General features: G+C 40.0%; 2 protein-coding genes across 2 annotated transcripts; one reads left to right on the top strand and one right to left on the bottom strand.

The window, feature by feature from the left end:
* Positions 1-2,033: 2,033 nt before the first annotated feature.
* RIC3 (RIC3 acetylcholine receptor chaperone) lies at positions 2,034-20,643 on the top strand (the record flags this gene model as incomplete). Its single annotated transcript, XM_080617914.1, has 6 exons — positions 2,034-2,181; positions 9,934-10,157; positions 10,720-10,798; positions 12,951-13,044; positions 18,955-19,100; positions 20,150-20,643. The coding sequence occupies 6 exons, from the start codon at positions 2,034-2,036 to the stop codon at positions 20,641-20,643; spliced, it is 1,185 nt and encodes a 394-aa protein (XP_080474040.1).
* An 11,679-nt stretch (positions 20,644-32,322) lies between these two features.
* TUB (TUB bipartite transcription factor) lies at positions 32,323-105,143 on the bottom strand (the record flags this gene model as incomplete). The annotated part of the gene is made up of 13 exons (XM_080618702.1): positions 32,323-34,000; positions 35,328-35,499; positions 35,908-36,006; positions 41,038-41,152; positions 42,330-42,442; positions 42,977-43,168; positions 44,056-44,177; positions 45,096-45,167; positions 48,606-48,773; positions 60,975-61,109; positions 72,929-73,091; positions 74,486-74,537; positions 105,106-105,143. The coding sequence occupies 13 exons, from the start codon at positions 105,141-105,143 to the stop codon at positions 33,867-33,869; spliced, it is 1,575 nt and encodes a 524-aa protein (XP_080474828.1). The 3' UTR covers positions 32,323-33,866.
* Positions 105,144-144,179: the final 39,036 nt, after the last annotated feature.

Genomic DNA, 144,179 nt, shown 5'->3' on the forward strand with positions numbered 1-144,179 from the left:
ACCTTCTTAGGAGCAAGGTAAGAGTAGAAAGGTGCAATCTAATTCATCAAAACCTAATCACCTAGGAAGCGTTTTGATTAGACTGCTTTGATGATACCACAGCAATTACAATGGTGAAACCACCCTCTGACAGCTGTAGCTAACACCTAAAAAGGCTCAGGTGATACTGCTGCTCTCCCAGCTGCTGGTGCTCCTTCCTACATATCCCCAGAGTTACAATAGATGAGAAGTGATTCCTAGGAGTGTTGTGACAAGCTAGTGGTGCTTTCCTGGTTGTCATGGAAGGTTGTTTGCATTTAGCTTAAGGATTGATGCTTTGGGTAACTTCAGTTATCAGATGCTGAGGATGACTGTCTGAAGCAACTGCAAAATCTCAGCACTACTATGCGAAAAAAGCTTTTCTTTCTCCATGAAGAGACAAAAGCTGATGCTCCTGGTAAGTACATCATTGCCACAGAACAATGTATTTTTCATGATGGATTGAGTGAATTATTTGTTGGTAGCGGACTGATGACGCATTTCTGATCAGGGCAATGCTCCTTTTGATGCCCTTACATGCTAATTTTGCCACTGCTGGCATCAAGAACTGCTGGCCAGTTTAGAAAAGAGACAGAGACACTGAAATGATAGTTCCTTCAATTCCTGTTTCTAGGACCAAAGCAGGGACTCCCAGAAATCCTACTGCACGGTGCCTGAGCTCTGGTGAATGAGTGGTGGGTAATGGAGCTGTGGAAGGAGACAGTCCATCAGGTTAGTCCGGTAACTGTTGGCAGGACCTGGCCAAGGACTGCCATCTCCCTGCAGCTGAGGTGCTCAGCAGGAACAATTTCTGGAATCATCCGCCCAGTTCCAGCTGTTCAGACAGCAGCTATCTCTTTTGTAGTAATTTAAGAGTCTGGTATTCCGCTACCGCAATGGTCTGCAGCATTAGTCAAAGCAATTCTGCTCTCAGCTCAAGTCTAATTAAGGGTAGCTCTTGCGTAAAGCGAGTTAAATTCAGTAGTCACAGCCCAGACCCCACGGAAAATAGTCTAATTCAACTACAGTAATACAGTGTAATATAAATATAATGGAAATACAAAACCATATAATTTAATTTGACATGACTGGCAGTTTTTTGCTTAAGTCAGTGAAAATGAACAAGTACAAACACTGAACTTCCCTCTTTACTGCCATCTTTTATTGTTAGTACAGCATGAAGTTGGTTTCAGGATGACTTTATGCAGCTGCAACCTAACCAAATGCAACGACAATACGCAAATTTCAAGCTCTCTTCTGAAAATATATGCACGTTTATAATTTTGAAATTTCTTAGACAGTTGCGGTAAATTGAATTAATTTTAAACACGGACTGGGCTTTTCTGCAGGTGTCCCATGTTCTCAAAAGAGGGAGACAGTTCCACATGGACAACGCAGGTGAGCCATGGCCTCAACCAGCTCTTTGAGCCAAGATCTTCCATGCCCCTTCAAGTACTGCTGCCCTCCCAGCATCAGGTCTACCCCAGGTAAGGTTCTGGGTGCTTCTCAGGCTGTGGAGAACATCGCTAACCATACTGCTGGCACTGGTATCAGCTCACAGCGCACCAGAACTGCAGAGTTTCCAGCACCCAGGGCTGTGTCCTGCCACCACTGCCACCAGCACACACACCATCAAAACCCCTTCACAGGCAACAAAAAACTGTTCAAGCGTGTATCTTTTGTATCTTCCCTCAGCAAGCGTTTGCAGTGCTACAGCCAAGGGGTATGGAGTGGCCTGAGTATGGAAAACACTTATGGCAGGGTTAAGAAGGGACGGAAATGCTCCCTCCCGCCCTTGCCTGATTTGAGGTTGAGGGCCGTTTCCATAGGGCCTACGGAAAGACCAAACCACAACCCCCAACCCAGCAGAACAGACGAGCCCGCCCAAACAAGGCTCTGCCCCTCGCCTCCCTCAGGCTCCCGCCCGCCCTCGAGCACAGGGCGCATGCGCGCATCTGCGCGTAAACCACAGGGGAGCTGGGGACCCTTTAACGGCTCGGTGGAGGAGGCCAGCTATGGCGTACTCGAGGTGCTGCAGGGTGGCTGTGGTCTCCTGCCTGGTGCTCTGCGTGTCCCTGCTCCTGCCGCGGACCTTCTTGTCTCGGGGCGGCGGGCGGCAGGAACCCGGGGCTGCGCCACTCGCAGCGCCCGCGCCGCCCGAGGGTAAGAGGCCGCGGTGGGCTCCGCTGGCGGAGGCGGCGGCTCCGCGGAGGCGAGGGCAGGGCTTTCCCCGCTGCCAGCCCTGGTCTCCCGCCCCGGTGCGCCGAGATTCATGTTCCGACGGCTGCTCGGGGGCTCAGCGGCGAGCTCGGGGCGCGGCGGCAGCGGGCGTCGGTGCTGCGCTGGGCCCAGCGCGGGAGGACCCCGCTGCTGGGGTTGCTGCTGCCGGGGGCCGGGCTGGTGCGAGCGGGTCCCGGTTGCACGGAGCGTCTGGAGGGTGCGCTGCCGCCTGGTATGGAAACGTAGCGTAGTGCATCCTTCCCATGAATGGTACCTGTGACACTCTCATGCTGTCCTTAATGATGTGTGGCATGACAGAGATTGAGTTCACTGTTCTGTGATTTACCTTTTGCTTTTCCGTACAAAAAAATATAGTTTAAAATCTTCCAAATTTCACTCTCTTTTATGTAAGTGGAGTACTAAAGCTACTGGAAAGACACATACCACTTTTTTTTTTTCTATTTTTTCTCATTGTGGTACATCACTTTTTATTTGAATGCTTCATTACTTTGTTATTTTCTGTACAGGATGCTTTTGTTGTTGCACATGAAATAAAGGTTCATTTGAATTGTCTTCATTGTTTAGTTTCCTACTCTGGTATTTTAAACTTGGCTTTCATGCACCATAATGTGTGTGCACATGATGGCTCATTTAGAGTCAGATCCTGTCCATGCTGTCCCTCAAGCTATGTCCTTGCCTGGCCTCCCACTGCATGTTTTCTTTTAAGTTCTGGAGGAATAAGTTCATACAAGCATCTGCCATTCTCTTTATGCCCATTGCCTTTTGCTATATTTTTTTCTCCCCAAGGCACTTCACAGAAGTAGCTAGTATCATAGCCCCATGTTTGGCAGCAAGCCAAAGGTGAGTCTGATGAAGTACAGAGAACTTCTGGGTGGCATTGAATGCCGTCCCACAGGGATGCCTGTTCAGTCACCTCATCTTGTGCAACAGCCTGGTACTGATGTGACTCTACCATTCTGCAACATTGATGTCATTTGACCAGGAGTTTTTAAGGACCTTAAGCTGAAGTTACTGCCTAAACAATGTTACACTGAACTGAAATCTGTGTCTTGCATTCTATAGCTACTCTACCATGGTGGTTGTCTGCGTTCTTGGGCTTTTAAGAATGTCGATATAGGTTCATCATCACTGTAGGTCTACAGATTTATAGTTTCGTTGCATAATCTCTGAACACTGAAGTCCTGAATGGTAGCTGATGGTTCTTTTGGCAGAACTTCAATAGCAGTTATAAGGGCCCTTAGAGGCCCAGAAGGCAGCACAGAGGCTCTGTAAGGACATTGGAGACACCTGCCTGAAGCAGGGATGGGAGCAGACACTCTGGGAGCTGGTACCTATCTGACCTTTGTAGGTCGTGACTGATCCCGCGGTGATACCAGATGATGGGGTTTGACAAACCATTTTCCTGTAGCAGTGAAGTCTTAGGCAGTTGTGGTTAATGTTGTGGGGCTTCTTTCTTTGGACTGGATTGAATTGATCTGACAGAAAAAATAGCTTTAAAAAACCAAACCAAAACAAAAATCTTGCTCCCAACTTGTTTTCAGTCACAGCTGTGTGATAAACACTGTTCATACCTGCTATAGCGTGGCCTGCTTTAAGCCGGGCTGTCGTAAGCTGGCTAATCACAGCCACCATTAAATGCTTAACATAAATACTCTTTCCATCATAAACATGTAGTCTAAATACTCCATCACCCTGCAGGAGATAACAGTTCAGCATGGGTTAGTGTGTGCCTGTTGCAAAGTGAGCGCTTGGCTCACTCTGCTACCTCTTGTAGCCTAGCACCTGTCTTTGGATGAGAATGCAATACCTCACCTCAGCTTATCCATTTCAAGTGAGAATTTATAGTCCATATTTTCAGTTTGATAGCAAGAATTTCATTACACCTGCTCTGTAGACCAAACTTTATTTCACCTGAAGTTATTTTTTTATTGGAAGAATAAATCTTGATTGAACAATTCATATCTCTGTCATTAGTCGTCCTCTTCAGTGAACTGGTAACTGCAGTTACCTGGCAAAAGTTTCAGGGAATTGAAGTAATCATTTAATTCTTGAAGTTAATGAAGTGCTTATTTTAGTCTTGGGGGCAAAATGCCTCTGAATAAAACATTCTTAAAGTTTACTACCATTTGTTAGAACTCAGTGTTACCAAGAAGGCTTTTTATTCAAACAGGCTTTAAGCGTGGAAATGTTGCTTCCTCTAGTAAAGCCATTTTCAAAGGTCTCCTAGGGAAAATATGAACATGGCTTCTATATTAGGAGAGGTTAATATGAACTTTCAGACAGAAAGGTTTTTCTTTATCACAGTAATAGTTTCATGTATAGAGAACAGAATCATAGAATAGTTAGGGTTGGAAAGGACCTTAAGATCATCTAGTTCCAACCCCCCTGCCATGGGCAGGGACACCCCACACTAAACCATGCCACCCAAGACTCCGTCCAACCTGGCCTTGAACACCGCCAAGGATGGAGCATTCACAGCCTCCCCTGGGCAACCCATTCCAGTGCTTCCCCACCCTCACAGTAAAGAACTTCCTCCTTATATCCAATCTAAACTTCCCCTGTCTAAGTTTGAACCTGTTACCTTTTGCCCTATCGCTACAGTCCCTGATGAAGAGTCCCTCCCCAGCACCCTTGTAGGCCTTGAGATAACTTATTTAAAGAGCTCATTGTGAATGTATCACATTCCTGGTTTACTTCATGGGCAGGCATTAGAATTTTTTTTTAATCTTTTGGAAACAAGGAAGACAGAGCTACTAGCAATTTCAAAAGTACTTTTAAGTTTACTATTCACGAATATTTGCCATGCATTTTGTAAAGCTACTCTCTGAGATGGTAATTTAAGAAAAGCCTTTCAGCTCCATGACAGTGGGTGTTTAGTCTGTCTGCATTCTTATGAACAATCAAGTGGCATCAGCTTTTCCAGAAAAATACATGACTGTTCAGGTAGTGCATCTGTCCAGCTTGGGTTTGTGCAACGCATGTATCAGTGGCCTGCAGCTGTCCTTACTTAGGAAAATTAAGATGTTTGTTTCCATTTGGGGTATTTTTTGTGTTTTCCTTTTTAACCTCCACCTGCAATATTTAATAGAAAATGTTGAAGCATTTGACTGTGTCCATTAGAAACACTAATGCGGTGGTTTACAGTTAGGATTTAAAAACTATCATTCCTTCTAAACCATTTTTTTTGTGTAGGTTTCTAAAGTTATGTTGTTGGAAGCACATCTAGAGCTATTCTGTAAATGTCAGTAGAAGAACAAGAACTAAATGAATGCGTACTGTTTGTCCAGTTTATCTTGATGTTAGACTGTCTGCCAGAGTGAGAAGTATTTATAAAAAAAATTAGAAGAGAAAAATATAAATGACTACATGTGTAAAAAATCTAAAACATGGGTCTTGTGATAGTGTATAACACTGAAATAGTGGCCTCAACAATGAACTGAACATGAACTTGTAGTGTTATATAAAGGATTAGTTACTTGGGCTTTCTGTGGGCAGAGGAGTTGGGGAAATTACAGGGTGTTAAAGAATAGCAGCAGAAATGATGTAGTGGCTTGAAAGAGGATTTAAATTAAATGTCAAGAAAACAGTTTCTGTATATATTAGTCTAAGCTATTATTCCAAACATGGAGGTTATGCAAGAAAACCTAGGAGGACACTTTCAGCCAAGAGAAGATGAAGTTACTTTATCATGGAGTCCACGGAATTTCCTGTATGTTGCCACTTGCAGCTTTAGAACCTTTTGGCCAATTCATCTTGTTAGACAGAGGGCGAAAAAATAAATGTTTTATGAAAATACACTGCTGAGAGCGGCTAAAGATTGATTCAAGTGTCCTGAGATGCAGGTTTCAGTATGAATACCTCTTTATTGGCATCTACCAGAGAGGAAGGTCTTGCATAACCTACTCAGGAAAAGCTTTGCTTACAGCACGTAACTTCTTCAAATATCAAGTCCAACAGAGCAGGGGAGAAAAATGTACAAAACTCTTGAGTTTTGGCTCTCACAGAAGCATATTTCATTGCTGATCCCTGGGACTGTCTGAAAAAATGCTGATTTTCTTTTTTAGTCACTACGATGAACATTTTACCAGGCAAATGTAAATGTCAGCTAATGTAGATAAGCATCCCTAAATGTGAGAGTCCAAGTACGGCTTGAAGATAGGTTTGAGAATTGGAATTTGCATTGATGAGGCAGGAGGATAGTTCTGCATCCCACTGTCACATGTTTGGTTTTTTTTTTATTAAAGCTTTTGCAAAACATCTAGCTGGGTTTGTTCTTGGCTGTTTGCTCTTGGGCTGTGTTTTTTGTTTGGTTGGTTTTGCATGCACAGCAAGGAAAAGTAAATGTCTTACTTGGAAAAAAACACACTTAATCTTAGCATTTCCAAACCAAAGTGGTATAATCATGGTTTTGGAATGGAAACAAATTAAAAAAGCAGAGCACCTAATGCAGAGAATAGCCAGAACTGTGGGTGCTGTCCCCCAGAGTTGAGATTTGAGGAGCAATGAGAACAGCATCCTTTGCTGTCAGCTTGGAAGAATCACATGCACTTCTCAGATTGCCGTTTCCTGTCTCTAACCCCTCTCCTACGCTTCCTGGTGTCTGAAGAACATGCGCATTTTATAAATGAAGTAATATATCGTAAGTTTCCTGATGAATTGAGTGCAAAGTTAACATAGCAGCAGCCCATACGTACTGTATGTCAAACTAATTTTTTTATTATACATTTGTATATGTATGTGTCCCAGCATTTTACAGCTGGTCACATGTCACAGAAAGATGTATTATCTAGACTAAGAGTTGCTGAATCACACGATAACTGAAGTCTAAATAACTTTTTAAATAGTCAAGTTGGGCTCAGCAGCAATTCCTAAATCCCATTTGAACAGAACCACAGAACAGCTTTCTTGGAAACCAGGTACTTGGATGGTCTGAATATTATCAGCTTGTTGGCTGTTGTGTGCTATAAATATACTTTTTAAGATTTGCTTTTTTCAGTTGAGTGTTCTTATTGTTAAGAGATTAAAAACCCCACAGTAATTCTAACATGATACTGCTATTAAGGACTTCGTCTACATTCAGAAATCTACGGTCTCTTAAACAACACAAGTGTTAGTTGAGGCATAATTTCATTTTTGGACTTACAGCTATTGAAGGGACAGGATTAGACAAAGCATGCTCTGCTTGCCCTATAGCTGCTTTGCAAAGTTGGTTTGAAGCATTAAACAGAGGAATTATTAAATGTGTTGAGTAAACCTTAGGTAAAAAGATTGCAAAGACAGGTAGGGTGTATTCAAAACAAGGGCCCAATGTGTGCCCTTCCATGCTCCTGTAGAAGTGTCACTTGATTTTATTGATGGAGTGTATGTTGTTGTCTCCATTTGAAAGTGGTTTGTTTCATCCCTGGAAACATGGCATCTGGACACATCACCTACTCGGTGATGGGGTTAGGGTGTTGGGGTTTTTAATAGCACACTATATCTTGTTCATTTGACAGTGGCATCCAAATCGTTACTCATTTCCATCTATATACTGTGTACTTGACAGTTTTGTGCATATGTTGCTTTTGAGTCACATGTGCTGCCAATTTCCTCTACAGTTTGCATGGATTCTTCACAATAAAAAGCTATGAAAAATAATATGTATATATTTTAATAAGGAAATCATTATAAAAGTTTAAAAATCAATAGATTTAGAACTAGGAGCCATGAAATTCCCCTTTTAAATTATTTTAATATTGAAATGACTAGTATGTGTCCCTTTGGCCTGATTATCTGTAATTGTATTGAAGGTTTTAAACCACAAACAAGGCCTTGTGTATAAATTGGAAAACTATTTCCTTTAAATACAGTTTCACCTTTGTCAATTATTTTCTGTTTTCTTTATCTCTTTTTTTTTTTTAATAACAAATATTTGCATGAGTGTAAGATGTTTTACAAAGGTTTATGTACCCTGCTGTTTCATCCCTGCCTCAGTCATACTGCTCTCTGCACGACATCACACTTATTTTCACAGTGACCTACTGCTACAAGGCATTCCTGCTGGAGCAATGGGACTGTTTTGTAAATAAGATGCTATGCTTTCCATCACAGACCTTGAATAATTCACTAATATTAAAGTGCATGATAAAGCTTCCTCAGAGTTAACCCTGAGCTAATTTGAGAGTGGTTTTGGTCAGCAGTGGTATACCTGGATAGCTCCACTAAAGCCTACAGCACGCAAAGAATGTATGCCATCACTTATAAGGAAATGTGTTTTTAATAGCAGCACTTCACAAATTATTGATATCACTTCCTAATATATATTTACTGTAATTTTCTATGCTCAGGAATTTAGCTTCCTATGCTGGTGTTTCCTAGCAAGAGCAAATGATAATTTAATTTTCTCTTGTCTTGCTTCTCATAAAAATATTTTTGCAGCTGGGTACTCACATAAGCAAAGTTAGTTATTTTCAATGCTATTTCAAAACTGCTTTTCATTTTCTTTATGCAAATACATGCAGGCTGCCCCAGTGCCAGTGAGCAGGCTGCCTGGCTTTCCTGCTGCATGTGCCAGGGTTGGAGAGTTCTGCAGCTGGCATCAAGGGGTGAGCTGCAGCTCAGCATGGCGCTCCCCATCTCTGGTGCTTCCAGCCGACACCTCCCACCACCAGACTCAGTGGCAGAGGAGCTGAATAATTCAGTTCAGTCCCGATCAGTGGAAGAGAGTGCAGGTACAAGTCCAGGCTGGATATGGAAATAGAAAGAAGGATGTCAAGTACATGGAGGAGTAAAATAGTGAATTTCATGGCAAAAGTGTTGAATTCATAACAGTAAGAAAATAGAATAATGTGTGAGCTTATGTTTATTGATATTCTAGTGCATTTCAGTTGAATGAAATCATCCACAGCACTGTTTCAGGCTCTCTGCAGCCTTATTGTAGCATCCATGCATTCATTTAAGCTCACTCCCATTTCTTGTCTTTGCTGCTCTCAAGGCTAGAAACTATTTTTTTCCCTCTAAAATGCTGAAGATAATATGTCCCAAGCTATATTCAATCTCCTCTTACATTGCTTTAGCTAACACCTTTTTAAGCAGAACCATTTGAGGTACTACCACTTTTCTTTATCTTTCATTGTTCATTTGTCAAAATCAGGTGAAATACTATTTCTTATGCCAATAGCTGCAAATCCATACTGGGCAAACTCTGGAGTTGTGTATCAAGATGTAGATGGGTAGTACATGTAGTAGTAAATGTATGGGTTTATTGTGCAATATTGACAGATTAAGCTCACAGCAGAAAACTGATACGTTGCTAGTTCGGTTTATTTTTTTTAGTAGAGAGCCAGAAGTAAGACTTTAGGTTTTCATCCTGTTAGGGATGCTGATTCATAGGGTCTTTGGACAATTATGTACCTATTAAAATCTATATTTTGTTAATTGCCCTGCCAGCTTTTTCTCTTCTTGAACTCAAGAGAGTAATTGCATATACCTAACTCCTAGCGCTGCATATAGTAAGTGACTGAGGGTTGAGTTTACCGACTTCGTACTTACAGTCCAACAAGTTACTTTATTCATCAGTGATTGTATGTTTGAAAGTAGAGAAAATAGGTCAGCAGCACCTGCTGCAGTTGTAGGCTGCCTGTAGAAGGGCGAAGAGTAATAGAAGAATAATAATGGTCATGTGTTTTTTTGCAGGGAAGCTTGGTCGCTTTCCACCAAGGATGCATTACCAGGCTGCTCCCAACAGCCGGGCTACTCCTCATTTTCCAAGGTCTCACCTTGCTGAAGCAGTTGCCAAAGCCAAGGCAGGTGGAAGTGGTGGTGGAAGCACTGGTGGAACTGGGAGAGGCCTTGTGGGGCAGATTATCCCTATATATGGATTTGGCATCTTCTTATATATCCTGTACATTTTATTTAAGGTAAGACCAACATAAATGGAAAAGACAGGGAAATAACAGCTAAAAACCCTCAAAACAGCAAAGTCTCATTTTTGTACCTGGTTCCATTTCAGCCTAGCTCCAGAATAAACCCCACAAGTGTTCATGCTGTACCTTTGATTAGTGGTTGAAAGATTGGTGTATCCTCTGGGTTTTGCTATTGTAAAGACTGTAACAGAGAATGTAGGGGTGGGTTAGTGCAATCCTGTATTGGCCTCTGACCTCATACAATTTTTTTAAGGATTTTCTTTTCCCCCTGGAAATTGTGTATGTCTAGAACATTGTTAAATTAATTTTCAATATACACATAGTATTCTCTTTTTTTAATGTGTGACTACATGTTATATATACTGTGTATGTCATGTATTGTGTTTTATACAATCTCCCAGACATCTTTCATGATTGCTGGTTTTGCTGCTGTGCATGCTTTTCTGTAGTTACTTTCTAGCATATTTTAATCTTCTATCCTTTTTCTGTTGCATTTGATGCTTATATTTTACTATTGCAGTAACTCATAGAAGGGTCATCTTTTTTCACTCATTAGCTGGCTTCCAAGGGAAAAACTACCGCTGGAGAGCAGAAATGCCGTACTGCTGCACCTGGAAACATGAAGAGGAAAATCAGTACGTATGATTTCTGAGTTACATCTGTGTTGACTCTGTAGAGGTACAGTCCAACTGTGTTCTTCAAGTTCTGGGCACACTGTAAAGCTGTTGTTTTCCCCCATGAAGAACTAGCCAGAAGCTTCTGTGTTGAAATGAGCAAGAGTTAAAGTGAATTACTGCACTGTCACTTTCTAATCTCATTCAGCTAATGAGACTCTGTGAGAGTAGACTGATCCCAAGCCCCTCTGGAAGCAATGGCTTCTCATGAGGTTCACTGAATTAACTGTACAGATTTGCTGAAAAGCTATGTAGCTAATGATTGAAAAGGGATAATAGGATATCCATCTATCATTATTCTATAATCTGTGGTATTCTAGTAATAGTATATAAAGATATTATTAAAAGCTAGCTTCCTTTATTTGAATTTGTGAATTCTTAGCCATCCCCAGGCACTTCCCTACTTTCTCCCTTCCCCTTTTGCAATGCTCGAAGTTTTCATGAGTGCAATAAAGAAAGCAAATAGTATTCTGAGATATTATTTTGATTTTCCCTAAACAAAAATCAGTGGGATAGATTCAACTACTTGTATATATTTATTAGATAAATTAATGAGTTTACTATTGAAGATTGGATGAGTAGTTACCATAATAGTATTTAAATTCGCTGGCTAAATTGTAATAGGGAAGAAAAGTACTTAGGGCTTTATAGAAAGTGCTACCACTAGGTAATTTTCTTTAACATGCTGTAATTACCTTGACATTAATGTGTATATTAGGAATACCTAATGTACGCAGCACTACAGATTGTGTTTTCAGTGCACTTGTTCTGCGTTGTGCCTGGAAATTTTGTGCAATTTATTAGCAACAGTAATTGTATTTTTAACTCTAATGCTTGGTGAGAGAAACTAACTTTGCAGTAAGTTAAAACATTTGCCATCATTATATCCCAAAGAACTAGTGACAAAAATTATTCAGCCTTCTTCTAGAGCTCTTCATTTGTATTCCTAAAGCATTCACGGTAAGCTGTAGCAGAGCAGAGGACAAGTCACTGGACTAGGTACCTGAAGACAAGTGACCATTTACATAGGGACTTGGAGGGGGTAACTTCCTTTTTCTATGCCAGTTTCCCTTCCCCTATTTTTGAAGGCTGAGACATGCAAAACAATGACATCAGTGATACATTAAGTAATGATGTTCTGTGCAGAATAGAGATCTTTCTAAAAGCAGGATGTTTGTGGATGTCTTTCTCTATTCCTACTATGTTGAAGTTCTATTGTGCCTTTGTGCTGCTTAAATGGATGTACCTGTACCAGCTGAATGTTTAACTAAGCTAGGTTGGCTTCATTTTGTTCTGCAGTGGGGAACAATGAAGTCTCAGCTACAGGATTTTGAGCATGAGTTACAACAGCCAAACAAGTAGCTTAAGCTTTCTTACTGATGTCCATGCTGTTGCATCTTTACTGTTAATGGTTTTGGCTACATTAAAGCCAGTACCGGTGTTCCTGCGTGTCTGCATGTGTGTCTACTGTTGCAATGCAGACACATTTTTTGTAAAGAGGTGCAACTATGGACATACCATGCTTTGCTCCCCAGACAGGCTAGCTGTTCATGCTGGTAAGCCTGGTAGACCGTTAGCACTTGTTGTCTGCTGTAGCACACCTATGCAGGGTTAGTTGGATGCCATCATGCCCATGAACATAATTCTCTTTGATAAAGATGTGGTTTCTCAAACCTTGAGACTTCTTAAAAATGCTCAAGTGACCTTTCATCTCTGTTCCCATGGACTTAACAAGGAAATTCCATGAGAACTATTAATTCAGCAATAGACAGTAAAACAGTATGGTTTCCTTAGGAGAAAAAAAAAGAAAAACCCAACCTATTTTCCATTCCCTAACTTTAACATCCCGGACATTTACAGTGGCCCACTCACCCTATTGTGAGGTTGCTCGGCAGCCTTTTGAAAGAAGGTGTTTTCTGTGTGTCCTATTACCATTAGCAATAGACTTCACCTTCCTATACCAGGAAAAGTACATAGAACTCTTTAAGCTGCATGTTTTAGTTTCCTCACAACCAGTCTGGTTTGGTATAGCATGTGCTACCTGTGATAATGGGACAGAGATACATTTTCAAAGCTTCTACTGACAGATCTTGGGATTTTGTTTGGTTTACAGCTGACTATGAGCTCACTCAACTTCAGGAAAAACTGAGGGAGACAGAAGAAGCTATGGAAAAATTAATCAACAGAGTAGGACCTAACTGTGACAGGTATGTTTCAAATTACAGCATTTTACAGACAGATTCTGCTCTGATTAGAAATTAAACTTTCCTACTTTTGCTATATTAAAATAGCATTTTATTATTACTTCAAATTGTAGGAATTTGATTTTATACATAACACTTTTTGTTCTGCAGTTTTTATCTTTTCAGCATCTAGATTTAAAATGAATAATTTCTTCCAACTCCATTCTCCTTAAGGAGAAAAGCAACTATCCCTAACTTCCCCTTTGTAAGGTGCATTATTTGAAAGATAATGACGGGTATGTGTAAACAGAAAACAAAACATCTACATTTAAAGTATATAAAACAACCTGTCTTATGTGACCAAAGTAATATTCTGAACAATTCCTAAGAGACCCATTCGTTTTATGTTATTTTCCAGTTATATGAATTCTTTTTCTAAATAGAAATGCTGTTATAATCTATGTAAATGCCTGTCAGAATAGCCATAAAGTATTTCTTAAAAGACAGAATTGTATAATAATCTGATTCCATAACTTAGTTCCACCCTCTGACTAGTAAATCCATGCATTTGTTTCTAAACATAACAGAAAAAATAAGAGTTGTAAAATCAGGATTTTTTATTATGTTTATTGTTTGCTATAAATCTGAGGTCACTGTTCTATGTTATAAGGAAGCTGGAAACAAGTCCATTTTTCATGAGGAGTGTAACAACACATCAATAGGACAATGCGTAACTGCAGTGTTGAAAATTTAAATACCATGAATATTAAGGTGATGTTTGCAAGCAAAATAAATAGCTGTTCAAGTTGTAATGCATGTTAACTTCGGATCTGTCAATGCCTGGTGTAGCCCATTCTGTAGGAACAAATCTGTGCTGAACTTGCACATGATGTTTATTTATGGTTCAAACTGCATTCTCTTTGAGTGTGTAGTTCCGCCCACTTTGCACCACGCCCTGTATTGTGGCTGCACTCACCTCAGCAAGATGAGGTGCCAGACTTGCCTGTGTTATTCCAGGTTCCAGCGGGAGAACCTCTAAACTGCACTGGTTTTGTTAGCAAAACAGAAGGATACTATTTTGTCTATCTCTGTTTTGGAGAGCTAACACAATGCTCTATGCTTACCTTTAAGCTGCCAGAAATAGGCTTATGAGCTGCCCAGATACTGTGCTGACTCTCAGATAGGATATTTTTTACTGAGAAAATGGGTTTAGGGTCTGATCCAGTGTTTGTTCCACTCTGTCTTATTGGCTCAGAGCCTCTATTTAGTGGAACTTCCTGTCTTTGTTCAACCAAACTATTTATATAGATGGATCTGAAGGCCTCAGGGGAAATCATAATCTGAACTTAATGAAAAATTTTTTATGCAGCTTCTTTAAAGAGAAGGGAAAAAGCACCTCTAGATGGAGCAAATAGCTGCTTTTAAAATACACCGAGACTTATTCTTTTAAAATAAGACACCACACTTCGAAGAAAAGACCCAGACTTTGAAGCTTTCTTAATCTATCCTGTGATACTCGTTAAGTTCAGTAATACTGGATGAAGGCCTTAAAGAAAATGTATGGTTAGAAAGTGTAGTTACAGCACAGAGTATAGTGCTAGGATTATTCAATCTGGATGTTGATAGATGAAAGAGGAGGAGAGCAAAAATTCTTGAGCCCCATTTATTAATATGCAGTTGAACATAAATATTGTTTTTTGACATACAACAGAAAAGGCAGAGGAAGAAATAAATGGTATCAAATTTAAACTAATGCTGAAAGAACCCAGGTGACACCATGGCCCATTATACTAGATATGGCAAAGTGACTCCCAGCCTGCGAAGTGAGGTGTTAGTACCCAAACCAAAGGTTGTATTTTGCATTGTCACAAAAATGATGTATCACCATAACCCAGTGTTTGCAACAGCGCTGAGGTTTGAGCTCGTGCCTCTGTGTCCTCTCTCTTCAGGAGTATTATTCTCGCAGCCGAACTGTGAGAGTTCATCCTGGCTTTCTCCTGGTAAAGATTTTTAGAATCAAAAAAAATTCTCATTTTGTGTATTTTCTTAAAAAAACTGTTGCTTTTGAAATTGGATATGTTTGGAAGGCCAGTTTATTCTCAGATAACACTGTTCCTCAGAAAGAAAGCTTTTTCCAAAGGAGTAGTGTATACTGTGCTGTGTGATTTTACTCTTTCTTCTGTAGCAAGTGTACGTGCTGTTTTCTTGCTGTGGTGTGACCTGCCCATTTCTTTTTCTGCCAAAAGCATGTGAGCGAATGAGGCTGGAAGACCTCTCAATGCTCTTAGCAGGTTTTCTCAGATGGGATAGCTCATATCATCCAGCTCTGTGTTGTAGAAGGTAGGCTGGTTGGGGTTTTCTTATGAGGCTGGAAGACCAACCTTCAAATCAACCAAGAAGATCTCTTTCCAAACCAGCATACTAACTGGAATTGCTACAGCCTTAAGTAGAGTTTGCAGAAATGCAAAACTTACTTTCAGAAAGTAAAAGCACAGACGCTTTTAAAAAGGCCTAGCATGTAGTAGCAAGGACTAGAAGCAAGTTAAGGAAAGCAAGAGGAAGAAAGAACTACCTGGCCAGGTCCTCAGCAACATAACGAAATCTAAACTGAGACGGTCAAAGACAGTTGCTGCCTAATGCACATATTTAAATGGGTAGTACATAGTACCTAAGGATATAATGACTCACAGCTCTGAGAAAATCTAGCACTTTTCCCAGCACTTTTTTAACAGGTTGTAAATTTAAATTACACGGTTTTATAATGTATCATCACATCCTATCACTAAGGGGACCTCAGTATCTCCAGTCTCTAAATGTAGACCTTTATAGTCCAGTATCTCTCAGCAGAGATGAAAAGCTTTGCTGGAAATTTGATGATTCAGAAATGAATACTTGATTGATGGCTATGATAGGGCTCTCCACATTGAAAGCATGCATACTGCTTTTTTTCCAGGCTTTTAGCAGTGTTTCAGTGTTGGAACAGTGATATAATGGGTATGAAATTTCTCCTTACCCATTCTCATGGATGTCTTACCCATATTCTTTTCACCACTGTTTGTAAAGTTTGGTAGTTTGAAATCACTTTAAATTGAAAAATACTAGTAAATATTTTTCTCAATGGGAGTATTGTACAATGCTGTCTTGTAAAAAACTCTCATGTTTCTGGTGATTAGGTAAGAGGCAGAAATAATAAGCTCAATTACCTGCTTTTAAAACCCTCTTTACTAGGCTGTCAGTTAGAAAAAAAATATCTTTTTACTATAAACTAAACAAATGTAATATGGAAGAAAGAGAGAGGCTGTAATCTGTGGAGTACCAGTTTTGGGCTATTGTTAATAGTGATTATTTTCAGGTCATGAATCAAAAAACACACTAGTCGACATGTCTGAGGTACTATGTTAGATTATGGATTTTCACTGAAGTCATGATAGCTCTTTAGGAGATGTTCTGATCTCAGTGTAAGAATAAGAAACCTTTACCTGTTAGTGCATTGCCACTATGAAAAGTAAAAGCTGTGTTGGAGCCACAAGCACACAAAGCAAAAATAATTACCTTTTCTTATACTGTAAACCTTTGCATCTCTTGTCCTTAGTGTTCTGAAGTGCATTATACCCTGGTAAATCCCTCATATGCAGGCAGCCAGATGTCTTATACACTGCCAGCATCCTACACTGTCTTCCTGGAGGCCTTAAATGAAGTAAAAATAGTGCATGGGCTTTGGTTTCTCCCCCTCTAAAGGGAGATTTGTCATTTAAGCAAGGTATCTGGAGGAGGAATACTCTGAAATACGGAGCCCTTGTGTTGCAATAAGACAGTAGTGCTTTCTAATGGGAGTATCCAGCATATTAGAAATTTTCCCATATGAAATACCACAGTGATGCAGCTGCTTTGATTGATCCTATATCTGAGCTAGCATATCTCCCCATTGTGTTAAACAGATAGACCTGTCTTCATCCAGGTGATATATATTCAAATTACATACACTTTTGTCTGTAAGAGGAGGATTAGTTAGGCAGTTCTATTAAAGCTTCTGTCAAAGGCAGCTAGCTGATGAAACCATTTCTTTTTGTGTGTCTCTTAATTCACATCTCAAATTCTACATCTGCCTAGCCCAGGCTTTTTCTGAAAAGATGCAGTGTCACACCTTCACTTGTTCTGTGGAACAAATTGCCACCACAAGTTGAGGAGACTCAGTGCAACCTCCATATAATGTTGGGGGCATATCAGCCTTTCAATCTGTGGGGCCTCTCAGGGGAAGCACAGAGAAGTGATGTTTAGCTTTGTGGTCTCAAACAGTTTAATCTGGGTAGCTGCTAATGGAACCAGTGGGCCTGCTCTTAAACTAAGTTCAGTTATAGACAACTGAGTGCAACTGTGCACAAAATCTAGCCCATTGTCAGCACTGTGATTAGCATCACACAAATCAGCAGTACGATGCTGATCTTTTTGGCTTTAAACCTATATGACTCTGCTGCCTTTAGTGAAGTAACTATCATGTCACCACCATTCCTGGATATGTAGAATAGCACAAAGTACCTCTTAAAAGTGCTGTTCTAGTCATGACAGCTAGTAAGAGGGAAAAATAAAGATGGATGCCACAAGTTTTCAAGTTTATGAGATTTCAGGCACCTGAAACAAGGTTTAGGCAAACACTAATCACCTAAACCCAGTATCATTAACCAGTTTCCAGCTCCCCTCTTCCCATCTCAGCCCTAAGATTCCCTGAGCAGCTGTCTGATCTTAGAGATTATCTGTCTGATAGTCTGCAGCTCACCAGAGATCATTGCTCTGACCTTGCTTACCTCCTATGGTACAGCATTATACGCATCCCAAGGGCCACCCTTTCTGAGTAACTAGGGGCAATGCATGCTGCCTAAAACATATCAGGATTCAAAAGAGCACTAGAGTAGTGCCTTAGTCCCCTGAGAGGCTCAAAGTGGCACTTACACAGAGGTCAAACACCTGCTCAAGAGCAAACTGAAACTCAAGATGAAACAAGCACCATTTTCACCCATAAGTACAGCCAGTATCTTTCTTATTCTGACCTACTGAGTTAGTCAGTAGAGCTCAGATCACTGCCCTCCAAATACTTTTTTGTGCATAATATTTTTAGAAGACTATTTCTTTTTCCCAAGAAAATAACATGTAATGACTACATGATCTTATCTGTTGGAAGCATTCTTGTTACAACAGTAATTATATTACCTGAGCAGCAGTAATTAATAGAATCAACAGTGTAGAACCAGTCAAAATTAGAGTTTGCTTTCAATCTGATAAAGATCTCAGTCCTCTCCCACTCTCCCTCTGATTCTAAAGGGCAAGTTAAAGTTAAATGTAACACCTTCTTTTAATTTTTAAATCTTCCTCGCCCCACCTCCCCACCAGGCAGCATTGTGGACTCTCTGTAACAACATCGTGATCTGTCCAACTGACATTTTTTAATGAAGCCTAGCAAATCTGATACATGTAGTGGTCATAATTAGGTATCAATAGACTCTTGAGACTAATGTCTGTGTGAGACATTTTGATCTGCCCTACAACCTGTTTTAAATGTAGCATAGGTTTTGAATTACATTTTCTCATAATGCTTTAAACAAGGCATGGCCCCATAATTCTCACCTCTTTTAAAGGCTAGAAATTTCTGTAGTATCTTTTGTACCATAACTCTTCCTTGTGTGTCACTTTCATCTTGCTCTCACATTGGCTGTACCTACCTTCCTTTGCCTGTTTAAGTTTCCAGGTTTTCTGGGTAAATGGATAAACTTTATACCAAGCTGAAGTGCAGACCACGTGCAGATGTTGAGCAGTGATCATACTGCAGCCAGGTTTCTTGAGATTGTGCTGTTGGGACAGACCAAAGAGTTGTGTTTCAAACCCTGTTAATAGTTTGTAATAATAGTGGACTGAATTCTGGTATCTAATATTTTCTATCAGGACTCAGAATGTTACAACAGACCAAGAAAAAAGGTTACTTCAGCAACTTCGTGAAATTACTAGAGTTATGAAAGAAGGAAAATTCATAGATGGCAACTCTCCTGAGAAGGAAGCTGAAGAAGCTCCTTACATGGAGGACTGGGAAGGTAAGCAAGGCCTTTCTTACCATTACCTTGAGGAGAAAAACTGAATTAGGACTACTTACATCCTTCCTTTCAGAAGTCAGTGTGCTAAACTCTGCAAAAGGTGGTTAGTTTCCCCAACCGTAATTAAAAAAAAAAAAAAAAGGGGGATTTTGAGATATCCAGCATTTCCTTTAGTGTAGTCACTATGATATCTGCTTCTGGGTCTTGGCTGCTGTAGGTTTGTGTATTTCTCTTCTTTGCTGGGCTAGATTTTAGGCAAAATCATAGACCCCCTGGAAATCAGAATCAGTACATTTTGGATAACGTACAGTTTTTACTTTTGATTAGTAATTGTTCGTTCCAGTGTTGTAAAAGTGATCTCCAGGAAGTCTGTCTTTCAATAACTCTGTATTTTCATGTCCTTTCCCTTCCTTGGAATTTACTTGTTACATAAATGTGTTTTCAAGATACCCTAGTTGAGCTGCTCAGTATCATAATTTTAAATGCAGACTTAAATTCTTGCTCTTTAAGAAGCTTTCAAAATGATCCAAAACATAAAGCATAAGCAGTGGACTCGAGCTCTGTTTTCTTAAGGCAAAATCATGCTGCATTTTCTAAAATAAAATGCACAAAATAATTCACATATCTGTTTTTTCAACTTTATAAATAATGTTTTTTATAGCAAAAGTCTTCAAAACATGAGTCAGTCCATCTGTAGATAGAAACAAACAAAAAAATTGATCTATTGAAAGATCTAAATTACCCAGTTTTTACCTGATAGCTCCCATTGCTTTCAGCAAAACTCAGATACTCCCTCCTAAAAGTTAGTATTGATATCCTGGTTCCCTAAAAATAAGTAGAGTTGTCTCATCATTGCCCAAGAACTCATGTTTTGCACATTCTTACCATGGATTTAATACTGTGATATATACATGCCATTAAACAGATGAGACATACTGACAGGGCTAAAATCAACTGTTCTAATAAACTTAGGCATCAGTCACTGAAGTCAGTTCTACTTTTAAATGCTGGTAACACTTCAAGTTGCATATCACTTTATTAATCCTTAGGTTATCCAGAAGAGACCTATCCTGTCTATGATGATTCTGATTGCTTCAAGAGGAAACAGGACACAATCCTAGTAGACTACCCTGACCTGAGCCAGCCTTCAGCAGAAGAGCTGGCAGAAAGAATGGAGGGCATGGAAGATGAGGAGCTTCTGTGCAATGAAACCCTGCTATCTGATCTCATCATGGGAAGGGGCAGTCACGATTTAATGCAGAAAAAGGATGAGGTAACTGACATCAGTGAAGAAGAGGAGAGGGAACTTCATCACAGCCAAAGCACTGAGGAGTGTTGCTGTTGTTATGAGGATGACGATCCTGCTGTCATAGCAGAGAATGCTGTATTCCACTCTGAGAGCTGCAGCGAAGCAGAAGAATCAACCCAAGAGGATCTGTCTATGGAATCAGAAAATGAAAATGCAGCACTGAAAAAGCAAAAAGCCAGTGATTCAGATGAAACAGGCACGCTGAGAAAGCGCAACACAAAAGGACTTGAGTAATAGGGACAATGGCCGATGTTACCTAGATGGTCACAAACTGTTACTCGTGTGAAAACTTTGTGTTCATCTCCTTGTATTATTTCATTCCCATGGTAACGATCAGTAACATCATCTACCTGAAATGGAAGCCAATGCCCTCTTTCGTGCAGTCTTGTCATGGCTTATTACTGCTTTGCCAACAGCAATTTGTCCTTGCTTTTTGGAGACTGGTATCTCAGAGCAGATTATTTGGTTCAGATATTTGTAATTCTTTCTAATTCTGAAGAAACAGTCCTTGGTTTTGCCCTTTGTCATCCCAGAGTTCACGAAATGTCTCTTCTGACTTTCTCAAAAACATCTATTTGTGTGCTACCAGTTATGAAAATCCATAAATATTTATGAGATTACCACGAAGCTGGAGGAGGAAGTATGCTGTCTTTCTCTTACCTGAAAGCTAACTGGTCAGCAGAACAGACAATAGTCATACATATAACTCTTTCTCAACTGTGTCATTGCTGCTGTATGCCCAAGAAACCGTTGTCATTATAGTCCACAAGATTCACGTGCTACCCCAAACCACAGCCCATTTCCCAGCTTATTCCATGCTGCAGGATCAGTAGCCTAATCTATGTATTCCATGAGCAAGATAGATTGAAGCATTGTGAGTTGTTCTTTGTGTTTGCTTATAGCTGTGGTGAAACATTTTGTTGGTGAAACCCCCAGATGAGTGCAGGAATCACGCCATACTGTTAGAGAAGTACACTAAAAATACCCCTGTGGCTTAAAAGAACAAAAGGCAGCAAGAAGGTCTGAACTTGAAAGCAGAGGAGAGTAAGGGTGAATGTCAGACTGAAAAGAAACCCCACCATTTCCAGGCCCTAGGGACCTCCCACAGTGTCCTCCGACAGACTCCTCACGTGGCACTGGCACCTCCCCATGCTCCAGGGGCTGAGCCAGGAGATGGGGAAGAAGGGCCCACACAACACTTGGCCATCAGCAACTCTTCTATGGAGTGCTGGGAGACCTGGTGCAGGCTGCAGTGCCTCCCTCTCCCACCAGTGGGATCGCTGACCTTTGGTTTGAATTCATACTAGCTTTAAAGGTAAAAATACAGTATAAACAGCACTGGAAACTCCTCATGTTAAATAACCTCCATACTTTATGTAGGTAATTTACCACGGTGTTTCTGACCTTTGGTAGGGAAAGACATAGTTGCTTCCAACAAATCAAGTTTAATATTTCTGCACAGTGTTCTGTATTGACAAAACCAGAACCTCTATGACATACACAAGGTAAATTATATGAAAATACAAAAATCAGTCGTTGCACATACTGGTAAATAAATACATTTACTACAGAATACCAAAGAGTTTCTTTAAAAAATTTACTTTGTAAAAGCACATTCTTGCAGGTTATCTAAAACTCTATATAGGTCTGAACAAAAATGAGATTTCCAACAACTCAAAACAGGTCAAGACAGTCTTGTGTGCAAACAAGTGAACGTATTACATTATGAAAAAAATGACTGGTTAAATATTAGTTCTCATGGCTAAGACATCTTTTGACAATTTTGATATTTTCCACTCTTTAAACCCAATATAATGTAAAGGAAATCTAGGCCATAACATACTCAAATTCTACTGTATATCATTGGTTTATTTAAGAAAGGCAAAGTGATCAATTAGATGATGCTAACTTGTTAACTGTGGAAATAAAAAAAAAATACTTATAAAACCCTATCTAAACTGCTTTTAATTTTATGGGGACGGAAACATTCATGTAGCACTTACTTACATTTTCTACATCTCGAAGTTTAAGTAGACAAGTTAGAAACAAAGACGTATTTTTTTTTGCAGGCAGATACAGTCCCAGCACATTCTAAAATGGGTATTTCTGCAGCTGCTCCCAAACACTGGATCTTTCAGACTGTCATAAGTGGGATAAAAACAGTGCTGGGAAATACAAAAACAAGCCAGTGTCTACTAGGAACTCTCAGAATTAACCACCTCTGAAGTATTCGCTTTCTGAGACACTTCTAAAGCTGTATCAAATTACAAAACATCCTCCACAGATAGTTTTACCATTCTTCTACTCTTGAGTAAAAGAAATTGTTCAAACAGGAGAAACAAAAGCCCCAGTCTTGTAACGATAGGGTACAGACTGACACCCTTTATGGATCAAGCCCACTGAGAAGTCAGCTCAAAGGAAAAGGGAGAAACAGATGTCTGTCTGTAACAGGTACAGACAGATAAAAAGATAATTTTTTTTTTAATCTTTTCCAAAGAAAGATTTCACCTGTTCAAGATTATTTTAAAAGGGGTTTCAAATAACAGACTCTTTAGAGATATTTTGCAATAATTAGTGCCAAGAGAAATTATTATCATTGTTTATGTTGTCAGTCTCAACAGTGGGAGAGAAGACTGAATAATCTTCATATATCCCCAAAGGAAATATTTTAAGACTATATATGATTGTTTTCTAAACACCCTGTTTAGTTGCAGTAATAACATCATAGACTTTGAGAGCACATTTAACAGAAGATGTCAACTTCTTCACCAATAGATATTTTAGATACCCCTTTGAATGTCAACAAGGCTTCATGGGTTGTATATAAGAGCAAAAATGGCCTTCCTTACACATGAAATTTTCTGAAGTATTCATGCCAGTAATGCCCAATTTCTGAGATCCAGGTAAGCCCACTTTTAAACAAAGACAGACAAGAAAACATTAGGACTCTTGCGGAGACACGCAAATGGGGCATTACAGAGACACAACAGAAGTTAGAAAGAAACATTTAGTTACACCAGCAGGCTTTGCATTAGGCCTGAAATAGAAACAAATTGGTGAAAATGTCATAATGGAGAAATCTACACATAAACTGTTTAGGAGACATACAAATGGTATTGTCAGAGTTCTTACCAATACGATGCAACATAACCAGTGACCATCAGTCTATCAATGAATACTAAAATCTATTACTTGTGATCAGCGATGCCAGGCAGTGTGCTAATTCTCCACACCTGTACATGGAACTTGTTTGCACTTTAGTCTGCTTCTCCGTAACTGTGCTCCTTGGACCGTACGTTCCTTTTTCTGGGCTTAGGGCTCAAGATAGTGCAAGTATAATAAAAAAGTCTTATGTGCAACGCAAACACACAGGAAGTTCAAAGAACTTAAGAGCCACAGGTCCCAGTTTCTGCCTTCAGGAGGAGCTCTTTCTTCAGTATGAGGAGAGCTGTGTCTTAATGGCTTTGGTTCTGCAGTTTTTATGCTAAGCTTCCATGCCCATCTTTGCAGCCGTATCCTCTGACTGGTGCCAAGCACAGGGGATGGGAAACAGCACACAGGTCAAAACATGCACTGTACACAGCAGGATGTCAGTTAGCATGTATTAGTTGCATTACTTAGTGATAAACCCATCCGTAATAAACCTGTTGTGTGTGGTTTTCTTATGTGGTGGCTGCTTGTGTGAATGCTAAGAGAGGCTCTCATCCTCCAGATCCAGGCAGATGCAAATGAAGAAGAAAAAGAGAAAGCAAGATTATTTTCTGAGAAACAAGTGTATTTCTGATGGATACTGTAAAAAGAGATCTAGTTATACTAGCATCATTTATACCATACCAGTCTCTGGTACTCTAGTAAAGCACTTGCTTTCAGCATACAGTCCCAGATCCCTGGCATCACACAATGCAAAGAAGAAAGCACAGTGTTGTTAGGAAGCTTAAATTCATCATCATACAGGTGGCAATAAATCAGAGAGCACTGCAAACCACTGCAGTAGAAAAAGAGGACTTGGGAAATGTGGCCTGTAGTGTGCAGGTGCTGAGCTTTGCAAATACAATTCAAGGAGCCAACTGTTAGAAATGCTGCACTCTAAGTCATAACTGCCACCCTGAGAATACAGAATGTGAATCCTTTTATGTATGTTCTCCAGTGTCTTGGTCAGAAACCTATTCAGCACTTTAAAATTCACCAACAACCTTGAACTGCACAATGTGATGAATATCCCTGCTGAGGATTATGCAAGTGGAATTGGAGGACACCCTACTTCAAAATGAGAACATATACACAGGGATTTAACACACTTTAATTCACAGGCATTAACTTTATAGGTTTCACTGACTTAGCTTTTTGGAGTGTCTCTATATGGAAAAACCTGTACACGTTTGAGACAAGCAAAAGTTACAGATGAAAGAAAAAAGCAGGGGGCTTAAAACAAAAACAAGAAAATTGTAGTAACACAGATTACTAAACTGAAAAGCATCTACCACCTGCAAGAAAGTACTTGAAGTGATACCAAACAGGAATTCATCCTCATGGACTTGTGCTATGCAGTTCAAAAGACAGAATAACCAGTGCTTTTGAAAACAGGTGGGTTGGTTTGTTTAAGAAAAGAAAAATGACACAAACCCTTGTCACAGTGTTACCGAATTTGGTAACTCTTGAACATCCATCATAGTTAAAAGAGCCGTGTTCCACAATCAGCTTTTCAAGATCACATTGTTACAAATCTTGCAAGAGAAAGCATCACTGCTTTAGCCCTACTTTAAACCAGAAGTTAGAATTAACAGTACGCAGTATTTTTTATATTTTCAGCCTACATTATTAAGCACTGAATGTCCAAATAAATACTGTTAGAAATGAAATAGAGCCCCATTGTTTTTTACTTAGGAAAACTCAGTGGGCCTGATTTAAGTTACTTGCTGAGCGACTTTTCAGTTCCTGATACTTGTACAGTACCCTCGTGTTTGTTCTGGGCCATCCTCGTAAATTAATATGCATGAAACTTGATTTCAGTGTGATTTCAGTGTGATTTCAGTGTAATTTCAGTTCCCTGATGAGAACTTTCTGTAGTAATGTGGTTTTCCAGTATTCCAAATTGCAATGAACCAGTTTATTATTCACAAGAAAGTTCAAAACAAAGAGCCTCTGTCTACTAGTTGGTCATCCAGGTAATCAGCAAGAAGACAGGCTTAGGGACTAAGAACTAATTTCTAGTGCCAGCTCTATATATAACTCTTCATTTGTCTGTTTGCTTTTATAAGCTTCAAATCACAGCTTCACTGGTATTAAAAGGGTAATAATACTTACCTGCTGCTCCTGGGCTGCTGTAAGGCTTTACTAGCTAATATGGAATGTCTTTGTGAAGTGTTGTTTTTAGTTTGTGGGCATTTGTTAAAGCTGGTATTTACCAGCCTAATCACAGATTGGCCCCAAGATAGAAGATACTGCTACAAGCATTAAAGTATGAACAGAAAGACCCCCAAAAAGGCAAGTGGTGCCATTTTGGTGAGAGGAGGCTGTATCTTTTGACCATGTCCTTGCACTGCATCCCAGATGTAGTATGCAACAGGGTATCACAGGATGTTTCATGGCACACACTACTCTGCTAGCAATAAGATTCCTGATTGGAAAAAAAAGCCCTCTGTCAATCCAGGCACGTAGCTCAACGATGTCACCTAGAAATGATGGTTTTCTTCTAGGATAAAAAGTTTCTATTTTTAGTATAAAATATCAAACTTCCACAAATAAGGCAGCAGAAAATGAGGCAGAGACTTCAGTAGAAAACACTGCTCTATTTGCGTTTAGCACAATAAGTACTGACCTTCAGAAATAAATGTAGTGGTACACAAAAAAGCAGTATCATAAGGCAAAACCCAAAGGAAGCGTATTAAAATGGCTATGTTATGTTTTTTCCAGCAGGACTATCAAGCACTGCTCATATGTCAGCCTAGCAAATTGCTGGTTTTCCAGTGGCAGCTGCCACTCAGCCAGATCAACCTGGCACACCTATAGCTACTTCAAAGACTCTCTTCTTTGAGCTCAAACTATAACTTTGAAAACATTTTAAAAATAAGTACAAAATACTATAACGTTTAAAGATACTTAAGGATCAATACAGTTCTACTTCTAGCCAGTGAGGACAGGAGATTCTCTCTGGGGAACAGAACAGGATGGTAATAATTGGGTTATCTTCTGATGTCCCAGACTGGAATGAAAACCTCCTGTTAAGAGGTGTCAGAGTTCACAGATTTGTTTGAATACTGAACTTCATAGCATGAGCAGTGCCCAAAGCCCACTGTCACAAAACATACTCTGGTTTTGTGTACTTGTGAGAGCCTGGACAGTAAACATAGCCTTGGAAAAAAACAAACAAACAAACAAAACAAGCAACCAAAACTGAAAATCAAATGGAGTAAAATATTCCTGCTGTTGTTTGGTAAGTCAGTGCAGGAAAAGTACAAGATATCTTATGTGATGTTCAAGAATGCCTAACAGAATTAGGAAGTGCTCTCTTGTTAGGACTTTGGAAATTCCGTCACTTACTGTGTCCTGACCACACTGACAGATTTCTGCAGCCAAAGTCTGGCAGTCTGCTGCACAGGCCGACCTGTATAACACTTGTGCAGATGGAGCTGCAGGATAGGGAGCTTATGCTTAAATGAGAGCGCAAATGTCAAGACAAGCTTGAGGAAAACAAAATTTTGAACAAATAATTTCCTTGAAATTTCACCCAATCTGTAAGCTAGATTTTAATGTTAAAATCTCTAAAAACGTTTATAAATTACACCCTGTTACTTTGAAAGAGTTCACTTTACAAAGTACTGGTACTTTTGATGGCATTGTTCCAACTGGGATAACCTCAGTAAGAAGCCATAGATACAGGGTCAAATGTGAGAAACAGATTGCATTGTAAACATCCCATTTGAGTATAAAGGTAGTCATAAAACATGAGACTCATTTTTAAATCAGATGTGCGTGACAGAGTCAAAGTCTGCAGTAACAACAGTTTTGAACAGCCGAGTTGCATCCAAGGAAAAAAACCAAAGCCAGCACAAGTATGAAAAGGCAATTTGCAGCACAATTGCCAAGTGTCTCAGTTTGCTGCTACATAAAAGCATTAATAAGCAGTTGCATTAACTGGACCTCTGCAAGGTGTTCAACAATAACAGCTTTAAAACAACTGATGGTGCAAACTAAAACACAATCAACAACATACCACTGTGAGAAGGGAAAGTGTATCAGATGGTTTGTCCTTACTGGTATTTTTCTGCACATTTAGTGACCAAAAATGACATAAGTTTAAAAATTCAAGCCTCACTAAAATCATTGACAAGATTTCCATAGAATTCAACAGTGTCAAGATTTTATCTTAAGACATTGGTTAGCTATTCAGTTTCTACACAGGTGGCAGAAAACTGTTCATATTTACTGCGGTTCCTTCAGTGAGAATCAAACAGGTTACTGAGCACACAAACCACTCCTGCCGCCCACCAGCCTCGAAACCCTCCTGAGAAGCTTCTCATCAGAACAGGGATAGACATAGGTAGGTCCCAAAACCATTATTTCCACTCAACTCATTGGAACTGAGGCACAAAGAGGTTACAAGATTTGCACAGTCACACAGTCAGTTGGATTTGAAACCCAGGCGACCTGGTTTGCAGGCCTGTGTTCTCTCAGCTGCTGGACAGCCTAAAAGACTATATGATTTTAACACACATTTGTGACTCTTCAGGGCTTTTTCTGCATGCAGTCAGTACCTAGGCACAGAATAGATGCACGAGTATTCACTGGTACTGCTCGGTTCTGGCTCTCAAGTAGGACTGCATTCCAGTTGATGTGCTAGCAAGCTTTTGTCAGAGTAATTTTCAAACTGCCACTGTAGACGTGAATAAAACCATGATAAGCTTTCAATGTTATTGAGTAATCCAATTACAAAGTGAATAGGAAGGGTTTCTTTTCTCAAGAACATAAGCATAATTTTTTCTGAAATGTGTCCTCTTCCTAAAGCAATTCAGGAAATCTGTGTACTGGTTCCATTAAACAGTTTCAAGACAAAGAGTTAATTCAAGTCTTCTCAGTGAAGGTATGGATAAACATACCCGTACTGAACAAGAGGAATTTAAAATTTCAGGGCAGTTAAATAAAATACAACATATAAATTTTAATGCATTTTCATCCAATATACAGGCATTTGTGAGTATCAGCTACTGAGCTATAGTTTATGGCAAAATAACAAAGTATCAAGTTTTAGTTGTGAAAATCCTTTTCTTAGTTCCTTGGCAAGCGACAGAAAGAACTGAAAAATATCTACTTAATTTCAAACACACAGCAGAACCCTGGTAGGTACATTTCATGCATGAAGAACAACCGAAACTCATTTTCATCAAGTAGCACATACAAGGGAAGCCTGCATCTACAGTTAAAGTAATTCTAGTGCAAGATTTATATGTATAAAACTACTTTCTTCTAGTAATAACCTATGAGGCCTTCTGATAAATCTGAGAGTTATCAGACTATAATTCTAATCAAGGTGACTGCTGCTCTATCACATTTGCTGTCCTTATTTGCCAAGCAAAGATACGTTTTGGTGAACACATGCTTCTCTAAAAATGAGGAAAAAACTTGCAAATGATGTTTTAGGAGAGCAATGGGATAGCATGGGAGAACTAGTTAGAATGCCACAGGATCAAACCCAAAATCTTCCCGACACCTGCCACGTATAAGGAGAATTTCTCTCTGCCCGAAACACCAGGCAACCCCCTGTTCTATCTGACTAGAATAATCAAAGACAAATACTGGTCTACAGTCATCATCTCTTCAGGGCAAGAAATTCTTTGCCATGTGATGTTCACTCCTTCTTGTATCTTTATGTGAAGTCACTAATAAATTAAATTAAAAAAAGAATAATATTTGTAAAAAGCTAAGACATAAGAACTGGGAGTGATTTTCTGTACTAAGGAGTGGGATGATTTCCTTCTTTTTTAATGGGCAGCACTCAGGTAGGGGTCAGATTTTTATAGGTAGAAAAGTAGACTAATGCTCAATACTTGTAGAGACCTCTCTGGGGCTCTGCTTGCTGAAAGTCCCTCCTTTTGTTCATCAAAAGGGAGCAAAAAATGAGAAAGTCTGAATTGATGGCACTGATTCACTGTGACCGATAAAATTCTGGTGTCATTTGACTCCACAATGATGTTTTTCAAATGTGCATCTATCAGATTTTGTTACAGAGCCCTTTTTACTAAAGCTCCTTCAGTTCTACCTCAGGAGGACAGCCAGCTGGGAACTCCATAACTATTGTAAGGCAACTTGAATAGTGAGAGCTTTGCCCAGTCATTATTACAAAACCATTCTCACAGACTTCTTAGCATCAGAATTTCTAACAATGGCCTACAACATTACTGTTTTATGGCCATATATTATTCTATAAAAGGAGAGATTTCTAGTTTCTAAAAAATAAACTCTATTTTAGGGCATCAACACACTTCAGCTCACAGAATCACTTTCAACCTTTTGAAAAAGGAAAAATAAGGCAGCACTACAAAGGCAATCTAACAGCCTGCCTCCAGGCTTGTGGACAGTGCTGCTCATTGATTTGCAACTAATGGTTTGGAAACTCCGGTTACTGAATGTTTACCGAGAAAAATTCTGATTATATTTTAGGCAAGCTTTTTTATCTGCTTTTAATGTGTTAATTTACTCCACTGAAAAGCCAAAGGGCCAAATTCACCACTTCGATAAGGCTTCTATTGTTGAAGCATCATTGGATGTGCACCGAAGGCATTATTCATCTGTGGAGAGATCACTGAGTAATATCGTCAGACGCTTTTGAGTTGCACATCCTTGCGGAAAAGATAAAGGGATTGTGAAGAGAATGAGAAGGAAGAGAACATCAGAGATGAAGAAACCTAGATAAAGGGCCAGGGAGAAACTGTTTGATGTAAACAGAGTGACAAGTTAGATTAAGAACTCTCATTAAAGCATGCAGTTATTTGCCTATAAGCAATTCAGACAGGGAAATTGTTTACAACTCTCTGCCAAAATCAACAGCAGGTGCAAAAAAATCATCAATACTGGGATTTTAAATAATATTAAATCTACTGTATCCAAACGCTTACTAGGACTGTGTGATAGAAATACACAGCTCATTGCCATTATATTCTTTGTGACACTAAGTAAACAAGGTTATGCACACTGACATGCAGGCCCTGCAGAAGCTCTTACTAATGTGAGTGTGCCACGAACTGCTCCTTGGTTACATTAGTACACATATATCTCTGAAAATACATACTGGTGCCAAGATTTTATTACTGGTGTGGAGGAAAAACTAACTTTGTGAGTTTTGTGTAATACTTTATGACTAATCTCAGGTATGACTGTACGTTAAGACAGAACCTGTTGTGACTTTACCAAGTTAGAAAAACAAAATTTGTAGATGTGCTGGAAAACTTGTGATACCACCAAAAGCAATCTACATCAGAAAATGTCCACTGGAAATTATACAGATGCTCAATGAAAAGCAAGTGCTTCTGGAGCAGATGGCAATGGTCAAGTGAATCAAAACAACCCAGTCCCTTGCTCAACATCAGTGAGGAATTAGGGTTTTGGCAATGGCCACTAGGCATAATCCTACTGTAACTGAACCAGATTTAATGAGAGCTCCTCATTCCTCTTAGTCCCAGGTTAACATCCCCCTCTAGTGACCTCAATTTATGGTGGGGAATTTTCTTCCTCAGCAGCTCATTGGCTGATGTCCCTGTATGATTCTGTTAAGATGATGGGAATTTGAGTCACCACTTTCCTCCTGGCACGCTTACAGGTTAAAAAAATACCTGGCTGGGAAGAACGTACAGGGAGAGTGAAGTTACACAATGTGCTGGCAACAAAACTGTCCCAAGAAACTGAACTCTGCCTTTCCCCAGCCTCTCATTCTCACCCTTGTGCAGGAGTTCACTGCACACAAGCTTCCTTTTTGTGCCAGTTCCCTGTGGGGCCATGAAGCAAACCAGACCACTGTTACGATCCATGTTCAAAATAATCCTTCCTAAACCAACTCCACTATTAAAGCCAGCAGATTGTGTATTTGCACCATATGACACTTGGTTCCTTTGACACAGTGCTGTGCACAGGGAGAGGCAGGAAACTCTCAGGTGCCACTTTTTCAGGCTTTAAAGCAAACATGACTGGAGAGCCACAGAATTAAAGTAATGCAGATTCAGCCCTTCCCATGCTGCAGATTCTTTAAATGCACATCACACCTAAATACCAGCAGTGGGGATTCCTATCTGGTTTTGCAGTAGTCTAAACAAAAATTCTGGTTATCACTGAAGCTTGTTTTTAAAGACTGACGTGAGGCCTAAGGGCCTCTCTGTTAAAATCCAAAGTGAGATCAGAGATGGGGATGTGAAGTGGTGAGAAACCACCAACTACAGGGGAAAGCAAAGCATCCATGTGCAAAGCCTCAGTATCACACCACAGCTCATGATCATGAATTTTGATCATGCAGTGAGGGAACAGCCTGCTCATTTCTCACAAACAAAAGGTGTCTTTCCATTTTATACCACTGCATGGAAAGGCTTCTTGCAACAAGATTTGAATAAATAAAACAATGAAAGAGCCTCCTGTTATTGAAAGATGACATTTGATAGGCTGAGTCCATCAACAAAACACTGTTCAAAGCCAGATGACATTCTTAATAGATTTTAAAAAATATTAGAAAGAATGCTGGCCATTACTTATTTCCATCTCTTATCTGAAATTTCCTTATCTGTATACTGGGAAGGACACCTGAAGGCAAATGTGAAGAAGAGAGCGGATTTCTTTTATTAGTTGAAATTAAACAGTCCAAATGGCACAACCTCTCCCTATGGCCTGTCCCCTATGAAACAAGCAGATTTGATCTCATTTTTCTCATTACATAATCTTTGGTTGTGCAATGCAAGAGTCTGTAAAGACTAAAAAAGGGGACCTGAATACACACAGTATAAAACACAACTACTTCATCATTCACATTGCAATATCCTTCTGGGTGAACTACATATAAATTCTATTATTTTGTGCATCATTTAGGATAACACTGTACATAACATGGCAGAAAGACTCGTTATTTTTAAAGGTGTTTTACGGTGTGCTATCAGTTACAGTTTCTGGCTTTCAAAATGCTCAGAAGAGAAGAGAATGGCTTATTCTTTGCTTGAGTTTTGATACAGTATTTGTTTGTATATTCCAGATAAATCAGAAAAAAAAAAAAAAAACCCAACAAAAAATCCACACTATTTTAAGCTATTTTGTGTCCTGCCAGCGTCTCATTTGTACGTGGCATACACTACATTTGCCTAGAAGGATTTAGCTCAGTAGCTGGCACATTTACATTAAAGAACAACATACACAGTTTCAATCGATTTCAAGTGTTCTTACAATGGGAAATAAATATGAAAAGTGGTTGTTGCTGAGAGTTCAAATAATGCAATCAACAACTTGTAAAATCGCAAAAGGCCAGAAAAATTTAATAAAATATTTCCATTTACCTTCTTCAGCTTTACACAGCCTGGTCCAATAATAAGATTCTCTGCAGAGAGCCTTTATCCAACCGTTTGTATCACTTCATACAAAATATGTGTTTGAATTACCACAGCAATACAAGGATATAAATTCCCAACACGACATGCCAAATTCAACATAAGTTATGCTTTCTTGGCATCTAGATGTTTTCCTTTTCTGTACTCCAAATACATTTTCATTTGAAACAAATTAAAAAGCATGTAGATGTTAAAACATAATAACAGCTTAGAATTCAAGTGACTTGTGCAACATTGTTTTGTGCTTACTACTTCTCCGTTTCCTCCTACTGCAATTAAAATTCATCATGCCCTACTACATACGCAATAGCAATGCATCAAGTTCAGTCCAGTATAGGTTTTCAACCTTCACACTTTGCTTTATACTACACGAGATCCTTGCAAATTCAAAAAAGTGCATCTTTTCTGTGATCTTTCTTTTACGTTGGCTGATGAGAAGCTCTGATTAGTCGATGCAGGAATGCAACCTTGAGGTACGATTGCAGCCTCAGAATAATTCTTAAATGTAAAAGGAACTTTTTGAGCGTGCACGCCCTTTCTGGATTTAAAAAAGACACCGTTACAATGGTGCTACTAGAGCCACGGTACAGTACATCATGGCACATCTCCATAACATATTCAAGGACATGAGAGAGAACTTCTATTTACACAAACTTGATGTCACTTCCAGAAAAATATGACAGAAAAAAAAAAAAAAAGGAAAACATATTTCCTGAATGTCCTGAATTTTTAGAAGATTCCTTTTACTTTCTCTTCAGCAATAGAGTGATCCTCCACAACTACATTTTCCCTGCCCTGTCTAGTATGGACCATAAGTGACATCAGCAGGAACTGGGAATCATATAGCAAACTGCTTCCTTTGATAGGAGGCTCACCCATGCCCCTTTACTCACAAGCCAGCTTGCTGTCAAAACTTGAAAGGGCAATGGCAAAAGCTTGTAGTGCACACATTGGGTAGTTGTAGTCCATGGTGAACACATCCTCAGCCACGCGGCCAAACTGCATCACTATATATTCAGCTGCAAGAAGCATCATAAAAGGTGACAAAGCATTATTTTTGTTTGCAGCCCTTACTAAGTAAGTATGCATTCAACATCATCCTCTGGCCCACTTCAACAAAATACAAACAAAACATGCTCACTCATCAAACTTCACAACACTTATTCATGCAAGTGGGTGTGCTGGTATCAAGGAGAAGCAAGGCTAGCTTGATTGAGGAACAGCTGAGTGACAGAAGATTGCAAGACTTGCTACTGACAAAAAAACTGCGCAGATAAAGAGTGGGTTTTGCAAGCATAGAGAGAAAATTGCTACTGTATAGAATGCTCTTATACAGATTTAGTGCAAGTCTCACATGTACCAAGAATCAATTAATTCTATTCCCACTTAACTTCAGGCAAGTGGATAAGCAAGGATAATGGCAGAAGAAAATGCATAACTGTGATCAAGACCTAATCATGCCCAGGGAAGCTGTGAATGCTCCATCCCTGGCAGTGTTCAAGCCCTGGTTGGATGAGGCCTTGGGTGACATGGTTTAGTGTGAGGTGTCCCTGCCCATGGCAGGGGGGTTGGAACTAGATGATCTTAAGGTCCTTTCCAACCCTAACTATTCTATGATTCTATGATTCTATGTCTCCCTGTTACATCATTTTCATGAAATTTTCCTCAACTTTTTACCCCTTTTGTACTCTTTATCATGCAAAAGGAAATCTCAGCATACACCAACATTTCAAATTCAGCATTGCTCTCAGAGACCAGGACAGCCACTTTCAACAGATTGCAATATTCCCTACAGTCTAAGCACAGAGCTAGTGCAGCCCAGTGCACTCCAGCACCTAGTGACCATTGCCTGCCCACCGTGAGCATAAAGCAGGGCAGCATCACTCCCCTCGAGCAATTGTCTTCATCCTTGCCCCAACAACTGTACCTAAGCTTGAGAAAAAAGGGGGCTGCACACTGCTGGCAGAAAGCAGCACATTGATAAGGTCCTAGTGATGGAGTGAAAAGCAGTCCTGACGCTTTCAGGGTGGAAGGATTGTGTGGTACTTGTGCTTGAGTGGAGTGATACTGTCATTGCTGTCTGGAAGTGCCACAGCTCTGAGAGCAGGAACAACTCTTAAGGTAGTGCTCAGTTCACAAGCCAGGCAGCCAAAGAAGAAAACTAAGCACATAGCAGAATCACCTGTCTTGAGCATAAGCATTTAAACACCCAGCTTGCATTAATGTCATGGCCACAAGGCAGAGCAGCCCACGTAAGTTAAACTCACTCACGTAATGACAGTAAGGGCAGAATGACTGTCAGACTGTGAAAGCAGTAGTGTTTCTACATGTTCGAGCTATACTTACGATCATTATCATGAATAATTTGGAAGTTTTTCACTGAGGCCTGTGTGACTCGACCATGGAAATTTAAAACATAGGACTGGGTGTCATCATTCCAGACTGGTGTTTTGTTATGCAGCTCAATGACACTCTCTGTATTTTTGTTCTGCCATCTTGCAAGAAGCGTCTCATGTTCCTGCACACACCACAGATACACACTTCAGTTTAACACTCTTACAAGGCAAAAAGTAAATTAATACACACAAAACAAAACCATTCATAAACCCTAGCCCAAAGACTAAACTGTCACTTTCAACCTCCAAAACAGCATCACTGAATTAAACTGAGAACTCTTGAGTATCTTAATGCGAATGTGCATTAGAATCCTTTCCACAGCTTCAAAAATATTAGTTCCGCCTTTTGTTATCTAACTACATTATTATTTGTAGCACTTTTGTGAGTCACAGGACTAGTCACACATCACATTGTTCTTCAATTATTCAAATGTTTTTAACCTCTAAATCTTCACCAATGCAAAAAAAACCCAACTCAAACTGAAAAAGATTTCAAGTAATTTTTATCATTGGCTGATCGTATGACTTACATTTCGTGGTCTGATGGAAACTCTTTCATGGTCCATATTCATTCCTGGTATGATCACACTCATTTTGCGTGGCCCTTTAAACCCCAAGACATTTGTTTCCTGAAAATGTTTTAAAAAGAGTTCAGCATCTTCTGTATTTTTGAAGTTAATTTCTTTGGCAGAGAGACACAGCGGCAGCCCAGGGGACTTATTTGTTAGTCAACTCAAAAAACATCTTGAAACTCCTACCTTCGCTGGCACTGCCAAACCTTCTGACTTTGTTTTAGAAGCTCTGACAACAGGAAAAATGGAAATAGAGAAGTTTCCAAAAACATTCCTAGCATTGGCTGCCAGCAACATTAATACAATTAAAAAAACCCTAGTCCTTTGTTAAAAAGGATATGAACTAACCAGATTGCTTGGCTACTGCTAGATCCTAAAATAAAGTGGTTACAATTTTAAAATCATAAAATGCAGTCAAACATTTTGATGAGAGACAAAATTAAATATATGGGACCAACTCCATTTATTCCAGAGCCAGCACAAAAGCAAACAAGAAGAAGCTGCCAGTAAGGGCATCTGTTAGCAGTGCTGTGGTTCTCAAAGTCTTCAGATATGTTATGCTTAGAGACAAGCATGGTATAAAACAAACACATTAGCATGAATGCAAATTTTTGAGCTGTGAAGGCAGGGAAAGTAAAGAAACATGGGCAGAAAAAATAAGTCCACAGAAAATGCAACTTTTTCCAATGAACATGATTCAATGCCTTTCTGACCAGCATTTTACAGGAGCGCTCCAGTATCCTCCCAAAACACAACCACTAAAATCTAAATAGGCCTAAAGTTTTATGCTTTTGACTTTTTTTCTCCACAGAAGCAACTAGAGCCATGTATTTCAGCAAGTGATCATCTATCTACTTTTGGAAAAGAAAAACTAAAGGGTGGTATTTCCAATCCACTCAGTAAAACCCAGTTGCCTGCTGTGGCATGAATCAGGGAAGTGAAACACTGACACCTCTGAAAGCTCATCTCCTCATATTTTGTGCTACTTACTTTTTATTTTTTTTTTCAGTCACATGCATTTTTCCCCTCCTACTCTTCCCAAGTGAAGGGCTGTGGACACACACAAAGGAATCTCAGGGAGGAAATTCCCATTGGCGCTGTTCCCAGCAACATACTACAAAATGCCATCCCTGTGCTCCAGCTGGTGTGGCTCTACCACTGGGACACTTAGAAGTGACATTTTCAGGTGTCCCTGTTTTTGTATATTTAATTAAGGTGTCCTGATTTTAAGGAACACTCAACTTTGTAGGATATCTCTACATTCACAAATAAAAATCCATGCATCTCGGCTCCTTGTAAACATCTGAAAATACCTGCCTGAGATTTACTTGCACAGAAGTTCTGTCATCCATCAGACCTTCGAAATAACTTTGGTTGTTTCAGCAAACCATCTGGAGATTTCACACAACCCATTAAAGATTTTCATGCATGCAAAAAACAATTCCATTGAGTTATTTTACTGAATACTATTGAAGCAATCCAGGTATATCCATATATCTCTGTAAGTCTGTACATTAATGGGAAGATCCTACCTCTTTTCTGAATCATTTATGTCATGGCCTTTGGCAGAGTAAACCAAAGCTATCAGTTCATTTGGAAATTTATATTTGGTTCTGTGTCATGGTGAGACTCAAACTAAAATGTCTGCCAGCAGATTTTATAAGCAGGAGAAACTCAGCACAGCAGAGGCCAATTTCTAAGAAAAGATTCATGCTTCAGCTTATTTTCCACTAACTATTGACAGTTTTAGTCTTCTCTGTAATGTCTTACAAGCTTTTCTTCTCACCAAGCTGCAGTTATGATACATACAACTAATTTAGATGCTAACTGGTTTAAGACTTTGTTCAAGGTAAAATTAAATAATAGCACTGAATCACTTCCCTCCCAACAAGCAGTATTATCACTCTGAAAAAAGCAGGACTATACTCTTTGGAGTTACTCAGAAACATTAAAATCAATACTTCTGCCAAATGATAAGGGAATGGTTTCTAGATGCACATTACGTCATTTACCAATTACATCAAACGTTTTACTAGCAAATGCAACCCTTTTGCTAAAACCAAGGTACAGAACTGAAATTTTAAAAACACACAATATATGAGTAAAGCAGTAGGGACAGAAGAGCAGCTTTGATTAAAAGTATACCTTTCCAAACTACCTGCACCCAAGTAAAATTAATTCCCTATATCTCCTGTCTCATTCCCTGCTTCTCTCTTATTTCCCTCCTCTGCTATTTTGTGTGTAAGTTCAAGACTACAAATAGCATCATTAGAGGAACATAGGCCAGATTCTGATTTTACACCATTTTAATGACAATGACAGACTTGGTTTACATAGGAATTCAAAATAACAGTTGCTAGCTGGCAGAGCACTACTGACAGAGCCAGCATGCCAGTGATTTAAATCAGCTAAGGACTGGCCCAGTATTGCTTCAGGGCTGCACTCTACCGTTGCCCAGGTGGTAAGCTTAGCATGTGTCACAATACACTGGACTGAAAGAACACGGAGTCTATCCTTAAGGTTGCTTTTAAGATCTTACTTCCATAAAATTACGTAAGCATTTCACTAAAGTGGAAATATATGCCATGATAAAAGCAGCAAGTTGTATATCCCAGGAGCTCTCAAGAGGTTCACAACTTAGTTATCGCAATTTTCTTTCAGCCACTTCCCTTTCTGGACTAGCGTAGAAACTATCATCCCATAGAAAGCCCAAAACAGAACCCACTACACTGGAGCAGAATGCAGGTGACTGAGGCCTGAGTAGAAAGTCGCAGTTTTATTGCTTTGCTGAAACCTGAGTCACACTCAGAATATTAGCAGAGCTCCCTGCTGATGCAAACTGAGTTGTGAGATACTATGGATAAAAAGGAATCCAGCACAGAAAACTCTGGTACAAATGGTAGTCATACCTTACCGCTTCTTCATAAATTTTGCCAAGCAATTCTGAAATCAGCCATTAGGTGCTGCTGCAGGTTTACTAATAAGCTAGACCGCCATCAGCGGGGAGAGTAAAAATGGCTTACAGCACCTGGTAAAACTCGGTCCTTGCACTGATTTTATTCCTGTTGCTTGAAACATGCCCTAAGGTGAGCTCCACAGTGAGAGTTCTAATACATTTATCCCACAGTTAACAGCAGATGCACCAGCAACTTCTGCCTGTACAAAATAGACCTGCTGAGACAATTCAGCAGGTCAGGCTCAGTAAGTTGGTGGAAGTGGGTACAGCTTCCTCTCTGGGTGAGTAGCCAACTGGCTGTGCTGAGAGACAGTGAGAGGCATAATGGTGCTTTCAAAGTACTGTTTGTTATAGCTTTTGCTGCAGGAAAAATCTCAGGGCAGGAATTAAAGGGTTACCTTAGGACAAGGATGTTTCAGGAGTGCTCTTGAATAATCTCACTTTAAAAAGCCTGGCTAGTAATGAAGTATCATTCCAGCTTCCTTTTGTCCTCTGGCCACAGCACACCTGAAAGCCTGATGCCTTTCTTCATGAGTATCAAAATATCAATGCAACAAATCATTTTCTTACATAAATGTGTAAGTTTTAAACTGCTGATCTCAAAATAGACATACGAAAGCAGCTTATCTTTGCCACATTTTCCAAACAGTGGCCATGGTTCTGTTCTTTCCAACACTCCCACTTCTAATCACCTCTGCTGACCCCAACTGAGGCTTTTAGTTGGTAACATTAATGGTTCAAATGCTGTTGTTTTTGACTTAAACAAGCAATGTCTAAATTGTTCAATATATAAATTGTTTTTTAATTGTTGGGTTTGGGTATTTTCCTCCTTGCATTTCCAGATGCCACCAGAAGATTAGTTGCTTGGCTCCAGGGAATGCCTTCCTATATAAACCGATTTACTAAACGTGTAAGGTCTCCTAGGTCCCAACTCTAAACTCTAAACTAACATCAGATTCTGGACAGTCTTGTTAAATCCTGTTAGCTGGATTTTCTGAAATTTTCAGAGAGTTTCAAATTCAACAGCAATGGAGGGATATGTATCTTTCTGTCTTGTCTTGTCTGCAACTGCAGGCCATGTGCCTGAATAATAGCACATGTGACCAAAGGCACTATTTATGCTATATTCACAGAAAAACTGCATCCTAAGCAGCAGGAAAATAACACGTCAGCAACCCTCCAGTGCTCTCAGCACTTTGCATGGGAAGGATAGCTCTCTGCTTTCCTTTTCATGTGCTGAAATCTGCCAGAGGCATTGCTCCCCACAACCTGAAGCTGCCCTTTCTAGGAACCCATTCTCTGCACATATGCTGGATCTCAATCTGATGGATTTCCAGGCATCCTTGATTAGAGCTGAGCAGAAGCTTTTCACAAAAGTGGTTCTTGGGTATTTTTGTCAGAAGGTGTTGATTTGTGAAAACAGAACTTTCTGTAGCAGTGTACATACCCATTTTGATTGGAAGAGTTTCTTGGGCCCAGAGATTTCTGGACAGAAAGAATACTCTCACCAAAACAGTCATCCAGTCATCATGAAAACAACAGCAACTGTATTTCAAGTCTCGATTGTCTGTGCTGCTCCTGACAAATGCTATTTACTGTCCTATAAGAGGCTGATTTCTCTTATTAAATTGAATTTTTGATTTTGTTTAGGGTTTGTTTGGGTTTTTTTCTGGAAAAAGGAGTTATAGAGGTTTTTATCTCAGTCTCCAAGCCAATGCAGCAGACCTAGCTGTTCAGCTACTCGTGTTTTGGATCAGAGTCCTCCTCCAAAATGTTATTGCAAGTGATCAGATTTCAGTGCAGGAATTCCATGTGCACAACTCTTTTCAGTTCAGGAGGCTCTCTCAGATGATGCCTGCAGGCTGTCAAGCACCCTACCTCTTCCAGAGGGTTATGTAAAAGCTTCTCACCTTCTGACCAAAAGCGAGAACTGGGCAACCTGGTTCTGTGCACAACTTTATTCACCTCTACTTTCCACTGAATTTCCTGGTTTCTCTAGTGAAGAGCAGCTGTTTGATTACATCTAAGTATGAATGGTGATTTATGTAATCATAAGTGAGAAGTAAATTCAGTGTGCTATTTCAGAAACTGATCTGCCCTTCTTGCATATTTTGCCTGTGAGCAGTACTTACATAACAAATAGCAGCTAGCTCCTGACGCAGGATACTCGCCTCCAGGCTTGATGTTGTTTTCATTGGATTTACTCCATTGTCATAAACTGTAAACTTAGTTCCCATAAGATTTGATCTATCAAAAAAATGGAAAATCCAATCACCGTTTGTCAGCAATGCTGCCTGAGACATCTATCTTTTCCTGCACTGTAGCCCCAAAGGAAAGACAGATAATACTGAGTACAAATAGCTGTTAATTCTATCCCGACTATGTACCAACTCCTGGGTTAAAGGCCATAACAAAAATGTAAAGGTACAGTAGGGCAGAGTATACTAAAGGTCCTTTATCATTACACCAGAGACTTCTCGTAACACCTTGCAAAGCAGTAAATTTGAAAGCCATAAGGAAACACTCTGGAGGAGTTATTTTGTTTGTTTGCTTGGGTTTAAAAATATGCTTACTCTCTACAAAACTATCTGCTTTGTTACCTGACTACTAACTCTATTAGAATACAGAGAGTATTTTCATAAAGTTTTAAGATGAACCTTTCCTATTTAAATGGAAATCATACCACGAAGTGCAAAATATAACTTAGAACATACTAAAACCACATTATCCTCTTTCTGTACTGCAAAAACTAGCAGATAAAGTTCCAAGATCCATGCAGGCAAGTGGCCATTAACAGCACAGCCCCTCTTCCCAGGCACAGACAATCTAAACATACACTGAGAGGCTCCACGTAGGTGTCAACAACAGACTAATGTATGATGGGGCGACAAGACAGAAAAGAAACATGGTTCTGAAAGAATTCTACTACTTCATAGAATCATGGAATGGTTATGGTTGTAAGGGACCTTTAAAGATCATCTAATTCCAAACCCCCTGCCACAGGCAGGGACACCTCCCACTAGGCCAATAAATAACTCTAATTAGGATCTGAAGAAACAGGCAAAAGTGAAGAGATTTTTAGATTGTGTAACACAAAGAACTTCCATTCCAAGGTATTTATATCATTAGGGACTAGACACAATCTACTCGTGTACTCCTGAAAATCTCATTAAGATAAGTTGTACTCACACTTGAGAATCTGGCCTTTGAGCATTTAACAGCGTCAATCCTGTCGACTTTTAATAAAATGTGATCTTGTAAGTACTTGAAATGTTTTGAAAACATGCCTTGAATACTGGCGAACTTAAAGACTGTTACCACATGATATAGTCACGCCTCTAAGAGGTCATAGTCGCTTACAGGCTTCCTAATTTCAAATTAACTATATCATATAAAGACAATTTGCAGATGTATTAGTGTTTACCTCAGTTTTCCAATAAAACTCTCTCCACCCCGAGACAGGTCAGTTGGGTCTATAGAGATGAGGTAATTAGAGGTTTTACTCTTCTTTCGTTTCCTTCCAGCTAACAGAAACACCTAAGCAGCGCAAAAAACCATATTCTAGAATGCCAAAGGGGTTAGTACACACCACTTCCTGCTTTGACATAAGTAAACCATAGGCAATTTTTTCATCTTCCAGCATCATTAGAGAAGCAACAGAAAATCTGGAAAGTGACTTCTCAACCATTCAGTTCATTATTTACAGTTTAAATAATTAAATTGTATCTATTTTGTTAAATGTTTCATTCTAAGTTGCTCTGGCTCTTTCAATTGAATTGAAAATAGCTGTTTTTCAGGCCACAGAATGCAAAGAGCCCCAGCTGCTGACTGTCCCATAAAGGTGCCATGCAGGGATTATTTAAGGCCAAAGACTGGACATATGAAGAAAGGCAGTAGAATAAAGTGATAGTATTGTTTTGCTTTTGGAAGACTGTAGGGCAGATCTCAGTTCAAGCAAAAATATATTTAAAACACAAGATTATATTTTCTTAGTAAAACTTCTTCAGACTTTTAATATTTTTTTTTTTATATTGAGGTGCAACTGGTATGCCATTCAAGTTATTTTATGACCTTTTTACCATGCTCCCTTTCCAAGTGGAGGTAATAAGTAGGGTACATCCCTCGGTCCATTCCCTTCTTGTCTCTTGTGATTCTGCATTTGACCGTGACACCCTGTGGAGCAGGTCTTATGGCAAATTCCTCCAGGTCATCGACATCTATGAGAGGCTCATTCGTGGAAGGACTGGGGGCTGAGGCCACTTCCTAGAACAGTAAGCAAAACTCAGGTTTCCTCAACTTTCATTTACAAGGTTATAGGTCCAAAGGAATGACTTTTGATAGAAGCTGCACATTAAAACAGTAAGAACAATGGACATACTGTCTTCCTCATTCTGACTCCTCAGCAGCCTTGAAGGCAGCTTACCAAGCTTAGGATCAGCCTCCTCCAGTCAGTCAAGCTCCTGACCACCAAAGGCCCAGGGAGCAGTTCCCTGCACCACTGGTGCTCAGCATACAGATACATCTGGCAAACCAGAATAGGGTGGCTGCGCTGGTAGAGTGCTGTAATGTTAACAAAGCAAAACCTGGCTCCCACCTCCCCCATCTCACCACACTGCTTTCTTCAGAAGGGCCATACCCAAGGCCAGTGATGGCCATTGCTGAAAGGAAGAAATAGGGAGAGACAGGTTAACTAGATAGAGATACAACAGAGATGTGAAGTCAGTGCAGTACATAAAAGAGTGGGGCACCATCAACTGGTTTAGCAAGAGCTTGTGATTTAGAGTATTTGAACAAGCCGAAGTCTTATTTTGTTTGAATAGTAGTAGCAAGAACAGGATGGGAAAATGTTCAGAAATAAGCAATAGAAACAGAAGGTCCTTCTGAGCACCTGCAAGAGGTAGAAAGGTAAATATTTACTGTTTACCTTTCTCTTCATTCAAGTTCAGACAATATTTGCTATTCTTTTCTCCAAGTCATTATTTTCATTGCTTGCTCCTGTGAACCCTGAGAGCTATAACAGTAAATCACCTTGGAGATACTCTAGTGCATATTAAAAATGAAGCAAGAAAGCCGGGCCTATTGAGACTGCACTCTGAAATCATGCAGTACATAGTAGCCTGCATGATCTTTCTTTGGCACTCACTCCTTACCTTATTGGATTTCTTGCTTGTGGCAGATCCAGGCCGGGTATTACTGTTTAACTGTGAAGAACTGGAGCTGTCTTCATCTTCCTCATCTTCTTCCTCATCAAAATTCATGCTGCTTGAGATGCCTGAGGAGAAAGCACCACACTTATACAAAATATTAATACATTAAATCTGTCTATACTTGCTGTAAAGCATCATTTATTATACTGTTGCACCCTTAGGCTCACAGGTGAGACAGGGTGTGTGAGAGGGGATTTACTGTGTGAGGCCATTTACAAATACACGGGTGAGACAGTGCGTGCCCTGAGAAGCCAAAACATTTCAGCAAATGAGAAAGGAAATACAGTTTCCATTCCACAGGGAGGATTGAGTTACCCAGAGATACAGGAGCAATATCCAGTTAGGAATTAAATCCAGATCTCCTTCATTCACTCAAGTACTTCAAACACGACACAAAATCTTAAACCTGAAATTGGAGTTGAGTAGACAACCTGTCACAGCCACTTGGAAACCTTAGCAATTAAAATACGAGCCCTTCTACAGCATACTTTTAACTATTCCTATGTGATCTGATGAAAAGCAGATCTTAGACTGAGAAGAAACACTCACATCAAGGAAATGTTCTCATACATATTTATTTCACATAAAAACCAGTATCAGCCTGGGCCAAAGGAACTGCCTTACAGCACTTGAAAATTTGACTTAACAAGAATTCAAAGCCTCAGACATTTCAAAGGGAAATAGAACTTTGAACATCAAATAGGACTTAGCAGCAGAAAGCGTCAATGGTGGGACATTTGCCAAGCCAAGTTTTTCAAGGAGTATCATGCAGATGAAGCTACCCTCTATTCAGGTTCAAACGCTACATTCCACATATTACAGGCTACCTACACAATACTTATTGCTAAACCAACCAAGCAAAAGGAAACATTTGGTCCAGAATTGCCACTATTGGTAAGCCCAGTGCAGAAGGAAAAATGAAATGCAAGGATTTCCAGAGCCAAGCAGCATGGGCATAATTAACTTTTTCCTTCTATACTTACCAGGAACATGATCCAGGGCGACAAGACTGGATTGGGAGGTGGAAGAGGACCAGGATGTATTTGCATGGGGATCTGGGAAAGGAAAAAATCCATGGGCTTGATTTTGCAAACCCTTAATTGAGTGAACAAGCCTAACTTGCCAACAGGACTCCACACAGGGCTAAAGGCTTACTGGATGGGGCCATAATGCTGCCGCCTGAATTCTCAGTTATGGAGATTTACTCTTTCTGCACAATCATAATTCACCTTCTACCTGTTTATACCTTCCATGACCCTATTTTTTAGTACTCTGAATGAAGTCAAAAAGCCCTGGATCACACTGTGAAGCTTCAGAAAACATCATCCAAGCTAAACTTGTGCCACAAACCCTTCTGTGCATGATGTGCTCTGCACATCAATTCAAGCTTACTCTTGAATTCTAACACACACACACACAAAAAAAACCCTGATCAACACAAGTGGTACACACAGATCCTATACAAATATTCATTCACTAACATTGAAAAAAGTATTTAGACTCATATTCAGATGGCATAAACTCTACCTATACCCCTGTGTCTACTGAGTCCTCATCATCTTTCTCAGGCGTTATAAACTGTCCTTCTGGGACTTCCAGGGATACACAGAGACCTTCATGTCAGTTAGTCTTTTGGAACACGAGGTTGGTCTGCAACAAGCAGAGACTGAACCAAACTAATGTAGAGAATTATAAACATTAGAGATGATATCAGTAATGGTTTTCTTCAGTTCACATTTTGGAATGGAATGAGAAAAAAGAGACATGAAAAAGATTTTTAAATAGTTTTTATGTTATTACTGCTTCCAATAACTTTAATGCACATCCCTTTAGGATAGCTTTTGACATCAGATGCACACTGGATGATGAAACAACACCAGAATGGCAAGAGTAAGTGGATAAAAGTAAACCAGAAGCATACGCAATGCTTGTATTCCATTCAGCTGCGCCATGAACGGTCTCGTTATTAGTTTCTTCATTTCCTCCAGTCTGGACATACACCCCACAGCAACAAGTTTCAATAGGATCTGCTTATGCAAGGAAGGCCTGAGTTCTCAGGTCAACGGGCATTTTCAAGCTTGTAGAACTCACTCATTAATAATCACAGATACTAATCACAAGCATTATGTCTTAGTTTATTTCTACATCCATGCTCACTATTTCACCACCAATATTTTGGTGCTGAAAATTCTGTGCCAGCCTTACAAAAGTCTGCATTCATGATCTGTGGGGAAGAATGCTTCAGAGAGCTCCTTTTCGAACTCAGAAATCAAATCTATTCATTCCCTAAATCTCAAAACAATTGGAAATTCAGGTGGTAAAGAAGAACTAAGATCAAATTGCTCATTCCAACTCTTTACAGAGACATACTGAAATCCAATAAATGTGAAGACTAAGTGTTAGTTATTCACTGTTAAAACTTATGGAAGTCTGTCTCTGTTCTAGTGACTCATCTGCCACAAAAGAACTCTACCTATTAAGACTTTGGAAATCAAAAGGACAAATATTCTTCCTGAAAGAAGAAAATGATTCTAGTATGGCAATTTCCAACAGATGGAGAAATCAAATAAAACATTTGGCATTTTCTTAATTTTTTTCACACTTGGGTAGCCTATAGGTTCTTGTCTTGTGACAGAACTTAACTTGCTGGGGAAGCAGACATGCTGAGAGAGGCTTCTCTCCACAAAGTTAGTGTCAAAGAGCAGCATGGGTACAAATCAGGGCTACGCAAATCTGGTGGGACTCAGTCTTCCCTGTTGTGCCAGTTAGCATTTACTTCTCTGTTCTTTTCCTTTTCTTCCTGCTCCATGCAAGAGAAGAACTGGTGGGAGACAATAATTCTAAATGCTTTTCAGACCAATGGAGACATGCCAGAAAGGACATGACACAAGCAGTGAAGTGGCAGTGGGAACCCACATGAAAAGCCCTAGCTCTGCATAAAGTTTCCCATGAATACTGGGATACTCAAAACTTTCTAACAAGCCTCCTCTGCTGGTACCACGTAGCAAACCACACATAGTAAAAATATTATATGGAGGTGCTGCTGGTTGCAGTCTTGTCTTAATACCTTTCATTTGTGTCTCACAGAGCATAGCTCTGTTTTTAATTAAAATGAGTAAACCTCAGCACTCCCAGCTTTAACAAGTGCCTCCCCCCGACTTGAAGCATATTGATGGTCCACTCTTAGCAGTGTTTGATGAGGTAAAAAAACCATCATACCATATATTTAAGAATATAGAGCAACAAAGCAAAACTAAACCAAATCAAAATGAAAACACCCATCAACTGCTTCTATTAAAAAATCAAGAAAAAATAGGGGAGAATAAAAATATATCCCGGAAAAAAAACATCAAAAATAGAGATGTCCCCTAGAGTAAAAATCTGAGTGCTCTGACCTAATTCGAGAAGTCTGTTCATAGTTTTTAAATCAATCAGCTTTAGTAGTGTGTCTGATGATTAAACATTCTGAGCCATGGTTTAAGGCAACACAATCACCACACAGATCAGAACTTGTTAGTCATGCCCAACATCCCTCGGATTCAAATGCCCAGGAAATACCACACTTGGAGAAAAGCTGCCCATTTCAGTTGAAGTTGCTCACATCTGCAGAGTAACGTCCCAGAAAAAAATGAATCTTAGTGAGAACTGCTCTGCAGACAAGAAGCGGGCATTTAGGTATGAATAGTCTATTCTAGATAAGTCAAGTTTGTACTTACATTTTGCTCTTTATACACAAAGAATTTATTCTTAAAGCCTCAGAGCACTCTTGGCTTGAGCCACCTTTGCTTCAAAAGCTGCACACTGAAGAAGAACAACTCCAAAGCAAAAGCCTTCAGAAAAAGCTTTGTGAGGATTTTAGGAATTTTTTTCCTTCCTACAGTTAATGTCTAATGAGAGCTAATAACAGCACAGGAAGGAAGGGACAGATGCATGAATGTGTACATACACAATCTATCTCCCAAATCATGCATGCCCCTAGAAAAACAAAAACAACAAAACAAAATAAAAATTCCACAACATTTGGGGACTATATATGGGAAATGCTGCAGAATACACAGTGCTGTAATCTTCACCTCGCAAGCACAAACACACATTATGAAAACACAAACAATGTTTAACTGGCAACACAACTAAAATTAATATTCTAGTTTGAATGTTGCTATTCTGCTGCTATCCTGCTTAACCCTCAAGTAAGTGATTTCCAGACTTGTACAATACAAAAATGTGAGCAGGTGGATATGAGCGCTAGCATCTGCCTGGTACCTTAACAAGAGCACTGCACTGCAGATGGTAAAGCCTGGAGAGCTCTTGTTCCTTGGCACAAGTGAGAACATTATTTTTTTTTTTAAATTATAGAATAGAGCCTAACAAGCACTTAGGAGAATAAACAGTAACAATCTCTGCTTAGGTTAGGGCCAAGAATGAGAAGAGGAAAAGGAGTCAACGTACATCAAGCAAGCAATGAGACCATGAAGACATCTTTTACTACTTACCTTTTTTCTGCATTGCTGTTCTAAGATCTTGTTTGCTTTGCTGTTGTTGGCCACTAGCTGTTTTCTCTCCATCATCTTCATCATGGCTAGACTGTCCAACAGTAAGAATCTGTACCTGACCTCCTATTTTCTGAACATCATCTTGAAAAGCAGCTGGGCCATCAATCCCTGTCAGACAAGATCAAAAGCCTCAGTTGTGTTTGTGTCAAAGAGTTACTGAAAAGAGAATTGCTCACTCACAAAAAGCATCTTTTCTAAGAATCAGAGACCAGAGATTCACATTCAGTAATACTTCTAGACTTAAACAAGACTAAACTAGCCTCCAAAGCAAATATCTTACTTCCCACATACTGCACCAGAGAATCTCCACGAGGTGAATGGGATTTCACTGTTGCCTGCCTCACTCCTAAAGCACACCCATCCATGCACCAGAAACACTGAAAACTAAGCAGAAAATAAATGCACTTAAGAGAATCAACATAGAAAACACATGCAGATTTCATAAGGACACACAACTGGTCCAGAAACAGCTAAGACTGAGTCCCAGATTATTCCATGTCCCCTAATAAACAACACTGCTGTTATGAAACAATGCTTCAAAGTTTCAGAAACCTGGACAACTCACAAGTATATCTAGCAGTGTACACAACAGGAAGAGCAGCATGTTAACAAGCCTAAATATGCCTGCTGAATTAGTAAATTCCTATACAGTTAAAACATCAGAGTTAAACTATAAAGAAGACAATACATATTCATTGGCTCCTCCATCCTCTGAGATGGCCATGGTCCTGAGAAACCCACTCTGAAGTTCCCAGAGTCCCCAGAGGCGCCTTAGAGCTTCATGCTCCGATTCTGTGGCTTCTGACGATAGCCAGAAAGAAACTACTTCCTTACATCTGCAAACCACCTCTAAAGACAGAAAATGAAAATACCAGGTGGGGTGTGTTCTTAGAATCATAGAATAGTTAGGGTTGGAAAGGACCTTAAGATCATCCAGTTCCAACCCCCCTGCCATGGGCAGGGACACCTCACACTAAACCATGTCACCCAAGGCCTCATCCAACCTGGCCTTGAACACCGTCAAGGATGGAGCATTCACAACTTCCTTGGGCAACCCATTCCAGTGCCTCACCACCCTCACAGTGAAGAATTTCTTCCTTATATCCAATCTAAACTTCCCCTGTTTAAGTTTTTACCTGTTACCCCTTGTCCTGTCACTACAGTCCCTGATGGAGAGTCCACCCCAGCATCCTTGTAGGCCCCCTTCAGACACTGGAAGGCTGCTATGAGGTCTCCACGCAGCCTTCTCTTCTCCAGGCTGAACAGCCCCAACTTTCTCAGCCTGTCTTCATACGGGAGGTGCTCCAGTCCCCTGATCATCCTCGTGGCCCTCCTCTGGATTTGTTCCAACAGTTCCATGTCCTTTTTATGTTGAGGACACCAGAACTGCACACAATACTCCAAGTGAGGTCTCACGAGAGCAGAGGAGAGGGGCAGGACCACCTCCTTCGACCTGCTGGTCATGCTCCTCTTGATGCAGCCCAGGATACGGTTGGCTTTCTGGGCTGTGAGCGCACACTGCCGGCTCATGTTCATTTTCTCATCGACCAACACCCCCAAGTCCTTCTCCGCAGGGCTGCTCTCAGTCTCTTCTCTGCCCGACCTGTAGCTGTGCCTGAGATTGCTCCGACCCAGGTGTAGGACCTTGCACTTGGCATGGTTAAACTTCATAAGGTTGGCATCAGCCCACCTCACAAGCGTGTCAAGGTCCCTCTGGATGGCATCTCTTCCCTCCGGCGTATCAACCGAACCACACAGCTTGGTGTCATCGGCAAACTTGCTGAGGGCGCACTCAATCCCAGTGTCCATGTCACCGACAAAGATGTTGAACAAGACCAGTTCCAACACCGATCCCTGAGGGACACCACTCGTTACCGGTCTCCAGCCGGACATCGAGCCGTTGACCTCTTTGTGTGTGGCCATCCAGCCAGTTCTTTATCCACCGAGTGGTCCATCCATCAAATTGATGTCTCTCCAATTTAGAGACAAGGATGTCATGTGGGACAGTATTGAACGCTTTGCACAAGTCCAGGTAGATGACGTCAACTGCTCTGCCCCTGTCCATCAGTTTCGTAGCCTCATCGTAGAAGGCCACCAAATTGGTCAGGTAGGATTTCCCTTAGTGAAGCCATGCTGGCTGTCACCAACCACCTCCTTGTTTTTCATGTGCCTTAGCATGCCTTCCAGGAGAATCTGCTCCAAGATTTTGCCAGGCACAGAGGTGAGACTGACTGGTCTGTAATTCCCCGGGTTCTTTTCCCAGTTCCCAGATTCTTATCACAAGTTAACTTTGTTTTTTTTCTTCAGGATAGCAAGTTAAAACATGATATTGCAAATATACTTCAGCTCTTGGTTAAGACTTAGTGCTAGCATATACTACTATGTTAGCCATAAGAAAAATGCACATTTGCACCAATAAAAATGCTAGTATTATCATGTATGATACGGTAAATAACATCAGACTGCATACTGTTGCTGTTCTGAAATACTTTGTTAAAAAGCAAGCAACACAGTGGAGAATTAGCAAGCATTATAGAAAGCTAGTTGAGTAAAAGAATTTGGGGTTTCTCACACCAAACAGAGCTAAATAAATCCTGTAAGAAGGAGCTGTAGGGATTGGGATTTTTTCAGTGTGATCTGTAGCAGAAGTCTCCAAGAATACCATTTCAACCCACTCTGCCAGCAGCTGTCAACTTGCATTAAAAGACAACTGGATTATACATTTAGCATGCTTCACTGTACTCTCCATACTTGCTCTCACTGCTGCTGCAGTACAAAGCACAAGTGGGAAAGAGAGTGGTCCACACCCTCCGGAACAGCACTGGCTGTGCAACTACCTAACAGCACGCAGTCCAACACTGCAGAAACATTAAATTCACAGAGTTCAAGACCACAAGGAATTCCTGACTCATCTACATCACACAGACCCTTATCTAGCAGTTTCTGCACCAACCCTGTAAATTCTGATTTACTTACAGTAAAACTAATAACGACTTGCTACAAATAAACAAGCTGTCTCTCCAACCTTGAAGGACTAAATAAAGTCCATGAAAATATTTCTCTCATCTTGGTAGGATGATGATTTCAGACAGAAGCTCTGTGTGATACAGAATAAAGAGTATAATTTCCTGTGTTGCAGGTATAATATGGCAGTGAACAGAACAGCATTTTTCTTAAAATCTCAGGATAAGCACTACAGCAAAGGTGCTCTAGAACAGAGAGATGCTGAGATCCACCATGACATTTTTAACAGCTTTAACCATATTAATCATTATCATTAAAGTGGCTGCCTAAAGTTAAGTTCTTACCTCAGTACTCTGAATTTCAAAAGTATTAAGCATCCATGAGTTTAACAAAATGCTCATACCTCATGCATATCTTATCTAGCCCATTATTAAGCTTCAGACAACACAAACCTAATTTTGAGAACCCATTTCAAAAAGGAACAAACCATCTTATTCTTCGAAACAGACACTGACCTGCAGTAAATGAAACGCCTTCAACAGCGTTAAGACACTGCACTGAGGCTGCTTTCTTCTGATGCCTGCAGAACATCTGCGCTCACGTCTCGTGCTGTCAGGAACATCACGTATTACTAGGCATTAGGACAAAGGCTACACTGCCAGGTCACACTTTTAGAGAAGAAAAATCAATTTCAGTGTTCTGAAGAGTACATCACTGATAGTGTGTGTTATTAAGCATTATGAACAGTTCCACTGGCAACCCCATTTAAGGGAATGGAAGACGCAGCCAGACAGAAAGGATTGAAAAAAAGAACCTCCACTGCATTAGAATACTGTAGATGGTTCATGGCAAATGCAGCATTAACTATTTAATATTTGTGTGTGTGAACAAATCTTGGTTGCTATATGCAGATGTGTAAAATGGCATTAGATGCAAAGATACATACATGCTTCTTTTTTCTGTATCATGAGATCTAAGTGTATGATATCTATGTATTAGTATATATATGTATATATATATATATGTATGATCTAGTATAATATCTATGTATTACTTACAAAGGTAAGTCATAGTTCAAAAGGCAGCTTTACCATCACCTATTGTCTGAAAACACTTCCAAGCTTGTGTAACTGTGATACTCAAGGTGGATCTCTCCCTATGTTCTCCCTTTCTTTACCTTGTGATTTCTTTCTACCCACTTACTGGAAGGACAGTTCACTGTGCAATAAAACAAATGGTTCATGTCTATAGTTATAAGTTTCCCAGTTTAACGACAGGGTCAAAAGAGGCAAAGAAGCTGAGCAGGCTGTGCCAAAAAAGAAAGTCTTTATTGATACAATCAGCATTTTCTACAGCTTTTCTGAAAAATCAGATAGAAAAAAGCCTGATAGAGATGTTCTTGAATACCTGCTAAGAAGAAAAGGGAATTTTTGAGAGGCAACTATGAAGGACAGCAGGGAGGAAATAGGAAGACTTGAAACAACCCCCAGAATACCAGACCCTTCAGTAATAGTCTTTAGGTAAACTTTAACATGGTGATGCCTTGGATGAAACCCAGAAATGAAAACAAAGAGATAATGAAAAAAAATGCAACAAAAAATTGGCATTCACTGGCATTTCCACCCTATAAACTACTATTTATCAAAGCCTATATTCTGTCAGCACTTAAAATCATCTAGACAGTATTTAAAATTAGACGGTATCATGCTCTTAAAAGCCAGTAATCTAAACTACCTTGTAGAATGTTTTTATAACCTGAATGAATCTAAATTGTAAGAAATTCAAAATACATTAGGTGGACATGCACTTAATTTCAATCTCAGGTATGGGATTTTTAGATGGGGTTTTTTTTCTTTTGCTTTAAATACACAAAATGTTAGCTATCTACACACAAAAAGCACAAGACCCAGGCCTGGAATGAGGGGAGAGAGAAAAAGGTATGGGGAAAAAAAGAAGAGGACTGCTACTGAAAGCCTTGGGAAACGAATAAAGTGGTAAAATTTTGCTTCGTGTTTTTGATGTATGAGAAACAAATCTAAACCTTTATGCATCTTATGATACCTCTTTGAAACTTCAGCTTCTAAAGTACATATCAACAATCCAAAATCCATTCAGTCTCACTGGATTTAGTAACGACAATACATTTTAAGGATGTGAAGTCAAGAGCTTGTTTTACTGTTCTAATCCTGCAATTTAAAGAAATCTCCTATAGGAGCACAAATTTCTCTGTCCTAGATCTCCATCAGTTGGAAGCTGAATAGCTTCCAACAATTTTAATATGTCCTATAGATAGATGCTAAAATAAACATAGGTGAGCCATCCCAGTTCTACTAGACGTAGTTATCAAATTTCTTTCTGACAAACTAAGCAAGTACAGACTACATGAGATGGAGTCTATATATCCTAAAGTATATCCCTGCTCCTTGATCTTACAGATCTAAAGGTCAGTTTGGGGTGGGTTTTTTCCCCCACAATAGCACTAGCAGACCATTACAAGTGCAGTTCTGGGTACCCATTTGAGTCTCATGCATTCTTATTTCAGCTTCACAATCTTCAAAATTATTTTGCAGAAAAGAAATATAATTCCTAACCCTATTTGCAAGTGGGAAACTATGGGCCTAGTCATGCTGAACTCAAACCTTAGATCAGTCTCTTGAATAGTCCTATCTAAACCTAGAATCTGTAAGAGAATTAAGTCTAAATGGAACTTTCCCTCAAAACTGGATAGAAATTAAGCCTTTCTAGACACTGCACCAGAGAAATTTTCTAAGTCATGAGAGTCTAATGGCACTATAATGCTACAGCAAAGTAAGAAAATTAAAGAGGATAGGCAGAACTGCAATTTTTATTATTTCACTACTCAAGAAATAATTAAGAAAGAGTACTAAAATTTTTTAAGGGGTGGAGGAACAATGACAAATGGAAGGAAAAGACTACATGCTACCAAGCTATGTACAACCAGGGAAACTAAAGAGAGGCAGCTGATGTATGTGGCCACCACTGATAGATGAGCATGAGACCAAACACGAGGAAAGATTTTGCTATCTGACAGTAGTACACGACGCACAATGGTAGTCTTGAAATAATTAGTTACAGATTAAATATGTGACAAACTACCCAGCAGCAACTTACAGGCATAAGCATGGTGAGTCAGCTCTCCAGAACATTATTTAAGTATTTGGCTATATACGACACGAATCCCCAGTAATTGGATCTTGCAGGAAAAGAATCTAATTGTATTTATACACAGCATGTTCCTCTCTGCATGTATTTATACATGCAAACATTTTGATGTGAAAAGATTTTCAGCAAATGTTATTTCCTCTTGGTTCTTTTACATGAACTTGCAAGTAGAGGAAAGAATGATCAACTGATTATTTACAGAGAGTCTTTAATGCTCCTAGGACACCGTGAAAAGTCAGATTTCTAAATTACTTGACAATAACTGTTAGAATAAATGAAGAATTTCTTCATAGGACATTTGCAAACTAAGAAAGAAACTAAAAAGAAAGTATCATACAGACAGAGAACTGATTTTGCTCAGTGACTGAACATCAAACAAGATTACGTATCAGGAAAGGAACACAGCACAGAGAACATGAGTTTCTGTCCCTACTTTACACATGAGGAACTGCAAGATACAAAAATTCTTGTTCTCTTTTTATAAAACACTTAGGACACAAATTCAACATGTGAAGTCAGGCATATTGCTCACAGAAAAAGTTTTAAGAGCATGCTTGAACCCTTCACAGATCAGATCTGAAGAGTTGACTGAGGTCAGGTGGGAGGTCTCTGGAACCAGAGAAAATCTCAAGCCACATTTTCTGACCTCAGTTACATACAATAAGGGTTCAACAATAAGTATGTCCTTCCTCTACAAAGAAGCTGACAGCAAATGCAGGCACACTAGATAACCAGGTTAGATTAGCCACTGGTCTGACACAGAAGTCATACCCATGTGGATAACGCAAAATGCTGAGGCCAGCATTGAGCTGAGTATATTAGCATTTAATTCCGGAACAGTGGTACAAGAAAATAGCATTGCACAAATCAGTAAGTGGAAAAGGTTTTTTCTCAGAATGATTGCTTAGGAAGCTCCAAGAAAATGGTTAGAATCAAGTTATCATGAAACTTCATCTTCTAGAAATTTAGAACTCCATTGCTTAAAAAAAAAAAAAAAAAATAATCTCTTTCTCTCACTGCTGGGTGAGAGAAAGAATTTACTGAAAAACAAGAATGTTTAAAGGGTGGGAAAAGCTTTTTTTTTTAGTCTATTTTAGGACTGAATAACCTTAAGTACATTGTAGCAGTCAATATTTTGCAAGCCATTTCCCAGTATATGCCCTTTCTCATATGAGCTGTTCACTCACTGATATGGGTTCAAGCAACTGCAAAATCACAGAGGGATTTGTTTATAGGGACAGGGCGGCAAACAGAAAGCCTTTTAGGAAAGGACCTCCGGAGGTGATTGAGCCCAAACTTCCATCAAAAGAGGGACTATTGATAACACCAGATTCAGGTCACTAAAAAGTGAGTGCTTGAGCACCAAGCTCTACATTCACTGTGATGAAATCTAAAAAACTCTGGCAGGAACTCGGCTTTCATAAATCCCTACCCTGAGGAGGCTAAAATGACTTTTTCGCAATCAAGTCCATATGTTGCCAAAGCACAGCCTGAAAGGGTTGTCAGATCTAGAAATAACTGGACTTTTCTTGCTGGAAACTCTTTTATTGTTCCTCCTGCCCTTTCTCTTTAATGCACAGGGAACAGAAGCCAAGACAAATCTACTCTACATGAACTCCCCTCCCCCTGTCAGAAAGGAAGTTCTACAGTGAGAAATGATAAGTATCCAACAAATGGTCCTGCTTTCTCAGGCAGCCAGAGCTAACGTAGTTGCTTGTTACATATAAAAATGGAGCAGGAGGCACAAATCAAAACAGACAGACAAGCGTGAAAGAAAGAACAGAAACACAGAAGCAGCAAACCAAATCAAAACATGAAATAGCCATCCTGGCAGAAAAACTGCTGTGTGTCAAAGCAGCTCACTTGCTTTCTGGCTCTCATAAAGACAGCAGGGAATACCCAACATACTATATATATGTTTAATGTACAATATAAGAAAAAAATTGCTGGGAAGGTATCATTTATTTGAACATTTTAAACTCATCAAGATTTCTGATTTCAATAACAAAAATCATAATGCCCATGGAATTGAGTGAACCAGTGCAGTTCAAAGCAGGAGTTTTGTAGAACGTATTTACATGCTGTAAGTGCAAGAGTGCTAGGAAGAAAAACCCAAACAACAGCTTTTCACAGAATGATTCCTGAATTTTCTTAACAGATTTCCCTCTGATTTAACTCCTGGTTTGCAGATTTTCCAGGTCTTTTTAAAGGTTCCATTTTATCTTCCTGATTCGTTTTTGCTCCATTCATTGCACATAGGCAAAAAAAACCCCACTTTATCCAGGATATTTATCAATTTCTTCACAAACATATATTGGGGAAAAAAAACAACCAAACAAAAACACCACACCACTATGCACCTGTAATACTTTCATGAATCTCAATTTTTAAAGAATCATCAAGGTATTTGATAGCTAAAGATGCTGTGGCTTTGTATTTGTAATACTATGCAGGGTAAATACTTTTCATAGGTTCCTGCCGCAACCGTTTTCGTTTGTTTGCATTATTTTTCTGTTGAACCATCCAACAATCGTGTTCAGTAATGGCCTTATTCACCCCTTACTAGCATCGCAAGCCAAACCGGAATTTAATCCACTATTTCCACTGGAAAGACAACCATATTCATATTAATTCATTATATTTTGTTTGGGATTTTTTCCAATACTGAATACTATGTCAAACAATAAACTGGGAGACCAAAGCTTTCAGAAATACCAGCTTAGTGAGCTAAGCTACTATAAAACGTCCTAAATTTACTTCATTTGCAGGCTCTGTGTCACCAAAGTGATGTTTCTTTTTAAAAACAGGCAGAGTGTATACTGGATACCTCCATTAATAATAAAATACCAGTAATAATCACAGATACAGGGGGAAAGAAAGCTAAGTATCGTACTACCCAGCACAGAATTACAAAATGCACTGACCCCTAACTTGAGACGCACAGTCAGCTCTACATGAACAATTAGCCACATTCTTCTTCTTGCCTAATGTCAGCGTAACCTCATTAAACCTAATATTTCCTTCACGTTTGTCTTTAGCACATTGTTCTGATCATAGTTTCATTGTTCTCTGAGCTACTTAAAAATGCATTACACATCTAAGACCAGAGCACAATCATTACACTACATCTTCAAGAGCTATTCATGTATAAGTCAATGATTTTCTCTCTGAGTTAGCTTATTATTCACAGGATCTGGTCTATAGGTTCTTTTTTCTTAAATCACAAAGAGATTCGCTATGCTTGGAAAGGTAATGCTCATTGTAGTTAAATTCTAACAGAAACCTTTAAAATGTTATTTTAGCATATTAAGTGCATTTATCCTGCTTATTTACAGGACATACAAAGGCTACAGTCAGCGTAGTCAGAGTGGAGATAAAACCTGCAAAGCTAAAAGCAGAACCTAAAACTTTCAAGATTTCATCTAATTACCAATGAACTTTCTCCAGCAAAATCTCTTGTGCCACAAAATGGCATAAAACAATTTACCCTTCATCCATTTTCATTATTTAGATTTGAAGTCGTTAGCAAATCCATTCAATTTATTATTATTTTTTTTTAAGATTCAAACTTTAAACAGTAATGAAAAAACGATACAAGTTCTACTACAGGGTTCTGCTTATCACTTCCATTTTCTTCATTCCTAAATAACATGAACTAGCTATGTCTGCGGTGGATTGATCAGTAAAATCCCTCAGGAATTTTAAAGTTGCATTTGGGTTTACTTTTTCAACCAAAACCAAAATATTTTGCAGCTTCAGTAGGGATGTAAGATCAGAAATCCAGTTATAACCCTCTGTAAACACTACAGTTTCACAACACTATCAAAGGTAAACCAGGTATGATTCCAAGGGTGAAATTATACATGAATGAACAGTTAAATACCACTGTGCAAAAAAAGTAGATGAACTGGATGAGAAGATGCTACGTGTATGCTCTGAACACACTTCAACTGACAAGGATGCTTGTTGCTTGAGATTTGTTACTAGTCATCAACATAACTTTCAGGAGAGGAGGTACTCAAACTTTTCTTTAGTATAGTTGATGAATAACACCTCCACTCCATGGAAACATACACAAGATGCCATTGATGGGCAAATGCTGAAGGCCAGAGAAGACTACAGCAGGATGAGCAATAAGAATTGCAGCAAAAGCAGAGGTTTTTATAGCCAAGAATATTAGTTTCCACCACGCAGAGCAGTATCAGCATGCAAAAGCTCTCAGTCTACATTAAGTTGTGTTACTTTTACTGACACAACTTGCTTATATTAAAATATGCCAACATTTGCCTGTTTGGGGAATTTTTCAGAAAATTAACAAAAATATTATTGGCATATAAGAAAAATACTAGGTGTTACCTGCTGAGAGGTAATAGAAAACTGTGCAACTCCTTCACAGTAAGCACACAGTGCTCAGAGTCTAACTTAACTTGCCTACATCTAGCAGTAAGTTCGAAGACGGCTATCGATCCCGGGCAGCCCCAGCACGCATGTGACTGGCATCTGCAGAATGGCCCTGGAAAACACACACTCAAATGATTACCGCTTCTCACTCTGTGCTGGAACTGACCAGCACAGCTCTGAAGTTCTGAATATAGCACAGACACTCCATGAAGGCAAACCAGGCACTATGAGATTAAATTGAGCCTCAAGGTCATGCAGTAACCATGATTTAAGTACTACCCTGCACAATGCCCAGTTACAGCCTATGACAGGTTTACCTTTAAACTACTAAAAGAATTTTACTTTCCAGCAAGATGCACTTCAAAGTAAAATTTGCCATCTGTATCACTATGCTGCAGTGGCATTACTTTTTGCATTAAATTGAGAAACATTAGGTTTCTGTTCAATTATTTTGCCAACAATTTTTATATTCTGATAATTTTACCTTTGACTTTTAGTTATTACTTTAAGCCTAGGTATTGACACACACCATCTTTTTTCAAATATCTGAATGAAGTCTTTGCCTCAGGGCCAGACCAAAGCCTATCTAACCTAGGGCTTTCTTTTTAGCCAGAGAGACTACAGACATAGTGATGCTGCAGATTCAGATCTCAATAATTAAGCTGCAAAATATGTATATGTATATGTAAAATACATGTGAAGGATTTGGAAAAGGTAGGCTCAAGTCCTGCAAAATCCCCATAGGTAAGCCCCAGTATTCTGACCTCAGTAATCACCTTTATTAGTCATTGCTACTTTTAAATAGACTTGTCAAGGATATACACTATTTTCTTACTTAAGCAGTAATGAAGAGACTGTTGGACATACACAGGACAAGAATACAGTACAGTCCAGGCAGGATAGTGTTACACTGACTTTATCCAAGAACTGCACATTACTGGAAAGGTATTCATTAGTCATTCACCATCGAATATAAAGAAAGTGTATGTGGTACAAAAACCTTTCTCTCTTTGTGAGTGTGCACATACATATACACAAAATTTGAATACCGCTAAAGTAGCTCATGTTACTTCTTCCATCACTATGTAGCTCAAATAGTAAATCTGATAATGGCAATGGCATTTCCACCTACCCTTTTGTCACGGTCAGTAGTGTATTTTTTGTCTACCTACTCTCACCCAAAATCATCACAGAATTTTTTTCATACAAACACCCCCATATGTCGACCAGGTGAGACAGAGTAACACTGAAGTAACAACCTGAAGAACCCTTTTGAGAATGCTATCTCGGTTTTGTTGAATTGATTTACAAAATGTCTACTTACATCTCTAATTTGTACAGCTCAAGCCTCAGTAAGACTCTGGGCAGAACTGACTGCAATTTAAGGCTCTTTCGCCAAATTACATTACATGCAGACAGTCTAAAGAAACCACATTGATGTAAGATGTAAGTCATTTCTTTAACACGCCAGGAAAACACCAGCTATTTTTCCATCAGTACTTTTTTCCTCCTCTGCAATTTGAATGCTCTCCTTTTGGAAAAGACTCAGTTTACAAATTTTAGCCCTCCTTTACTTCCAGGTTATACATGTCAAAGCAAGACCAGACCACTCACATTTTCCAATCTCATAAAATTTTCAAGAAATTACTTTCAGGCTCTTTACAAAAATTCAAAGAAATTTTTTTTTTTTAAGAAAGAGAAAAGAAAAATATGTATTTTGCAGTCAATTCCACATCTGACATTCAGCCGCATGCAGCTAACCTTTGTGTTTCCCTTTTTTCTCCTTTCTGGTGCCGCCAGTCTGACAGCTCGCAGCTGCGGCCTTGGTTTTTTTAGTTGGTTTCGGAGCTTGGGCATCCACTACCACCTTTACATCTTCCTGTTCGGCCTCCTGCACTGCTTGAGAGATTCAGGGTACCCCACCATAAAGAAAACAGAGAGAGAAGAAAGAAACAGAGAGAAGAGAATGAATTGAGAACTCTGTGAAGGTATAAAAGTGTAAGCAGACACAGCAGAGTTTGTTTGGTATTTCAGACAATTCATGCAGACAGGAGAGTCAAATAAACCATAATTTGCAAAGCTACAGTAAACCTGAAAGTGTTAGGTTAGCTGGAATGTATTTCCTAACTTTTTTCCTCCTTCCAATAATCTATTAGCTCCTAACTTTCAGGCCAAAAGTGACATCAGAATATTAATGTGTTGCTGAGCTATTGTAGGAAGCACTTTTCCTCACAGTAAAGCTCTGCCAGACTGATCATCAACTGTGGCAGAATGAAGCCAGAAAAATTGTATCTAGAGTTTGTACTGCCCGTGTTTAAACCTACATCTTAACCCTGAAAACAAGGAATCATTGGAAGGTTATTTTCAAAATACAGCTTGCACAGTTGTATATATCACAGTATGACGAACAGAATGGCCATGCATTTTATGGTGAAACTATACCCAACCGAAAATACAAACTCCTCCTACTTTGTAACATATGCAAAACCTAATTAATTCCTTAGAAGTCTCAATATAATATGCATGGCATAAACTGTGAATGTCAGCATAATTCATGCATTGCCAATTGTTGTCAAAGTAAAAGGATGCTTTATCATTTTCTAAAAGCATGACACACTTTGAGGTCAATATTTGAATCTGTAAAAGCAACACACAGTAACTCTTTCTTCTGGAGAGGCCAAGCCTTGAAGTGAAATAATATTGAGTTTACAAAGGCATAAAAGTAACTACCTTTGTGAAATACAATAAAATAATCATTAAACTTTACCCCCTAAGGAAACAACTTGTAAGTGGGCACTAAGAGATGTTGGTGCCAGCTGTTGGTCACTGTCAATTACTAAGCTCCACTGGCTTCACGTGGTGACTGTGGTTTATCTCAGATGGAGATGGCCTCCCACCATCCCTTTCTTTTTCTCAAAACTAAAGTGCTTTATTTAAAAGCATAAAAACAGTCCACTAAGGAACCTTACCAGAAAGAACTGACTGCCCATAAAATTACTTTTAAAATAGCCTGAGAAACTAAATAAACCCCCAAAGGGCCAAATGATGCTCAATGACATGTGGACTGCCAGTAATCTCTCTTTGAAGGGGGAAATTCTCCCTAGGCTTCTGGTCTGTGAGGCAATTTCCCTGTTCATCGGGAATCCTTCCTGCACATGAAAAGCAATAGAAACACCAAGGAAATTCTTAGAGGAGTAAGACTAAATGGATTTATCTCTGTCTGTGGAGACTGTAGCCTACAAACCCACAGCTATCCTCTACAGCACAGAAATCTGTCATGAGTAGCCTTACATTCACAACACAATGTGCATCTGAGGCACTCAATAAACACATGCTCCTTTTCTCATTACGCAGTGGAAGAGTTCCAGATTTATAGAAAATATACATTAAATTAGTAGAGGGGTGACTAAAAGCCCAAAGAAACAGCTTGTCACTGCCCAACACTTCATACATGTCTTCATCATCCATTACTCACAAGACTGCAGTCCTTTTGCTGAGTGTAGAGAAGCACTGGAATTCATCAGGGACTGTAGTGACAGGACAAGGGGTAACAGGTAAAAACTTAAACAGGGGAAGTTTAGATTGGATATAAGGAAGAAATTCTTTACTGAGAGGGTGGTGAGGCACTGGAATGGGTTGCCCAGGGAGGTTGTGAATGCTCCATCCCTGGCGGTGTTCAAGGCCAGGTTGGACAGAGCCTTGGGTGACATGGTTTAGTGTGGGGTGTCCCTGCCCATGGCAGGGGGGTTGGAACTAGATGATCTCAAGGTCCTTTCCAACCCTAACTATTCTATGATTCTATGACATAACCAAAGGAGTGAGTGCACAGGATGCTAGGGAAAATGTCACATTAAAGACAGTACACTGGGTCCTATTTTCATGAACATGGCAGCCTTGGGCTAAGCAGGCAACCAAAGAGTCTCAGCTCCACAGCCTTTAAATGTGTGACTTACCAACCCAGCAATCTATCCTGTATTTATAGCTCAGTCTCTCTTTAAAAAACAGGGGTTCTTTTGTTTTGAAAATGCTAATCCACATTATAATTAAATTCAGTACAAATTGCCTGTATTAAATGAGCAGACAGTTCTCTAAATAATTTTAAACATGGCCATATTCATTCACTCAGATGAAGCATCATTTACTTGGTCCAAAGCAACAATTAATCAGCACAGGATGAACATTCTGACACTGCTAATTGAAAAGCTAAAGACTTATCTTCACTATCTTGTCAGCCATCCTTTGATCTAACAACTAAAAGCCTGAAGCTTTTTGAATTACTTTTTCCTTATAACTTTCAGCAAGGGATATCTGATTATAAGTACATACATGATGGAGCTCCAAAATGCAGAGAAGGCAATATTTTCATTGCTTTATAAGGCAGAGGACAAGATTTCAGTCCAGTAGCCATTCTGAGCATACACCATCACTGCTGTCTCTGGTAAACAGGACTTTCATTTTAAGTGATAGAGGCTTAAAAATAAGATTTAAACCACAAATGTGCAGATGCTGCAGCTGGGTTCATGAAAGGAATTGGCACAGAATTTCCTGTTCCTAAAGGATGCTTTTCTGAGCTTTACAATTACATTTAAATGTTCCTAAAGGATACTTTTCTGAGCTTTACAATTACATTTAAAGCACCACCTCTAAAATAAATCCCAAAATACCGTCTGCACCACAAAACCATCTTATTCTTAGCTACTAATTATCTATCAAATAGCAAATCTCAACTAAGGCTCATCTACTCACTAATGTTTTCTCTCATGACTGCAGGTACCAAAGAAATTACGTATTTTTGCTACTGATTGTACAAATTCAGTTCAGGACAGCGCTGAATTCCTGGTCATTTGGCTACATATATGCATTTAAGCACAGGATAAGCACTGGTCTCCCCTGCCTATAAGCACTAACCTCCTCATATTTTGATCCCTGCAGAGGAGTGGGCAATGGGCTGCCTTCTGAAGCCTCCCAGCCTGCAGAGAGAGATCTGTAGACCTTCCTCGCTTAGTGGGTCCAACAGATTTAGATGTGGAACAAAGTAAAAACCTCTGTTTTCTGTTTCCAGTGCTTTTCTCCTGCCCTGGAGAGCTGTAAGAACAACCATTTCTGATACCCTCTGTACTCACTCTGCAGTTGGCCATTAGCATGTGGAGCTTTGAACTTATTGAACCAGAACTCCTAGTCTGTGTAGAGATGAAGCAATTCATAGAGGTAATGTTTATCTCCAAGCATGCTGTCAGGGGATCAAATGTCTTCCCCTCTGCCCTTTACTACATTTTTGGATCACTAAGTAACAGCCTGACAAGAATTTCCCTTCTCAGCAGGATGGGAACCTTGAGGCAAACTCTAACCTGCATTCTCCACAGACTTTAGATAGCCCCATAAAACAGTTCCCTGCAAGAAAGTCTGAATAAGGAAAATTAGATAAACTGGCCTCACTATATAATATTTGCTGATATGACAGCAAATTATATCCTTAGTTGGATGTTAAAGAGTTAAAAACAATTACAGGCAGTAATACAGGATAAAAAAAGAACCTTAAATGCAGCTATACAGGGATGAAATTTCGAAGACTGTTACTCAAAAATGCATTCATTTCAGTACAAAGAGAAATTTAGACAGCTTCTAAAATCCTTATGAGAGTTACCTTAAACAACAGAAGACCACATTTGAAAATCTAGACCGATACTCTATGTGCCCCACCCCAAATTGTTAAAATCTTCACTTAAGCACCCGACCCCCTCCAATACTTTCCTTTTCTATTAGAATTATTCATTTGTACTAGAATTTGCATTTGGACAAGACAAAAATGGAGGAGCATGTGTTGTGGGTAGACAGAATTCCTAACAGCAAATAGAAATGAACTCTCAGATACGGTGTTTCATTCTCATTTCAACTCCTAAATTGTAAGAAACAGTTTTGACAAGATTGGCAAATACAACAATGACATGATTTTAATTTTAGTGTTATTCACTCATGTTCATTAAATCAAGTATTGACTACTACCCTCAATACAGGATTAGGAAAAAAAATACTTTTGGGGAGATACAAAAGAGCACATAGTACTATATTAATTCAAGATCGGAGCTGGAAAGATGAACAAACAGTCCATTAACAAGGTGAGTGCAGTAGGACTCGCATTGAAGCAGAGGAGGGCAGTATCCTGTCTTTGCCCTGCATCACCAATGGTCTAACTGCTAAAAGTGGGAAAAGAAAAGCCTCTCCCACGAAGCAGTTCCATGTTGCACAACACTGCGTGTTACAGGGAACAGGGATAAAGCTACAGTGCACAATCAAACAAAAAGATGCAATTTGTAAGGAAGCGACAAATTCTGTATTATCTGTGACAGATAACACAGAATTGGAAAAAAAAATTGAAAGACAGTTATCCACATACATTTATATGAGTAAATGAGAAGCATATTTTTTCGTCTGGCCTTCATGATGAGAAGTTCACACAGGAAATTAATTTCAAAGTAGCATGCAATGAAAATGAAGATTTTTTTTTCCATTTGCATGACCATTTGTCTTTATAGGAGTGCTTGCACATTCTGATGATCTTAGAGGAAGAAACAAAAAAAAGAATCTCTATAAATCAAAACTTACCAATCTCTATCACATAAAAATACCATGTGCTGAAAAACAGTGGGTTTGATCAGTACATTATCTGAAGAATGAAATGAGTGAAAAATCACCAAAAAAAAAAAAAAAGGAAAAACAAAATAAAATTAAATGGCTACATTAAGAATTTGTACAGTCTCAGTGGAAAACACCTGAAGTAGAAAGAGGACGAACCAGATGATGAGGTATGTGAGAAAAACTATTGGCTCCACTGTGCAAGACAAATGTTCATTTTATTTACCAATGTCCTCTCAACAGTTAAAGTGAAATCCAGAATAAATACCATGCAAAAAACCATAAATTACAGTTCAGTGTACCTTAACAAATCAATGCAAATTGATTGTCCTTTTCTTACAGTTGACTGAGATGTTCTTGTGCTTCACTGTAAGAACAGCTTGCTATTTTACTTTGTAAAGCTCTAAGCTTAGTGAATCTTGTTGCTGATTTGGGCTGTTCATTATTACTTTATTTATCAACTTAGATTCTGATCTGGTCTACAATCCATCTAAATGATACTCAATTCTACCAGAAATATTGTAAAGATGGGCAAACCCACTGTATTTTACAATGCAATACAATATTTTTATTAGTTTTATATAAACAATAAAATTAGCTAAATGGAAGGGCCTGAATTAGGGCAAGGACACTGGTATGTTAGTTAATATTCAATCACATGCAAAGATTTGATTTCTGCTTCAAAATGCTTACAATCGAAGGCATTACCCCTGCAGCTAGTAACAATCATATTCCCAAAAACTTATATTCCCCATAAATTCCCTATGTCTCCTTGCAGCTTATGTACCTAACACTGATGTGTTGACTAGGCTGCTTCTACAAAGGTGAAAATTCTCATAAGTAAAACTGAATGGGAATGGGCTGTGAAAAAAGAAACAAGTGTACATGAGAATCTGGTGCTGCTTAAGGTCATTATTAAAAGCTCACTGCTATAAGAAGATTTCTTCAGAAAGAACAAAGGAAATAATTAAACAAAAGATTCTTCTCAACCCCCACATAACTGCTGTCTGACCCTGGGGATGGGGGAAAAGAAAGGCATCAAGTGAAATGGAGAGTTAATAGCAATGATTTAGACTCTTTGGGAAGCAGACAACTAATAATGAGAGCTAAAATTATCCATGAAAAACCTATGTCATGAAGATTAAAGACAGTAAGGAATTACATAACTGTTTAGTGTACTGGGGCCCTGAGGGCACGAGCAGGCTTTAATCGCCCCAACAAGCATCCCTGGGGACTTCCACCCTCATCCTGCCCATGGGCCATGGGCTCTATTTCAGCCCAAGTGTAGGTGTGCTGTGTCCCAGGTATGTCTCTTGGGAGGACCTTGGTGCTACACTCTAGGTAGCTCATCTGCATGATGGACTCCTCGTATGTACACTGCAGCCCCATCTTCTTTCCAACCTGGAAGCACCCTGGAGAGCTCCGGATTCATCCCTTGTGAATCTGCTGAGAATCCTTTTGGCAGTGGCTAGTTCTGCATGCCGCGTCTGACACAGGTGGGTTGACCTGTGAGAGTATCGCCCATGCTGGGGTCACCCTCATCTCCTGGCCCCTGCTCCTCCCAGATACTGAGATTGTCAAGAACAGAAAATAACAGCTAGTGCTGAAGTAGTAACTGAAAGTAAATACAATGTAAGTGGATCTTATCTCAAATCTTTCAGCACCAAGAAGCACAAAAAGACCTCTAAATCTCTTGCTACTTCCTGCTCTCTGATCGTTGCTGCTGGGTTGGTTTGTTTATTTTGAAAACGTACTAGTGCAGAAAGGATTGCTGATAAATCAAAAAGATGCTTTAAAGGATGAAGGTGAAGAGACTGCAGCTGAAAGGGAAATTTCAGAATATATGTTTATTGGAAGTTAAGTATTTTGCCCACACGATACTTGGAGTGCTGCCTGATCTCTCAGTATTAATAGTCTTGTGCACAGAACATTCCTTGCTATCTTCAAAAAATAAACAAATACCTTCTCATTTCAAGGTCAGTGGAAAATGGATGGCAAGGCACTGTTTTGATGAACATGCAAATATATGGAGTTTTAAATGGATAGTTAATTGATGTCATCTTATATATCTGACAGCTTGATACTTCTCAAAAAACTCTCATCATTCGTGGTAAAGGAACAGAATGACACATCAAAAATCAACCATCCAGAGCTACGACTTATCATCAGAAGTCTGTTCAACACACAACACAACCATTACAACTAAATGTGCTGCCAAATGTCAGAGAAGGAAAGTAAGAAAGTAATTTTTACACATGGTTAATCTAAATCTCTAAATTGAAAGTTGCTATGAAAATTACTCTGAGAATATGTAATTGAAAACATTTTTAATTTCAAGCCTTAAAAAAAACCAAGCCACAGCTGCAAAAAAGTATGGTAATATTAATGAAAGCATATCTGGCACTCATTCAAATCTCTGCCTTCCTCAGTGCTGCAAAAGGAAAAATTGCTCCCCAATGGATATTCACCATTTTCACAGAAGTAAAATTACTCTGCTCTGTAAAAATGGGCTTTCATCATTTGCATTAAATGTAATTAAATAATGTCATTAAATTGTTGCGGTAACTAGTGTACCTCTGCATGCTACTTGGCTCCAGGAATGCTCAGTATGTATTTTCAATCTAGTCTGAAAAGAACTCATAGCAGAATTTGGCAATCTCATATCAGACTAAAATGTTTGTTCAGGCTTTCAACAAACTTCACAAAATACATGGTGCAGAGATACAGGAAAACAAACCAGCAGATGTGACTGAAAGGCATAACAGAATGGCAAGTAAAATTTAACAAAAAATTTAAACAAACAGGTTTAAATATGTTCTGATGAAGGACACTGAATTGAAAATAAATAAGAATACAAAAAAAGAGAAGACAGAGCAATTTGTAAGTGATCTCTCCTACACAGAAGAATTAAATTTATTCCAGTGAATAAATGACTTTGTTGTCTTTTATATAAATGTAAACTTCATAGCAATAGAAAATTTTGTTATTGGCTTTTATTTTGCTATTTATAATGACGAAATAGCGATGAAGTTGTATTTGGTACTGCAAGAGAGAGATGCATTATTTGTAATAGTTGTAATAATTGGACCCAAACATCATAGAATCATAGAATAGTTAGGGTTGGAAAGGATCATGGAAGTTAATGGAAGGATACCTGCTGCTTGAAACAGCAGGAAGATAATTTAGGGTCTAACCTACAAGTGTGGTCCCAAAAGTATATTAATACTTGCATTTCATAGCAGGGGAGAGATGGGGAGAGACACTATATTCATCATTTTACATGACCACTTTCCATTTGGACCAGAGTGCCAAAGATTCATTTCATCTCGAGCTGGCCTATTCAACTTAATTCATGTCAGGTCCTGCAGACAACTGAAATACTTCTGTTGTTATTAATTGGTCATTATGCCAACAACTAAATGGTTTTAAATATATATATTACATTTACAATCTACAGGGCTGGAAAACTTTTACTTGTAGGTGAAATACAGGTAGGAACTGGCAAGAAGTGATCTTTATGGAAACTGGTGCATGTGAACTCTGCAGAGCCACTTCCTCAGTGGAAGAGCACCCATCTCCTTCAAAGTCTCACAACACCCAGAGGAATTGCTAGTAACACGTGTCAGGGAAAAGAGATACATTTCATCCTACCAAAGTGTCACCTCTCTGTTTTGAAGGTATCTGAGAAGAATGATCCAATACTCCTCCGTACTCTGTGAAGAAACCCTTTCAGCAGAGCCATTTTGTTACTTATTAAACCAACAAAACCCAAAAACTCAAGAGAGCCCTGTACTTGCTCAGTTTCATACCAAATTAAACTGGTCCCAGCATCCTCAATCCTAAGCAACACAGATGTAGGAAAGTCACATTCGTATTATGCCTTTTGTGAGCTGCCCCAGCTGTACTCAGTCACAGCCCCTCCATTCTACTGCATCTTAGATTTATTTACACTTCCCTTTGGCTCCAAGCTAGATGAAGCAAAATACGTGTGCGGTCAGAGGACTAGCAGCGATAATCCTGCAACTCTCTGCAGAGGATTGAAACCAGTTAAGGCCTTCTTTATATGGAAAAACTTATGATCAGCTTAACTAGCGAAATACGCTGTTCCACTGTATCTACCTACAAATAGCTCATCAGGCCAATGTTGTATTCCAGAACAGAAGTGACTGACCTTTTACTCCACACACTGATTATTATTCTAGAATGAAATGAGCTTTTATTCCAGAGTAGAGTCGCCCATCAGGGAACTATTGCAGCACAGATAACTGCATCAGAATAAGTTATGGCAGTGTATGAAAGAAAATTTCCCAGCACGGAAAGCCTAACATCTCAGAATTGCTGTTATCTCTGACCTACTTTGCTCAAAGTACCACAGAGATACCTCCACACAGGCATCCAATTATTTGTTGAAATCAACAAGTACTCTTGTGCTACACAGAATCAGTACAAGCTAAAAAAAGAGAGTACGGGAGGATGACAGGTGTAAAGAAGTGATCTTTTTGTAGCATTTGCAGTACAGGAATTGATTTCACAAACATGCTCATCCAAGCAATGTAGCTCATTCAGTAGACCATCAGCTCCCATCAAAGAGTCATTCTTAACTTAAAATCAGCATGCCCATAACAGAAACAAATGAACGGAAAAGAGCAGAATAGTTCTTTAGAAACAGCCCAGCTGTCTCATGCATCCGACACTGCCACATACAAATGTTTCCATTGAAGGGGAAAAAAATGCCTACCCTGAAGCTGAATACCATAGTTAAAAATGGTCATCAAAACCTAGATACATACCATGCAGTGTAACTTAAGACACAAAGCACATTCACAGAGAAGACCACACCATAAAAGGACACATCTGAAGTTCTTATATTTTCAAAAGCAGTCTTCCTAACACTTTACTAGGTAATTAAATTCTCCTAAATTGGCTTTTGCTAACTGCACAGTTTATTACAAGAACAGCTGTTCCCAGGGATTAACAAACTCCATGCTGAATATGAGAAATATTGCTATATTTTTTTGCTCCTCTGAAACCTTATGAAATATTGCAAGGGTCTGAGAGGCAAATTTAGATCAAACTTATTTAAGTCGAATAAATTAATAAGTATTCCAGTAAATGGTATGGTGTAATTTTACAGGAAGGGTCACTTTTACCTTAAAAGCACAGTTAATCTTACCTAAGTCAGAAAGTCCATCCTAGTGCAAACTGTCGCAAAACTTAGCTCAGTGCAGATACGAAATTTACTACCATTTATGGGGTGATAATGTTTGTTTCTCTGATCTGTGAAAATTAAAACCGTGTTCAGTTGATATTACAGAATGTTTAGTATACAATGGCACCTCCGCACCATAAGGTACTATTTCTTAGAACAGTTCTGTACCTTTGATAAGCTATTGAGTGAAAGAGGAAAGAGAAAATTTCTGAATTTTCTGATCAAAAAGAAAAATGTAAGGAAAACAAACTAAATTTCTGTGTGAAATAATTCTTAAGTCAAACTGGAATGAAACTAAATTTCTTCTTAAAAATTTTCTTCCCAGACCCTGAGAAAAAGACAATAAAGAGTAAGAAATATTACTGATGCTTTTAATACATAATTAAAATAATAACATAATTAAAACAATACTTTGAGAAAAATTAATTCTCACTTATGGTAGCCTATTGTGTGCAGAAGCGAGATAAAAAAGCCCATTTTAATGAAACCTTAACATGTATCAACACAATTTTCCAGTTTCTAACAATAAATTCTGTAGCTGTAACCACAGCAAAAAATTCCACCAGTCTGCAAACCAGGGGTAGAGACTCTGGAACTGCACTTCTCACAGCATGATCACTTATTCTAGTAAGTACCTGCCATCTCATTTTTGAATGATGTGATAAACAACTGAAAATGAAATGACAGGGTAGATGAAAAGTAACCATGTGCAGTACAGAGATCTGAACCAAATAATGGATTCAGGTTTTGTTTGTTTGTTTTAAGAGTAGGATTCTGGCTGGTTCGGGTTTATTACTACAAGAGGCAGATTCACAAAGCTATCTTAGGTTTTGGATTTTAGACATTAAACCTTAATTATTCTGGCACCTAGTAGTATTCCCAACCTGAGAACAGGCAACTGCATTACCAGTACAAGCAGATTTCAGCTATGAAATATTCCCTGAGTATTAACATGCCCATTAATACTGAGGGAAGGAAGCCTTTTTCTACTGAGGTTTATGAATCCCTTATGAATCAAATTCAACTTAACAATCTGCAAAACAAGAAAATTTAAAATTTACTGTTCTCTATATCCCTTGGAGGTGTTAGCAACCTGGAACAAGATCTACAAGAGACACAATATTGAAGAAGAGTTACCCAAGCTTCCCTCAAGGGAATCCTGAGGAAAAGTATGCATCTACCCTCACTAGGGAGCCAACAAGCAAGGGCTATATGAGAACAGAACTGAGTAACAACTGTTTTCCATAGGATTTATTCCTGATGATTAAATTCTTTGAAGTCTAATAATACAGAAATGGCATTATATTTTTTTTCCCTATGTCTGTGATACCTGAAGCATCTCTACCCCTTCTGGATTCTGTAATCTTCAATAAAAAAGCACAGACCACATTGTACAAGCTTGAAATGTTGTTCTCTGCCTACTTACCAATTTTAATGATCCTTGCAGAAACACAGTATCTTTGAAATTATTATATTCAAACTAAGCTGAAATTTGTTAACATGTTTCTAATTTATCATTAACACTGTCAGGCTTAAGCAAAATTATGTATAGAAGAACATGTACAGTGGAACAGCATAAGCATTACTTCTGTAGGAATCAAGGCTGAAGACACCTAAACATATATATGGTAGAAGGGACAAGCCACTCTCTCTTCCCACAGCACTGAAACGGCAGGTAGTTACCTCACTCCCTCTTGCTAGGCTAGCATTGCAAGTTCTGATGTTTTTATCTCAAAACACAAGTGAAGGTTATCAATTATTTATTAAAAAAATCCAAACCAACCACCTTTGTTCCCATTAGCATACATGTAACATAGAAGTATCATACTAGGACTTGCAGTAAATACACATGCAATAGATCCTGTTTGCATACCATGATATATGGTGCTGCTGTTGCTGTTAAGATACGATTCAACCAATGGTGCTTGTTCTTCTGAATGTTTCATTCTGCGTGTCCTTGTGCGACTGTCCACATTGGACTGAACCATTAATGGCTCCTGGCGCTTTTTTTTCTGCTTCTGTTCTAGCAATGCTCGCTGAGGAAAATACAAAGAAAAGCATCTGTTACTGGACTCCAAACGGTAGCAACCTATGATGAAAAACAATGGACACCTTTACACCTTCTCCAGTGGTAGCAGTTGGCAAGTGGGATATCAGGATACTTGGTTATAGGAAATCTTTCCAAAAAAGCCACGGCCAACCCACTGCTAAAACACCTGCTGAAAACAGCAAATAATTAAAATAGATCTTTCTGAGCAGTCTACCAGCTGTCACAGCCTCTTGGAAATAACCCTTGGGAAAACAACAGTATGAGAGTACTGGCTGCGAAGCAATGGGAGGGAAAGCAAAGGCATGAGACAGAGACACCAATTTAAATTTCTGTAAATTAAAAGCAGGAAATCTGCAAAGTAGAATCAAGTGATAATGCTGGACATGAGCCTAATATAACAACTATACAAGTCAAACTCTAATTAAACACATTAATTTCTCAGCTAGACCAGCTGAAAACCAAAACCTTCAGCATCCAATGGCACTTCTCTCTTTAAGCCCTCTTCCACAACCTCAGAGAACTGTTTATTTTACTTATCCATTATCTTCCCATTTCCCTGCTCCTGTACAGTGATTTTTTTTTCTTTTCTGGAAAGGAGATACACAAATCTCCTTTTAGGGAAGAATAAGAATGGAGAATGGACTGTTTCAGCTCCATAAGTTGTGTGGAACACCTCAACATGACTTCAAAATGATCAGAATCTAGTACAGGATTATGGCATTAAGAGACACCATTTGAATTTGAAAATGAGATGCTGGTAGACATGCAAGCTGATAAAACAATGAGAAAGGAAATGCACAGAAAAACATAAAAAAAAACCTCACAAGGTTTAACTAAAAACATGACAAAGTACCACAGAAAAATCAAAGGAAAAGTGCAAACATCAAATTAAAACTTGATTGTAAAATTTCCTGAGATTTCATGGGAGAGATTCTGAGGAGATTCTAAACCACTTTCTTGTACAAGTCATGTAGAAATACAGTAGCAAAACAGGCAACATAGTGGATAGTGCCACTAGCGTACAGCCACAGGGGCTAAATCCATGGAACTAAAAGATATAAAACCTTTGTGGTAAACCTCTGTGGACCGGCATGTTTGCCAGAACCTCTTATCCTTTCTGGTCCCTTAAAGGGGTAACAAATACATTGTAAGTCAGCTTAAAACAAGTCCAAGGCAGTGGAGATGAGAATCACTCAAACCACAGTCATAAGAAAAATTTTAATGAAAGTTAGAAGCTCAAATAAGCTGTAACCTCCACAGACCTTTCTTCTGCATTTCCTAATCAGAGGATGCAATTTTCTATCAATTACAAGATACGTGTTAGTGATTTCATTACTTCAAGATCTAGACAGCAAGAAGGTCCCCCTTCCAAAATCTTACCTGCCTCTCAAGCTTCTGCTGACGCAGGCTGCTCCCTTCATCATCCAGAACACTGCAAAGACAAAGAGTACGTATTTGGAAAAATATATATCACTCAAAATAACACCTAACAGCAATCACTGAAGCAAACTCTTGAAGGAGTTATTCATATAAAATACCCACTATGTTCCAGGGAAGTTTGCCTGCCCTAACCTGCAAACATTGGCTGAAGAGAATTTAAATGCAGTCCAGGGAAAACTGAAAAACTTTGGCTTATATAAACTTCAACAGAAATATGTATTCAGACAGTTCACAAAGAAATACAGAATTCACAGTCTACAGATTGCTTTCTCCTACACTGTCTTCTAATGCAAAATGTTGAGGTACATAGCAATGGGGTTTGACAGAAAATTTGCAGGTAAAGCATATAAGAAGTGAGGAGTGTAAAAGAGCTGCTTAGCAACTCAGCAGTATTTAAAATTACATTAGGAAAATTAACTGGCTAATCTTTCGTACACTGAAAACCAGAATTTATTCCTGAATATCTGAAAAGTCACACTTACTGCCATGCACTTCAACTTTAGAGCCTGGCAAGACAAACAGTATGGCGCACTGCCATATAATCTTTCTGCTTATTGTTGGTAGTTGGGAGATTAGCTCTGGCACCTTAAATTATTTTTATTAATTAGATGTTAAAAACCAATGGCACTGAAGTCAGAAAATTATTTTTGTGAAGCATTTTATCAAACTACTGACCACACTTTATTCTTCTGGAGAACAAAGGTCTCTAGTGTAAGAACATTATGGTTAAATATTGCACATAGATAATTAAATCTTTTAAACTGTAGTATGTCATCTACAAAGAAGACAGTGCTATAAAGCAAAAAAATAGCCTCTTACATGTAGAATTAATTTTCTCTTACAACACATTTTTATAAAAGATTAGCCTCCTTTTTGTTTTATAAGCACTCTTAACAATCAAAAGGATAAAGAAAGAAAAAACTCCAGAACAAACAAACCTGGATTCTGACCTACATACAACCAAACCGTACTGCAAAAAAAAATATTACTTCCCATGTATCAATATATACACTTTAGGACACAGTAACATTGTAGACTTAGAACAGCTAATAAAGGCATGCAGAATGCCACCTTTCCAATGCCAGCATTATCTAAGACTATAATCAAGCATTAGCTTTTCACAATTCACACTCAAGTCCTATGGTACAAAAGGTTGATGCTTCACAGAATTAAGCTGTGCTGTACAAGTACCTTGGGTATGAAATTACACAGTCTCTTGTAGAGACAACGTATTACTCATAGTCCACAAAAAAATAAAAAAAAAAAAAAAAAGAAAAAAGAAAAAAAAGAAAAAAAATCCAGAAGAAAAATCACACTCAAGAAACTGTTCTTCTTTACACCAAGCATTCTTAATTTGATGAATTACAGAAGGAAGTTATAAAAAGAAGATGCATATTTCTCCATGGTATACAAAGTCAGCAGCTTTTTTCAGCAGTTCTTCACTACCACTGCAGTATTAGCTGCACTGCTAGAAAATAAAACTACCCTAATGGATTGACCAAACAATTGTGTAAAAGATGCCTAAACATAAAGTTTCAAACTTAACAGTCTGAGAAAATCCTCCTCATTTAAGACAATGCTTGAAAAAAGCCAAAAAAATGTAATGATGCTACTACAGACTGTAAGAACTGCAGAGGCAGCAATGCATATACCATCCTACCATCTATATGGTGGCATAACACATTTCACAGTACAAGGGAGCAGGAAAATGATCACTGAGTATCACTGAAGAGCGTGCAGTTCTATCCTTTCTTGATGCCTAAATAATGCTTATGCAAGTCCAGATAAAAAGAGAATCCAATTTAGCCTGTTTATTCCTCTGCTGTAACAGCAGAGCGCTCCAGCTTGAGACTATGTACTTTGTTAATATTTTCTACAGGACTAGTGGACCTTGGAGTTGCTGATTAGCAACCAATATTTCACATTCCCAGATTTCCAATTTCCTGAGACTAGGTGACTCCCAACACTTTCCGTTAAGGGACATCAGGTTGTCAATAAATACATACATACATATCTAAAATAATCTGTTTCTGTAGCAATTCCATCAGACCCTTGCTGCTTTCAAAAACATCTGTAGTGGACTCAGAGATGTGTGTAACCATGACTGTCCCTTTTTCTCACACTCCAGCGAATCCTTGCAGAAAGATTTAGCAGTTGATCTTAACCACAGCATCTGTCAGTCCATGCACTCTGACATGCTCCAGGAGCCAAGAGCTGAAATCCAGAAAACCTACCCTCTTCTTTCCTTGGAAAACACAGAAGTTGAGAAGCGGAACAGCCTTTGACCTTCATTTTCTTTGAAAAGAACAGAAATCAGTTGCTTTCTCCTCCGGAAGAGTTGTGCTCATGATGAGGACACAGCCTATTCTGCCCAGTTTCAGAAGCAGCCACATTTTTGTTGCTCAGTGGTCCAAATAACTGAGATGGTCAGATACTAAAGGCCCAGCACAGTGCAAAAACTATGGCTTTAATATGGCAAGACCACTACAGAAAATAATCTCATAGAGAACTGTTAGAACAGTTCTCCCCATGTTTGATACAATACTAGAAATCCCAGCAGCAGCATGAAACTCAGTCTTAATAGAGAAATGTAACTTTAAAATTCATGAAAACTGAATTACTGAAGAGGATGCATACATATTAGCAATCTGCTGAGCATGCTTAAGTATCCTGAAGATCCAGTAAGACTCATTTTTACTCCTATTTGATCAAGTATCATGTATCCACCTGGCATATTGGCTATGGCTTTGACCCATTTAAAACAAAAAGCAATCTTACACTATATATAAAATTGTAAACAGCGCCTTCAGCTCTGCAGTAATAGTCTAATCCAAATTCAGTTAACAAATCACAGCCTGTATATATTTCTTTGCAAATAATTATCCAGGGAAGACCGTATCCATCTATACACAACTCCAGCAACCTACACGTTAGAGCTTACTGGATGCTGGGGTTAAGAAGTCAAGCATATAGCTATACATTGAAAAGATTTGTATTAGCAGCCTGGACCAAGGCATACAGAGACTTAAGTATTAAATTTAGATAGTATTCTTTCCAAAAGTTAAACTTGGCGTTTGATTCACATATTTCCACCTCCTATTTTGTAAAGGAAAATGCATCAAATGAACAATCACCTTTTTGTCAAAGTATTGCTTTTAATACCATCCTTTTAAGACATAAAATCATATTTTAAAGACAGTTTCAACGTTAAATTCAATTTATACAAAAATAACCAGGCTTTCTATACTGCTGCATGTAATAATGAAGACAAAAATATAAGCAAGAACTTTAGTATCCTAAGCTTTTCATAATCTGTATTCCTTAAAAATCATTTAGAGAAAAACCCAAGACCAATCAAGTTTAAAGGATAAAGATTCATGATTACATGAAACTCCACAATTTACTTCTGAGATGAAGGCAGAAGAATATGTAAGTTAACATCTTGGTACATTTTACTGTAATTCCACATGGACTGATTTCAATTTAAGTAAAATCAGAAAAGCCTTAATTCCAAGAACACATTTCACAGTAAGTACTTCACTCTGAACATGTAAACTGCTTGCATTTCAGTGAGCTACTGCAAGAAAAAAGAATTAAGAAGAAATGTTTCCAATTAGAGTGTGCAAATTGCATGTAGACAGATTTACTTTTTTTAAAAGAAAAACTCTGACTCAGTGAAGTAGCTCTATTGTTTCTGCCTGACAAATACGCAGATGTTTTTGTTCCTTCCTGAGACTGCCTCATAAAGTAACATTTTCCATGACAATAACTGTTTTACTAGGACAAAGGTCCAAAACCATATCTAGCACATCTCTGCAGCCCAGCACTAATTGCAGTGAGAAGTGTTCCTGGTCAAACAAGCAAAGACTCATAATATTCAACTTTTATACACTGTTTAAAAGTATCACCCTTGCATTTTCTCTTTCTGCCACTTCACAATAATACATTACTAATAGCAGCACCCACAGATTCTATGGGAAATCAGGGACCTTTGCACAAGCAAAATGAACATACATTGTCAGGGAAAATTCCTGAAACAAACAGTTCACATTATAAAAAGACAAGGAGATAGATAAGAAAATATTACTCCCATTTCCAGCACTAAACCAGAAGCAATGGAAATTAGAGGAGATATTTTCATCTTGAGTTTCTTCTGTCATAGTGTCAACTGCAATACAAAAAAAAAAACAAAAAAAAAAAAAGGATGATCAAACGAGATAGAAAGGGGAAAAAAAAAATACAGCATACCAGACTAGTCTTCAAGATCGCTCAGATCTTTCCCATGCACTCTTGCTGTGAAGAAAGCTGGTATGCTGCTGTGTTGTGGGATCTCTTAGAGCACGGCTGCCTCAAAAGGACAGGAACGGGTGTATGTGCAATTTGAACATTACAAAGTCTCTAAAAACATATAAAAAAAAAATCCTGCAAAGAGATAGCACTTGACTTAATTGAATACCATCTGTCATATTCACCTAATTACACTTCTCTATAATCTGTATACTTCCATGAAGTTTCCGTAGTTCCATAAAAACCAACTACTCTGGGTAATATTACTGTTAAGCTTTTAGGAATAAGGTTTCTATCAGCACTGATGAAATGCTACTGTTAAAGCCCATTAACAGGGTCAGGGACCTGCAGGCTGAAGTCATGCTCCAGAGGGAATAGCACGTAGTTAGGTTCTTCAAAGAAGTGAAATTCACTGAATTCCTAACCAGTAAAGCCAGCAATGTCTATAAAGTGCCAACACCTCCAAAGACCTACACCTGCAAGTCCCCACATAAAGTAAGTTCTGCTCCTCCATGTACACCATATGCTGAGTTCACCAGAAGCCACTTGGAAGGACATTATTATATCAGACACACACTGTAATCAAAAACATTTAAATGAAACAAATCACTCTGAAAGACTGCAAGGGCTCCCCTCATGCTAGGAATCAACAAGGTTTTCTGACCCAAAGCAGTTGCTCAGGCATCTGATTTAGAGTAAAAGCTGCAGCTACTATCTTTATAGTAAAATCAGTAACCACTCCTAGGCCATCTAAGGAAGCAAAAGCCTGGCCATCTTCTTCATTGAGAAGGAGCCCAAGGACATTCAACTATAGTTTGCCCTTCTATTGCCAACAGCAGCAACAGCATAAGCATATGGCAGAGATTATTACCTATCTGATACACCTAACAGTTACCACTGAACTGAGCAGTGGAGTACTGACAACAGGAACTGCTGCAGAAATGATGGTTGCATTTCTTTATGTAAAGCTTCAGAGGAATAAAACTGTTTCACTGTGAATCTCAGTAAATAACAGTATGCTTGTTCAGAATTGCTTCCCCTGCCTGTCCAGATGTTCTGAAGGCCTTTAAAAAGACTAAAAGAGACAAAACAAAACGACAAGGAGAAAAGGCAGGAATATGAACACTGATATTTGTATCAGAATTATCAGCACCAAGTCAGTGACAAAACGTAAGACGATGCAGAGGATCCAGCACTGTGCCAGTGATCCAAATGGCTCTAAAAGTAATGCTTGCAGGGCAGATGGCTGAAAGCAGAGACTGAATTTGTAGTTTCACAAATAATTACAGAACCAAATGCTTTATTCTCTTTTCAAATCCTGGCTGGAAAACTACCTTAAAAATCAGTAAATGATCGAGTCCTTCCTGAATTGCTGGTCCTATTTGCTTCAGTAAGGTTTATCTAAATGTCCCGTGTACATTAAGATCTATGATACTCGTTATGTCTGTCCAACAGTTCTGTTTTGGGGATTTGAAAAAAACAACAGAAAACTTTTTATCACTCCAGTAAGTCAATGCAGAACATTATTTGTTAGTGTTTTTCTCTTCTATCCCTCCTCAGTCACATTTGCACCTGGGCAAGAGATAAAAATTTTATCAGTGACCTGGAGAAGACAACTGAGTGCGCGCTTACCACCTTTGCAGAGATGACAGGCTGGGGGGCCAGTTGTTATCCCTGCCGCAAGGCTGTCATCCATCGGGATCCTGCCAGGCTGGAAGAATGGGTCATCAGGAGCCTTATGAAACTCAACAAGGACAAATGTAAAGCTCTGCACCTGGGAAGGAAGGCTCCACAACAATACAGGCTGGGGACCATCCAGCCAAATAAGACGTGAATTTGGATGGACAGTGAGCTGGGTGTGAGCCAGCAGTGTGCCCCGGCAGCAAAGGTGGCCAACAGCACTCTGGACTGTTCTGACAGGAGCATGGCCATTACATCAAGTGAAGTGATTAACATCCTTCCTTTTCTCCACACGTGTGAGATCCAGTGTAGAAAACTGCATCCAGTTTTGTGCACCCTGGTACACAAATAGGGAATAAACAAAAAGAGTTAGAGATGTGTGCATGCCTGCAAGGCATGATCTTATCAGCATCACAGAGACATGGTGGGCTGACTCCTCTTATGACTGGAGTGCTGGAATGGAAGGACACAGGCTCTCCAGGAAGGACAGGCAAGGAAGATGAGGAGATCAGCTGGAGCGCATGGAGCTCTGCCTGGGAATGAGGAACCAACTGAAAGCTTGCGTGTCATGATTAAAGGGAGGGCAGGGATAGGGGATGTTCCAGTGGGGGTCTGCTACAGACCACCCAACCAGGAAGACCAAGTGGATGAGCAGCATCACATTCAAAAGCCCTGGTTCTCATGGGAACTTCAAACACCCCAGTATCTGTTGGATAGACAACACATTAGGGCACAAGCAATCCAGGAGGCTCGGGAATGCACTGATGGTATCCTTTTTCTCCAGCTGACAGAGGAACCAATGAGAAGAGTTGCTCTGCCGGACAAGGAGCTCCTGGGCAAACTCTAACACAAAAAGGAAGTCTACAGAGGAATATTGTGAAATTGTTCAAGCAGCCAGGGATCACGTTAAAAAAGCTAAAACCCTGACAGAATTCAATCTGGCCAGATACATCCAGGGCAACAAAAAAAGCTTCTGTAAGTACCTCAGTGATAAAAGGGAGACTAGGGAAAATGTAGGCCCTCTTCAGAAGGGAATGGGAGATCAAGCACCAGGCACTGACAAAGGGCAAACAGCCCAACAGACTCTCTGTGCCAAAGGAAACAACAGGAGTTCTGCAGATACTGTAGATAATGCTTCATATTAATGAGATCTAGTTTTGAGTTCAATCATAAAACTGCCATTCTCCTTCCAAGAACAAAAAAGAAGTCACCGGGAAAAAGAAACTACAGTTTAGAATCTGAAATGTCTAGGCTGACAGCTTTAGTGAGGATGGTAAGAAGCCAGGAAGAGATCTAATGAGAGGAAAAAAAGCAAAAGTATTCCCTAAAGCACATTACGCGTTTTAAATAACCCAAATTACAGTGCTGCCACTATTGCCCTGGAAAGATCAGCTGAACTAATATTTGTACAGATTCATTCTCTGCAATTACACAGAGCTGAATAAGATAACACAGCAGTAAATTGCAGGTAATGAAAATAACACCTAAGGGAAGAGTGGATGGCTGGGCTATTTCTTGCCCTCTCTCAACGCACACAAACTCTGAACACAATGTTAGAAAGAAAATCTGTGTCCCAAAAGAGAGAGGTGAATTTAATAAACATGAATGATGGAGCACAAACACGCGATAGCCTTTGGATATTTACAAGCTATGCTAAAATTGTGTTTAAAGTAGATTGATGAGAAGTGCCTGAATAGGAGCAAACTGGAAAGTTAAAAAAAAACAAAACCAACAAGGTTACCTGGAGACACACTACCTGCAATGCAGATGGATCCAGATGACAAATGACATGACTTTCAGGAAGTGTGCTTATTGAAAACACATTGGTGCCAGCCACAGGAAAGATCCAGCCCTAACAGTCAACCTGATTTCTCTTTCAGTATCAAAATTCATCTGATCTCAATCATTAAAACCATAAAATATATGCACAAATGAAACCAACCCATTAATGTACAAAGCAGCCGACCACAACAAACAGTAAATCAAGTAAGCAGAAACTAGGGAAAAGTATTGTCTGGATAAGAAAACTGTTCTTACACATACAGTGCAGAACAAGAGTTCTGTGCCTGGACCTCAGGGGACCATGACAACTGTCCTATTGCGCTATAGCTGCACTGGTAAAAGGCATCACCTAGAACAGATCTCTGTGATTCTGATGTGGAAAAGACTGAAGAACTGCAATCAAGAGAAAACCCTCACACGACAACTGCTGGCTGCTTTCTCTCTTATGCCTAGTCTGTGAAACTTGGTTTTGTCCAGTTGGCAGCATACAGGACCTATTTTACATCAAACAGTACAACCTTCCAAGACACTCATAAAATGAGATTAACAAACAAGTCTTAACTTCTCTTGGAAAGAACTTGGCGATGCAAGAATGAAGCATTACAGGTACAGCAACTAAGTTAACACAATGCTGGCCTTTAAAATAATAGTCTAATTTTGAAGCATTTAACAAACAAAACACTGATCCCAACGATAGGGTCAATGTTGCAGGTGTTCCGAGAGGCTTCTCCCTGCAGCAGGCATGCAAACACAGGCACAGAAACGTAGATCAAACACCCTGCTGCTGAAAGAGATGATATCTGAGGCAATTCACTAATGCAGCAACTTATTAAGAGATGCCACTGCTACCTATGTTTTTAGGACAGGATAGGAAAAAGACACAGTTGTATTTATTGGATCTTTAAAGAAACAATAAAACTTAGCTATCAATTTATTGAAATTGTGAAGGTGAAACTACCTAGTCTCTCTTGGCTGATTTAACAATCAAATATGAAAAAAAATACAGTAAGAATTACAACTGTGATAGGAAATGTTAGTGTAGTGAAACAACCAAGCTTCTTTTTCCTTTTTACAGGTGGTTTTACAGTTTCTATGGAATACAGTTTCTAAGGGAAGACATGTCATTTCATGATAAATACTAACCCTGAAACAAAATATTTTGTCACTTTTCCCCCCACACATACTATCTTTATAATTCAATCTAGTACTCTTTCGGTGGAACTCAAGAAAACAGATTTTTCATTTTGGTTTGAGTTCATTTTCTGTAGTTACCTTCCATACAGGCAGTAAATTCTGACAATCCTGGACAATCCTGGAAAATGAGTTTGTCAGATGCCGGTACCTGAGTAAATGATACAGATTTTCAAGGTTGGTAAGATGCCCATGGCTGTCAAAAGCAACAAACACCATTTGGCCTAGATTTTGTACCCAGTAATGAAAACTAAGTCATTATTTCTAACAGCACTCTATGCAGATGAGGTATTCCATGCAGTCTGATCTGCATGCTTGGGCCCTGATCCCAAGCTATATTAATTCAAACTCATGAAAATGTTCCTACTAATTTCACATCGCATAAAAAGATGCATGTGTATAAACCCTTTCAGACTGGGACTTTTAATGATAAACTTCTGGGACAGAGAATTATTTTCACAATGTGCATATACAGCGCCTGCCCAAAAGAGACTCTTTTTCTGATGGAGTCTTCCAGGTAGTAATTCAATCTTTGAAAAGCATAGTAATAATAAGGTTGGGATGGTGACTTCCCTCCTCCCTCCCTTTTTTTTAATGATATGGAGGTATCCACTCCTTTCTAAAACATGGTAATGTCTCAAGTATTCAAAGAAAATTTCATAAGAACTTACACATTTCATCTTTTCTAATTTATCAGTTCCCTCTGAAAACATGATCTTGCAAGTAAACAACCTGAAGAGCATTATTCTCCATTTCAGAGCTAAGCTACTCTCTTTCCTTTGCTTCTGTGTTCATCCAAAGGTGGGTAAGTGAAATCTACTCTCAAGGCTTAGGAAGTGGCAGGAAAACTTTACGACATGGTCAGAGTTTTTTTGCAGCTGGGAAGCAAACAGTTATTGAAAAGCAGTGGCAGATAACCAACACTGGCTGTTCAGCCTGGAGAAGAGAAGGCTCTGGGGATACCTCCCTGTGGCCTTTCAATACTTAAAGGGGGCTTATAAGAAAGATGGGGACAGACCTTTTAATAGTGCCTGTAGCAATAGGACAAGGGGTAATGGTTTTAAATTGGAAGAGGGTAGATTCTGGCTAGATACAGGAAGAAATGTTTTACAGTCACGGTAGTGAGGCACTGGCACAGGTTGCCCAGAGAGGTGGCAGATGCCCCATCCCTAGAAGTGTTCAAGGTCAGGCTGGATAGGGTCTGAGCAACCTGCTCCAGTTGAACACATCCCTGCTCCAGGAGGCTGGACTAGGTGACCTTCAGAAGTTTCTCCCAACCCCAAACTATTCTGTTAATCTATCATAAATCTTTCACCCTTCTCTGTGGCAAGTAATTCCCTTTCAAAGATGTTGTTAAGTCCTGGTGCTGTGTGGGAAGAAAGTAGTGTTGGAAAGGAGGCAACAGAATTCTAACTACTATCATGCAAAGTGCAATAGCTCTAGCACGGGGTAAAATTATTTCTGTTATAAATTGTTCTCTATGGGTGGAGGCGAAAAGTATGCATTACTGTAAGGCATAGCAGCTTTCTTTTCCTTTTTGATATGTGAAGAGACTTTCTCCACACCTGTGTGCAATCCCCAGCCAAGAAAGCTGAACTACTACTTGCAGATTTCATACCGTGTCAGTTTCCAACTTTCTCTAGTAAAAATAATTGTAGACAGAAAACACACACAAGGAGGGAAAAACAAAATAAGGAGCAATACTGCAAAGATTCTTATGTCACAGGACATACTGGGAAAGGGAACAAATACTACTTTTTGACACATTTTAGGGAAAAAATCCAACTTGTCCCATTAAACCCATATTTCTGTATTCTGACCATACTTTATTCAACCTCAGATATGCTGGCATGCGTTTTTGTGTTTCAAATGGAGAAAAAAAGTCTTTTTAATAGTAAAATGCATTAACTACATTTACAAATACTTGCAGTGTTACAAGTAACAGTCTCAGCACTGTTATGCAACGTACCTCTTTTTGTTGCATACTAAGATGTGTACCTTGCATGAATTTTAATCATGTTTGATTTTCTTAAATCACCAATTTTAATTTATATACCTAGTTTAGCATATCAGCTTCAAGAATTTCAAATAAAGTAGTCAAACCTAAAACATCAAGTATTTGTTCTAAATATTTGTTAACTGTACTTCTTGTTGACTGCTCTGAGGCCTTTTTGTTACATCTCGCAGTCATGAGGCACCTTTTACCTATGGAAGCATACTAAAGGAAATGATATGAAGAAGCACAAACACGCCTGGGCTGTTCTTGTGCCACACAACAGGAAGATTTAAGCTATTTAAGTCTTCTAGTTCGACCATCAAAATTGCAAAACAATATATGTAATATATGTAATGGGTACAAACTGGAACACAAGAGGTTCCACTTAAACTTGAGAAGAAACTTCTTCTCAGTGAGGGTGACGGAACACTGGAACAGGCTGCCCAGGGAGGTTGTGGAGTCTCCTTCTCTGGTGACATTCAAAACCCACCTGGACACATTCCTGTGTAACCTTATCTAGGTATTCCTGCTCCGGCAGGGGGATTGGACTAGATGATCTTTTGAGGTCCCTTCCAATCTCTAGCATACTGTGATACTGTGATATACGCAAAACAATGCCTGTTCACTCGGAAAACTACAACTGTTAACAGAAATCTACCATGTGACCTTTTGACTCCATTATTAATACTTCCTCACACAAAGATTTAGTTTTCAGCTGCAGCAGTCTTTCTTCATGTAAGAAAGATTACAGCAGCTAGAATTTTCTGTCCTGATATGAACCATGAGCACACATGAAGCCACCTGGTGTGTAAAGTTAAGTTCAACTATAAAGCTAATATGTTAAGCCACGAAATCTTTAATCTTGTAACTGGGCAAGATATTATTTCCTCATATTTAACTACATATACATAGGTATATGTATATATATAAAAAACTGGGAGAGAATATCTGGAAAGCTACTACCTTTTTTAGGACAGTTTGGAAAACTATCGTCTTTAACTGGTAGGACTCATGTTGGATTCTTTCAGCACTGGGCAGTTAATTGGTATAGCAATGCTTCCTTTCAAAACAAGATTTTGCTCTACAACACTTATGGGACATGCAAGAATGTGTGCTGCCAGCAAGAAATCAGAATGGTGGGAAAGGTGTGGCAGAGGAGTCAGAAAACACACAGACTCACACTTTCAAAGAACTGGGATTTGATGTCCCTAAAAAGCTTTGGATTTCCATCTGAAAATCTTCTCTGCAGTACACAGCTTATAGTTGACACAGTCACCAAATCACTGGAAAATTAAGAGCTAATTATCACAACCCAACTAATTCATATTTTAGCTGCAACTATCTTTTCCAAATTACTGTTCTAGCCTTGAAAACATTCACATGAATAGCCTGTGTGGTACTGTCAGAGAGCCTCCATCGGTCCCCCACGCAAAGACATTTCAGACTTTAGAACACCACCTAATTTTTAGGGTTCTGATCCTGAGCAGATTAAAACAAATTGCTATTGCTGGTCATAAATATTGCCATCTGAGCCTGCTCAAATGGTTAAGTATTTGCAAAATAAAAGCTTATAGCATGTGAAATAGTGAACACCAAAAGAAAAGGCTGATAACAAATGATTAATTTTTATCTTTGTTTTCTAAACTGCTTGTCAAATATTCACCAGTTCCATCAAACAATAACCAAAAAAAGGGGGAAAGATAAAAGATCTTTTTCTGATGTTTTTAAAAGTCCTAGGATGTGCAAAAAGCAAAAGAATAATCTTTTATTTAAAATAAAGCATGCATAAGATAATTAGATTTAAAAAAAGGTGTATTGAAGTTGGGAGGGGTCTTAAATTGGCAAGCAACTTTTATCTGTAACTGTAACAAAACGTGCAATGGCATGAGATCAAGAAAAGATTTCAGCATCTATCCAATCTGCTATTTTTTAAATTGTCCTTACCAAAGTTAAGCATTATTTTGTCCTTCAGCGTATGAAAATTGCTGACCAAATAGGGTACCATGTTTTACAAACCAAAGAGCTACCCCACAAAACCACAAGCATTCTTTGCCAGTCATGTGCTACAGATTTTCAGTATAATTTGACCTCTCAAAATAGATGAAGGATACAATACCAGCATGATATTGAAGAAAGTAATCAGTCTAATTCTCATTAAGGTTGTGCCATTAACCCCTGCACAGAGTGTACTGAAAATTAAAGCTCAAATGATTTATTTCTGAATATCGGTAGAAATTACAGTTCTCTAGAACCAGATTATAATTATACAGGATTGCAAATTGTACGGGTTTAGTTCCTCGAAACAAAATGGATAGCAAAATCTGCAATTCTAATGACTGTTTTCAAGCTAAATACAGATACTGAGCACACTGCACTTCATTTACCAATTAAGACAAAAACAGTTTCCCTTGTCTTTTTCTTCTCTTTTCTCCAAGATTTAGGCATATTATGAACCCACAGAAAGACAGAGATAAGTTTATTGGCCAGAAATAACAAAGCAAAAATCTACTCTTACTGTATAGAGTAGACAAACTCTCTTTTTTAGAACATAATTCAGACACAGAAAATTGGGTATCACTGGGTTTGGTTTTTTTCGGGTCTTTATTCCCTTCTGGTTTTTAAAGAAAAGATGAATGATAGTCCTACATTGAATTTCAACCTGAGGAGCTCAAACAAATCTTCAGTACTCAATTATATTGTGAGAAGTACTGCTTCCTATGTCTTTACAACTTGACAAAAATAACTTCAGGATAGAAAGAATAATCAGAATCTAGATTTTTGTAAATGTCACTTTCCATGTATTCCAAAAAAGTGCAAATGGTTTCCTACCCCAAGCATTTAAATAACAAATTAAAACCATGTCTGTATAAAGCCACCTCCATTTCTAATTTGAAAATCAGCACAGGTTTAGAGAGATATCACTGATGAGAGCCACATGATTTGTAGCAGATTTGTTTAAGCATGACAAATAGATCCTGAGGTAATTCAAAACACACAGGTCTTGGATTTTGTGCTATTTTTCAACAAAGAAAACAAGCATAAACCAATTTGCTCCAGTGTGTCATTTAAAAAGTCTACAGATAAACTACTGTTGGTTTTGTGTAACTACACAGATTAAAGATGAAGTAGATCAGATTAGCTACTAAAGAAAGATCATGTTGACAAACAGTACAGAAAAGTTTCATCAGCATTTTTTGTGGATAAAAAAAAAGCACAGTAAAACATACAAATTTATTTACCAGGAAGGCTGTCTAAAGCTTGTGTTTAGCTTCTTGTAAAGTGAAGAATGGAAGAATGAGATTATGCTGGTTTTGACTGGGGTAAGAGTTAATTTTCTTCATAGTAGGTGGCATGGGCTACGTTTTTGTTAAGTGTTGAGCAGTGCTATCACAGAGTCAGGCATTTTCTGCCTCTAACCCCACTCCACCAGTGAGCAGGCTGAGGTGCAAAAGAAGCTGAGAGGGGACACAGCCGGGACAGCTGCCTCCAACTGACCAAAGGGATGCTCCATACCACAGAATGCCATGCTCTTCCTTCCTCTTCCTCCATATAAAGCTGGGGAAAGCTGAAGGAAGGGAGGGACGTTGGAAGTGATGGCGTTTGTCTTCCCAAGTAACCATTACATTGATGGAGCCCTGCTGTCCTGGAGATGACTGAACACCTGCCTGACCATGGGAAGCGGTGAATGAATTCCTTGTTTTGCTTTGCTTGTGTGTGCTGCTTTTGCTTTACCTATTAAACTGTCAGTATCTCAACCCACAAGATTTCTCACTTTTACCCTTCTGATTCTCTCCCCCATCCCACCCAGGGGGGAGTAAGCAAGCAGCTGTGTGGGGCTTAGTTGCTGGCTGGGGTTAAACCTCAACAAAGATGTAAAGGGTTTTTGTTGAAAAAAAGAGCTGTTCAGATGCTGCAAAATCAGAAGCAATCCATTACAGGAAAGGGCTTTTTACCTTCCTTTTCATATTCATTTTAATATGTGTCTGAAGTTGCCACTTTAATTCTTCTAATTCACCTGCTTGAATGCCTGTTAGCAACAATTATAGCAAAAACGATCTCCACTGGGGACTGAAGAGCCACATACAGCCTTGAAAGCAGACATATTTCTAAGCCTGCTAGTTCCCTCCTATGAAACATTTTCAGTTAAAATGTGGGTAAAACGTGAATGGAAATATGCAATTATCAGACTGGTTGCTGATTTTCTAGAACAGGAAGCAAATCATACCATGCAAGTGAAATTAAATTCAAAACATTCAGTTCTTTGACAAAGAGGTATTTCTGTCTCACATGAAACATGTATGTTAGTGCTACATGTTGCGTAAAAGACAAAAAGCAGTGAACAAATGTATCTCTGGAAGTTTCAGGAACAATTTTCATTTCCAAAGGGGTTCTGTAATAAAATTTGACCAGAGCACTCAAACTTCAAATTCCTTCACTGACAATTCAGTATCTGTACAATGAGGGGGGGGTTTGCCTGGTTTCTTAAGGAAGAAAGATTTATACATTCGTAATGTCCATAATTTTTTTCTTCAGTTGATTAATTTCAACTAAAAGCAAAGTCCAGCAGCTTTCATGATGAAGGTGGTGGCTGGGTAGAGGCAAAGACCTTAAATGGCCTCTCAGTGGAGAAGAAGGTTTTAGACTCAGATCAGTATTATTAGTGAGAATTCACGTAGGGAAACATGATGTACAAAAGCGATAGGAATTCTGGTTCAAATGCTGTACGGATCCTGGGACCAATTCTTACAAGGTATATGCAGAAGATTCCTTCCAACCCCAACACATGGTGAAGAAAGATTACTGGGTTCATTTTCTCTTGTCAACATATGCATAGCTCTTATTTGGATTTCTTATAAGCAGATAAAAAATACAAAAGAAATTAAAAAGATAATCTGTTTTAGAGGCAAGAAGGGTGGAAGATAAAGCAAATATAATTCCTGGTACTGAAATTTTATCCTGAAAGAGCCACACTTCTGCCGTATGTGCAGTGTCCTCATCTGTAATATGGAGTAATACGCCTCTGCCTTTGGAGCATCTCCCAGAGCTCCACACAAAGCATAGCATGTGAGGGTGAGACACAAGACTGGCAGTGCACTACAGCATCACACCAAGGCACATCCACACCACCGAGGAACCTGTCACACTCAGCTCTCAGGCCACGGCCATACTATATATATCACCAAGAAAAGGAGACAACAGTAAGAATAATAAGCAAGAACGTGTATTCTCAGATAGATGAAGCTGTACTAGACAAAGCTGGAGACCCCTTTTAACTGTATCAGATGTAATTAAACCACTTCTGGCACTGTGGGAAGCTGTTTCCAAATGCATTTGAGTAAGGCAGAAAGTATCATTTTAGCTATTGGACCATTAAAAAAAGAGTAAAAATAAGATCCCCCTTTCGGTCTAATCAACACTCATACACCCGCAGATGTTTTTCTACTCCTCAGATAACTACATATGGCTGTGACCTTCTGGTTGCTTTATGGAACACTAATTGCCCACTGCACAAAAATTGATCAAGCATGCAATCATTGTTATTTGGACACTTTTCATAGCCCTAATATTTCAATGCACAACCCATGAGTTTGTGTTTATTGTAAATATAAGGTTACAAGGTAAGCCTCCAGGGTCATCCACTGTCATACACCTTCATTCTGTCAGATGCAGAAAGCTCAACGTCCTTGCTCTTTCAGGACCTAGCCAAAACTATAACAGGATGAGGAGGAGTTCAGCCCAAGAATTATGGAAAGAAAGCCCATAAGCACAAGCAAGCTAGAAATGCATAAGAGAGCACAGCTTCCTCTACATGACCCTTCAGAAGAGTTTATTATTCTGGGGTAGCACTGTACTACTATCAGTGCACATGCTGCACCTTTACGTGCAGCAAACTGGGAGCACGCAACATGCTTCATTGGACTGCCAGCCCCACAACGGTGACTACAGCAGTAATCAGAGACTGCTCACCCACATTGCTGAAGCTATGTGTGCTTGCAAACCATGCTGCTCTCCCCAGGGAACACATGCTCTCCCTGCTCCCACCTGCTGACAGAGAAACCTCTGCTTGCATCTGAAATCTGCTTTAGAAAGACTTTTGATGACAGCTCTTGGATGGGAGTACAGATCTAAAATCCTGCTCAAATATTTATCTGCTTTAGGATCATTAAAACATTTAATTTAAGAAAAGTTGGAAGATTATATGGAAATACTGCCATTGATCTAACTCAACCCACATTATGTCTGGGCACTCTCCCAGCAGCACATGCACTATTCTCCCCAAAACCAACATCAGCCATTTGACAGAACACTGGACAGAGCACTACAGATCTAATTTCCAGATATAGAGGACTCATACAAAAAGGGAAAGAACCACAAAAGCTGAATAAGTTTCCTGAAGTACCGAGTATCATCACAATACAGAGGCAGGCATTTTGTGTTGCAAAAAGAAAATTGATGTTTTATTTCACAAAGTAATTAACCTAGGGAATTATTAATAGTAACTCAGTCATTGTTAGGTACAGACCTGTTCTAATGGAGTGAAAATAAAAAACAGAAACAATATCATAGACATGATGAAAAATTAGCAGCAAGTCATCAAGGGCAAAGTGAAAAGCAAAACCATAAAGAACATCATCGTTCTATTTACTATTTATTGCAATATAGAATCACAGAATAGTTAGGGTTGGAAAGGACCTTAAGAACATGAAGATCCAACCCCCCTGCCATGGGCAGGGATGCCTCACACGAGACCATGTCACCCAAGACTCCATCCAACCTGGCCTTGAACACTGCCAGGGATGAAGCATTTATCACTTCTTTGGGCAACCTGTCTCAGTGCCTTACCAGCCTCACAGTAAAGAACTTGTTCCTTATATCTAACCTGAACTTCCCCCTGTTTAAGTTTAAATCCATATGCAGTCATGTTTGGCATTGTTAATCCAAGTCCACAGTAAAAGCAATACTGGCTGGCTGTAAAGTAAAATAAAACCCTTTGGGATGAATTTTCATCCCCAATGCTAGAGAACTACGTTGAGGACTCCTCGCAATGTCAGTTGGGCATGCAATTCATTGTGCAATGCAGTGAAAACTTCAATACCTCTAATGTATCCCACAGTTTAATCAGAATAAGCTTTTTCAGTTGAGAATGAGCTGTTCTTGCCAAAGAACACTTAAAACCTGCAACGCGTTATGTGCAGTTTGTCATTTTGACTAGACAGCACAATAGTCATTCTCCTCTCTTCTCTCTCCACCAAAGTATTTTCATCAGAAACTTCAGGTTTTCAAAGAGGCTCATGACTAGGAAATAACATAAGCAGAGAATCAGAGTGACCCTGAGCACTCTTGAAAATCCAGCCATAGACTCTGCAAGGTTCCCTGTGTAGTATCACATTCCATCTTTTGAAAGGCCTATACCAGCCTAATGCAAAAACACAGAGATTCTGCACATTTCTTAAATCTTCTGCTTCAAAATCTTTGTATTTTAATGGAATGTAACAATCAATAAACTGGAAGTTTAGCAACTGAATACTCATTTCCAGTGAGCTGCTGGTTGCCTTACAGTCTCCTTCAATTTTTGTTATGGCTTATATTATTTGGTAGCACTTCAGTGAAATGACGGCTTTCAGAAATTATAATTTATTATAAGTAAAATCAATTTTCCAAGCCCTAGTATCTTTCCTTCCAAGTCTAGAATTCACTGGATTCTTTTGCCAGAAGTCTTGTAAGAGAATGCCAATTCATCAAATCCAGGTCTTGTAAACTCAATGACCTCCAGAGTTTCAGAGGAAAATTTTGGGGGGTGGGAGGGACAGGCCCAGCCCACACCAACAAATAACCTGAAAGCCCAGGCACTCATCTAAGGTATCAGAAATACCCTCCTAAGGAATGAAACGCAGAGGGCAGAGACTTCAACACTTGAACTTGCATATACTACCTTCCAGGCTATGCAAATGTAACTTCACATTTTTTGCAATACAATAATATGCAAATCACTCTGATACAGAGCGCACAGGATTGGAAAACTTTTTTTCATTCCCATACTACACAGAACAACCTCTATCTTGCCTCAGGCATATAGCATTAAATGAATAAATAACAGAAGGTGCCCAAGAATCAAACAGGAAGGAAAAAGGGAAGGCAGGCAGGCAGAAAGGGAGAACCTTTCATTTCATTTAAATGTCTCCTGTGCTGGTTTTTCTTGATCTTTAAAATCTGTGTGTGATATTCAAGCCCCGAGGAAGTAATTAACATTTTTTCAAGCTGGATCAATACTGCCAGGGTATTACATTATATCATTCTTTGAAATAGCTAACATTTAAAAGGCATCTTCCAGGATGCCTCAAACTTCTAGCAACGTCATGATCTTTCTGCACTGATATGATGGCCCAGTTTCTCTAGGTATTAACCTAGTATTCCCTTACCAATATATCTGGCATATCCAAGACGAATTATCCTAGTATTCTGAAAAGCCAGAGCCTAGATTAGGTCTGTCATAGGTGGCTAGTGTTCTTAACAGCCAAAAATTAACATTCTTTGTTTAGACCTGATACTGAATTAAAAGTTTAGACCAGATAATAAATTTGTTTAGACCACATAATAAAGTAAAAGTTACATCCACATTGTGAACTGTGCTATGATAGATACCCAGGTAGCTGTAAACATGCTAACACATATACTGGAAACAATTTAACTATGGTATTCCCTAATTCCTGACAGACTGAACTGCATTGCTCCTCAAAGGAGTAAATCACTCCTGAATTTTTTATGTGGTTGTACAGCTTTCAATACCTGTGTCAGCTCATATGCAGCTCACCCAAGTGTCTCTCTACTGCACTGCAGTATGCAGCATGGACATACCACAGAGATCAAATACAGAAGGAAAGAATTTAACCAATTCAACACCAAGCAAAGCTACACAGTTCTTTGTGTTTCCATCAGTCACCAAGGCAAGAAACTCCAATGCCATCACGATCTGCAGTGGAGCGCTCCAGCATGGTGCATGGGGGAGTTCCTGAATCAGGGGAACCTCCAGGGGAACCAAGAGAGCCACCAGAAGCTAACAGCTTGTGCAACAGTGGCTGCTGGAACCCAAGCGGGGCCAGAAGCAAGGGCAGCCAAGCCCCCCACCCATATGAAAGAATCCCTTAGGGAATGCCACCAACAAGGTGGACAAAGAGAGCATGGCATGTACAGGAAGGGCGCTGAAGCCCTGCCAGCTTGACCGGGAGCAGTGGTATCCACCCAGCAGAAATCCATGGCCTCTCAAGCTCTGCACCAGCACAACTGATGCAGCTGCCTGGACAGAGCTCCACTGGGAACATGCTCCCATTCAGGTGCCAGGCTGCAGGGTCTGCCTTGCTGTTAGGGCAGTTTTGGATGGCAGCAGTGAGCAGACCTGTGGGAGGTGCACCCAGGCAGGGGAGCTCCTCCATTTGGAGAGAGAGTTCTCAGAGGAGCTGATTAGGTTAGGGAGTATTCACCAAGAGTATTCACCAAGAGTGGTGGTGGATGGAGTTAAATCCAGTCACAAGTGGTGTTCCCCAGGTCTCAGGGCTGGTGCCAGTTCTGTTTAATATCTTTGCTAATGATCTGGATGGGGCAATCAAGTGCACCCTCAGTAAGTTCACAGATGACACCAAGCTGGGCCGGCAGTGTTGATCTGCTGGAGGATAGGAAGGCTTCGCAGAGGGGTCTGAACAGGATGGATCCTGTCTTGTACCAGACACAGTGTGGCCAGCAGGAGTAGCGAAGTGATTTTCCCCCAGTACTTGGCACTGGCGATGCCACACCTTGAATCCTGTGTTCAGTTCTGGGCTCCTCACTGCAAGAAAGATACTGAGTTGCTGTACCAGGTCCAGAGAAGGGCAAGGAAACTGGTGAAGGGCCTGGAGCACAAGTGTTAGGAGGAACGGCTGAGAGAACTGGGGTTGTTTAGTATGGACAAGAGAAAGCTTGGGAGAACCTTATCGCCCTCTACAGCTACCTGAAAGGAGGATGAAGTAAGGTGAGGGTCAGTCTCTTCTCCCAAGTAACAAGTGCTAGGACAAGAAGAAATGGCCTCAAGTTGCACTGGGGGAGGTTTAGACTGGATATCAAGAAAATTCTTCTCACTAAATGGGTTGTCAGGCATTGGAACAGGCTGCCCATGGAAGTGGTTGAGTCACCATCCCTGGAGGTATTTAAAAGACCTCACATAGACGTGGCACTTAGGGACATGGTTTAGTGATGAACTAGGCAGTGAGTCTTACGTTACAGTTTGACTTGGTGATCTTAAAGGTCTTTTCCAACCCTTTATCATTCTATGATTCTATGATTGCATAGATTTAATGATATGTAATGTGCAGAGGCACCTGAACTCTGCGTTAAGGGCAGGCAATAAAACACTGCTAATGTTATTCTAGGGCAACAACAAAATCTGTCTCTCAAACCTTGTACTTCGCTTTTTAAATCTGCAGCAACAGCCAGTGAACTGATTTAACATTCAGCAAAATGTTAAAAAAAAAAACCCTGGAAGAGTCAATTATCAAGGTCTGTCTCACTGGTGAGAGACATCTTTAATATTATTTAACATTGCTCTACAGATGCAGTGTCCCAAAAGATGCATTCTTTACCCATATAACTAATTGTCCTGGGTTCAGCAGTAGCAATCATTATTTCTCCTTCTTAGTAGCTGGTGCAGCGCTGTGTTTTTGACTTTCAGCATGGGAACAACGCTGATGACACCGATGTTTTCAGTTGCTGCTCAGTAATGTTTACTCTGACCAAGGACTTTGTGAGTCTCATGCTCTGCCAGGGAAGAGGGGAAGCCGGGAGGAAGCAGAGACAGGACACCTGACCCAAACTATCCAAAGAGGTATTCCATACCACAGGACATCATGTCTGGGATGTAACTGGGAGTTACCCGGAAGGGCTGCCTCACTGCTGGGTCGGGCTGTTTTTCGACGGGTGGTATTGTATTCTCTTCCCTTGTTATTTCCATTATTATTATTATTATTATTATTATTATTATTATTATTATTGGTGGTAGCAGTAGTGGTTTGTGTTCTACCTTAGTTACTGGACGGTTCTTATCTCAACCCATGGGGGTTACATTCTTTCCATTCTCCTCCCCGTCCCTCTGGGAGCAGGGGAGGGGGGGAAGAAAGGGCAGGGCGGGGAGTGGACTGCATGGCTAACTTGACGACAGGGTTTAAACCACAACAGTTCTTTTGGCGCCCAACATGGGGCCCGAACCCACGATCCTGAGATTAAGAGTTTCATGCTCCCTGTTAGAGTTTCGCACTGGCCATATGGGGCTACTAAACGGTGAGCGGGTCCTGCTAATCACTCCTTGACTCTCCAGTCTATGGATCAGCGTATGGATGGGAATCAGGGAGTCCCAGTTGGTGCGCCTGCACACTACCTGCGTGTCTGTGGCCGTGATGAGAGCCCGCCTCGCGCTCACCCGCTCAGCCCGGAGGTGTCTCAGCGGTGACATCGTGATGTTGGGGGCAGGCGGGGGCGCAGGGTGGGGGGAAGAAAGGGCAGGGCGGAGGAGTGGACTGCGTGGCTAACTTGACAACAGGGTTTAAACCACGACACTAACTTAAAGTTTTAGGCAAGTATGTAATAGCTCATGCAATCCCTAGGTCTGCAAAAGATTGTTAATGGAAATGCACATTCCTGGCTTGAGTCTTAGGATCTATATCTGTCAAAAACAGTGGGATGCATTCCAAGGTACTGCAAGTGTCTTAATGTCTCAGTTGCCACTCAACCTGACCTGAGCAGTAAGTCCAAGTCCTTGTCTGAACAAGTTATCTATTCTTTAATTTCTATAATATATCAAATAATTTCCTCAAATTTACAGAAGTAAGAATTGCAACATGGTGCAACATATTATTTTGTTTTTGCTGTTGCTGTAGACAAGTGAAAATGCTGCCACAATAGCATCAGTCAGCAATAACATGCTCTGGAAAAAACACAAACCAATTTTCCTTATGCTTCTTGTTGCAACACAGGTACCATTAATGGAAATATCCATCCTTCAGCTTTTTTTATTTTGCTTTCAAACTGAGACCAAATTGAAAGACAAACCTGTTTTGATCTCTTCCCCAAACATGGATGAAATGCTGATGTAACTGTATTTCACTTGCAGATACAGTTTCTAACTTAGTCATTACTTGAAGTTAATCAAGGAATTTCTTCATCTTGTAATTTCTCACCTGCAGGTAGTTAGAACTGTGATTACAATTAAAATTACCATTAAAAACTTCATGCTGTGGTTTCATTACCTGTGTCAAATGAGTTACATTAATTATGAATTATGATATTCACAAACTTGTCTTAACACGCATCTCAACAGGAACCTTGAAGTTTCCACTGAAATCTGCAATCCAAGACTTAATTTTGGTAAACATCTAAGAACTCAAGCTAAAACTCCATGAAAGAATAACTTGGGCACTTGTATTGTCAGAGAGCAAGATAAGTATGTCACCCACAAACAAAGTCCGTTTGCACATTCATATTAATGTATTATAGACTGCTTGCCATTATTTGCTCAGCTAAAATATGAGCTCAGAGAAGGTCGCGGAACAAATCCAATTCCCTTTCAAGTCATTAGAAAGGCTTTTGTGGCACCTCTTTGTGACTGCTTCCTGCAAGAAACCACACACCTGTGTTGCAGAGGACAGTGTTAGATACTACAGTATCCCTACCTCCAGGGTAGTAGTCTCACTACTACAAGGGTGGTAGTCTGACAGCACAGAATCAGCATCCAAGATCTGCAAAGTTCTTGTACCAGTAGAAGCAGTTACTATCATTTGCTGTATAAGGCACTACTGCATTTCCCCAAAGGAAGCTCTTTAAATTAGGTCACTTTTTCCCTTTAAGAGTAAATAATATATAAATACATAACCTCACAACTTACTAGCAATCCAAAAGTATGAATGCTACTTCTATAATCACTGAAAGCGAAAGCAAAGATGTATTTTAGGTTCTTGTTAATGTAAAGGAAGAAAATATAAATACATCTAGCAAATAATTTAGTTACAGAGCAAACTGAGTATTTAAACACCTTCCTAACATCACAAAGCTACACAATGTAGACCTAAACAGAAATTACTCCATAGATGACCCACAATACACCCACAGTTACTGAACAGGTATAAAGCAAAAAAGCTACATTACCATCAAGTATTAGACAAAACGAGCTGGTGTAAAACAACTACATCAGAAAAAAAAAAGGTTTCATTTTTTATCATGTGTACCAAAATAATTACTCCGATCTTTCCACCTCCCACAGTTACCTTTGCATGCTCAATACACCCTTCTCTGGGAGCACATTTCATTATCTATTTAAGCACTATCCCTTTAATTCCCATTTTCTTAAGAACAAGATAGTCAAAAGACACTGATGATCATGTCTGTTAACAAAAATGAAAGCAAAAAGTATGCCAACAATCGTCCTGATCTTTTTCGCCTGTACCTTTCTTTTGTATTTGTCTTCTAAACTGAAAATTCTTCAGACTGAAGACTCTGTTGCTGTACACCTGCATACTATTAGCATTATACAAATGGTAACAGAGCCCAGAGAGGTGTTACATTCTCAGCTGAGAAGCTTTCAGAACTTGCAGGTATTGTCCTGCTACTACATAACGTTAAAAGAGATTATAAAACTGTGAGAGAACACTCCTTCTGTTCCCCACCATCCACATTTTCATTACACAGACTATGACCAAGAAGGGGATCTCCTAATTCCAGTTACTGGCCTTTATATACAACAGTAACAAAAACTCCAGCAATGAGATAGAAAATAAACATTCATTTTAACATCCATGCTTAATCTTTTTATAATCTGCGCAAAAAAAAAAAAAAAAAAAAAGAAAAAAAATCTCAATAATCTCAAAAATAAATGTCAAAAAATGGCAAAACTATTTTAGTAATACAATGAGAAGCTGGATTTATTCAAAAGTTACAAACACTAAAATACAAATTAAATAGCAAACATTTATAGAGAAGGTATCTTCTGCAGGCACCATATAGCTGCTAAGCTAGAATTTTGTTTTCATGAAAATGAATTATGTAGGAAAGAGAAGAAAACAAAAAAAAAAAAAAAGGCAAGGAGAACAAGACGTAGGGATGAACAGCAAAAAGAAATATCTTCATAAAGAAAAAGAGCAGAAAAGCATGAATTAGAAAATAAGTCATTAGTGTAAGGGAATGAGGAACAAGGAGGAAGTGTGAAAAGAATCCAGCTCTCTACTATGACAATTTTTAGTTACTAACAAACAGTACCACCTTCCAGAAATGCTGCTGCTTGCATGTTTAAATGGATGGTGCTTTATGTAAATGTCCAAAAACCCTCAGGCATAAGAGTCAAAACTGTCCAACTCCGGGAACTGCAAGAGATGACATAACATTTCATATCCACTTTCCAGCTGTGATCCAAATCTGGCACAGATGGCTTGTAAATGACTGTCATGCCAGAAACCTGAAAATGACTGTCGCTATCACAAACCCACTGGCCTATTATGAAAGAAATGACTTTTAGTCTCGATCTGGATGTTGACATTGCAAAAGTGGTCAGGGGCAACAATACTCTAGGGCAGTTGGGGCAGCCATTTATCTGTTGTAAGGCCCTGCAAGAGATGGCAAAGACCCTTCAGCCCCTTACTTAAATCCACCTTTGGCACACTGGCACAGGACAACTAGGTTTCACTCCCAGCACTGAGGCTGATCTCCCTTGAGCCTTGTCCCATTTCCATTTAAGCCAGTTCCCTACAACTTCCACAGATCTCTGTTTCTCTCGCTGGTAAAACTGAAGAGATACGTTATTTTCCTCTCCTTTCTTTTCCGTCTGGTTGACTTAGGCTATCAGCTTCAGGGCAGCAATTGCCTCTGATAATGTGCTTGTACAGCTCCCTAACAATAATGCTGGGCCAAACAGGACTCTGATCTCATCTGGAGTCTCTATGCACTACAGCAGTAGTGCCCTGTATAAAAGTGCAGACCCCCATTAAGGGAAAGCTCTAACTTAAATATATTAAAAGCACATGACTAGGCTAATTTTATACATCATAATAACCTGAGACAAGACAGCCTAATTTAGAGGAGACGTATGCTCTCTGTACCCTTTTCCTCAGAAAAAGCAGCTCTCATAAATTATCCATGCCATTCCCCACAGCAGGCAGCTGAGAGTGAGCCTGCCTGCACTGCGATGCACTCAGTCACAAACTGCACCTTGCAGCAGGGTGAGCACTCTGCTATCACTGTTACCTTTACATAAAGGTAAATAAAGGCATAAAGGTAGATAATACCCCAGTAACTCAAATAAATGCATAGAAGTGAGTGTGGGACACCCTTGGTCTTCAAGGCTGTTCCTGTTTCACAACTTCTTTACACATCACACTTTCTGAAATCTTACCTGCTCTAACTGCCATGATTCATGAATTTACAACACCCATGTGCTCCACAACTTTCATGCAACTGTAATAATTCACTTTGCAAGTAAATAACTAGTGACTCTTTATAGCTGCAATATCTAAGCACAGCCTTAAAACTTCAGAGGAAATTCATGAAAGCTACAAAAATTGAGCATAATAAAAAATGTCACAAAATAAGGCATATTATTACCACCATCATGTACATATCAAGATATATTATGTCACTGCAAAATGCATGCTGTGTAATCTGCTTTATACAGAGCCCTTTGCACAAAGTGCCTGACTCCTTGTGGCACCGTTCAAGGGATCCTCTTGAGCTACGGCAGGTTTTTCCTGCACAAACCAAGTCTCAGTAGAATTCCAGAAGCTCTACAAAGAACTCTGGGGACTTGCAGCAAATTCATTTCTCTGTGGACTGCCTTTTTCAGCTGACAGTCTTCATATATTTCTCATTAAACAGGCGAGATTGTTTTGTAAAGGCTGCTTTTTAAGTTATAGTATTAAGATTTATTGTTAAAGAAAAAAGTGAAAATATAAGAAGTCATAATAATAAATAATAATGGGGACTGGGACCTTACTGTGACTGATATTTTTATCTTAACAAGCAAGCGTCCTCTAACTATAGTTATGCAGTATGAGGAACATGTTCACTTACTCCAGACAGATCAGAATGAAATAAAAATGAGTATGTTAATTTCAGAAATTCTATAAATTAAAATGAGTTCAGGAAAAGGATAGGAAAACAAAGCGTACTTTTGAAAAAAAAAAAAAATATATGAACTCCTGTGAATCTGTAATGATTCCAAGATACTTCTGCTATTTTCTATGGGAAACTGCTGAAGGATACTAAAGGAAAACACTACTGTGCTTGAGAATTTAATTCCTCAAGAAGCTACATCTTACTTTTAAGTGCCATCAGGAACCACCTTAAGGGCTGGGGGCAGCTACATGAACTGCAACTGACTTTTTACTTGAGTCTAAACTATTTTGATTCTTAGTAATAAAGGACAGAAATATTGTTAAAAATGGATTAAGTTTCAAGAATAATTGCTAGCTCATTTTATCTGGTGTGTAGGCTTGTATAAGTGCTTAATCATATATTTGACTTTCTATCTATGCAGTTTCATGAAAATAAATGCCATATATTTATTTCTAAAAAACTTTTGATTGTATTTCATAACATTAGTGAACTCAAATCCCCTCATCCTATGACTACTAGTGTTTCAAAAGCAGAATATATAAGACATTAAGAGCAAAGTGCCAAAATAGCAAACTCACAAATAGTATGAATCTTTTATCCATCTCAGTATAAAAAGCTGGCACTGACACTGAAAGAATTGCCTTCTATTTTTTGTTAATTCGCCCAAAACATTCTCAGCATCTTAAAAGTGGAAGTATAATCTAGGCTGGACAGAGAGAGCCCTGGGTGACATGGTCTAGTGTGAGGTGTCCCTGCCCATGGCAGGGCGGTTGGAACTAGATGACCTTAAGGTCCTCTCCAACCCTAACTATTCTATGATTCTATGATTTTGTGAGCTTTGGACATGCAGGTGGATTGCTTAATGAGTTGTGCACGACACACAGAACTGATTGCCTCAGGCTCCTTTCACTTGTAAGGAAAAATCAGACATTTTACTGAAGAAAAAAACCCACACTTTTCTACTCGAATTACTTTAGGTATACAGCTGCATGTACAATCGACTGCCAGGAAGAACAATACAGGTTTGAGTCCTGCTACAATTTTAAAGTCCGTGCCAAAGTTGAAACAGCTTTGCCAAGCTCAGAGAAGGGCTCGCAGTATTTTCTACCACACTGTACATCAGTGAGGCTCAGGCTATGTCACGTACATCTTTACAGACTTCAGCATGCCTGAGAGCCTGTGCCCTGTCCCCCATGCTAGCAGCAGTGACATTGTTGGCTGTCACATGCCACCCAGGCCATAAAGAAGGTAGAAGAGAAGATGAACTATCGTGAGGGATGCACATCAGGCCTCTCCCTCTCATAGTGTGTTTCACTCCTACAAAACGGTTCTCTGACCTAATTTACTAATGCAGTGTTTTCATGTGGAATCTCAGCCACATGTGCACTCAGAAACTATTGCTTTCTGGGTAAGCATGCTCAGGAGATCTTGGAGGATGCTTTAAACAAGCAAGTTCAATGAGATTTTCAATGCTATGCTGCTAACTCAGGAAGTAGCTCTGATGAATTAAAAATAAGCCAACTCCTTGAGAGAACTCTGTTTTAGAAGCCTAGACAAAGACTTTCAGAGCAGAAACGTGGTTTGTTTGCCTTTTGGTCTGGGGCAGTTCTCAGCGATTCGATATGGTTAACATTCAGTAATAACATACCAGAAAAGATACAAGCATTATCAGATCTGTGTTTCTCTGAAAATCTACTGTTTTGCTTCCCTTTGCTTATCTGAATTGCACTAAGCAGGAACTGCAGAGATGTTTTATTTCCTTCAAGGCCATGGCTACAAAACTGCTCAGCAAACTTTTGGCATTGGCCTCTGCAGAGCCTCATGTACAGCGGGAGAACAGAGAAACAGTTCCTCTGCTGCTAGGAAGAGCCACGAACAGCTGTTCCTGTGGTATTTTTGTCTTTATTACAAGGCTTCAAAATTGCATCAGAATGCATCCGCTACTCATTTTTGAAGACTTATTGCCAATTCGTTACGTCTTATAAAGCACATGGTCTGAAGGAGCTGTTGGACAGAGCTGCAACATCCTCAGGTTCATTGCAATCAATTTCTTTCTTTCTGATTCTTCTATTGATTAGAACTATCAATCACGCACACAGATTGAAGTGGCAGGCTTCCATTTGTGCATCTATTAGGTCGGGGTTTTTTCTCTGTATTAAGGAGTGATTTATTTGTGTTTACGTTGCACTTATTGTGGCATATGGTCGCTATAAATATTGTCATTTAGAACAGGGCAAGCTACAACTGACCTGTTTAAACATCTGTCTTTGTTTTAAAGCACACTCTGGAAATATTTTTTTATTTCGTGAGTGTTCACAAAATAAAAGAAGAAAAACGTCTACGTTACTGTATCTACCTTGTCTTATTTACAACCAAACAAATGAAACAAACAAGCTTGCTGCCTATCCAGAACAACTTTTTAAATGCCCGTGATTTCTTTCTGCGATGATTCAGTTTGGAAAAGATACTTTCATGAAGACTATGAAGCCCCAGAACCCTAATGCCACTCCGAAAAGCAAATGCAGAAATGGGTTTATTCCTGCCTCGGAGCCCAGCCCAGCCCGCCCGGAGCTAGACCTGCTTTGGCTCGCTTTCCCCTAGCACTGGCGACCCAGAAACGAACTGTTCTCATCTTCCAGCAGCAAACGCTCCCGCTCCAGAGCCGGCCGCTGGGGTAGGCACAGAAGGGCACGCAGGAGCCGCTCCAGCACCGCCGGGCCGGGGGAGAGCCCGTATCGCCGCTCGTCCCGGGGCCGGCTCCCGCTCCCCGCCGCCGCTGACGCACGGGGCTCCCAGGCAGCAGCAGCCGCCGCGCGGCGGCTCCCGTAGCTTATGGCAACGGCAGAGCCAATGGCAGCCGGCCGCCGGGCGCTGCCATGGCGATCCCGCTCCTCGCCATGGCGGCACCAACGGGACTCGGCCGCTCCGCTCCGCGAGGAAGCGGCAGCCGCGCCCGCGCACTGCCCGGTCCGCCCTGCACAGCTCCGCTCTCGGTGGCGCCCAGCGGAACGCGCAGCGGGCGCTCGGCCGGCAGCGCACGGCGGGGCCGGGGTCTCCTTAGCCGAGGGGTGACGGCCGCCACCGACGATGCAGCGCTCCGCCTGCTGCCGCCCGGCCCACCAGGGAGGGGGGCACTAGTGGCGGAAGAGCGGAGGAGAGCTCTCCGTCTCACCGCGGCCCTGACAGCTCTCCCCAGAAACTAGCGCTTTAACTTCGCAGAGCGGGACCGCCCGAAGTTGGGAGCCGAGACCGGGCCCCTTCCGACAGCAGCCGCCAGCCGGCAGGCACGGGACTGGCCCACGACCCGCTCCTCCGGGTGGGACTCACCGCCTCTCCCCAGCTCCCGGGCATGGTCCAGACCCTCGGCTCCGCCGCCGAAGCCAGACCTGCTCTGGGCTGTGTTCCCACGGCCATCCCCCGAAGCCGCCGGGGAGCACCGACTCCAACCCAGGAGCAGCTCCGGTCCCTCTGGCCGCGCTCACAGCCCGGCGGGGGTCCCCCCTACCTGTAAGGGATCCAGTCCGCCTGGTGCCTTGAAGTCATCTCTCCGCTGCGACGCTGCCCGGAGCCGAGGAGGGGGACGCGGCCGCTGCTGCCCGAGTCGGAACCCGCCACGGCGCGGGCAGCATCCTCCGTCCGGGGCGGGGGCGGACGGCGCGCCGGTTATCCCGGCAGCGGCCGCAGAAACATCCCCCCGGGGAGGGCTCCCAGCGGCGGGCCGGGCTGCATGGGGAGGGGGGCGGCCGGGGGCAGAGGGAGGTGGCTCCAAGCCCTTCCTCCCTGCCCGGAGCTGTGGCTGGGTCGGGCACCGGAGCGGGGAAGGGGGGAGGGAGGGGGCGGAGGAAGGGCCAGCGGCGGGCAGGGAAAGGCAGGGCAGCAGCGCTCGTCCCCGCTGCCGCTACCCGCCCGCCCCCCCGCTCCTGCCGCCGCCGCCGCCGCCGCCGCCGCGCTGAGGCATCGCCCGGGCGAGGCGGGCCGGGCCGAGCCGAGCTGAGCCGGCCCCCGCGTCGGGCCCGCCCCTGCCCGTCAGCCGCGCCGCCACTGACTCACGGCCGGCGCCCGCCCCGCCACTGGGCATGTGCGGGGTATCCCCCGGCGGCGGGCAGCGGCCGGGCACCGCAGGGTAACGGGCGTGCTGCGGCGGGAAGGGTGCGAGGAGAGCGCATCCTGCGCCCAGGCGCTTCTCCGGCAGCCGTACCGGCAAAGTCTGTCAGTTTCAGCAGCTCGACCCAAAATGGCTGAGGAGCCACGGCCCAGGGTCTGCTTGTAAAAGCTTAACGCGGCCTTTAGGGGAAAACCGGTGATTTCTGTTCGCAGTTGATGCAGAGCCGCCGGGACATGGTGTCTGCGGCCCACCTCAGCTGGGACCAGCACGGCTGTGAGCACCGGCAGTGCTCTTGGTTAAACTATGGTGGAAGGCTGAGGCTGGCTGCACAGAGCACGATCACGGCTCCCTGAGACCCCCACCTGTCGCTACACAGGTGTCCTACAGGCTGTTACCCACCCGTCTCAGCAAGACCAGCTCTGCTCCAACCCTACAGCCAGAGCAGAAGTAAAGCCCATTCAAACTATTGTAAATCTCCTCCTTGTCTCCTTAGTCTGTGTCAGACTATACTCTTACAGAAACAGTTCCTGACTCTGTGGAAAAAATCTGAAGAAAGAAGGAATTAGTGAACGATGAAGATGGATGAAAGATATCATCTCTTTGAATAATGGCAAAACTCAGAAGTTTTGTTGCAGGTAACATTTGTATTGTGATACTGTAAGATACTTAAACAAAAGACTTCTACAAGTTACCTGAAGTCAGCTTTTCAGACAGAACAGACATTGTGGGATAAACCACCAAAGAGTTAAGTGTGGCACCTTTTGTGCCCTGAAGAGGCTAAAACAGAGAGGCTAAGATGGACAGGGACACCCAAGTGACAAAGACATGAAGCCCTGATGGCAAAGCCATCACCAATTTGCAACATTAGTCTTCACGGAGTGAATTCATGTGGAAGAAGGGTACGGCACAGATTATCCCATTGCAAGGTACTGCAGAATTAGAGGGAAAGATGAATGATTAAGGCTGTGGAAAGGTGCGTGTCTGAGTGGAGAGTGAAAAAAAATGTTCACCTGAGAAAGTAGGGAGTTTAGAGGCAAATGTTTAGAAATAGTGGAGCACAACAGTAGAAAAAGAACTTTTGTTTTGGTTTTATAGCATAAAAACCCAAGGAGACTATTACAATTTTACAAATTAAAAAACAATTGAAGGAGCTAGTTTTTCACGCAACACGAACGTGTGGTAGAGTTTGCTACTTAAGAACATGGCTAGGGACAGGAAGCCAGCAAGAATTGACAGAAAATGGCATGCTTAACAGATAACAGGAGTGTTACCAGTTTCTTCACTGTTGTAAACTTCTGAGAGGCTGTTTTGTTTTGAAGCCAGAAACCAGAATTTAAACGTTTTCCAAAAGTCAGAATGAGATCTACTTTTAAGGAAAAATTCCCCCACATCTATGTGGATAGTTTGCTGGTTTTTTGGCCAGCATCAGGCACTGGACTTCACAGACCTCCATTCTAGTCAGGCACAACCTGGAACTGTAAACCAACGGGCTTCGGCACATCCTGGCAGTGGTAGTAGCGTGAGGAGGCAGCTGCAGGAGAGATCCCATCTCCTGCCACGAAGATGAGTGCTTTGTAAAAATACCCTTTTACTGAGGCTTCTGTAGAAAAGAAGGAGGATGAAAACTAGAAGAGTTTTGTGTGATTGGGAGTCAAAAGCTCTCAAAGGTGATGATTAGAATATCTATTTTCAAAGAGCCGTAAGTGTAAAGTCTGATAGATGAACTAAGGTGAACACATCAAAAAGATCCCTCTGAGCCTTTAAAGGGTATGAAATACGGAAATGCTTCACTGTCGTTTAAACGGCCCAAGACCATGTTTGTGTTAACAAATGTGAAGGATATGGGGTTTACTAGATGTTCAAAGTGGGAGACTGTCAAAGTGTATTGGAAGATGGGATTGTGCAGAGCACAATGTAAATCAGGGAGAGCTGACATGAAGGAGAAGAAATATCAGGAAAATTGCATGGGAAGAAGGGAAAAACAATTCTCTGATAGGGTTTATTTATGCTTCCAACCATGTTCCTCATCCTCCCCCACCCTGATTCTCCCTTATCCCTTTACCATCTTGAGTGGCTTGCTTTTATACTGCTTCACTCCCCAGCTTTAGTTCTTTCTCACTGACAGTGCTCTGTCCCCATTTTGGAAGCCAGTGAGCTGAGCAGAAAGGTGAATCTCAGCCCTCTAAAGCTGGCAGTGTTAAGAGCAGGGCTACTGCACCTCTCTAACTCAGAGCAAGATCCCAACTCACCAGTCTCCTATGGATGTCACTGCTTTGTCTACATGGCACACAGAGCTAACTCTGAATGACAGGGCAAGAATTTCAAGAAAATCTTTGCTGAGTGGGTGACTAAGGTGTTCATTTTGCCGTGTAACAAGCCTCAAGATTGCCTGTGAGGTACAGATCTGCTCACTGACATTTCTAATAATTTTCAACAACTCAGGGAAGTCCTGTTTTTTGCAGGTGTCAGTTTCCCCAAGTACTTCTACAACAAAAAAAGGGAAAATATACCAGGATGTGACAAATAACCCTTACACACAACAATGATTTTTAAGTGCTATCTGTAAAGAGAATTGTACTTTTCAAAAGCCATACTTAATTAGTTTCAGATACCAGCCTGATGGGCAAGGTAGCCTGTTAGGAAAACAGTGCTTTAAAGGTTCAGGTACGGATACATGAAACAGATGGAAAGCAGCAACACAGCCTAGCTCTTCCACTGCAAAATATGTCTCACTGAGTACCATCTTCCTCTATGTACAGTGTGCCACCTTTCCAATTATTCCTATTTTGTCCTCTGTGTAAAGGAAGTGTCCTACTAATTCATTTTTTGATTGAGATGATAAATAATACAACACAACTATATCTAACAGTTGAAAACACCTGCATTTGCAACTGAAAGCCTCCTGGCAATCTGGATAGAGAGCAAAACATCAAAGCAGAAGGACTCTGTTGAAAGGGAGTTGGGAGAACCCAAGCAAGCAGTAAAATAAGAAACTGATGTTAGCTCTTTCCTAAATGTACAGATGAATAACTTTTAAAAGTCTAATTTTCCCATGTTGGGGTAATTAGTTCCTTGTAATTTAGCCCATGAAAGAAAAAAATAATCAAGTAGTAAATGTATATACTGAATTGAAAAAGTGCACAGAGTATCTTTCATAGAGAGGTTTTTATCTATCTATATTCCTATTGCTCCTCTTTCTAGAGCCACTGTTGCTTCTGCACTGAGCACAGCATTTTTCAAACCTTGTGTGCTACAGGTGGAAAGGTCTGCATATTATGTGGTTTAGAAGGTTTCCTACACTTCACAGCTGCTATAGTAGGCTCAGGATATGTATTCAATTAAATTCTTGTCTCATTTGCCTTCTTAGCTGACCTGAAAAAAGGCTGATTTTAGAAAAAAGAGCAGTACGGTAATGCATGTCATAGATTTTCTGATTTGCGGAGCCATCCTGGTTTTATGCTGTGGTATAACACATCCTAATTCACATTTCCTAATCCCTTCATAAGACATCCAAGAGACTAACTTATCTTTACTTTTTAGGTCATTTAAAAGGACAAAAGCTGGCAATCTCTGGATCAGCTCAAACACAGTGCAGAAAACACTTCTATTCAGCATTTTTCGTCTTACAATAGCACAATCAGGACAGATTTGGCAGAAACGTGTAAGGATTCTGGATTTTCCTTTATTGGCTTGGACGTTTCTAATTTTAAGCTCCAAATTACAAGGAACAGGGATGTGTTTGTGCTGGCATAACTACAGAAGTGGTTGTGTTTAGATTTTTCCATTCCAATATATCTAAAATCAAGCTATCATACTTGAAGTAAAACCATGCCAAATAAAACTTATCTGCATTCATTACAAACCTAGAGTTCCTGACAAAGTTCATGAACCTTTTCTGTATAAAGCTCAGATAAGTTGTGAGTGTATCTAGGATATTTTGTTGTTTGTTTGAAAATCAAACTGCAGCTAACCAGGACCAGATGCAAATGCTGAGGTTTTGTATAATGAGCTGAAATTCAGCAAGTTCAGTGGATTTCTTCCCAAGCAGTGAGTTCTGGAATCTGTTAAAATAAATTCAGAATAAACTCCAGGGATGACAATAAGGGCATTAAAACTTTCACATACCAAAATGAAGAAAATGCTTACAAAAAGCCAAATAAAATAAAAGCCTTGAATTATAATTTTCTCCATAAACACTTCAGTAATACCAAAGACATGATAGAGATAATTATTCTCATTGTCATGGACTTTGGATGAGATTTATGCCAAGTCCACTGTCCTTGTGCCTTCAACAGAAAGAAGCCCAGGTTAGATCTTGTTTCCCAGTAAGAAGAAAAGGTATTAATTTTGATATCCCAATTTCACCTGTAGCAAAAAAGTTTTGTGGCAAAGGTGAAAAATTTGGAGATGAAACTCTGGGGAGGAGACAAATTGGTATATGAAACATTTATTGCAGCCTTTACATGTTAGATCCTCTCCATCTCTCCATGAAAGATTTCTTTCCCTTGTTGTATTTCATCTATTTTCATTCCAATAAGTACATTTCTGTTTCTTTGTTGTGAGGCTGTGGAGCATAAATACTGATGGGAAACATACTGAAATAAAATCTATTCTGCAATAACAGGATAGAGCTCCCTTGCCACCCAGAGTGATTTTTCAATTTAGTCACTTCAGTTTGAACTTGCCTAGCCCCACTGAGATCCTGTCTGATATCCGGTTTTGCACAAATAATATCAAGCTGACACCTACATGCACATATTCCTGTAAAATAAGTAAGTATAAGAAAATGTTAACTTTTGAGGATTGAAAGTTGTTAAGCTGACTTTGCCAGCACTAGAAACCAAACCTTGTACACCACTGTCCTGGTGTTTGCCACCTGCTTTCAACACCTGCTAAGTAAGTTTTTAGTTCAATGAGATAGCAGATGCTGTAACAACACTTAGCATCTCTCAAAATCTTGTACTGAATATATCCAATGTTCTGGTTCTCCATTATAAGTTAATAAACCGTATTGCTAAGGTGGCAACACAGTCTTGCATAGAGACAGACTAACCTACATGACCGCTATACATAAAGTCACAGAAACTTGAGTAGGAAACTGGTATAATCATAATTAGAGCTCTTGTCATCTTTGGAATTCCTGACCCATTGATCACTCGTCTAAATCCAGTGGGTCCACTAGAAGTGGATTCTGCTGTACATTCCCTTCAGACTCCCTTTTTTATTGCCCTTCAACATTTTTTCTACATGCTGATACCTAAAATGATTGTTCATGAAGAATGAATTTTCCTATGATAGTGCTTAAATACAAAATTGGATAATTCTATCCCATTTCAGCATGCTATTTCACATAGGCTTTGCTTTTAAAGGTTTCTTTCCCTTTGAAGGTTATTACTAAACCAAATTTTACACAGGAATTTTGCTCCCATGTTTTGCATGGGTGCTTTTTGAACTTTTCTAAGCCATTCACACTATTTAAATGTCACTCAAGGCAGTTAGAATACCAAATAAAAAAAGACATATTTTCAGAAAGACTCCCCTCCTTGAAGTACGTCTCCCTCATATAAGACAGATCTAAACTCCTAGTAAAGCAAATGCCAGTTTACTGCCCATGAAAATTAAAAGTCACATTTCGCTCGTTTTTCCCTTCTTAAACTCAAGAGTAGTTTTCAGTTCTGACTCCTATTTTTTTTTTTTTTTTTTTTTTTCCTTCTCATGGTATCACAGGATGGATGGCAATGGAATGCATCTGTCTCCAACCCCTCTGCCTAGAGCCACACCAACTACAGCAGGTTTCTCAGAGCTGTTCAGGCAAGTTTTTATTATCTCCAAGAAAGGAGACTCTGCAACTTCTCTGGGCAGCCCGGGCTGCTGTTTCCTAGAATAACAGAATGGTTTGCTTTGGAAGGAACCTTAAAGCTTATCCAGTTCCAAGCCCCTGCCACGGGCTGGGACACCTTCCACTAGACCAGGTTGCTCAAAGCCCCATCTAACTTGGCCTTGAACACTGCCAGGGATGGGGCAGCCACAGCTTCTCTGGGCACCCTGTGCAGTGCCTCACCGCCCTCACAAGGAAGAATTTTTTTCCTAATATATAACCTACGTCTACTCTCTTGTCAGTTTAAAGCCATGCCCCTTGTCTTATCCCTAAATACCCTTGTAAAAAGTCCTTCTCCAGATTTCTTGTAGGTCCCCTTTAAGTACTGGAAGACAGTTATAAGGACTCCCCTTATCATCCAGCCTTCTTATCTCCAGGCTGAGCAAGACCAGCTCTCTCAGCCTGTCTTCATAGCAGAGGTGCTCCAGCCCTCTGATCATCTTCTTGACCCTCCTCTGGACCCACTAAAGCAGGTCCATATCCGTCTTGTGTTGAAAGCCCCAGAGATGGATGCAGTACTCCAGATGGGGTCTTACGACAGCAGAATAGAGGGGAAGAATCACCTCCCTTGACCTGCTGGTCACACTCTTTTTGATGCTGCCCAACATACAGTTGGCTTTCTAGGCTGCAAGCCAGGGTTTGACCAGCCTCACTGTCAAAAGGTATTGTCTTATGTCTAAATTGAATTTTCTGTGTTTCAATTTGTACCTGTTACTCGTTTTATTCCTCTGAGCTAAGATGCATAATTTTGCCCTCAACCAGCAAGAGTGGAACACATTGCATTTCCCTTTGTTCTCATGGCAAGTCCAGAGCACTGTGAGGTGTCCTTTCAGGGTAAAAGCAAGCTCTTCCAGCTCAAAGGGAAGGGCCAAGCTGAAGTTCTCATAAGCTGTTAGCAAACAGTAGCATGTCTCAACCTGCTGAAAGGATAAACCGTAAACTGTTTCTTCATATTAAAGAGACCTTCCTTTGCAGCATGTTGAATAGGCAACTGTACTTAACACTGCAAAACCTCAAAATTACTCTGAAGCTAAGTACATCCTACATAACTGTTCTGTAAAAGCACGCATAGACAATTCTTCCAGATAATGTAAATAAATAAAAACAAACAAAAGCCATTGAAATTATAAATCTAAACCTATCTGCCCCAGCTGAGAATATAGTTTTAAATGTTCATGCTTAGCTATTGTGGAGTTAAACAATAAACCAAACAAAATCCTCTCTAATATCAGAGATGTTGCCAACTCATGGATGCTTCAAACTCAAATATGACTTATCTGTCCTTAAAAGCTTTTAGCTTCACCTGACAATGAACCAGAAAATTCAAATACTGCCAGCAGAACTTGTAAGTAGAATCAGAAATGTTTTGCCATAGGTATTCACGTGGAACAGCATACTGACTTTCTCATTTTATGGCCTCTAGATTTCTTCTTCTATCAAACATGATTACTCAAAGAAATCAGTTTGTTGGGGGGTTTTTTTGTTGTTTTTTTTTTTTTTTTTCCAAAGCCGCAGGTTTGGGAAGAATTAACATTCCATTACACTTCAGCACAGAGTTCCAATCAAATTAAGATGAGGTTGAGTTCAGTGTACAAGGAAAAAAGATTGAGATGAGGTTTTTCTAGAGTCAGAGCACCTAGAAAAATAAGAAACTAGCTTTAGAATAGCTTAGCATTTTTATAACTAGAAAACATCTGCAAAGTCTTCAGATGACATTTAGGATTAAATAGTATGCAGTTATTATTTTCATTTGCTTGCTTTAAAGTGGTCTAGCTAGTAAAACTTTCCGAAAGGAGCAGGAATAGGTATTTGAATTACTGGTTTTCTGCTCTCTTTCCAATAGAATGGGTTAAATATATTTGAGTTTGCAATAGAAACACCTGATTTTTTTTCAGAATTTATGCGACTTACTAGCTTGACTTACTGTAAACCCTCTGCACTTCTGGCCAATATATGACACTATTCGTAATATGACTGCTTTACATCAGCTTTGTAATGCAATAAAATGCCGCATTCACATTAGAGATGATAAACTGAGGCAAGAGCTACATTACTTAGTGTGCCTACAGCTATATAGAAAGTCTCTGGATACACTAGGAATTGATCAGTTGATCTTCACTGAAACATCCATCATCAGTGCATACAAATTATATTCTGGGTATCATGAGCCAAGTGCTTTCTAAGTCCTCTGTATTTTGCCAGTACAAGGACAGGATGAGAGTGCACTGCTTACTCAGTGTTTCCCTGAATTACAATCTAATGCAACTGGTAATAATTTCAAATATACAGATACACTACGTTAACTTAAACATCTGGCTGAGAATTTCTGTTTGCAAAAGCTGTTAATGTTATTGATTTCACCACACTATTTTTTCACTTTACCCCAATAGATGACTGAAGCTGTGGCCAGATAGTTCAGCATAAGCTAAACATGAGACTCTGTGTTCAATAACCTTCTCAAGCCTATAGAGATTTTCTGTTGTCATGTTTTAGAATATTCTTTTTAAATGTTTTAGTTCAGTCTCTACCAGGTTCTCAGTGATTTGGTTGTCAGAGTTTAAGGTAGTTGCTGGTCAGCTCCCAGCTTCTACTGGAGAATGCCAGGGCAGTTTCTTTTTGACTAGTGAAGAGTCCCATGTGGGCACCTGAGCGCTCCCTGCCTACTGGCTGAGGATTTCTGTGGGCTCATTGTGCAGCCCAGCACCTACCTCCAGCACACCTTCCCAGCCACACCTCACATCCCCCTTGGCAGGACACTCACTGGCAGAGGGCCCCCCAGGCACCCCAGATGGTCCTATCTGACTGCACATTTGCCAGCCCCTCTGACGGGCAACACCTGGAGGGTCTGGCACAAAGCAAGCGAGATTCCACCACACCAACGGGGAAGGCACCTGCATCAGGCCAGACCCTGCCGTGCTGTGGTCCTCAGCACAGCAATTTCCGTTCAGAGGGGGAGAACCCAATGCTGAACTGTTAACAGTTCTTTTGCCAGAACTGTATCAGCTGCGCCTGGCACACCACGAGCACATTTTCCTCATTAACTTCATCAGTGTTTGAACAAAGTTCTCTCACCAGCAAGTACAAATCACAGCAGTTCTGTTTGTTATTTTTCTGTAAAAATGTTGGAGGAACTGTTGTTTGCAAAATATATTTCCTGGCAGCTGGGCAAGAAAATAAGCTCTTAAAATTTCCCTTCTAGACATAATATAAGTATTTAAACACCAATTAATTACTAAGCAAAGCATGTACTCATACCTTCAAAGAACACTGTAAAGAAAACACAAAGGATGCATTAAAATAAGGCTTCCACTTAAAAAATTAAATTTTTCAAAGAGACTTTTCTTGCATAGCATAAGATAAAGTAATATTTCTTATGTAATTTTGGGATGAGAATTAAAAACAAAGGAAAATTAATCAAATAGTTTACATCTCTATAGTAAATATTGTATAAAAATTACACAGATACAAAGTTCTCTGAGCCTTTGTGGATTTTCATAGAGTGAGATGACTGTATGAAATATATCTTTTTCTTCACTTTGCTTTGCATAAACCAGTCTTCTCTTTTTGGCCTCTCAGACCCTTTTCAGACGTTTACTTTCTGCTAAATTACTGTCGGTAGGTACATCTGGATATTCTCTCTAATACCCAACTCATGAATTGCTATTTTGACTCCTTGAGATTTCTTCACACCTCCTTATCAATGACAGATCCATATTCTTCTAAGCCAAATTCTGCTGCACCTTCCTTGCATTGATATCACATTTTCCTCCTCTATCCTTGCAGTTGCATGGTCAGCTGGGTTCATGTGCCTAGTTCACTCACAAACACAGCTATTCAGTTCTGGATCATAACATTGATAAATACAACTGTAACCATGTCCTTCAACCTCCCTTCAGGAACAGCAATTTATAAAGACAAACTGAGAGCAGGGATAATTCCAGATTCACGCTGAATACATTATTCATGACTAAATGAAAAGGAGACTGACATAACACAACATTCATTCTGTGCAGATACAGTACATGCTATGAAGAAAGTAAAACCAGGGAGATAACCTGAACTGGTAAAAGATATGATGCATTCACTTAAAATATATAAGTATTTCTGTGGAAGCTTGGATTTAGTGAAGATCTGGGAAGAGGAAAATAGTAAGGGGCGCAAGACAACTCCAGATATCAGAACCTGTTACTGCCTTGCTGCTGGTACCACACATCATTCCGTTCCTGCATGAATGATGTGGCAGTGTCTCAGTTTAACCTTTCTTCATTTCACAGCTCTGTCTGCTTTTCTTGAATTTAAAGAGTCTTATTAAAATTCTTCAGGAAAGATCAAGGTTCAGATCTTCAGGAAGGGATTTTTACTGTCTCTTGCAATATTGCCCCACCTGCCTCTGGACAGCACAGTTAATCTCCGAGGGTCAGCACGATTTGACTTGAAGATAAGGTTCAGGAGCTGGGAGGAAGAGGGCATTACAAAATGGGAATAGAGGTTAAAAAATAAATTAACCAGATTTTCTGCATTTACTGAAAGTCTGTTCTAAAACCACTTTTCTCAGAGAATACTAGTATGTTCAGATATGTTCTACATGTGTAGAATATACGTACATGTTGTAGCTCTAGCAGCCATAATGGAGCAATTGTGCCTGCTGGATATTTGGCACAGACTTTTTGCTGCTATACCTGCTGTGTGACTTTGCTCCCTCTCACAGAGAATGAACTGTAACAATGCCCTTGAGAATCCACCCTGCAAAAAGCACTGCCTCTTCCTTGGGAACTGCTGAACCGTTTTCTCTCATTCTGACATTTGCTATTTATTGATCCTTGTCTATACTGTCTCCCCTTACATGTGGAAAGTGGTAATGTAACAGCCTATTTACAACCGATGCTATATGTTACTGTAGCATGAGACGTGCTGAGGCACACTGACTCCAGGACCTGGAGAAGTTTCCTTATGTGCCTTTCGGCGTGTTTTCCAATTTAACTCTCAAGCAGATCAAGTTAACCTTCCTTTATACAGAAATGTCAAAGCAAAACCAAGACTCAGTGAAGGAAATTAAGTCAAGGAGAAACATAAGAACCCCAGCCAATGCAGAAAACACTGAAAAAGTTCACTCAGGGGTAACAGGCAAATTGATATGAAAAAGGAGAGAACAAGACTGAAGGGAAAAAGTATATAAAAAATAAACCCAGAGAACAGGAGACTCAGGTCTAGGAGACGGTTGGAGTTGATATACAAAATACAGTCAGAGAAACTCACAGAAAAGTTCAATATATCAGCAGGCTGAGGAAGAAAAAAAAACCAAAACAACACACAACCGTACAACAATGAAAAGCTCCCCAAAGTACCGCATACTGTAATAGGATATTGAAGTAAGTTGGTCAATTAGAAATGAATCACAGATGAAATACACAACGGTATGCAGCACCTGGAGCAGTACAGAAGCAGATGGTGGGTGATACTTTTTTTCTACTTCCAACTTCTTTCTGCTTGATGTCAGTGAATTGTGTTGCACAAAACAGGCCAGCCATACAGTAAATGAGCAATGCTTGAAAGGAAACATACTGTATGTTTTTCTGAAAGACAGAGTTGACTTAAAATCCTATTTTAAAAACAAATTGGTCTATAGAAAAATATATTGTGATGCTACTTTTTGAAAGTACCCAGCCTCACAGAGCGCTGTTCTGGAGATTGCGTGTTTCCCTGCTGTTTGCCCTAACTATCAAATACTAGTTGAAGAGTTCTTGGTTTTTCCTCACTTTGTACACAGACACTTCAACAGACCTAGATGTATTATTACATTGAGATAAGCTACTGTAGAGCAGTCTGTGGCTCATATGCAAATTATGTTCTGGAAGGAAATAATTTGCAATAAACAGACATTTCCAGAAGTCTGTTGGGATTGGTGGAAGTATTTATTCACATTTATTCTATGGTCAGCCTAATATGATCAAGGTAAGGATTCTGAGAGGAGGAAAACACAATTATACTAGCCAGCCTAAAGAGGCATTATACCATGCTGTCCTAATGTCAATAAATGCCAGCTTTCCTTGAAACAATTTTTAATTATTTGCAATTAAATCTAACTCTGAATGAAGAAAATTGTTCATTAATTCAAATATTTGGAATAATCAGAATCCTTTAAAATGAAACATTTGAGTTAACTATAAATCAGAAAAGAATACTGGCAAGTCTTTAGGTTTTCATATTGGCATCCTGCTTAACAAAATGTCACTATCCACCAGAGAGACTTTGGGGTGGCATAAAAATAGAGGGTGCCCCTGTGCATATTGCGATAAGTCTTCTTCCTTCCTTCAGTATAGTGGTTGTAAAAACTATCAAGTAGTATGAGTAGTCCTGCCTGCTTACATGACACAGGCACACATTGGCCAAACATAAAATGTAGATTTTGGGCTCTTTTAACACCTACCAATCTATTATCTGTGTCACTGTCTATAAACAGTTTTCGTTCCCCACTGACATGAAATGAATTCTAAGCAGGTGCAAGGGGAGATGCTCCTCTATCTCAGTTGCAATCTCAAGAGCAGAACCAATTAAATATATTTATCTTGACGCTGAAGCAATCTATCAACCCTTAATTTAAAAGAAAATGTTCATGAACAAAGGTAGTGCTATGAACACCTGTAGCCCCTGAAGAACAAGAGACAAAGGGCATCAAAGCAAAGCATCAAAAGAGGCAGCAAATTATGAAACAGCAAGGTAATAAGATCACATAAGGCTGAATTTCAGCTGAGTGAGATTCTCAGTCCAGGGCCTGATTACTTGACTTTGAACAACTCCCTTCACCCTTAGGTCTCTCTTTCCTTATGTAATGTTTATAGTGTAAATATGCAAGGCAATCAGAGTGTGATGCAGGACAGCTCCCAGATGTATTTGTCTGCACCAGCAATACCATTATCTGGACGAGGAGCTCTACCAAAAAAAAAAACCAAAAAACAAAAGAGAAACATGGAAAAAAACCAAAAACCTGTATCTGTTTACACTGAGCTGAACTTGTAAGCCATCATAATTTAATTAAGTTAAAATCTGCAGGGTTTTAAGAAGGCCAGGTCACTGAAGTGAGCACTCAGTCTTGAGGTCCTAAACATACTATTCCTCATCACAGGAACATTTTTCACTTAACCAGTCAGTCCTCCTGGGCAAGAGGAATTTCTCTCACTGCTTCATAATAAGAATCTTCTGCAGAGAGGTTTAAGTAAACAGAGCACAGAGGTCTAATCCAAAGTTTTATGCCCTAAATGAGAGGCAGTTAAATCAACTTATAACAGACTGTGCACTCTGAGATGGAAGAATGAAACTTGCTTCATTAGACCAAAGGGAATGCAGTGGTTTTAATCATACCCCCAAAGAACAGCCAAGCTGCTGGCTGTTATGTAGTTTACCAGCACTGGCAATACCAGAGTTCAGAGGTTATTCTGGAGCACATCCAGTTAGAAGTGGCAACTTCTATTAAGAAGCCTTGCAAAATCCTAGCAGCAGCCACTGATCACATTGGACTGAAGACAAGCTAGAGTTTAGATTCCTTCCATACTTTGTTTCAGTGGCATACATGCTGAAAATTCCTCCAGGTGAAAGACTTATGCATGCAACCCTCCACAGTAGTGCATATAAATTACAGCTTATATGCATAAAAATAATACAGAAAACAAAGATGGAGATACAACTTCTACAGAGTTGAAAATCTATTTTACTGACAACACTTCTGATAATCAAGAACTTTCCTAACTCATCTTAAAAGAAGAACAATCCCCTCCTGTGCCATTATATAAAGGCACATGGAAGCTGTATGACTTCCCAATTCCTCACATTTTACTGAAAGAAAGACTTGTACTTTAACCATATCTTTGCCATGAGTAAAAGGTGTCCTTAATAGTAGCAAAAATGGAAGGTGCAGAGGGAACAAAACCCTTCCTTTACAAAATATCTTCAACCCAAATGTCTTAGGATACCTGAAGGAAGAGAACTGCCTGCCTTAATGTGTGAGGAGGACCTGTCTTGCCTGGACAATTGGCAGTCTCAGTGATTTTACCTGCTGCCTTCCTTATTGCAACATACCCGTCACTGGCCAAGACATTAACAAAGCTATATCTGGAGACACAGGACACAGGGCATCAGATGACGGTTCCATGTGGCTACCACCCAACCACCACATATTTTCATTCAGTCTGTTCTCATCTTACATTCAAAACTGATTTTTTCCTACGAAGCATTTCCCCATTACATATGCACAAGGAAAAAGAAAGAGCAGACTGATTTCCACACAAGCAGAGATGTTCCAGAGAAAGATCATAATTTATTTATTGGTTTAAGTCTGATTAGCTTCATATGAGCTAATAAGTCTCCTAAGTTCATTCCTGTGTGTGATTTACTCTGACAGACAAATTAGTAAGTGTAAAGAGATGGATAGACCAGCCAAAATCTTTTCCATTTCAGTTCCAAAGGAATATAGCTGCTACATGGTAGCAAAACATTGAATAAGAGAATAAAAATTCAAAGCTAAGCAATTGAAAACTTGGGTTGGGTAAAGTCATCTTTTGCTAACTAACCCTGCTTAAGTGTTTTATGAAAAATACAGAGCCGGGCTGGGTTCCTGGATAAAACCTATAATTATTTTATAAAGACATATAGTAATTGAAGATGATTCAGAGATAGCTGAAGGAATAACAGCTCTATCAATCTTCAGGGAAGCAGTTCACAGAACTACATTTTTAAAGACTCCTCAAGGGCAACTGCTAGTTATGGTCCATCTGCTCATAAAAATCAAAATGAGAAAAAAAATCAATTATGATTTAAATTTAGATCAGGTTTCAAGCCCAAAGCTTTTAAATTTATTTGTCTAAGATTGCCAACACACAGGCTTTGGATTTAAGACCTGCATGATCTATTTGAAAGAATGGATGATAGGTCACACCATTACATGTTCAGGCCAAGTTTGTGAATATTATTGAACTTTTCCCCCTTTTACTCCCAGTCAAAATGATACCCTAAAGTTCGATTTCCATAGCCTGGCCAGCATAGGAGCCTATAGACCCAGGAGGGTAGTTTGCTGCCCTGGCCCTCTGCCTAGGCAGGGTCTTGTCCCCCAGGGAGGTCAAGAGGCGGATCTCTGGCTGTGTCCTTATATCCTGGCCCTTTCAGAAGCAGAGCGCCTTGAAAAATCAAGTTCCACATTCCTAGCTCAGATCAACAAACTGCAGGAAAAAGTAGGATGAAAAGATCATGACAGAAGTGAAACAGAGGTCACATCAAATATAATTTTGCAGATTGGTTCAGTGTTTCTCAGATTATAAAACAGCATGCATAGATATTATTAGGAAACAGAACTCATAAAGACAAAATCTTGGGCATTCTCACATGCAAGGGATGTAACTTGGAAATTAATAGAATTGAATTTGCTGTGGCAGCGTAAACATCAAATTATATTTTTTCTGGGAGAACTGCACAGCTAAGAGCTAATACCATAGCAAGACCTCATTAGTGTTTCTAACTGCATTAGCAATGTGAGGTCAGGTACATGTCCTTTTGTGAGATCAACTTCATGCTATTAATCTGCAGAGAAAGCTCTGCATTCAGATGAAGTTATCAACATGTTACTTGAAATACATACTGCAAATCCTGTGGAAGCAGGGAAAATATTGTATGTAACAAAAAAACTGCTCATCAAACTCCAAATTTCAAAAGGGACTAGCAGAACTTCACTGAGTTGGAGTGAGCAGTGAAGATTTAAATCAGCTTAGAGCTTGGTCTATTATTTCTGTAATATTACATAAATCATCATAAAACATGACAAATGCAGTATTAATGATAAACTGCTAAAACTTAACCAGGGTCTCCCTCAAACCTTGCTGCTTCAATCAGTGCTATGTATGACACTTCTGGAATCAACTGCTCTTTCATTCCAAATCCATCAAATTTTACATTTTGTCATTCCTCGAAGTGATGGATTTTTGGCTGGGGCAAAACTTATAGTCAGGTCTTTGCTGGTCCTGGGCTAGAGTTCGCTTTGAGAGTATAGCCTTCCCCAGCTTCTGAGGATGTGTGAAATTTCTGTGAGAGTCAGGTAATCTGATGGGCAAACAATTTTCCTCTCACTGAGCTCAGAGGGTGAACAAGCTGACTCTAGATGGGGATGAAGGGAAAATCCAGAATAATGAAGAAGGCAACTCCCAGAACCAGCTTTGCTATCCTTTGCCCTCCAGGCAGTGAGCAGAAGGGTGTACAGAAAGCGGGAGGATGGAGCTTTCACGTGCTTCAGCAAGACAGTAGCTCTGCCCGCAGTCCTGCTAAATAAAGGATGGACACTTCTCAGTGCAGTAAGAAACACAGCACCTGCTTTTGCAAGGAGATGCTGCTAAAGCAGACACCAACCATCTTAGGAAGAAAAAAAGAAAAAAACAAACCACCTGTTTCTTAATGCTTTGGAGTGTGCTGCCGCACATCCACTCACCCTCTGACACTGAATTTCCCACCTTCTCTCACCACTCTCCATGAAGTCAGTCAAGGCATTTGGAGGGCGTGTGGTGAAACTGGCCTTTGGGACAGACTTGCAAGTATTTTCCCTGTAAATCACAGAATAGTTAGGGTTGGGAAAGACCTTAAGATCATCTAGTTCCAAACCCCCTGCCTTGGGCAGGGACACCCCACACTAAACCATGTCACCCAATGGTCTGTCCAACCTGGCCTTGAACACTGCAGGCTTAAGAAATCACAAGTGCTGAGACTCCAGGCTGCCTCTCAAAAGTGTCTCAAAGTGCTTCAAAAGCAAGCACTGATGTTGAGCAGCCATAGAAAAAGTCCAGCTGATTTCAGTGACAGTATTCAGTATACGTGTGTGCACAGGTCACCATGAAATAGCACACATTACAGCTGTATGTATGCAGCATTAGCATATTAATTCTGTTGCAGGCAACAGTACTAATATTGTCATCATTTACTGATCATCACCGATATACTTTTGATTAATCATTTTCTCCATTACAGCTGGAAGTGTATCAGGCCACAAACCATCAACATAGCAACCTTTTCCAGTACTTTGCATTTTCTTGTGAAATGAACTAGGTAAATTAACTACTTTTTTCTCAACTACAGTATTCATCATTCAGATGAATAACCGCTGTTTAGATCAGCAACATTCTCCATTCTAATAGCTTATGCAAAAAAGAAAATGAAATTGAAACATTTTTTCAAGCTACGTGTGAACAGTGTTGGCACTCTTGAGCTGAAAGATGCTGAGTCAACAGCACTTTCATAGATGAAAATTACTCTAAAGCAATAGAAAAAAAAATAGGTGATAGGGAAGAATTAAAAAAAAAAAAAAAAAAAAAAGAAACAAACATCATAGGACCAAATCCTGGCCCACAATAAAGCTGTTCTAGGAAAACACTAGTGATGAAGAGCTGATATAGGAGCATCTTGTAATTGCTGGAATGACATTACCTCAGATTCACACCAATGCCAGCATCTGAGGGTGGTTTAGCATGCTGCCTTGAATCCAGAGGCTAAGCCATGTATTCAGACCTAGTCACACACAGCCCATTTGGTAAAAGGCTGCCTTTGCTGTCAACTCCAGGATCTCCAAATTGCACAAAGCTACATCAAAGGCTTCCTGCTGCTTGTTGCAAGTTGTTAAACTTTGGCTGCAATAGGCAAGCAGATCCTGTAGCAAATATATCTTTGCCCTTCCATTTTTACATGCTGTCTTTCTCCTTCAACACAAAATTGAAATTTCACAAGTAACTCAGAGAAACAAAGCTTCTCCTAAGAACTGTTCCCTTGGAGGACAACAGCATTGGTAGAAATTGTTACTTGTGTGACTTGACCCACAAAGAGCCTAACTGGTTGCAGATGGAGCAGACTCTGCATTTCTGTTTCTCTTACAAATTTGTAAGAGAAATATTAATAGCACACTAATGGTAGCAATTACTATAATGAATGCAACAGCTGGTACCAGCAGCTGAGCATACATTTCAGTTTTATACTTTCTATGTACAGCGCGAGGTGGCTCTGAGTAGTTACTGTCATCCACTTTTCTGAAGATTCTATTTTCAGCAAGTCTGTGCTTGTGGCAAAAAGATGGAGAGCTACTTTTGTATGTATGTCACCTCTCAAGAGGTTACTCAAAGCTCTAAGAAATAGGTAACATGTCCAAAGTATGGTCAGTCTCTCAAACTGCTCTGGCCCTCTCAATGAGTATGGTTGCACCACCAAAGTAAACATGTTTCAGTTGTGCATCAAGCAGTTTGTTCCTCCTCCTAAAGAGAAAATTGAGTGGAGGGACTCCTGCAGGATAGCTATGAAGACAGAAACAATCCTGCTCACATGGAAACGTTTACAAACAAAATGCATGTCTGGGCTCCCACAATTGCCACCCTCCTGAACAGACCCTGTGAGAGTAAATGAAACAGAAATATGGCACAGGCACTAGGAAAGCATGGAAAGGAAATAAGAAAATTGTTCTGGCCCATCTTCACTCAGATTAAAGCTGGAATTTTAATTAGGAGTGAACTAGGCTGCTGCTCTGGAGGACATGGGCATCTAGCAGCCACCATTAGACTGATAGCTTTTAGTTAAACCCATATCACGATGCCAGCATCCTCAAGGGCAATTCAGTTCATGAGTTTACCTCCAAATTCCCAAAAGCTGCCAAATTCGGCATTCAGCATTCCTGTTTTAAGCTTGGAATTCAAGCCTATTCAAATGCTGTACAGCATTCATACGCTTTTTATGCTAACAGTCTAGGTACTAACAAGTCTGAGGCACTTCCAAGCTTTAGTGAAAGTGTTCAGGAACAGAACTGAATGCAGGAAACAAACGAAGCATGAAAGGAAGTGGGCACTTCACTTTACATGGTGGGAAAATGTAAAGGGTTACAATGACTGTGCCTGTCATCTGTATATTTACTGAACATTCAAGAATAATATTTATTGAATCAGAATTCCTTCCTACCATAAGATAAGATTTTAGATTTCTCTTTAATAGGCCTCAGACTGTTACCCAATCAAACAAAATGCAACAGAAGTACTTTTGTTTCTCCTGAAGAGCTACATGTTGTAAAATTCTCTCAAATCTTTCTCAGAACAAAACACTTGAAGAATTGACCAAGTTTTCAGGCTAACATCCGCATCTATTACCACGTTTGGACTCTGCCTCTTGGAAACTCAAAGTTGACTCACATGACCCAATCTTCTAAACTCACACGGTATGTTCTTATCAAGAAGGGCTATTCCTGTTTACAGTGGAATTACATTATGAAATGTAATGACTACATTTTCAAAACTCCTTTCTGTCAAATGCTTATAGGGTGTGAAAAAAAAACCCACAAGTTTTACATTTAAACTTTATCCATTCAACAGGACATTATGCAGCAAATCTCAATGTCAAAAGATGGGAAAGAGAGTGTAAGGAATAGAGTAGAGAGAATACACCAAGATAGTTGTTGAAGGGAAATTAATTTCCTAGAAGCAACAGAAGACAAAATAGTTTTTCCATGCTGAAATACAGCTTTAGGATCTTTACTGTTCTGACATTGCTAAAATGCAAATCTCAAAGTACAAGGCTCAGAGAAAAACAAAGACAAGTAGCATATCCATTAAGGTCTGCAAAAAAACAAAGGGACAACTTAAAGGCAATCTGTCAGTGTAATAGTAAAACCGGCACAGCTGCTGACTTCAGCAAGGAAGCAGACAGCTACATTTTGAACAAATAAGTTCTGAAGAAGAATTGCTGGCAGCTGTCTTAGAAGGACATTACAATAAAATCCTGTGGTCACAATGGCAAGTGTTGCAAACACAGGTGAGTCATAAAGTATTTCAGGACACAAGGTTTTGAACCTTACAACTACAAGGGACACTTACAACATAGCCTCACATGTCTCTCTGGGGCAAACACAGGATCAAAGAGAGAAAAGTCCTCAGATGACTCAGCTGCCACAGTATCATTTTTACACACCTCTGTCTGGCTTGCTTAATCCCAAACAAATCCTTTCAATGAAAAAGCAAAGCTTCTGCTCGAATCTGTGAGTGCCAGGTTGATGTTAGTATAGCTCTTGAAAGCGTTGGCTAAATGTCACCACTGCTATAAAGTCTCACTTGTTTAATTTTGTTTTCTTTAAAGATGTGGAAGAAAGACTATGTTCTTACTCAAATTCTGGAATATCATCCAAAATTGTGGTGGTAGTGTGACTCCATTGCAAAGCTGTCAAAAACTGTAACAACGACAGCAGGTATTCTGGTAAACTTGCTTCTTTAAGAAAGTATGAAAAACGAAGATCTTGCTGAATTGTAACAGATAAAAAGACGCTCTTGGCATTAAAAACTAGCATAAGCTTCAAGGTGATTCTATGTGGCCTTTTCTATGGTGTATTTTATAGTTTACCAGCCATTATACATACACCTACGTCATGTGCAACTGTCTCGCTGCATTATGACAGGATTCTGCTATGCATCTGACGCAGAAAGAGAGGTGGCTCAGATGACGTCATCCTTTTTTTTTTCCCTTTCTTTTTTTTACTGTATTATCTGCACAACAGATGTCATGGCCTAGTGGGAATGCACTGTACAGTGCATCAGGACACCTGGATTCTCCTCTTGGCTCAGCCACTGGCTGACACTGGCCCTGAGCAAGTTTTTAATCCTTACTTTGTCCATTTTGTTCATTCAGGACCAGGTTGGTCTCTACCACTTTTAATGAAGTGCCCAGCCTTTATGTAACACATAAAGACAAGCTGTAAATATGCAAGAGGAACAATGCTATATGCATTACAGAGAGGAACCCACATAGAGCTCAGGGGGAAGAATTTGTGCCTCCTTTGTAAGCTGCTGCTGCAGTTCAGCAACTCAAGAGCCTCCCACACTGTGCCTTGTATCCTTGTATCCACAGCTAGGACAGGTAATCAATCCATACAAGCTGTATTCTGGCCAAATGACAGTATTATCACTTCAGACCAAGCGGAACAGGAGCTTGGTGGCAAAGATACAATGTGCAAGGTCATGTTCAAAATCTGACTACTTCCTCTTTATTCAGGGCCTTACGAATTTACTTGTCACAGACCTAAAGTGGCTAACACCACTTTCAGGTCTGTAGAGGTAGCAGAACTTTCCACAGTCTACAGAAGAAAGAATTATCATGCATAATAACAATAATGAAAAGAAAGTCAAATTTTCAACATTTTGTTTAAAGGAATAATTCAAAGGAAGCATTAATACACTTGGTTGAGTTTTTAATTGTTTTTAAAACTGGAGACAGTATCAAAAAGCAGGGGGGAGGAAGGAGAAGAGGCGAAGAACAATGACACAGACTTCAGCATTCATACTGCTTTCCCAGCTACACCCTGAGTATTTCTGACACTCACCCTTTACTCCTGTTCTGCTCCAGGTTCATTCCTGTCCTGACTGATGTTCTAGCTGGAAAAGCCTCTGATGAAGCTAGTCCTCAAGGAGTTGCCTGTGGGCTAAATACTAAGGCATATTCTTTTTAAATCTGGAGCTATATTATATTCCGGCCCCTAAGACAGAGAAAGCAATGCATTAAATACAACATATTTTTCAAAGCAATTACTATGATTAGGAGTATGTCGCTGCGTAAATCTACCACTGAAGGAATAGTAGGTGAGAGGATACATTTTTTGTCCCTAAATGCAGTTGTAAACCATACCTGTGGGACTGTCCATTTCACTCTGTATTAAAAAATTTAAGCAGTGAAGTCTCACTTTTCAGAGCCAGAAACACTTGCTATACTGGTGCCCCCATATAGCTATCTATTATAACACAAAATGCAGTTTGAAAGTATACATCCTCCTTCCTTTTGTATGGTTGGCTACACCCCAAGCCCTGCCCTACCTGCTGCTTTGTTTAACACTATCAAATTCTGCCACATGAAAAGGTACTGTCACAGTGAACCAAAGGAAAACAACCATCAAAGAACCAAAAAGCCATCACCCACCATGAAAACACCATAGGGTTGAGTCACGGTGTAAGAAATCAGTGTGTTGTTCGTACCATCTACATTCAGTTTTCAGCATTCCTTACAAGTATCTGTCCTTTGCGTCACTGTCAAACAAAACCATCAAAGAGAAGATTTCTGACCTTGTGATAAGCTGACCTTGCTTTGTTCTTTAATATACTATTTTCTTGCTTGCACAGCCAATTTTTCCATTTTTTTTGGTCAATGAACTCTCATATCCTTTCCCATCAGTCCCACCGTTTTTGCAGAAACCAAAAAGGCACAAACTAAAACTAGGCTTTAGTTTAAATCATTAAAGCTGAGGTTCAGCCAATTTTGTGAAAATTATCAAAAAGTGTAAAGTGGCTCTGTAATTAATAGAGAAAAACCATAAACATAAACTTCAAACAGCATGGTTTTTCAGTCATCTATTCAGTGCACAGCAAAGCTCCTTGAGCTTTTTGTGTAAAAGTTTAGGTCCCTAACATCATTACTAGTATTTTTGAACATAGTGTCTTGCTTCAGATTCTTCAGTAACAGCCTGAGCGCTAGGTAATTTGCTGTAGGCTCTCTAGTGTGAGGACAATCTTCAGTTTCCCAACGTTTTCACAAAGAGCCTCCTTATCCCTGCAGCCAACATTTATTGGTGTTAAAATGATTTAATAAATAAATGCTTGAAGGCAATCCCATCTGAGCTACCTCCAGTGACCCACAGCCTATACTTTCCTTCAGAAAGTACTCTCACATCTGTGCACAGATGTATACCAGTAAGTTTGCACCACTATTCAAGATAAAACCAACATTGTACCATCCACAATGATAGTGTTAAGCCACTGAGGGAACTTCATTTGCAAGCTACTTTCAGGGTGTGTTTCTTCTGGTAACAGAGCTGGTTTAACCTTTGCTGGCAGCAACGCATTGGCAGTCAAAGGTGTCTAGATGTTTGAATTACATACTGTCCTTTTTCACTGGGGTGAAGACTACGTATGATGTCATGTAGTTGAGAACAGGGTGGTTTTGGCAAGGGTACATTCGAAGGCAGTGGGTTTTAGCAAAGATCCTCTAACAGAAAAAGACCTCGAGCATGTTTCTCAGCAAAAGGAGCACAGCAGCTTTCTTACATATCCAGTTTCATGAGGGACTGAGCTGAAAGCCCAGGTGATTACCAAATCAGCCTTGGGGGCTTCATAATGCAATGTATCCACTCTGCCAAAATCACCCATGAAAAAAATCCTTGCACAGTCTCTAAATTAAGTGACTTTTTGATGTCTTAGTAACTAGTCTATTTTTATAATACTGCAGCCTAATGAATGTTCATAGTCAGCCTGCAGAAGCTGAAGAGGAGAAAGGCAGCAAAATCCCCATGAGCTGGAACTCAAACATCAAGGAGCACTTCTGCTTTCAGGAGGCAGTTATCCGAGCCATGTTATGCCTTTACTGCAGCCAGCATGCGGCAGTGCAGAAGTCTGCAGGAGCACTGGGCCTGGAAATGAGAACATAACCCAAATTCTGCCCTGTTATACAAGAAAAAAAAAAAATCTCATCAGAAAGCCTACTGAAATCAATAAACTTTTGCCAGATTTACACAGAGATTACAGGGATTAAAAATGTGGTGTCCCATAGTATATGCTTTCAGCAATGACAAGGTGGATAGTGTCATATACAAATATCTGACTTGTTAAAATGAAGTTCAGCAATGCCAGGCATATGGTTTTGGTGTTTAAGTATTTTAAAACCAGGGTAACTAATTAGCACATTGCATTAAAAAAAAAGTCTCACTAGCCTGTGCTGACTCAGTATGGTGCAGAGATCCTTTGCAAGATAGTAAGCTCCTGCAAATAGAGAACCTCCAAATCACTGGAGCAAAATACAGCTTTTCCTACACATTGTGGTAATGACTGTAATTGATGCATTACCATAAGAATATTCTTTTTCCCTTTACTTGTATTTTGAAATGGGTTATTGTTAAATACTATGGACAGTACGATACTGTGCCAAGACTGCAAGGGGTAGTTGGTGTGGGATTTTTTTAATATCAGGGTAATTTAAGCAAGAAATTTAACTTACATGGAATATTATTTTATTACTTTTCTAGAAATACATAGATTTTCTGCCATGGATTGTGTGGCCAAAATCCAAACACAAGAATAGCTTTCCCTGAGTATCATTATTTTAATTGTGTTCCAGTGACTTAATATTTATGCATTTAGAAAGGAACTAGTGTGGCATTTTAAAAGGTTCCTGTGAATGGCAAGCTGACAAGTGCTTGCATATCATTCTGAGTAAAACTACTTCACATTGTTCTGCTGACTGTAACAACTATAATTACTCTTTTATTCAAAATGCTCAACATGTTTCTAGAAAGAACACAGAATCTTCCCTTAGTGTTCTAATGGTTTGCTTTCCACTGAAGAGCAAATCCTTAAGTAGTAGAACATGTAAATTAACCGTATGCCAAAAGTTGCCCTAAATAAATATCACCCCATCATTTGCAGTTAATTTGAGTCAGTCTGACAGTACTGAGCTATTAGGCTTCTGGGTACTGAGCTTACAGAGAGGAAGGCAGCAGTGTGACAAGCTGTTGATTGTGCTTATGCAAACAGTTATCTGTCATACTTGCTAGGCATTTGGTTGGTTTTGTCAGGATGCTCACTATGTGCCTATGGAGAAGAAAGATAAACCTGGGTATTTAGTTGAAGTACTGGCCATTTATTCAAAGGGTGTATTTGAAGATAGCCACAATTTTTGGAAACCTATTCAGTAATTTGAAATTATTCAGCAGTTGATAGGGAGTACATCACTGAAACAGATGGAAATATTACTACTTACTTCACAGAGACAAGAATTTAATTCCTGGTCTGTGAATTTCCTGTGAAAGAAATATGAGTTTCTACTGCTTGCGTTAACATTAGAAAAATACTTAATTGTTTTTGTTTAAAAATAGTCACTTTGTTTAAATCAAGCACAGGAATATCGATTTTATGGGCTAAATAACATTTTCAGATAAAAGTAAGCTCATAGCCATGCTTTTAGATCAATTTGACATAGAATAAAGATCTGATGTGAACACAAGGTGCATCAGTCTTTTCAGTGTCAGGACAGCCTGTTCAGGCCATGAATGTGAGCCCTTGTGGAAGTTTATATTTTATAAATTCCCCATTACTTACACTAACAATTATATTTTTATGATTATAAGTTAGTGAACTTTCAAAGAAACTTAATGGAAGGAGGAACCAGTAAATGGTTTGAAATTAAAATAAATAGAACACAAAATACAAACACCTTTACCTCAACAATCCAATACATATTGCGCTCATATTTCAAATGCTGTACATCGTCCTAGTCCTCCCATTTCCAAAAGAACATAGCAAACTAGAAAAGATACTGAAGGGGAAACAAAACCAGTTCTCCTATGGAGTGCTGGGAGACCTTTCTGAGGACACTGTGCATCCCTTTCCCAAAAGCAAGATGTCTGAGTGTTTCACCCCCCTCAGCCACTGTTGGGCACAGGAGGCTGTGCCACTTGCAGGGACCTGGGTCAATGTGGGGTCATGGAGGACCCCCAACCCTCCTGGAACACCACTGCCACCATCTCATCCAGGAGAGCTGAAGCATGGGATGAGGGGGGAGCCTAGGCACACAAGGGCAGGTGGAGGGCAGTGCCTGTGCCCGAAGGGCAGCAGAAGGTCACAGGGAGCAATCCCCAGGAAAGGGGCACTAAGCCCCCTGACCCTGCTCCTTCTCCCATATGAAGCCATCTTTCAGGCCCTTCAGGTTGTGGGCCCAGCGCCGGATAAACGACACACAAGGGCAGGCTGAGGAAACTGCATCTGGTCATGAAGGTGGTGAGACACTGGCACAGGTTGCTCTGAGAAGCTGTGGAAGCCCCACTCCTGGCGGTGTTCAAGGCCAGGTTGGCTAGGGCTTTGATCAGCCTGGTCTAGTGAAAGATACCTGTTAGCCTCACCTCTGTGCCTGTGAAGATCACAGAACAGATCCTTCTAGAAGCTATGGCACATGGAGGACAGGAAGGTGATTGGAAAGAGCTGCCTGGCTTTACCAAGGGTAATTCTTGCCTGACCAACCTCGTGGCCTTTTACAATGGAGTGACTGCATCAGGTGGATAGGGGAAGAGCTACCGATGTCATCTATCTGAACTTCTTGTAAGGCCTTTGGGCTGGTTCCCCGCAGCAGGTGAACAAATGTATTTGCAATTACTGAAGGACAGTGAGTCAAAGTCTCGCCGACTTTGCAAGGTAATATTTCACTCCCGTGTGCTCCAGTCTTCCTCCTTGAACATGCCCTGAGAGCAGTAGGCAGGTGCACACTCAGCAACCAGCATCTTCACTGTGCTGTAAGAAGAGATCATCTCCAAGATGCTCACTTACCCTCCAAAGACCCACACCAAATTATGTTTTCCCTTTCACAACAGAAGAAAAATGTTTGAGCTGAAAAATGATAGAGTTTGTTTCTGATTTCTGGCCATGAAAATCTGATAAGGAAAAAAAGACTCAAATGTTTATCATGAAGACTTCACTTGCTTGGGAAAATAGTGAAGGACAGCTATGAAAAGTAAAAATATTTAAGGGCAAATTCATGCCTTTAACTTCTCAGAATAAAACCTAGTGAAACAAAGTGGAAAATTTTTCCTTACTGTCATTTCTCAAAACTGAAATAAAACAAACCAAAAAACACCCAAAACAAAACCAAAATTCTTTCACTTCTTTTTACTGAGGAAAAAAATATAAAAATAAAAATGTATTGATTTCTTATTTTTTTTTTTTTTAAATCGGGTCAACCAGTTGCTGGAGTGAGTCAGTACAATGTACATTTACAAAGTTTTCAACATGGTTAGTTGTGTATTAATGATTGAATTTGTTATTCACAAATGCATCAGCAAACATTTCTCCTTTGCATGCATTCCAATGTTTTTCAATGGCCTGTACCAAAATTCCAGTTTTAAAACCTGTCTAGTTTAAGCTTTTTTTTCACCACACTAAGCAATCCAGTTGGGTGGTTTAGAGACTTTCAAAAATATCCAGTTTCATTAATTTCTGTAGTCCACATTTATCACTGTCAGAATGCAAAGAGGAATGGGAGCAAAAGAAAAAGTGTATTGCACCAGAAGATCTAAGGATTGCTTCTGGGCTTTGATTCTTCCTCCCAAACTGTACTGCGCTATAAAAAGTGAATAATCAAGTGCCCTGATTGCCTTCTAGAACTATAGTAATCTAATAAGTAAATCAAACTGATACAAGCATGATAAAAATAATATATGCAACAAGACCAGCGTTACAGAAGGGTGCCATGCAAAAATTGTCCCTCCAGACAGAAGCTGAAATAAAAATACTTTCTCTGTTCCCAGCCATGCTTTCTGTAATTTCCTTGCAGGTCAAGGTAGCCTAATTAGCTCTAAATAAGGAACACCCAGAAGAGTTTGTTCTATCACACATTTTTTAAAGCCTTTAAAAACGTGATCCATTCAACTGGGCTCTGGAATTTGAAATTTAGGCTATTTTGGAAACCATGATCCTGCCCTTTCCCTCAGATGGAAAGGCACACCAGCTCTTGACACACTCCAGCTCTTCGGTGATGTCTCTTTTTAAATCCCTGTCTTGGTTTAAGCCCAGTGAATAAATACTTCAGGGGCATGTTTTAATTGAACATCCTTCCAGCTCAGCCCTTCGCCTGACGAAGCACCATCAGATGGCACAGCAGAAAAAAAACACCAGGCCGAATGCCAAATAGACGAAAGTATTTCTGGTGTCTGAATGAAATCGAAACAGTACTTCAAATCTTGAGCATCTTCTGGAAAAAGCAGCAAACAGGAACTCCCTTGCATTGTGTGCCTGACCTCCAGGCTGCACAACTGCTGCACTGGGCTCTGCTTTCTTTAGCAAAAACACCTCCCGATCCAGGATAGTCAGAGGTTCTGTAGCAAGGAAGCAAGCGACAAAACCTCACCCTACATCTCTGAGTCATCTGTGACAAGGTACCTGCACAGCTGGCTGTGGTGGCCTTTGTAGTCATGACTGTGAACAGAAAGGCTGCTAATTAAGGGCACAGATTTAGACACAAAGATGAGCTGTGGTGTTCACCCTTTGCCAATGACAACTGCAAAATTCAGATGTACAGTATTTCAGGCAGTGTTTGTGCACACAATAAAATACTATAGTGAAGAGAACAGTCATATTAGTTTCCGTATGCTGATGTCTGCAAATAAAAAAAGCACCAGACTGATAAGACTATTTCACATTTATGAAATATATCTAGAAGCATGATTCAAGAGCCAATAAACCAATGGTAGATAAATCGACATATTTTAGCCCAGGCATCATTTGCAAATGCTATATTTTAGTACTTGTGAAATTCTGACATGCATACATAAATCAGGAATCACTTTGCCAAGCTGTTTTCATGCTCTTTCAGTTTAAAGTGGCAAGAGCCTCATCTAGACAATCTAACAGTAAGTGTCATTGGCCACTGAATTTATTCATAAACATACAATATTTCAAAAACCCTGGATATAACCCAAAGTATGGCTTTTAACTCCAAAGGCTTAGACGATTTTGGAAATATCATACCAAAAGAAAGAGAGCAACATGAGGCATCTTGTAAAACCAGACATGGGCTTTCATAAGTGATGTTTGCTTTCATTCCTACATAGTGCTACTGGCTGTTACTGCTTTATAATTATGACTGTTTCTGATTTGTGCCTCATCAGAAATCTTCTGGGGTTTTCCTCACATACTTTCTTTTAAACATTTCTCCATAATTTTTTTCCAAGATGCTATTTTTCCCAATTTACAATAATGAAAGTAAGGGTCTACGCCCTTTGGCTATAATTCGGTTGATACTGATCTGTAATTTTGGATATTCTTTAAGATACACTAAGTGTTATAATTCTGTGTAGTTACAGTTTTCAGGAGGAGGATTATAGTTTGTCTGTTCAAACAATTACATGCAAGAATGAGACTCAAAAACAAGAGCTAAGAATAGCCAATTAGTATGTATTCACATTTCTTTTTACGTAATTTATAGGAAAAAGAAAAATAAGAAAGAATAACTTCCATTCTAAATGCCTGTTGTTGTACTACCTTCCAAACACCTAGAGGCTACATTATCAGATGTTGCTTGATATTTTACAGATTAAGTAAAATAAATAAATAAATAAATTTTACTGATCTGCAGTGCAGCACCATTTTATGTTAGAGTCTTAGATGACAAAAATGATAAAAACTACACAACTTGGTTTTCTCAGGTACACTGTATTAGAATGTCCCAGATAAAGATTTTCCATCGTGGTATTTCAGTGCAGGTAGCCTACACAGTTTGCAACCTGCCATACAAAAACTGAGCTAATAATTCTGCTTTTAACTACATTGCATTTCTAAACCAGGACAATTAAATCTTTCTGAATTTTCTTCATTGTTAGAATGGATTAATGGAACTCTTAACAAAACCCTACTCACATTGACCTCATTGTTCAAACTGAAGTTATAATGTTTAAACATGTTTTGATTTTCATTATCTATGCATTGTGCTATCCTTCACCCTGGCATCTCTGCCTAGACTAGCCTTTATAGCTGGTTTCTATTCATATGTGTAGTAACTTGTCTTGGGGCTAAGCTCTGTGGAGTGTCCAGACATAGAATTTGCCACTGTCTTATGTAAAACAAGTTAATTTTCAGCTAGTTAACTGGCATTGATGGAACTATACATCATATATTACATGACAGCAAGAAATGAGAAAACACCTTAGCAGTATGCTAAAAGCTCTGATGGCTGTGGTGCCATGTGCAACCTCAGATGCTGTGGAATCAGCCTTACCCTATCAGAGGACAACTTTGCCTTCTCCGCCACCTCTGGCCACTGAGCCTGATGAGTGAGGGCAAAGAATGTGGTCCAAAACACCCAGAACGTGGCTAGACCTCAGAGGCTTCCCTATTGCCCTGCACACTTGCTATGCTAGACTGGGCTGGCCAGGGAACACGGCAGCAGCCTTTCCTGTGGCACACGGTGAGAACAGCAAAGGTGGAGGCTAGGAGCCAAGGCTCAATGCAAGCAGTCACACATTCATACCCCTGGGCCACTTAAGTTTGCCTTCTTGGCACCATCCCCTTGGCACCCGCACAACTGCTTGCTATGCTAAATATCAAATAATTAGGTGAAACAAAAATACAGGCAGCAGGAGAGACACTTCCACAGAAGATTTAAAAGAACCTGCAGTATGGTATTTCATAGGAAGCTAATGCATTTACCTAATTTCTTTGAATAAAAACATTCCCACCTGGTATATTTATATTTACGGTCGCTTTGGGATTACCTAGTTAAGGTCATGTTTGAGAAAATACTAAGAGCTGTCATCAGAACCAATGAAATGTATTTATAGAAAAGTTTTTAATATGCTTGAAAACACAAAAACAACTATGGAGAGATGCACAGAAACTGAACGGGAATAGAACTTTTGAATCCAGGCAAGACTGAATAAACATTTTTATCCGTATTTTCTGAATTTTAAAGTCTTTTCAAGGCACAGGCAACAAAAATAAATCATTATAAGAGAATAATTAATTTTGCAGTTTATGCAAAATGGGTAACAGATTCAGCAACATGATCTCATCTTGAATAGAAATAGGTCTCTATAAATTTAATCTCATTCTCCTCCTTTCTTTTTCCTGGTCATATTATTCTTCCCATTAAGTTTAATCATCACATTTGAACTGACATTAGCCAAATCATCTTCTTTACTGATACTGCTTAATAACCACGCTCAACTTAATCATCACGACTTGCTTATCTCGCTGGCACAGTTCTTCCAGTTCCAGATTACTGCAGAGAGCTGCTGTCTTTCTTCTGACATGTTGCTTTCTGAATCAAAATGTAAAGCTCTTAATTCCCATGATACACCTTTCCTTTTCCTAGCCTGGTGGAATCCCTTTTCACACACTCCTCTCTTTTACTGATACGGGATCTTTCTGTCTATGACAGCCTTCCTGGCTCATGTGCCTTCACTGGCTCCATCCCATTTTGAAGCTTCAGATTAATTTCCTTTAACCCTTACATAAGACTGTTGATTGTTAAATTAGAAAAATTAGAATAATATATTAGAAAAGCAGATTAGGACTTATAAATTGTTCCTTCAGTAGACATCTAAGAGATGTCATTATTTAATCAAGTTGTAAGCATTTGGAGTAGCCAACAAGTTGCTTAAGCAGGAGTAAATTGATGTTCTCAAAAGAACATCCTCCAAAATCCAAATTAAAAATTATTTCTATTCAAAAACATTCTTTAAGTGCTTTTGGATAAAGGTGAGGTTACTAAAACACACAGCTTGTTTGAAAGCTGATTTGCATTTTACTTCCAGACCAACTGGAAGAGGAAACCAAGGGAAGTCTGTATGACCAGCCTTCAGAAGCATTTAAATCCTTGAAGTGCAAGCTTATTTTATTAATGGGACCAGCCATCAGGATTCAGGTTTATTTGTAACAACTATTTATCTATAGCTATGCTTTAATTGTGTCCAGGTAATAAATAAAGGGCCATTTCCTCCTATATCATGGTTTCAGAATACCGATATGGCTTGGTTCATTTGGCTACTGTGCAGGATGATGAGACATTTCCTTCTCACTTGCCTTCCCAAGAAGCCAAGGCCCACCATTGTATAACCCAGACCATTCTACTGTAGACTGTCCTTTGGCCCTGGCTTGAGATCTATAAATTTCCTAGTGAAACATTTCAGGGTGGCCCTCGCACACTCAGTTGCAAGGATCCTGCCTGCTAACACGTGCCCTCTCTCAGCACACAGCACAGCACCAGCTCCTTTCTGAGGATGCTATAAAAATGCTCAAAACCAAATTCCTGAATCTTGCCACTGTGGTAGCTATGATAGCCGGTCTTCATCTAGCCTAATAGAGGGTAGGAAAGGCACTACCACTAGTCTAGTGCCAAAAATAAAGTGGACTAATGGCCGTGAAAGACCAGATTGTCCAGTTACCCTCGCCACTGCCCTGCTACACATCTGCTCCTGCCTGGAGTGTGGGCTTAGAGATGAGGGCATGGGAAATCAGCCAGCATTAAATCCTTTCACCGTGTCTTTTCCCTGCACCAGCCTTCTCCCTCCTTTGCTGTTGGTTTTCATAACAACCAGTATTTTCCACATATTTCCACTCCAGACCCCTCTAACAGTTCTAGACAACTAACACCCCACCCCCCAAAGGATCAGCTTTCCACCTGACAGGTACTTACTTACCTAACCTCAACCCCCACAATCAATCTTTCTGCTTCTCACTCAGACAGTTCATTAAAAGGTGCACTCAATAACCTGACATGCAGCATTTGCTCTATCTTTAAAGATATTCTTAGGCAGTAAGAGTGCTGCATCCTATTCTCCAAGTTAAAACTAAGTATGGTTTGCTAGCAGAGATAACTTGACACTTTTGATAATGATCTAGTCAAAAGTAAAATATTTTCAAAGCAGCTAAAACCAGACTAGACGTATAAAAGGATTCAGGATGCCTGAAGGACGTTGCATTGTTTAAGTCTCATACTCAGGTGATAGATAATGGAGTTTCCATTGCTGAGAAGATGTCATGACACTTTGAAACAAATAGTATTTGATTGACAGTTTTCTAACAGACCTATTACTACAAAGGAAGAAGAAGATTCTGAGTATGCTATATTCATATTCTGTCCATAACTCAGCTATGCTGGTTACAATACTAGAGATCAGGGGGTTTGAGGTGAAGGGGGTTTTTTTCCCCTCCAAGAAGACAGCTTAAAGCACTGACAGGCTTTGAATTACAAACAGCTGATAATTGTTCTCTGGCTACAGCACAGTCTGATAATTCAGCATGAGTTTTAAATCTGCAGTTATGACTAAGAAGAAACTGGGCTTATGGGTGGAAATAGTTCAACCATCATCACACTGCGAGCTGTTCACACATTTGGAGGTAGCACAGCATGAACCACAGAGCATTCCTGCTGATCTCACATATTGGTTATCCCCAATCCAGCCTGCCCATCCCTTCAGTCCAGCTGGATCATCATCCCAATAATATACCTCTAGGCAATCCAGTCTGAATTTTCTGGATGGTCTCTGTGTCCCCTGATGGTCTGGTTCAAAGAGGTTTTCAGAGATAAACACAATTATTTTTTCAGCTAGCAGAATTTTTTCTACAGGAGCAAGAAATATCTCTGTTTATGCATCTCCTTTCTATCTGTGGGGCATGGGGAAAATGCCCTCTTCTCAGAGGAACAGGACTGAATCTCTTTTTTATCGCTTTTCCAATGTAGAGGCCTAATGGGTAACCAGAAGAAAGGCAGAGTCCTGAAGAAGAAGCAAAGTTTATAGCTTTGCAACAACTGGAGAACCTTTTCCACTAGAAGCAATCAGAAATAGTCATACACATGGGTCACTGAAATGTCAGGCTGAAAAAACAGAAGTAAGCCTTTTGTCTCCTAAGAGCCATATGAGAGAGATGGCAGTGGTGGTGGCTGATGGTGCTGCCCAACAGAAAGGAACGAGAATTGCAGAATTCCTTGGCAGTTGTGATAAGGATTATGGAGGAAGGCAAGAAGGCTTCCCCATTTCAAAGTTTTTGTGTCAACAAACTGAGAACAAAACAAATTTAGACTCATCTCTGTTTTATCTTGATTCATCTGCAAAACTTCCTCAGTCACAAATCACAGGCAAGTATGATTTCAGGGTACTTAGGCACACAAGCTGCCAAAAGATTATCAGTCCTGTACCATGGGGGCCTCCAGACTTAAACACTCTGTTGCTCATCAGGACAGATGAGTCCAGGCCGCAAAATCGTGCATACTACTATCTTTTATGCTCATACCTAAGTTAGTTCTTTTGGCACTCCATGACAGTCACAATAGTGCATCACATGGACATACCCTTAGGGCAGCATTGCCTCTTCCTTGCTCTGTGGAAGGGAGCCTTCTCTATGAGGGCTGTAGTAGCAGGAACTGTATCTCTCCATGTGAGGAGGAGACAAAAAGATGATGGGTAAGAAATAATTTCCTAGGGTCTTTGGAGCCATTTTATAGGCTTGCTTAGTAAGCATATATCATCCTTGACAGATAGTCACTGGTACATGGAGCAACACATGCAGGTTGACTTCCTCATTCAGCATTTGCTGAATATACTTTTCATGTTTTGCAGTTCTTCCCACGGGCACACCTTCTGGCCAGCAGCCTACAGCAAGACCCTCCTTCTCCTGTAGTCAAATAAATAAGTAGCTTCACTTAGAATTATTACATTTGAAGCATTTTTGAAATCAGTAACTGAAAGAGTGTTCCCTATGCCAATAACTTCTCCATTAAGGGGTAGTGTTCTGGTATTGTCTCTTCCCAGGGAGTGATAAAGTCAAGCTACCTTTTAACAGATAAATACAGATGCTTCAAAAAATTTCAAGTTTGCAAAGGCTTAAGCAATAAAGCTCCTGATGCTGTCCCATCTTTCGTAGTCCTCCAAATCTGAAATGCATCCACTGAGCTGCCTGATAAGCCATATGTGTGCTTTACTAATCCCAGTTTTCATCTTATCTTGCCAGCAAAATAGCAGTGCTCTCAGAATGACGAATGCTATCCCACTTCTAGAAGTTGGTATTCAAAGTGACTGAGTGAGACACAAGGAGAGTTAATTTTCTCTAGTATTGTTACGGCTGATTTCTAACTCAGCAGTGACACACAGATACCCAAGACACATATATAAATGCTCAATAAATAAAATCCTTGTCTCAAAGAATGAGATATTTCTGGAGGTGGCAACAAAAGGCTGAGTGGAAGACAGTCCTCGAAACATCTGAGCAAATTAAATCATTCACAGACAATACAGCAAATTGTCTGATCGTCTTTACAGTAAGAATATGTGCACCATGTATCCTTTATATCTTTAGTTATTCTTAAATAGTATAACAATGGAATTGCTCCAGGTAACTTTGCAAGTACCAGTTTATACAGAAAATGTGCAATATTCTACAAATTAGATTGGCTTTTCTCTGGAATGTGCTCTGTTCAAGACTCCCATGTATTCAAGGATGCTCTAACATTCATTTTCTAACATGGCTTGATGCTACAGTGTGACTCAGCCTTCTTTGAGTTTTATAAAAGATCAATATGGTAGTAATGAGTAAATAAACATTTAAAAACAAACCTAAAATCTACAGCCAGCTCCTGTTCATGAAGTCAACTCAGTCTTTCTTGTAAACACACCTGCAGTTTCTGGGGCTACTAATCGATGTTTTCCCCTTATAGTTGTGAGTTGCTGACAGCTTAATGAACCAGAACTTCAAGTCAATCTGAACTAAAAGTACTCCTGGTAACATGGGCACACCTGACACTGTATTTTCACACAGCAAGTACTCTGCAGCATGTTATTAATTACCATACAATGGACACTTCATTACAGTCACAGAGCATGTTTCACCAATGGTTAAGTGAATGTTTTTCAAAGCACTGTTTCTAAACGGCACAGGGTGACACTGAAAAACATAGGTCAGATGCCAAGATGTTAAGCAGCACTGCAACTAGTGTTTTACTAGTGTCAGCATGATTTCCAGAATCAGCAGTATGAAGATTGTTTGGTTTGCTATTAGTTTTACAGCTCATTGGGCAAACCACATGGTGTCTTCTTCTGTAAGGGATCAGCATCTTCCAATACAGACAAAAGGTACCAGCCTGAGTTTCAGACAAAAAGAGTCTGTGAAATGATCTGGGGAGCAATTAGCTATGTGCGACTCCAAGCATTCCGCCTTTGATTCTGCGATCTGACAGCAAGCTAGCTTGGTCTTCCAGAATCACTTCAGCCCTATCTCCCCACTTGTGTTTTCTCCAGCTCTTTTCTCTAAGATAAGTTTAAAATAAAAGCCCAAACCTGATAGTAAGGGGTGAAAAGAAGATGTCTCTGGCACTCAGAAGTAATGCAAACTGGCGTATGATTGATACCATTAACTTCATAAATTCCTTTGTGCTGAGCTGTACTCCTTGTGTGACTGATACAGAGACGCTGGAGTGCCGAGAAAGAAGACAAGCATTTGTGACAGATGGGTGGATGTTTGCAGTGTTGAAAAAGAAATGACATCTTTCTGAAAATGTCATTTTCTTCCTTGCACTGGCATCCCCAGGCGTTGCGTAGCTGCCGGCAGAGCAGTCTCGACAATGAGTGATACCCTGACTGAAGGAAATTGCAGAATGTAAATAGGTGCTGCCAAATGTACGGCCAGTTAGGTCAGAGCTGATTGGGATGATGACAATTGCTGCCAATTACTGACGTGATTTTTTACTCCACCGCTGCTTCCTGATCTGGAAGGCACTTATAAACTTCCTGCTTCTCAACAGAAGGCAACTTTGCCTCCCTGTAACTAGCACTGACCTTCTGAGATAATTTGCTGCAGTTCAAGTCACCACTTCTCTCTGCTCTGCTTTGCTGAAGCTTGGGGCTGCATGCAGACATAGAGTAATAGATTAGTTTGGGTTGGAAGGGACCTTCAAGTGTCATCTAGTCCAATCCCCTGCAGTGAGCAGGGACACCTTAGACCAGATCATATTTCCCAGAACCATCCAGCCTGACGCTGAATGTCTCCAGGGATGGAGCATCCACCACCTCTCTGAGCAACCTGTTCCAGTGTTTTACTGCCTTCACTGTAAAGAATTTCTTCCTCACATCCAGCCTGTATCTCCTATCTTTTAGTTTGAAACCATCACCCCTCATCCTATCACAAGAGGCTATGCTAAAAAGTCTCTCCCTTTCTTTCTTATGGGCCACTTTTAAGAAATTAAAGGCTGCAGTGAGGTTTCTCTGAAGTCTTCTCCACAACCTCAACTCTCTCAGCCTTTCATCCCAGGAGAGGTGCTCCATCCCTCTGATCATTTCTGTGGCTCTCCTTATAAGGAGCTCAGCTGCGTACTCCCTCTGAAAGGTCACCTCCCCACCTCTGCAAAACTGTGCTGTTTTATTCAGCCTTTCAACAAAGGAAAGACATAAAACCCCCCTTGGTTTGGTGCTAGGTTTCACTTGAAAAAAACAATTCAGGAAGCATCCAGGCCTGCAGGAAGGATCTGCAAGGCTTACTAGCTAGCCAGTGGCGTACCACCCCAGAGCAGCTGCTTTTTGTTATAATATCCTATTTGTTTCCCTACTTTCAGCACGCTTGATGAGTTATTTCAGGGAAAGACTGCCTAGCATAACAAGGCTGTACACCCAGTTATCCACTGCTAATAAATAAATACATAAATAATAAATAAAAAGTAATAACGCAGAACAATCGGTCACTGACAACTCAGTTAACCCAACACTTCAGGACTGCAGAACACAAGCCTTCCCTGCTCAGGTTAAGGGACGCTGCCTTGCTCTCACACCTTTCCCTAAGCCTCCGCCGTTGGCCTGCGTGTGACTTTTACAACACAGACCTGTTACCCAAGGCTGAAGAAAGCTGCATCTCTGTGGGCACCAGTGCCGCTGGCGGAGCAAGCGGAGCTGGCTCCCAGCAGAGGCAGCTGGCTGACCTTCGACTGAATTATCCTGGAAACAGCTTGAACGAGGCGCACCTTACGAGCCAAGCCTCGGCTCTCCGAGCTCTGTTCGCCGCGGTACGGGAGCCGCCCGCGGCAGCGGCTGAGCGCGGTGCGCGACTCCCGGTGCCCCTGCGATCTGAACGCAGCCCCGACACCGCGCCACCGGCAGCCCGCGCCGGCACCGCACCGAGAGCCCGAGCAGCGCCGCAAGGGGGCGTCGCGGATCCCGTTCCCACGGCAACGGCGCGGCGTTCCCGTGGCAACGCGGCGCGCCGTTGCCGGCTAACGGCGGGCGGCACCAGGGTAGGCAGGTGCCTGGTTCGGTGCCATCGACGGGCCCAAACCCTGAAACTCCAGGAGAAACAAATTTCACTGCAGGAGAACTCACTGGCTCGTGCCCGTTAAAGCCTACGAGATCCTTCATTACGGAATGCAAACATGCAGCATATTCCCCTCCCTCTCACACAAGCTCTGCCCACCGGCATCCTTATGGGGCCTCACTGAAGTGCAAACACCCGAGCAGCAAGCGCCCAAAGCAATCATCAAGGAGGAGAAAAAGTAATAACAAATGAGTCACAAAACAAGTTACATCTTCCAAGTAACATCTGCGGATTCTGTCAGTTATGGAAAGGGTTTTCCAGTTGCTTTCTATTGCCCCTCTGACTAGATGAGAAGGAAATGGGCACTAAAAGCTATTACAAGATCAAGTACTGGCCTTTATTGGGATAAAACAGTTAATTCTAGCCTTAAGTGACTGTCTTATCACAGCTTTTCCTAAGAACAGCTTTGCTGTACATCTTTAAGTACCTCATAAATCATATTGAGCATCTTCTCCCCTCCCAGTAAAGAACCTAAAGTAGTAACACAGTATGGTTTAACAAAGATAGCATCTAGGTTATTCTCTCTTCTGTGAGGAGTCAATAATGCTGAAAATAATTATGAGAGCATATAATAAACCAAACTGGCCTGTCTAAATTACACATGCATTCATTTCTACCATGGTTTGTTTGGTTTTTGTTAACCATTGAAAAGCCCATGCTGATCCAAAGAAGCAAACCACTGCCACGACAATATTCCACACAATGAGCCAGCGATAGCTTTTGGTGCAAGACAC

This window comes from Psittacula echo (genome assembly GCF_963264785.1).
Source record: "Psittacula echo genome assembly, chromosome: 5".
NCBI classification, from domain to species: Eukaryota; Metazoa; Chordata; class Aves; order Psittaciformes; family Psittacidae; genus Psittacula; species Psittacula echo.